A 144,179-nucleotide genomic window follows, 5' to 3' on the forward strand; every position below is an offset into this window, starting at 1 on the left:
AAGTCTTTAGTGTAGTATCTGTAACTGGACTTATTTTAGAGGGCCTAGTGGACTCTGTGTGTGCGTGTGTGTGTGTGTGTGTGTGTGTGTGTGCTCATGTGTGTGCATGTACATGCACACATGTTTATAATTCATTACTCTTTCCACTGAGGAAATGTTCCTCTTCCTTTCATCGTGGTTCTGAGGGGGCCTGTCAATCACATAGTCTCACCCTCTCCTAACCACAAAGTTTGGCCTAGTTCATCAGGATAGCTTATCTAGTCAATGACTTTGATACTCCAAGGGGTAGACTTGTAATCCTAGCAGGACATATCTGAGTCCTTCGTGAGATTAGATAAATATTGGGAAACAGAGAGGCTCTCTTTCTATCAGTTCATAAACTATGGAGATAATGGCCTGAGGCTGACAGCTATTCTTTGCTATCATGTGGAAAAGCTTAAATAAGAATAAATTTGTCTTGTAGAGGGAGGCAGAGCCCAGAGACAGAGAAACTGAGTCAGATAGCTTGGTTAGAGACCCTGGATTGAAGTGTACTCAAAGTCTACCTCATGCTTTCACTTCCCAGGTGTATGAATCAATGTTTATTTACTTATTTGCTTATTTAAGGGATCTTGAATTTTCTTTTGGTTCCTTTTAGAAAGAGGCTTTTACTAATGGATAGACATTTTTACAAGAAGGAGGCAGGAAATGGATGAGGTCACTGGCAGAAGTTTTCACCAGGATCTTGAGGAGCATGGCTTTAGGGATTCAGGAAGAGATATTTGATGTTTAGGTGAGCCACAGACTTGAAGAATTGCTTAGGGCTTCCAGCATAGTTAGCAGTGATGTTTTATGTCCAGCTTCACCATTAGGAAGAACAGCTATCAGTCACTGGTGATGTCACATGGGCCATGCTCAACTAATGAAAGAAAGGGGTTTGGAAATGAAGTTTGACCTCTAGGAACCTGACCTGAAGTAATGCTTCCTTGGAGTCTGAAGGGTAAGTCCAGAAACAAATATTTGATAATTCATCACAAACAAACGTTAGAAATTCCTAAAAAAATGGAAGTCCTTACAAATACTGGAATTTCTGTAATCAAGATTGGTGGAGGCTTGTAGCAATTATGATTTAAGATACAGTTTTAAGTATAACTTCAGACTACTTATATAGAGAAAGAAATTAGGAGAGGTCATTCTAAAGAGAAGGAAATACTGACAGTGAAATGTTGACATATTCATAAGACTATGAGAACATCAGACTGACAAGACAAGGTGAAAATTTTGGAGGAGTTTGTGAGAAATAAGGCTGGCTAATTATAAGAAGGATGTGTTATGGTGCAGCTTGTCAGAGAAGTTTAATTCACATTTAGTATTAAATAGGGGATAAGAGAAGGGCTCTTATATCACCAAGTGGTATAAATTCAGCAACACCGGTTTAACTTGCTTGCAATATAAATACAATCACACTTTTTCTGTTCTAGTTAGTTGTTTGAGTTTTCAAGCTTCATTCTAGAAGTTCCTTTATTTCCTTTTTTAAGATGTCCTGCTGCACTCCCACCCCAACCCCACACTGAATTGTCGAAGAATTAAAGGGCTTACTCAGTGCAAAGGAGATTAGTTCTGCTTCAAACACCACACAGGGAGAGATGACTGTAAGGTCAGACTGGCCCACATCCACCATTGGTTGGGTCACAGGCATCTCACACAGTTGGATGATGCTCCTGTCCTTCAGAAATGCCCTTGCTGGTCCAGATACCTGCACAGGATGGACTGGTGACCAGTTTTCAGCTTCAAGGGTATAGAACTTAGGTAAATATTTATGTTCCCAGATGTTATTTCCAAAAACAGGACACCATATACTGCAAGGGCTGGGTCTCAACTCATGCTGCCTCACAAGGATGTTAGAGCAGAGGAATGTTCTTTGAGGGTAAACTCAAAATTCCACAAGCTCTGCCTCCCAGCACTGATCATGGAGTACATTTTTGCTGCCCTGCTGCAAATTGGCTACAACTTGAACAATACCAAGCGTTCTTGGGATTGTGAACAAACTGCAAGTTTTATACAATGCTGGTAGGAGTACAAATTGCTACACTCATCTTGAAAAACAATTTCACATTTGGCAAAGTTCAAGCTGTGACTATGCTTGTGCTCCATAATTCTGCTTCCTAAATATAAGCTCAAGGTGAGCATGTTCATGGCAGTATTGATGAAAGAAGGGGACATCAAAATGTTCAACAATGAAGAATGACTACATAAATTATGATATGGTTTTACAATGGATTAGAGTTCAGTGACAATAAACAAGAATTACACGTCAATATGGATAAATCTCACAATGTTGAGCAACAACAAAAGAAGCAATTTGTAACAGAACACATGCAATTTGAGGCCGTATATCATATATCATTTCAAAAAATATGAAAAACTAAGCAATATATAGTTAAAAACTATGTACATGTGTGATAAATCAATAAAGTAACACAAGGATTGATGAAGACAAACTTCAGGATCCAGATTAGTTCCGGAGAGGATGGAGAGAGCTATGCTCAGGGTTAGGCATATGGGGGCTCCAAAGATATTAACTTCATATAATACAACACAGTGTTTTATTCTTTAAACCCTGCAGATACACTATATGTTTTGCACACACCTATCTACATAAAAACACATATAGGATTTCACAATTAAACAATTCTTGATCATTTAAGTGAGCTCTGTAGCTCTCTAAGGACAAGTCCAGTCAAAAAATCTTCTTGGCTCTGTCTTGACTCCCTGGTTTGCAAAACTCTATGGAGGTGAAGAATCATTAGCATGAGAGTCTCAGGGACTTTCTGAGAGTGGAAGGGCCAAAATAGCAACTCCTCGCACTTCTCTGCAAGCAACCACAGATACTTGTGGCCAGACCATGAGATACTGGGAGAGCCTCCTTATACAAAAGCCTTCCTGTGGACAATGACCACTCACATCTTCTTCCAGAAGTTTTACCTCCAGGTCTCTCCCTTCCGGGTGACCATGGCTCAAGAGTGTCCACCTGTGTACCCATCTACTCTACATTTGTTCAACATTTGTTCACTTCTTCTTTTCTCTCTTAAGGCACATGGTAATAGAGAAGAAATGGGGTGAGAAAAAGACAAAGAGAAAAGGAAATACTTCAAAAATACTGTTCTAAATATACTCATTGTGTCCCCGTAGGTGTTCGAGAGGGATAGAGCCTCCCTTACTCAATAAGTATAGCAAATGTAAAAAAAGTTTTGTTTTGCATCAGGACTTAGCAGAATCTTTAAAACTCTAAGAGGAGGATCCAGTACACTATTTATTTTCAAATTCAAAAAAGTCCTTTTCCACATATCTTTCTTGAATAATACTATGTTCTGTGGAGAAATTATGGGAAATCCTGAGTTTGAATTATGACCAATAATGTTTTCATAATAAAAGGAAAATAAGTTATCTATTACACTTTTTCTACATGAAATATTAGTACTAAAATATTTTAATTGAATTCTCCTACTTTCTACAATGGATTCTTTGTTGATATGTGTACAGCCAATTCTCTATGGTAAATTCTGCAGTTTAGTGAATATTTTCTCGACATAATGACCTTAAAAAAAATTACCTCATGCTTTCTCCTCCAATACTGAATGAGTGTCTGCCCTGTATTAGGTACTATGTTAGTGCTGGGACACAGTAGTGAAAAGTATAGACATAATTACTGTTCTAATGGAGCTTATATGTAAGAAAAATAAATTATTAGAAATTAATCCCCTCTCTATCAACTATACCTAATAGTAAAATAAGGTATAAAATTTTAAGGCCAATTTAAGGTAATTTTTAGCCCCAAATATTTTTTCAATTTATTATAACTCTATTCAAGTAATAGCCTGAATTAGTTACTGGGTTTCATTATTTGAAAAAAATTAAAAGTAAAAAATATTGGGGCGCCTTGGTGGCTCAGTTGGTCGAGCATCTGACTTCCACTCAGGTTATGATCTAGCGGTTTGTGAGTTTAAGCCCTGCATACAGCTCTGTGCTGACAGCTCAGAGCCTGGAGCCTGCTTCAGATTCTGTGTCTCCCTTTCTCTCTCTGCCCCTCCCCTGCTCACAATCTGTCAATCTCTCTCAAAAATAAATAAACATTTAAAAAATTAAAAAAAAAAAAAGTAAAAAATACTGCTCAGGGAAGAAAAAGTCATCATATGAAAAAAACATTTATTTAGAGTTTTGGATTTAGTTAGTTCCTGCTCAAACATCCCTCTTCTGTTAATAGCAGTACATTGCATCCCAGGACAGAAACACCTTTATCCCTCTAGGCTTTTAATTATTGTATTTGTCTTTTATTACCTGAAGTTTTATGTAAATATAAGTCAAATCAATTGAGGAGTCAAATTATCAATGCCATTGAGACTATAAGATTTAACATAATTGATGAAAATAATGATGGAAAAATACTGTAATTAAATCTGAGATAGAAATAATGACCTGGCAGAATAAGTCATGATAAAAAAAATAAAAATACTTATAAGAATGATAACAACATGAATTACTCATGGATGAATTATTAAGAGAGATGCTTGAGAAATTTGGTAAGCCCTGTAATGTATCTTCAAAATACCTCTTTAAGATCATTCTGTAAAAAAAAAAAAAATGTGAAGGCAGTCATACTCTATCATATTTATTTATTTATTTATTTATTTATTATTTGGAAAATACTATACCAAAAATATATATTGCTTTACTCTCTGTTCACCAAATTAGAGCACAATTAAAATGTAATCTAAATGCTGTTTAATATAAATTATGTGTATTTTTCAGAATCTTACATTTCATCTGTCAGGAAAATACCCAGACAACTTTATCATTATATATTATACATTTTTCTCTCTGTTTTAAAAGGATTCACTTTAAAAGGCTTTTCCATTGTCAGTTACTCTCATATAAGGAAGATTTCCTACACTGGGTATTCTCCTAGTTTAAACATATACTTGAAAGTCACACTAAAGTATAGAGCCCTATTTTCTCAGTAAATGACTTCCTAATTCCACTTTTGGAAATTGCAGTTAGCTGACTTAGCCATGTGTCTGAGGTGGCTAAAATATTGAACCTTTCATTTTTAATAGGATGGTATTTAGCTCCAAGGACTATGTTCTTGACACCAAAGCAATGAATACAATAAGTCTCTGTGGTAGACAGAATAATGGCTCCCCGAAGATGTCTATGATCTAATCCCTGGAACCAGTGGATACATTATATAGCATAGGGAAATTGAGCACCGGGGAGAATAGCCTGGCTTATCCAGGTGGGCCCAATGTAATCACAAGAGTCCCTGTCAGAGGGAGGCAGGAGGGTCGAAATATTTATGGAAAATATAAGGATGGAAGCTGAGGTCAGAGAAGAGAGGTTAGGCTGTAGGAAGAAAGGGACCTGTGAGGCAAGAAATGCAGGCAACCTTCAGAGGCTTGAAAAAGCAAGGAAATAGATTCCCCCCTAGAGCGTCCAGGTGACGTGGAGTCCCATGGACCCATTTTAGACTTCTGACTCCAAAATTGTAGAATGTTTTTATTGCTTTAAGCCACTAATTTGGTGGTAATTTGCTGCAGCAAGAGGAAACCAATACAGTCTTGTTTCAATTTTTTCTGTTTTCTGCTCTGCTGAAAATGCAAAGAAAACTTAGCTTTCCCCTATTCAGGTCCCTTTTAGGAGGAGCTTGGCAAGGAACAAAGAAATGGTTTTTTCTTTTCTAACTGTTCCTTTTATGGATCAGTTCAAATGTCTTTCCTCCATGAGGTCTTACATCCATCCCCTGGCCTCTTATATCAGTGTGCTTTTATTTGCAGAGGCCATAGGACAGTTATGAAGGTGCAGTAAGTGACATTAATAGCCCTGCTGGGAAAACAGGGATAAACTAGGACTTTCCTGGGACAGATGGTCACCCTACTTATATTTCCACCACAGTGCTCATCAGTTTTCTTTGAATTACAATTAAACACTTACTTGTCTGTCCCTCCCATCTCCTTTCTCCTTCTGCCAAAGATAAGGGAAGACTTCCTCTTCATCTCTATTCTCCATAATATATTTAGCATCATCATTGCCATTAGCATCATCACTACCATCAGTATCATGATCCTTATAATCACTAAAACTCCCATCATACTTACTATGTGTCGGGCAGATTGTCCACATCTCGTGTAATAACTCAATCCTTACAACAACTGTAGAGGATGGCATTAATGTTATCCTCAGTTGATAGAGAGGTTATCGAGGCTAAGTTATATGCTCAAGATCACACAATGGAAGGTGGTAGAACCAGGATTCCATTTCAGAGAGTCTGGCTTCTTAATCACTATTGCCTTCCCAAGTAGAACTTTTCACTGACACGGTGTGTGTAGTCATTTGAAAAGTAAAGGCTGCACATGTACAGCCCTAATTGTACATGTTAATGGAAAAAGGCATTTAGGAAACAAAAAATTTCAATGTAATACTTTGTGTGGTGGGGCACCTGGGCGGTTCAGTTGGTTCAGTGCCTGTCTCTTGGTTTCAGCTCGGGTCATGATCTCACAGTTTATGGGACCAGGCACCACGTCGAGCTCTGTGCTGACAGTGCAGAGCCTGCTTAGGATTCTCTCTCTCCCTCCCCTGCTTGCGCTGTCTCTGTCTCTCTTAAAATCAATAAATAAACATTTAAAAAAATTATTTGAAGCAAAACAGCTATCCACACAAAATGCTGTCCCTGATGTTTTAAGAAGTAAATTAAAATTATTAGAATTAACTTGGGGAAATAAGAGTTACTGGGAGGATCAGATGCATCTTTATTTTATTTTCCAGTTTCGTTAAGATCTACATATGACATACAGCACTGTGTAAGTGTACAGCATAATGATTCGACTTAAATATATTGTGAATTGATTAACACAATAAGTTTAGTTAACATCCATCATTTCATGTTTCTTTAATTAAAAAGTTGTTTTCTTTGTGTGAGAAGTCTTGTGATGAGTAGAATCCACTCCCTTAACAACTGTCAAATATACCAGACAGCAGTGTTAACTATGTTCATTATGTTGCACATCATATCCCTGGTATTTATTTATAACCAGAAGTTTATACCTTTTGACCACTTATATCCAATTCCCCTTCCCCACACCACTCATGTCTAGTAACCACAAGTCTGATCTCTTTTTCAAAAAGTTTGGTTGGTTGTTTTTATTTCTCTCTTCTTTTTTTTTTTTTTTTTTTTTTTTTTAGATTCTCCATCTAAGTGAGATCATGTAGTATTTGCCTTTCTCTAACCTGTTTCACTAATCATAACCTGAAGGTTATATCACAAATGGCAGGATTTCTTTTTTATGGGTGAATAATAGGCCATCGTGTGTGTGTGTGTGTGTGTGTGTGTGTGTGTGTGTCTGCACACGTGCACCACGTTGTCTTTGTCCATTCATCCATCAGTGGTTAAGCTTGCTTCCATGTCTTGATTATTGTAAATAATACTGCTAGTAACATGGGGCACAGACATTTCTTTCACACAGTGTTTTACTTTCCTTTATATAAATTTCCAGAAATGGAATTGTGGGATCATATGGCAGTTCAATATTTAATTGTTGAGGAAACCCCATACTGCTTTCCATAGTGTTTGTAAAAATGTACAGTCCCACCAACAGTGCACAAAGGTTACCTTTCTGCAACATCCTTGCCAGCACTTATCTCTTCTTCTTGATGACAGATTTCTCATCGTGGTTTTAATTTGCCTTTCCCTTGTGATTAGTAATGTTGAACACTTTTCCATGTTCATGTGGGTCATTCATATCTTCTCTGGAAAAATGTCTCTTCAGGTCCTTTGCCCATTAATTGGGTTATTTGGGTTTTTGTTGTTGTTGTTATTGAGTTGTCTGAGTTCTTGATATATTTTGGATATCATGCCTTTATAAGTTACATGGCTTGCAAATATGTTTCCCATTATGTAGTGTGTGCTTTCATTTTGTTGATGCATTTTTTTGCTTTCCATCAACTTTTTAGTTTGTTTGTAGTCCCACTTGTTATTTTTTTTTTATTTTGTTATTTGTGTTTTAGGTGTCCTATTAAAAAAAATCATTGCTAACGCTGATGTCAAGGAGCTTACTGCCTATGATTTTTTCTAAAAGTTTTATGGTTTCAGGTCTTATATTTAAATCTTCAATCCATTTTAGTTAATTTTTGTGAGTAGTGTAAGATGGGCTGTCTAGTTTCACTCTTTTACACATGAATACTAATATTCCTAGCACCATTTATTGACAGGACTGTCTTTTCTTTATGGAGTATTCTTGGCTCCCTTTCAAATATTAGTTGTCTTTATATGAATGTGTTTATTTCTAGGCTCCCCATTCTGTTCCTCAGATCTGTATGTCTGTTTTTATGCCAGTACATATAATTTTGATTACTGTAGCTTTACAATATAGCTTGAAATCAGGAAGTGTGATGCCTCCTCCTTGTTCTTACCAGGATTGCTTTGGCTATTTGGGGTCCTTGGGATTCCAGAAAAATTTTAGGGTTGCTCTTTCTACGTCTGTAACAAATGCCATTGGAATCTTAAGACAGATTGATTTAAATCTATAGATGGCTTTGGGCAATATGGACATTTTAACAATATTAACTCTTTTGATCCATGAACAAAGGATCCTTTCCATTTATTTGTGTCTTCTTTGATTTCTTTCATCAATGCCTTGTAGTTTTCAATATAGTGAACTTTTATCCCTGCAGTTAAATTTATTCCTAGGCATTTTATTGTTTCTTATGCTAACATAAATGGGATGATTATTTAATTTTCAAATAATTTGTTAGTATATAAAAATGCTTGTTTTGCTTGTTAATTTGTATCCTAAAACTTTATAGAACTTGTTGATTAAATCTAACAGCTTTTTGGTGCTGTCTTATAGGATTTCCTATATATAAAATCATGTCATGTGCAAATAAAGACAATTTTACTTCTACCTTTCCATTTCTGATGCCTCTTATTTATTTTTCCTAGGATTTTCAGTACTGTGTTACATGGGTGTGGAGAGTGGGTATTCTTGCCTTATTCCTAATCTTAGAGAAAAGCTTTCAGCCTTTCACCATTATGTTAGCTGTGGGCTTGTCATGTATGGTTTTTATTATATTGAGGCACATTTCTTTTACACCTAATTTGTTAAAAGTTTTTATCATGAATGGATGTTGAATTTTACCATAAGCCTTTTCTGCATCTGAAATGATCACATGATTCTTTTATTCTATTAATGGGATGTACCACATTGACTGATGTGTGTATTTTGAACAATCCTTACATCCCAAGGATAAATTTCACCTGATCATGGTGAATAATTCTTTAAATGTACTACTGAATAAGATTTGCTAGTATTTCACTGATAATTTTTATATCTGTATTCATCAGGGATACTGGACTATAGTGTATGTTTTTCTTCCTAGTGGTGTCATTTTCTGGCGTTAGTATCAGGATAGGGCTAGCATCATAAAATGCATTTGAGAATATTCCCTTCTCTTTGATTTTCTGGAAGACTTTGAGAAGGATTATTGTTGATTCTTCCTTAAATGTTTGGTGAAATTCACTAAGGAAGCCATCTGCTCCTTGGTTCTTCTTAGTTGGCAGATTTTTTTATTGCTGATTCAATATCCTTACTAGTAATTGGTCTGTAGAGATTTTCTATTTCTTTCTGGTTCAGTCTTGGTACATGGTATGCTTCTAGGAATTTTTCCATTTTTTTCTAGGTTGTCCAGTTTGTTGACATATCGTTGTTCATCAAAGCCTCTTATGACTCTTTGTATTCTTATGATATCATTAGAGTGTCCTCATCATCTTTTATATTTTGTTGATTTGAGCCTTTTCTCTTTTCTCTTTGGTTAGTTTAGCTAAAGTTTGCCAATTTTATCTTTTTAAAAGAAATAACTCCAAGTGTTAATATTTTCTTCCTTTCTATTATATTTATTTTTCTTACAATCTTTATTTCCTTCATTCTGCTAACTTTTATGCTCCATTTGTTCTACTTTTACTAGTTCCTTGAGGCATAGATTTAAGGGTGTCAATTTGAAATCTTTCTTATTTCTTAATGTAGCCATTTATTGCTATGAACTTCCCTCTTAGAATTATATTCACTGCATTCCATAAGTTTTGGTATGATGTTTTTCTATTTTCATTGTTATCAATAAGGTTTCTTATTTTCCCTTTAATCTCTTCTTTTATCAATTGGTCATTTAGGAGAGTGTTGTTTAATTCCCGTGTGTTCTTGAGTTTTTCTGTTTTCCTCCTGTTATTGATTTCTAGTTTCATACCATTAGAGCAAGAGAAGATACTTGGTATAATTTTTGTCTTCTTGAATTTACTAAGACTTGTTGTGTGACCTAAAAAATGGTCTGTCATAGAAAACATTTCTTCTGCTCTTCAAAAGAATGCTTTCTCCTATTCCCAGGTAGAATGTTCTGTATATGTCTGGAAGGTCCGTTTGGCCTACAGTGTTGTTAATATTCACTGTTTTCTTGTTGATTCTCTGGATGATCTACCCATTGTTAAGAATCGGGTTTTAATGTTTCCAACTGTCATATTGTTGTTTATTTTTCCTTTATACCTCTGTTAGTTTTTGCTTTATATCCATGGGTACTTCAATGTTGGGCACATAAATATTATAATTGTTATATCTTCTAGAAGTTTTGACTCCTTTATCATTATATAATGACCTTCTTTATTTATTTTTACCATTTTTAGTTTAAAGTCTATTTTGTGTGATATAAATATAGCCACTTCTCTTTTGGTTTACCATTTGCTTGAAATGTCTTTTTCTATCCTTCACTCTAAGTCCCTGTGTCTTTTAAAGCTAAAGTGGTCTCTTGTAGACAGCATATCATTGGATCTTTGTCTTAGATCAGACATTCTGTGTCTTTTGATTAGAGAATTTTATCTATTCAGGTATTAAGTAAATGTTGATGGTTAAGGACTTGCTGTTGCCATTTTATTAATAGTTTTCCAGCTTTTCTAGATCTGTTGTAGAGTTGTTTTTTTTTCTTATTTCTTGTCCTGCCTTTTTTTGTGTGTGTTTTCATGTCTCTTGGGTTTCAATATGCTTTAACTACTTTATCATATTCTTTTGTGTATTTATTATAGGTTTTTGCCTTGTGGTTTTCATGAGCCTTATATAAAATACCTTAAAATTATAATACTCTATTTTAAACGGATAATTTAATTTGGTAGAATTCTTAAAGTTTACACTTTACTTCTCCTCCCCCTTATATTTTAATTTATTGATATTACTGCATTCATATTTGATATTGTGAATCTAATAACAGATTATTGTAGCTGTGATTATTTTTCCATTTGTTTTTAAACTTTTAAAAAACAGTTGTAAGTAAACTATGCACCACCAATTACCATATTGCAGAATCGAACTCTATATACTTATTAATGCCAATGAATTTACACTCCCTTCTTATATTTTTATGATGTGAATTAGTATGGTTTTACTTCCACTCAAAGAACTCCCTTTAGCATTTCTTGTAAGGCAAGAATGGTGATGAATTCCTTTAGCTTTTGTTTATTCTGGCGAGTCTTTATCTCTCCATTTCTGAAGAACAGCTTTGCCAGGGATAGAATTCTTGGCTGACAGTTTCTTTCCCTTCAATATTTTAAATATACAATCTCATTCTCTCCTGACCTAATAGTTTCTGTTGAGAAAGCTATCAGTACATTTATGGGAGTTCCCTTATATGTAACTTTTCTCTTCTTGCTTTTTTCAAAATTCTTTGTCTTTGACTTTTGACAATTGAGTTACACTGTGTCTTGGTGTAGCCATATTAAGGTTCAATCTATTAGGGGTTCTTAGGGCCTCATGAATCTGGATGTCCATTTCTTTCCCAGATTCTTTCCCAGGTTACTTTAAATATACTTTCTGTCTCTTTCTCTTGATCTTTTTTCTGGAATTCCCATAATGCAGATATTGTTTCTTTTGACTGTGTATTGTAAGTCTTGTAGGCTCTCTTTGCTTTGTTTCATTCTGTTTCCTCTTTGCCCTTCTAACTGGAGATTTTCAAATGTTCTGCTTTTGAGGTCACTGATTCTTTCTTCTTCACAATCAAGTCTCCTTTTGAAGTTCTCTATTCTGTTCTTCAGTTAAGTCATTGTATTTTTTTAGCTCTAGGATTTCTGTTTGCCTTCTTTTATCTCTTTTGATAGTTTCTATTTTGTTGAACTTGTCATACACAATTTTCCTAATTTCATTTAGTTGTCTCTGTTCTTATGGTTCACTAAACTTCTTTAAGATTATTTTGTATTCCTTATCCAACAGTTCATAGATCTCTACTACTTTAGGGTTGGAGCAATTAAAGTTTTATTAGTTTCTTTTGCGTTTTCATGTTTAAGTGATTTTTCATGATCCTTGATTCCTTCTGTTGGTATCAGTGCATTTGAGTAAGACATCTCCTCTTCCAGACTGTAAAGATTCACTATGGCAGAAACAGTTCTTTACCAGTCAGCTCAGTTTGGGCTTCTGGATGTGTCCACTTATAATATGCTTAGTGAGATGGAGCTTGCTTTATCAGGGTCTATTTATGAGTGAGGCCACTGCCCAAGCTCTGAGGAGAAGTGGGGATGGTATTGCTGGCTGAGAATAGTTGGATAAAAGTCCTGGCTTTGTTTGCTGCCCAAGCAGAGGCTGTAGGGTGGGGTCTACAATTTCCTGGGTTCTGTAGTTGAGCCTACTAGATGGTCAGGATTAGGAACTATACTGCATAATAAGTAGGAATATGAATTAGCTTTCCTGCCCTGGTGGGGCAGCCGAAAAGACCCCAGGGTCTGAATGGTTCATTGTTTGGGAACCTGAATCAGGTAAGACTATCACTAAATTCCTTGGTATTGGGGCCATCAGTTTTGTTCTGCACATGGGGAAAAAGCCCCAGTCTATGCTTTTTGTTCCAGTACCAGTGTAAGCATGGATGTTGGATGAACTATGCAGCTTCTGTGTGCAATATTGACATTCAGTGGTTAAGTGGGATGAGGCTGTATTTGGTTATGGGTGGGGCTACAAGTTAATTTTCCTGCCTGGGCAAGGTGGGAAAACTGGCTCGAAGGCCAGAAGGGCACTTTGTGGTCTTGACTCAAGTTGACCCACACCCTAAATTCTCTGGTTGAACAGGGCCAATGCATCTGTTCTGTGGATAATTGGGTCCGCCTGTTGGACTCTGCTCAATGATTGCTGGCCTATACAACCTTCCAGATGTTTTTGGCCAGGCATTCTGGTAAAACAGGTTCAGGAGCTACACTTAGCACAGGGCTGGGCTATGACTCAGTGCTAGGGCCAGAAAGGTCTTTATTTGAAGACCCAAATCAGGCAGACCTCTCCCTGATCAGGTTGCACCATTGTCTTGGCTCTGCAGATTAGTACAGCTGATGGTTGGGACTGCAACTTGGGTCTTGCAAGTATAAACTCAGTCATTCAAGATCTAAATGCTGGTTCTTGCAAGCTCCTCCCTCCCTTCTCCATCCCAACCAGATTCCCAGTGGTCAAACCCCAAAGATCCCACCACAGTCTCTGTGGGATGAGACTGGAGCGGGAGTTCTCAATGAATGACCCCCAAGGCTGGGGGAGCTGGATGTCTACCCTGGGTTCTCTTTCGCCACTGGAAGGATGATAGGCTGAGGGGTGACCTCTGTGCATGGTCTCTATTGGTCTCTGTTGGTCTCTATTGGTCTCTGTTGTAGAGTGGGTGCTTTAGTCTCAGCCCTGTGTTCTAGGATTCTCTCAACGTTGTCTTGTACATGAATAGATACTAGTCCTTCTTGTGAGGAGGAGCAAAGAGAGGAATGACCTATGTTGTCATTTTGGTGACATCACTTCTGTATTTTTAAGTTGGTTTTTGATTAGAGATTAACCACAGTATCTGTAAGTGGAACTGGCAGCCATATTTTCCTTAACAGGTAAAATGCTTTCCAATTGCCCTTAACAATAACTAAACAAAATGCCTTTTTGCCAAAGCTTCAGGAAAAAGGATAGCATTTATTTAGAAAATATGGAACATTTATATGGCTTATTATATAAACTCTTGCCACATTTGAAAAAATCATGTTGAGAAAGAGTCCTGGGCTGAGACTACCAGCCAAGCGTGTGAAGTCTTCTGCTTAGTAAACAGAATAACCATGATATTGATTATCCACATACTTATTCAAAAAAAAAGGACCAGTAATAACAACAACAACAACAGAGGCCTAAAAGATGAAGTTCGATTCTGAGAAATTACATTGCAGAACTGATAGCTCTTCTCTATGGAAAAGTATTGCTTCCAAAGTGAACTCTGGTGTGTTTAAGTAAAGGTGAGCTCATCTTATTGATTTAGTGATATAAAGGGTAGAAACACTTGGAATTACCAGAATGCAGATGAGCATGGTGATTTGATTTTTTAAAGATGTAGTCTTTTTTTTTTAATTTTGTAAATGTTTATTTATTCTTTGAGAGAGAGAGAGAGAGTATGAGCAAGGGAGGGGCAGAGAGAGAGGGAGACACAGAATCTGAAGCAGGCTCCAGGCTCTAAGCTGTCAGCACAGAGCCCAACATGGCACTCAAACTCACAGACCATGAGATCATGACCTGAGCCGAAGTCGGAAGCTCAACCAACTGAGCCACCCAGGCGCCCCTTAAAAATGTATTCTTGGGGATCCTGGGAAGATGGTGGCATAGGAGGACACTGGGCTCACCTCTCGTCCTGCTGATCACTTAGATTCCATCTACACCTGCCTAAATAACCCAGAAAACCGCCAGAAGACTAGCAGAATGGAGTCTCCGGAGCCAAGTGCAGATGAGAGGTCCATGGAAGAGGGTAGGGAGGGTAGGAAGGGCAGAGAGGCGGTGCGCGCTCCACAGACTGGTGGGAGGGAGCCGGGCAGAGGGGCGGCTGGCCGGGCAAGCAAAGCCCCTGAGTCTGGCTGGCAAAAGCGGGAGGGGCCTTACGGAGTGTGTTCTGACAGCAAGCGGGACTTGACATCTGGAAGGTTATAAGCTAACAGCTCTGCTCGGAGAGCAGAAGGCTGGAGGACAACGGGAGGGAGGGGAGGGAGAGTTGTTGAGCCCCGGACAACAGAGCTCAGCTTGGTGGGAAACAAAGGCACTGGCCAGCGCCATCTCCTTCGCCCATCCCCCAGCCAAAATCCCAAAGGGAACCAGTTCCTGCCAGGGAACTTGCTTGCACCACACAAACACCCAAAGCTGTGCTTCTGTGGATCCATCCCTCCAGCGGGTCTGACTCCCTCCTGGTGCTGCAGGGCCCCTCCTGAAGCAGATCACCAAAGGAGAAGTGAGCTGAGCCTGCCCCTCCCACCCCCAAGCACCTTGCGGATCCACCCCAGCTAATACGCCAGATCCCCAGCACCACAAGCCTGGCAGTGTGCAAGTAGCCCAGATGGGCCACGCCACCCCACAGTGAATCCCTAGGAGATGGGGAAGAGAAGGAAGGAATCCCTAGGAGATGGGGAAGAGGGGAAGAGAAGGCACACACCAGTCTGACTGTGGCCCCAGCAGTGGGCTGGGGGCAGACATCAGGTCTGACTGCGGCCCTGCCCACCAAAGCAAGTTATTCAAGACAGCACAGGGGAAGGGCCCCACAGTCCCGCACCACTCCAGGGACTATCCAAAATGAGGAAACGGAAGAATTCCCCTCAGAAAAAACGTCCAGGAAATAACAACAGCTAACAAACTGATCAAAAATGATTTAAACAATATAACAGAAAGTGAATTTAGAATAATAGTCATAAAATTAATCGCTGGGCTTGAAAACAGTATAAAGGACACCAGAGAATGTCTTGCTACAGAGATCAAGGGACTAAGGAACAGACAGGAGGAGCTAAAAAATGCTATCAACAAGTTGCAAAATAAAATGGAGACAACTATGGCTCAGATTGAAGAGGCAGAGGGGAGACTAGGTGAACTAGAAGGTAAAGTTATGGAAAAAGAAGAAGCTGAGAAAAATAAAAAAAATTCAGGAGTATGAGGGGAAAATTAGAGAACTAAGTGATACACTAAAAAGAAATAATATACGCATAATTGGTATTCCAGAGGAGGAAGAGAGAGGGAAAGGTGCTGAAGGTGTACTTGAAGAAATTATAGCTGAGAACTTCCCGGATCTGGGGAAGGAAAAAGGCATTGAAATCCAAGAGGCACAGAGAACTCCCTTCAGACGTCACTTGATTCGATCTTCTGCACAACATATCATAGTGAAACTGGCAAAATACAAGGATAAAGAGAAAATTCTGAAAGCAGCTAGAGATAAATGTGCTCTAACATATAAAGGGAGACCGATAAGACTCGTGACTGATCTCTCTTTTGAAACTTGGCAGGCCAGAAAGGAATGGCAGGACATCTTCAATGTGATGAACAGAAAAAATATGCAGCCGAGAATCCTTTATCCAGCAAGTCTGTCATTTAGAATAGAAGGAAAGATAAAGGTCTTCCCAAACAAACAAAAACTGAAGGAATTCGTCACCACTAAACCAGCCCTACAAGAGATCCAAGGGGGATCCTGTGAGACAAAGTACCAGAGACATCACTACAAGCATGAAACCTACAGACATCACAATGACTCTAAACCCATATCTTTCTATAATAACACTGAATGTAAATGGACTAAATGCGCCAACCAAAAGACACAGGGTATCAGAATGGATAAAAAAACAAGACCCATCTATTTGCTGTCTACAAGAGACTCATTTTAGACCTGAGGACACCTTCAGATTGAGAGTGAGGGGATGGAGAACTATTTATCATGCTACTGGGAGTCAAAAGAAAGCTGGAGTAGCCATACTTATACCAGAGAAACTAGACTTTAAATTAAAGGCTGTAACAAGAGATGAAGAAGGGCATTTATATAATAATCACAGGGTCTATCCATCAGGAAGAGCTAACAATTATAAATGTCTATGCGCCGAATATGGGAGCCCCCAAATATATAAAAAAATTACTCACAAACATAAGCAACCTTATTGATAAGAATGTGGTGATTGCAGGGGACTTTAACACCCCACTTACAGAAATGGATAGGTCATCTAGACACACGGTCAATAAAGAAACAAGGGCCCTGAATGATGCAATGGATCAGATGGACTTGACAGATATATTTAGAACTCTGCATCCCAAAGCAACAGAATATACTTTCTTCTCGAGTGCACATGGAACATTCTCCAAGATAGATCACATACTGGGTCACAAAACAGCCCTTCATAAGTATACAAGAATTGAAATCATACCATGCATACAGACCACAATGCTATGAAGCTTGAAATCAACCACAGGAAAAAGCCTGGAAAACCTCCAAAAGCATGGAGGTTAAAGAACACCCTACTAAAGAATGAATGGGTCAACCAGGAAATTAGAGAAGAAATTAAAAAATAAATGGAAACAAATGAAAATGAAATTACAACAATCCCAACGCTTTGGGATGCAGCGAAGGCAGTCCTGAGAGGAAAATACATTGCAATCCAGGCCTATCTCAAGAAACAAGAAAAATCCCAAATAAAAAATCTAACAGCACACCAAAAGGAAATAGAAGCAGAACAGCAAAGACAGCCTAAATCCAACAGAAGAAGAGACATAATAAAGATCAGAGCAGAAATAAACAATATAGAATCTAAAAAAACTGTAGAGAAGATCAATGAAACCAGGAGTTGGTTTTTTGAAAAAATAAACAAAATTGATAAACGTCCAGCCAGGCTTCTCAAAAAGAAAAGGGAGATGACCCAAATAGTTAAAATCATGAATGAAAATGGAATTATTACAACCAATCCCTCAGAGATACAAGCAATTATCAGGGAATACTATGAAAAATTATATGCCAACAAATTGGACAACCTGGAAGAAATGGACAAATTCCTAAACACCCAACACGCTTCCCAAACTCAATCAGGAGGAAATAGAGAGCTTGAACAGACCCATAACCAGCGAAGAAATTGAATCCGTTATCAAAAATCTCCCAACAAATAAGACTTGTCCAGGACCAGGTGGCTTCCCAGGGGAGTTCTACCAGACGTTTAAAGCAGAGATAATATGTATCCTTCTCAAGCTATTCCAAGAAATAGAAAGGGAAGGAAAACTTCCAGACTCATTCTATGAAGCCAGCGTTACTTTGATTCCTAAACCAGAGACCCAGTAAAAAAAGAGAACTACAGGCCAATATCCCTGATGAATATGGATGCAAAAATTCTCAATAAGATACTAGCAAATCGAATTCAACAGCATATAAAAAGAATTATTCACCATGATCAAGTGGGATTCATTCCTGGGATGCAGGGCTGGTTCAACATTCGCAAATCAATCAACGTGATACATCACATTGATAAAAGAAAAGATAAGAACCATATGATCCTGTCGATTGATGCAGAAAAGGCCTTTGAAAAAATTCAGCAATCTTAATAAAAGCCCTAGAGAAAGTCGGGATAGAAGGAACATACTTAAAGATCATAAAAGTCATTTATGAAAAGCCCACAGCTAACATCATCCTCAATGGGGAAAAACTGAGAGCTTTTTCCTGAGATCAGGAACACGACAGGGATGCCCACTCTCACCACTGTTGTTTAACAGAGTGTTGGAAGTGCTAGCATCGGCAATCAGACAACAAAAGGAAATCAAAGGCATCAAAATTGGCAAAGATGAAGTTAAGCTTTCACTTTTTGCAGATGACATGATATTATACATGGAAAATCCAGTAGACTCCACCAGAAGTCTGCTAGAACTGATACATGAATTTAGCAAAGTTGCAGGATACAAAATCAATGTACAGAAATCAGTTGCATTCTTATACACTAACAATGAAGCAACAGAAAGACAAAGAAACGGATCACGTTCACAATTGAACCAAGAAGCATAAAATACCTAGGAATAAATCTGACCAAAGATGTAAAAGATCTGTATGCTGAAAACTATAGAAAGCTTATGAAGGAAATTGAAGAAGATATAAAGAAATGGAAAAACATTCCCTGCTCATGGATTGGAAGAATAAATATTGTCAAAATGTCAATACTACCCAAAGCTATCTACACATTCAATGCAATCCCAGTCAAAATGGCACCAGCATTCTTCTCGAAACTAGAATAAGCAATCCTAAAATTCATATGGAACCACAAAAGGCCCCGAATAGCCAAACTAATTTTGAAGAAGAAGACCAAAGCAGGAGGCATCACAATCCCAGACTTTAGCCTCTACTACAAAGCTCTAATCATCAAGACAGCATGGTATCGGCACAAAAACAGACACATAGACCAATGGAATAGAATAGAAACCCCAGAACTAGACCCACAAACGTATGGACAACTCATCTTTGACAAAGCAGGAAAAAAGATCCAATGGAAAAAAAGACAGTCTCTTTAACAAATGGTGCTGGGAGAACTGGACAGCAACATGCAGAAGATTGAAACTAGACCACTTTCTTACACCATTCACAAAAATAAACTCAAAATGGATAAAGGATCTGAATGTGAGACAGGAAACCATCAAAACCTTAGAGGAGAAAGCAGGAAAAGACCTCTCTGACCTCAGCCGTAGCAATCTCTTACTTGACACATCCCCAAAGGCAAGGGAATTAAAAAGGCAAGGGAAGATAAAAAGCTACTGCACAGCAAAGGAAACAACCAACAAAACTAAAAGGCAACCAACGGAATGGGAAAAGATATTTGCAAATGACATATCGGACAAAGGGCTAGTATCCAAAATCTATAAAGAGCTCACCAAACTCCATACCCGACAAACAAATAACCCAGTGAAGAAATGGGCAGTAAACATGAATAGACACTTCTCTGAAGAAGACATCCAGATGGCCAACAGGCATATGAAAAGATGCTCAACGTCACTCCTCATCAGGGAAATACAAATCAAAACTACACTCAGATGTCACCTCACGCCAGTCAGAGTGGCCAAAATGAACAAATCAGGAGACTATAGATGCTGGAGACGATGTGGAGAAATGGGAACCCTGTTGCACTCTTGGTGGGAATGCAAACTGGTGCAACCGCTCTGGAAAACAGTGTTGAGGTTCCTCAAAAAATTAAAAATAGACCTACCCTATGACCCAGCAATAGCACTGCTAGGAATTTACCCAAGGGATACAGGAGTACTGATGCATAGGAGCACTTGTACCCCAATGTTTATAGCAGCACTTTCAACAATAGCCAAATTATGCAAAGAGCCTAAATGTCCATCAACTGATGAATGGATAAAGAAATTGTGGTTTATATGCACAATGGATTACTACGTGGCAATGAGAAAGAATGAAATATGGCCTTTTGTAGCAACATGGATAGAACTGGAGAGTGTTGTGCTAAGTGAAATAAGCCATACAGAGAAAGACAGATACCATATGTTTTCACTCTTATGTGGATCCTGAGAAACTTAACAGAAACCCATGGGGGAGGGGAAGGAAAAAAAAAGAGGTTAGAGTGGAAGAGAGCCAAAGCATAAGAGACTTAAAAACTGAGAACAAACTGAGGGTTGATGGGGGGGTGGGAGGGAAGGGTGGGTGGGTGATGGGTATTGAGGAGGACACCTTTTGGGATGAGCACTGGGTGTTGTATGGAAACTAATTTGACAATAAACTTCATATATTAAAAAAATATTCTTAAGTAAATAAATAAATTTATTCTTTCAAACATTATATTGCTTGATATAAAAATGCGGATATAAATTTACTTTAATATTAATGTCTTTATTAGATTACATAATCATTTAATCAAATTATAATTAAGTTGATATAAAACTTTTTTTTCTTCATAACTACCAGAGCAACTTAAATAAGCTTTAATCATGTAAGCTCTTACAAACTTAAAAAAAAATACACACACACACACATTCCTAAAATGTCTAGTGTCTTGATAATTTCAACTAATTGCAAATGAAATTCTTCACATATTCCACTATAATTAACTTTTTTTGTGCATATTGTGCCAAATAGAACATTGTGATACTTCTCATGGAGTGATATATATATGTGTATTTTTAAAAGGAGTATAACTAAACAATGAACATATATATAAGAATCTTTCTCAGATTAATACTATTAAACGAATGAGCTCAAATCCCGAGGGAAGTTTGAGAGTCTAGAAAACTTCAATTATATAGATAAACAGATGTGATCTTATTGAAACTTTAAGAACAGATGTGATTTTATTGCTGTCTTCTGTCTTTATCAGAGAGCAAAATCTACATCTAAGGCCTTGGAATATTTGATATGCCATCATGATTTAAGTCCTGCAGAATATGAAATTCCTGTCCTCCTCCACAGCTCCAGGGAGCTACTCTTTCCGAAAAAAGTTCACAAGCTTTTTTAATGCATGACTATGCTAAGCCCAGTCCTGTGGGAGGTGTGGAGGAAGAAAGGAATTTGGCTAAGGGAATTGAAACATATTAAAAAACAAAACACAATACAATAACAACATTAAAAAAAAAGCAACAACAGCTAATCTTGTGATTTGGCTAAAGAACACTGAAGAGATGGGTTTGTAAACCAGGGCTTAGTAATTTTCTGGTACCCTGATGGGTCTATATCCACTCCATGTATTGGAACTAAAAATAAAGACAGAGCTAATTTAAAAATTCAGTTTGAGAGTATGGATTTTAAAATGTGTATTACTCTTTTTTATTACAGCTGACATATTTGAAGTGAGAATGAGATAGTCCCCCTTACGCCCACAGTAAAAGGCTATATTACATCAAACTGTAGCATTTCAGAACTGGAATAGTCTTCACATCTTAGCTTTTCATCTATGGTATCTGCTTCTCTAGAAATTTGGGAACTGTTCCATGGAATGCAAGTTGAGTTGTGGAAGAAAAAAAGTGTTTTACTTTTCAAGTAGAAATATAATCCTAGATGCTTGAATATTTTATATATTCCAGTAGCCACATTAACGATGTAAGAAGAAAGAAGGTGGCATTTTAATGATACATTTAATTTAACCCACTATATCCACAATATCAGTGTAACATGTACATTCTTTTTTCTTCACATCTTTGAATTCCTGTGTGCATGTTGCCCTGGCTGCCCATCTCAGTTTGGACTAGCTGTATTTCAAATGCTCTATAGTCACATATGGGTTGTAGTTGCTGTGTTAGCACCGCTCTGTTTGTGAAACAGTGGATAACACACCAGGCTTCTTTCCTGCAGGACTTCTCATAGCCATCAGCATGCTGGTGTGCAGCACCATGCACCCTTATTAACATTTGCTTAGGCAACAGCTTTTGGGATATGCTACTCTATACCTTGTGGCAGTCTTAGGAAAAACATCCTTATGCTCCTGGATATTGAAAACATGTCTAACAAATGACCTATAGCCCTGGATTTTAGCCTGCTTCTGCCACTTTACTAGGTAGTCAGCATTATACCACATACTTAACCTTTCTTAGCTTGTCTCCTTATCTGAAAAGTGGAACTTTCATCAGTAACTTTGCGGGACTATTCTAATGACTAAATGAGAACATTGGTGGTGCACCTGAAGGGTCTGGTACTACAGGCACTGAGGAGATACCTCATGTATGCATTTTTTAACATATTTATGATGTTAGGGGAGGCAGATTATCTGTAATATATTTGAAACTATGTACAGGTTTATGATTTTCAGTGAATCTTATCACACTAGTAAAATTTTTCAAGGGACTCCATTTGGAACTATGTTGTTTTGAGTCTGCACCGAGAAGCCTTAGGAGATTACAGGTGGTCATTTTAGAGAGTAGAAAGGGTACTTTATACTGGCTCCAAGTTTTCCCTCCCACCTTCAGTCATTAATTACTAGACTTAGATGAGCTTCCTTTTGAAGAAAAGATAAACAGCTAACATTAATCGGTACTCTACTGTAATAGAGAGTTTAAGAATGGAGTAAAATGTATGTCCAAGCCTGCAAAAATGTTCTGTTCAATTAGAGGTTAACTGGTTTGTAAAATAATTGCTTGAGAAACGATCACTTATATTGACAAGCACTTAATTTTGTTAAAACAACAACAGAAGGAAACATATGTGATTCTCTAGTAGAGTGCTGCAAAAAGATTCCAGCACAAATCAGATGAATGAGTTTGCGGCCAGGATGGTTCACATTCCACAGGCTTAAGAACTGACCATTCTGATTTCTTTTATCCATTCATCCATGGTAGAAGCTTAGGTTGCTTCTGCCAACACTTGTTATTTATCTTTTTGAAAATAGCCATTGTGGTTTTGATTTGCATTTCCCTGATGATTAATGACTTTGAACACCTTTTCATGGACCTGTTGTCCATTTGTATGTCTTCTTTGGAAAAGTGTCTATTCAGATCCTCTGCCCATTGTTTAATTGAATTGTGTGGCTTTTTTTTTTTTTTTTTTTTGCTCTTGAGTTCTAGGAGTTCTTTATATATTTTGGATACTAACTCATCAAATATATGGCTTGCAATTTTTTTTCCATTCTATAGATTGCCTTTTCATTTTATTGATGGTTTCCTTTGCTGTGCAGAGCTTTTTAGTTTAATGTAGTCCTTGTCCACATTTGCTTTTATTGCCTTTACTTTTGATGCCAAATCTAAAAAGTCATCAAGGCCAAAGTCAAGTTACTTACTGGCTATGTTTTCTTCTAGGAGTTGTATAATTTCAATCTTACATTCAAGTCTTTAATTCATCTTGAGGGTTTTTTTGTTTGTTTTGTGTGTGTGTGTATGTATGTGTGTGTGTGTGTATATAGGGTAAGATGGTTGTTCAGTTTTATTCTTTTTGCATGTAGCTATCCAGTTTTCCCAACATCATCTATTAAAAAGACTGTTGTTTCTCCATTGTATATTATTGCCTCTCTTGTTGTTGATTAATTGGCCATATATGCCTGGGTTTATTTCTGGGCTCCCTATTCTGTTCCTCAGATCTTTGTGTCTATTTTCATGTCAACACCATACTGTTTTGTATATAGCTTTATAATGTAGTTAGAAATTAGGGTGCATGATGCCTCCATCTTTGTTCTTTCTTAAGATTGCTTTGGCTATTTGGAGTCTTTTTTGGTTCCACACAAATTTTAGGATTGTTCATTATATTTCTCTGAAGAATGCTTTTGGCATTTTGTTAGAGATTGCATTGGGTAGTCTTTCCATTTATTTGTGTCTTCTTCAGTTTCTACTTTGGGTAGTATTGTCTTTTGTTTGTGTCTTCTTCAATATCTCTCATCAGTATCCTGGTGTTCAGAGTACAGTCTTTTCCCTCTTTGGTTATTCCTTTGGTATTCCTTTGGTATTATTTGGTTTATTCCTTAGGTATTTTATCCTTTTTGATGCAATTGTAAATGGGGTTGTTTGCTTAATTTCTTTCTCATAGTTTATTGTTAATGTATAGAAATAGATTTCTGTAAACATGGGGTTTATATCCTGCTACCTAACAGAATTTGTTAGTTCTAACAGGGAGCAGATTTTAAAATATGAAGATATATACTTCAAGCCTAAATCTCATTGGCCACCACATCCAGGTATCCCGGAGGTGTCCTCTGGGTGGCAGTGGCAGAAATTAGGGTGCCAGATGAGTGTAGTAGCTCCTTTCCAGGAGATACTGATGACCTGCAGTGAGGCAGTAGAAGGCAAAGATGGTCCACTGGCCTCTCTCCCTTCAGAACGGTCAGTGGACCCTTAGATGCGTGCCACATGGGAAGCCTGTCCCTTAGGTTGAAGCTCCACAACAAGCAAAGAGGACACTTTCAAAGAAAGACTTGGGGTAGGTCTCAGTCTGTTGTAGGTGCTGTGCCCTGAGGGTGGAAACAAGCCAAGAACTGTTTCCTCATTTGTTCCAGTCCCATGGAACCCATGAAAGCAACCTCTGCTGAGCTACCAGAGACAAGTAATCAAGGGGCATCCCTGGGTGACAGTCACAGAAACTGGGCCACCAGACACATGTGCAAGCTCCCATCTGGAAGACCGCCACTCAAGAGCACAGCAGGATAGCACAAAGACCGAGCCAACCTACTTAGGTCTCTGGAGAAGATTACATTTCGCCCTTAGATGGGTGTTTAATTAGCCTGATGCTCAAGCTGCAGGTACGAAGATCTTTAGGGATGAAAAACTTCTTTCCCTGAAGTACTGGGAGCCTCAGTCTGTTGCCTCGTGCTGTGCCCTGGGGGCAGTAGCAGTTAAGAACACTGTCTCTGGTACAGTCCTGTGACTGTGTGAGCATAAGCCCTGCTGGCCACCACAGCCAAGAATTCTGGAGGTGTTTCCTGGGCACAGCCATAAAAGTCAGGGCGCCAGATGAGGGCACGGACTCCTTGGGAGGAGATAACAGCAAGCTGGAGTGAGCCAGAGGGAGAGTGCTAAGATGGTGCCCGCTGACCTCCATCCCACAGAGTATTTCAGTAGGCCAGGTGTGTGTTGAATTAAATACCTGCCCTTAGGCTGAACCTTGAAGATAAGCAAATAAGCTTCTTTTATAAAAGTTTGGGCACTTTTTCAGTCAGCTGCCTCTGCACTGGGCACTGGGGTGAAGGAGTTTGTCCACTTGAGCCCTTTAAGAAGTGTTTTCTCAGTTCACTGTAGTCTTGTGGGTTTCATGGATGCAAGTCCCTTTGGCTTTCAGAGCTGGATGTTTAGGGGGCTCATCTCTCAGGTGCAGGGGTTAAAAGTTGTGGTGCCCAATGCCAGGTTCAAACAGAGGTTTGAGGGGTTTGATATTTTTCCCAATTGTGGGGAACCATGCTGGGAGTGGGTTGTATGGTGAGATTGTGACTTCATCTCTCCTAGGTACTGCAGTTTGGGTTTTTAACCCTCAGTCACCCAATGTTTAGGAGTTGCTCAGCTGGTTTGGGGCTTTTTGTTTAGTTTGTTTTGTTTTTGTATTTTTTTTCAGAAGAAATTATTTCTTTTGTAGCTCTGTAAAAGGAGAGGAGTTCGGTATCTTCCTAATTTGCCATCTTGAACCAGAACCCACTACTATTTAATAAAAATGAAGGACAGAGTTGTCTGGGAATAGCTTTGACTTCATTCCTTTTTGATTTCCAAGGGAAGGATTGAAGCTGTACTGTGAAGTTGCACAGAAAATAATTAAAATTAAAGAGCACCTAATATAAAAGGACTTATTTCACAATGACTTATTTTCAAGACTGGCTTTACACTGAATTTGTATAAACGTCTCTCAATTTAGTATAAATGGTCTCCAAAATTTCAGATCTAAATTAATAATAATAATAATAAAAGAAAATCCTGGTAAGATAGGAAATACATGCGTAGTTTGGGCAGGAATAAAATTAATTTTAAGAATCTTTTCATAGATACTGCACTTGGAGAAGTAACTTCTTTGGATTTGATTCTTAGCTTATCATCATTCCTACTCTCTATCCTACTCTCTTTCAGGTGAGGCCCTGTGCAATTCAGGAGAAAACAACACCTCCTTTGTGATTATTATTACTATTGTTATTATTAAGTTTCATTTAAATCCAAGTTAGTTAACATATGTTGTAATACTGGTTTCAGGAGTAGAATTTAGTGATTCATCACTTAGATATAACACTCAGTGCTCATCCTTTTATTAAAAGCGACACTCTATCACCTGCTAAAGTAGTAGTTAAAATCTACCTTGATCTTCTTTTTTTTTTAATTTTTTTAACATTTTTTATTTATTTTTGAGACAGGGAGAGACAGAGCATGAACAGGGGAGGGTCAGGGAGAGGGAGACACAGAATCTGAAACAGGCTCCAGGCTCTGAGCTATCAGCATAGAGCCCGACGCGGGGCTCGAACTCACGGACCGCGAGATCTTGACCTGAGCGGAAGTCGGCTGCTTAACTGAGCCACCCAGGCGCCCCTACCTTGATCTTCTATACATGCTTTCCTCAACACTGTTGCCAGAGCCAACACTGTCTCTTGGCAATGGCAATGTTTCCACCCACTTTGTTGGTATGGGAGCTCAGGAGGATGGCCGGTAAGTCAAGGAAGCTGGAAATATTTGCCTTTCTATATGGTGCTTGAGAAGCTTATTCACACAGTAGGACTGTCCCAGGGCCCTGTTCTGCATGACTGCAGCAGATTCCTGCCAATGCACATTTGGGTGTTCCTGGACTTGATGAAATGTGTCTCACAACTTTTAAAGTAGCTAAAAAATCCAAGTAAATAATAGAAATCACAACAGACGCCAAAGCAATAGTTATTGGTTAGAGGAAAAATGCCTGGGAAACAGGTCAATGGAGTTTGTGACATAGAAAACTCACAATAGTTGGGGCGCCTGGGTGGCTCACTTGGTCAAGTGACTGACTCTTGATCTCAGCTCAGGTCATGATCTCAAGGCTCATGAGTTCAAGCCCTGCATCAGGCTCTGTGCTGACAGGATGGACCCTGCTTGGGATTCTGACCTCTTTGCCCCTCCCCTGCTGTACTCTGTCTCGCTCTCAAAAAAAGTAAACTAAAAAAAAAAAAAGAAAAAGAAAACTTTGATAGAAAGGCATTTTAACTATCATGGTACAGTTTCAAAAAGCAAGTACAAAAAAAAAACAACTTTCCAAGTTAACTTTAAAATAACAGAAATATCCCATATCTTTGGTTACATGAAAACAAGAGAAGTATCCTGAAGTTGAATAACATAAAGAATATAAAATAAAAAGATTAATTTTTCTCCTCCTTCACATTTTCCATTATATCAATAGCGACGTGAGATACTCAGAAGTTTTAACTATAAAGATGAAGCATGATGTTTATTTTGTTTTTGAGGCATTTCATCAAAGGCTCATAGGAACAACCATTGGTCAAGCACTGATTAGGATTTTAAAGTTGCCCCCAAATTAATTTTTTTTAACGTGTATTTATTTTTGAGACAGAGACAGAGCATGAACAGGGGAGGGTCAGAGAGAGGGAGACACAGAATCTGAAACAGGATCCAGGCTCTGAGCTGTCAGCACAGAGCCCAACGCGGGGCTCGAACTCACAGACCGTGAGATCATGACCTGAGCCAAAGTCGGCTGCTTAACCGACTGAGCCACCCAGGCACCCCAAAGTTGCCCCCAAATTAAATAGTCTTTGTAATCAACAGTAAATTTATTTACCACGTGCTAGGCTCACTTCTAAGTGCTTAACATGCATGATGAACTTATTAAATGATGACAACCAAATTAGTGGTTTGGTTAGTTAATCCTTATGTTTTCAGGTTGATAAAAAAGAAGCAAAGAAAGGTTAAATAAATGTCCCAGGGTTACCCAATGAATAAGAAATAGAGCCCAGATTTGAATCCATACTGGATGCGAGGGTCCAGGCCACCACCACCACTCTCTACTTATCTCTACAATAGAAGACTAGGCAGTGAAAATAGTAACATCTGTAACATTCATTACATTATTAATGAAATTCATTTACACAAGGTACCAAGGTTGGTTCTATGGACACGGTTAGGGGTTAGGGGGTAGAGTTAGGGTTAGGGTTAAAATATCTAAAACTGTTCATACTCTTAAGTAGCTTTGGGGTGCCTGGGTGGCTTAGTTGGCTAAGCATCTCAACTTTGGCTCAGGCCATGATCTCATGGTTTGTGCGTTCAAGCCCCTGGTCAGTCTCTGTGATGACAGCTAAGAGCCTGGAGCCTGCTTCGGTTTCTGTGTATGTGTGTGTGTCTCTCTCTGCCCCTCCTCCACTCATGATCTGTCTCTCTCTCTCAAAAGTAAATAATCATTAAAAAAATTGTTTTAAGTAGCTTCAAATCAAATGGATGTTAAGATAGCATAAATAGCTTTGGTATAAGATATAATAGGTATCATACTTTTTAAGTTTTTAGTTCATTTTTATTGAGATATGTAACATAAAACATTATATTAGTTTTGGGTGTACAACATAATTAGATATTTGTATATATTGCAAAATGATCTCCACACTAAGTTTAGTTGACATCTACCACCTTACATAATTACAATTTTTTTTTCTTGCGATGAGAACTTTTAGGATTTACTCAGACTTTCAAGTATGCAATACAGTATTAACTATTATCACCATGCTGTACATTATATTCCCATGACTTATTTTTTCATTTTTTTTTATTATTTTGAGAGAGAGAGAATGAGGAGGGAGGGGCAGAGAGAGACACAGAATCCAAAGGAGGCTCTGGGCTCTAAGCTCTCAGCACAGAGTCCAATGCGGGGCTCGAACTCACGAACTGTGAGATCATGACCTGAGTCGAAGTTGCACACTTAACAGACTGAGCCACCCACCTGTCCCTCCCATGACTTATTTTATAACTGGAAGTTTGTACCTGTTAACTTCTTTCACCCATTTAGCCTATCACCTTTCTACTGGCAATCACCAATCTGTTCTCTGTATATATGAGCTGCTTTCTTCCTTTTTAAAAAAAAAATCCACATATAAGTGAGAGCATGAAGTATTTATCTTTCTGTCTTATTTTACTTAGCACAGTGGCTTCAAGGTCCATCCATGCTGCTGCAAATGGCAAGATTTCTTTTTTTATGGCTGAAAAATATTCAATTGCATGTATATACAGCATATTTTCTTTATCCATTCATCTGTTCAGACACAGATTGTTTCCACATCTTAGCTACCGTAAATAATGCTGCATTGAACATGGGATGCATATTATCTTTTTGAATTACTGTTGTTTTCTTCAGATAAATACCCAGAGGTGAAATTGCTGGATCATATTATAGCTCTGTAATTTTTTGAGGAACTTTGATACTGTTTTCAATAGTGGCTTGTACCAATTTACATTCTTACCATCTGCACACAATCATTTTTTCCTCCACATTCTCACCAACTCATTATTTCTTGCCTTTATGATAGCTATTCTAACAGGTGTGAGGCAATAGCTCATTGTGGTTTCGATTTGCATTTTTTTCTGGTTAGCGATTTTGAACACATTCATGGACTTGGCCATCTGTAGGTCTTCTTTGGAAAAATGTCTGTTTAGATACTCTGCCCTTTTTAAAAATCAGATTGTGTGATTTATGCTATGGAGTTTTAGGACTTATTGATATATTTTCAATATAAACCCCTCATCAGATGATTTGTGAATGTATTCTCTCATCCCATAGGCTGCCTTTTCATTTTGTTGATGGTTTCCTTTGTAGTAAGTAGCTTTTTAAAAGTTTGTAATTCTAGTTGTATGTTTTTATTGCCTTTAATTTTGGTATCACATCCAAAATCTATTGACAAGCCCCATGTTAAGGAGCTATGGTTTCTTCTAGGACTTTTAGGGTTTCATGTCTTGTATTCAAGTCTTCAATCCACCTAGTTATTTTTTGTGGATGTTTTATAATAGTGGTCATTTCATTCTAGACCACATATGGCAGTCTAGTTCTCCCAACACCATTTATCATGGAATGTCCTTTCCTCATTGTATATTCTTGGTTCCTTTGTTGTAAACCAGTGGACCATAAATGAGTATGTTTCTGAGCTCTCTAGTCTGTTCCTCAGATGCATGTATCTATTTTTATGTCCATACCATACCGTTTTAATTACTCTTTGTCATATAGTTTGGAATCAGGCAGCATGATGCCTCCAGCTTTGCTCTGTCTTATGTATTTATAATCTAAAAGAGTGTTTAGATAAACTCAGATGTTTAAGAGTGGGGATAAACAACTTACACATTTTCTAGAAATAAGGTAGCATTCTCAAGAGTTCTACAACAGACATGAAGTTGAAGTGATAGGTTTGACACCTTGATTTGGTCTTGGTCAAGTTAATTAACCTCTCTGAGCCTTTTCTGATCTTACAGATCCTTTGACATTCAGTAAGAACATATGCATTTTGAGACTTTTTCAATAAGTGATTGAATCTGAATGAATTTAATGAAGCATATAGAGTCCTTTAAACGGATACTGAAATGAAGGGAATTTTAGAAACCAGAACAGCTTTCATAAATTTAGGGATGATAACTGGGACTATGACTGGTTCATTTTGGGTCACATGCCTAGTGATGAGAGACCAGGACTGGTCAGGTTTGATCCTATGCCAGGGAGGATTGACAGCCCTACTGGAACCATGTAGTTCCCCAAAAAGCAGACTAAAGAGATGTGACAGGTGAATCTAAAAAAGGTAACACAAACAAAAGTCCTAATAAAAGTAACATTACTAGATATGAATGAACACTTCCCATGTCCCATGGATTGTTTCAAGCATATCTCACACAGTATGTAGACAAATACTTGGAGGAAGGCCCAGGCTATGCACAAAGTACTTTTAGGATGTAATGTAGAAGAGGAGTGGAGACATAATGAAGTGGGATCAGATAGTGGATGAGCTCTGAATAGGAGGCAAAGTTAAACTTGGTTTTATTGAGAAGTCAGAGCCAATGCCCTGAGAACACAATCACAGTTAGGATAACTAGCCTGTATGAGAGAAAGGAAAAATGGCAAGTGGAGAATTTAATTAACAAGCCATTTCATGCAGAAGTGAGGCAAAAACCTACATTTGGTAGGTGGTAGTAGGAATGGAAAGGAAAAATAAAAACTGGCAAGGCATTGGAAGACTAGAGTTGTGAGCAAAATGGTGGCTATTCAGAGATGGAGATGAGGGCTAAAGAGAGTTATAAGTGGCTAAAAAGTTGCCTGTTGAGGCACTGAAGAATGATGGTACTGAGTGGTTACACTGGCAAAATTAGGGGGTAAGAACAGGTTTGATGAACTGGTAAGAACTGGGAGAATGATGATGAACGTGGTTTGGGACATATGGATTTAAGGGCAGGCAGTAAATTCTCAGAAGGGGATATCAACCAGGCAGTTCTAAATGTGGCACCATATCTCCTGAAGAAACTTGAGGCAGGAAAAACTCAAGTTTGTGGAGATGAAATTGCAAAAAGATAAAGAATAAATGGGCATTCCATAGACTGATACTTAGTAAATCCCAATGTCAAACATGTGTTGAGTCAACAGGTTTGTAAAATTTTAAAAATTTAAATTTATTAGGATTTATTAGTAACACAATTACACAGAATAAAGTTCAGGAATTCACCAATTATGGTCACCAAGATGTGCTTCTTTGTGGCTTTTTAAACAGTATTTCTCAGGATTCATATTTATTCATAGTATAGGTGAATTTCATACATAGCTTCACAATAAGGATGTTACAGGTCTTCCATCAGTAAAATTAATGAAAACATCTTTCATGAAAGGCACGTAAAGAATCTAAACTAACACATTTAAGAAACTGTGATAACTTTGAATTTCTTTACATCACAAAGAAGAAAAACAAATCCCCAAAATATAACAGATGAAAATGTAGTCTGTGGTTACCCACACCCACACACACTTCAAGAAATATACTTCAACAAAATGACAGCACGTAACTAAGAAACTACTTATCCACAAAGCTTATTGAAGGACCTTTTTCAAGATGAGTAAAACAACAGAAGTAGGGTAGGGAATGCTGTTCATTTTGTTGAAATGAAGTCACAGAGACACATCATGAATCATGAAAAGAAATGACTATCAAAGTCCAATATCTAGCTGATATGTAACACTTATTTGAGCATACATAAAATCACTGACTTTATTAAATACTATTACTCATTTTCTAAGTGTAATTGCCCATTTAATTGTCAGAAATAATAGCACAATTTAAAAAGAAATATCAACTCAAGCAAGTGGTGGAAATTTGAGTAAGAGAAAAAGTAATTTTAATATATAGTGTGATAGTTAAATTTGAAAGTAGTTACATATAGGAATCTAAAGCTTGCATTAGATCAGCAGCTGAATATTCAAAGATCTTTCTTGTTATCTTCCAAATAAGGAACTATCATGTATGCTAGGTACAAGGGATTTCCCAAAGGAAATACACAAATGAATGTCTCAAAATTCATTATGCTGACATATTTTTACCCACAAAATGCTCTCAATAATCCACCTAAACTTAGTTATAAATAAGAATGTAGTTATTTAAAGTGTATAAAAATTAATCTGGCATCACCTTTAAGGAAATGCATGAATACCATCCAAATATTAAAATTCAAAGTGAAAACAAACCAACTGAATAAAAATTAAGTGTTTATAGTAAGTCTGAGAGTATAGCCTCAAAAATCTGAAATTTCAGTTTTTCAAACCAAATCTAATGTAGAATTAGATCAGCATGCACTTTTAGAAGAAAAATTAAAATGCATACAATGTTTATATAACTGATCCAAAGGCAGGTATATTCATCCTCTTAAGAACATTTCAATAAAACACATTAAATTTAAAGAACAAATTATGTTATTAAAATAGTCTGTGCAATGTTTGTACAAATAACTTTGTTAAGATTACAAGTATACATATAATCAAGATAAGGGCTGCAATGTTTCCTAATATTAATCACTGTACTTAAAAATTTACAAGACATGAACATAAATAAAGCTGTTTAAAACTGGCAAACACGGTAATAGTCTGTCATTCAGTACAAAGTACTTAGTATTTCTGTTTATTACCAAAGCCATCACGCTAGAATAAGTTGCCACTCTTAAAGCCTAAAAGTAATGTGGAAAACAAAAGTTATAAATACATGTATACATACATTTGCATATTTACACATAGGCAGAAATCATCAATACACTAGAGTCGAGCATTAACACTGCCCTTAGTTTCCCACTGCAGGACCACCTCTCACATTTAAGAAAGGTCCTTCTATTACTTTCAGTTAAAAAAACACAACAGAACAACTTTGGTCAGGTCCCAGATACATCTGCTGTATACTACATTGTGTTGCTGCAAGACTCTAATTTAGAGAGATCCACACAGAAGTACTCATTTGGTTTGAAAATGCATTTTACCATTAACTGCAAAATTTAGAAGAGACCACAATCTTTTAGATTATTTTTTATGATGACATCTGTTACAGCATCAAAAACAAACTGCACATTCTTCGTATCTGTGGCACATGTGAAGTGGGTGTATATTTCCTTTGTGTCCTTTCTTTTATTGAGGTCTTCAAACTGACACTGAATATACGCAGCTGCCTCTTCATATGTGTTTGAGCCTGAGATGGGAGAAGGCAAGAAACATAAGGCGAAAAGTTAAAATGAGTACACATCTAAGCAAAATGGACCTGAAAATATTGAAATCAGTTCCATACATATAAAATATGTGGATTATGTCACTGTATTTTTCCTTCGAGAACAAGAGAAAGGCGTTCCTCTAAATGAAAAATTCCCAATGTTAATTACCTTTCAATGACTGTTAAGTTACCCTTAAAAAAAAAAAAAACAACACAACACAACACACCAAAAGCATGGTATTCTTGGCTTCCCGGGGTCTTCATTCCTGCCCAATCCAGATGCCAGATCTTCCTTTTTCTTCCCCTTTATACTCGACATCCCAACACCAACACCAACCCTTCCCTGACGGTGGTATGCTATTTCATTTCCAGCCTAGTGCATAATCGAGAAATTACCTGGTTGAATGGTAATCGGTATTTTTTATTCCCTTTCCTCTATACACATTAATTAGCATTTGTCACTTTTCTTTATTCAAAAATTGTAGACGGGTCTACAATGTGGTTTATGGCCATGAGGTTAAAAACTTCTGAGTAAACACTCCAGAAATGGTCCGTAGCTAATGATAATCACATACAGCAATAGTTTCTAGGCAAGCCCTTGACAGACCTACCTACCTATGTTCATTGTTAGACATATAAAGACTGTTAATAACAGAACTAACTTGTTAGGAAACAACCCAAAATTTGGTATATCTATACAATGAGCTGCCATACAGGAATAAGAAAGGAGAATAAAAGGACTATTGCCACATACAACATGAATGTGTTCCATAAATATACTGTTGAACAAATGAAGCCAGACACAAGAAGAGTATATACTGTAGGACTCAACTGATGTTGGGAAAAAGAAGTTGGAAAACAATACAAATTAATCAATGAAGACAAAGTCATAATAACTCGGTGTGTCGAGGGTGGGGGCATTTGTTTAGCCTGGGAGGCATGATGGAGTTTCTGGGAACCTGGAAATAATGCTGTCTCTTGATCTGAGTGCACATATCTGTGTCTTCCCTTTTTAAAATTTCAGTGAGCTTCACATTTATCCTAAATGTGCACGTATGTATATATTTTATATGTGTACATACATGATACTTCAAAAACTGTTCCATTTAAAAAAAAATTATTAGATCTCTCTCTTGCAGTAGTAACACAAAATTATTTGCTGGGCTTTCAAGGTCCTCTGTTACCCAGCCTGCTTAGTAAAGCTATTCTGAGATCCTGTGGTCCACACCTGTAGCTTACTCTGTGTCAGCAGAACTCTATGTTATATAACCAACTCCCACCTGGGACCCTGCTCACAGAACTCTACCAGCTGCTTCACCAGCTACTGCAAATGATGCTGCAATAAACACGCAGGTAGCACCTATCTTTTTTAAGTCAGTGTTTTCATTTTCTTTGGAGAAATTTCCTGAAGTAGAATTGCTGGATATTTCTAATTTTTTTGGAATCTCCTTACAGTTCCCACAGGGGCTGCACACCAAATTACATTTTCACCAACAGGGCAAGAGGGTTCCCTTTTCTCTATAACCTCACCACACTTGTTTTTTTGCCAGTACCTATTCTAATCGGTGAGGTGGTAGTTCACTGTGGTTTTGGTGTGCATTTCCCTGATGATTATAGAGATTCTGAGCACCTCTTCATGGACCTGCTGGCCATTGTAGGTCTTCTTTTGGAAAAATGGTTCTTCAGATCCTCAGCCCATTTTTTAGTGGATTGTGTTTTTTGCTATTGAGTAGTAGGACTTCTTTATATATTTTCAATACTAACCCCTTATCAGATACATAATTTGCAAGTATCACCTTCCATTCCATAGGTTGCATTTTCATGTTGTTGGTTTTCTTGGCTGTGCAAAAAACTTTATAGTTGGATGTGGTACTACTTGTTTATTTTTGCTTTTGTTGTCTTCACTTTTGATGTCCGATCCAAAAAATCATCACCAAGACTAACATGAAGGAGCTACTGCTTATATTCTTTCAGCAGTTTTATGGTTTGAGGTCTCTGATCCATTTTAAGTTAATTGTTTGTATGGTTTAATATAGTGGTCCAGTTTTCCCAGAACAATTTATTGAAGATACTATCTTTTCTTCATTGCATGTTCTTTGCTCATATGTTGTAATTTTTTGGTCACATATGTGTAGGTTTATTTTCTGGGCTATTTCTCACATCTGTGTGTCTATTTTTGTGTCAATGCCATAATGTTTTGATTACTATGGCTTTGCAACACAGCTGAAAATCAGGGACCCTGCTGCCCCCAGCTCTGTTTTCTCAAGACTGCTTTGGCTATTCAGGTTCTTTTGTGGTTCCAAACAAATTTTAGGATTGTTTATGCTATTTCTGTGAAAAAGAATGCCACTAATATTTTGAGAGGGATTGCACTGTATCTGTAGGTTGCTCTGGGGTAGTATGGTCATTTTAACAATATTTTTCTAATCCGTGAACATGAAATATCTTACCCTTACTTTTTCTTCTTCTATTTCACCAATGTCTTGGAATTTTCAGTGTAGAGATATTTTTTCTCCCCTTCTTACATTTATTCCGAGTTAGTTTTTTTTCTTTTTGATGCAGTTGTAAATGGTATCGTTTTCTTAATTTCTTTCTGATCGTTCATCACTAGTGTATGGAAATGCAAAATATTTTTGCATATATACCGTATCCTGCAAATCTACTAAATGCATTGATTAGTTTAACAGTAGTTTAGTGGAGTCTTTATATATGTATACATATATAGATGTTGAATAATATGTATATATAATACTATAATCAAATAATACTATGTTGAATAAAAGTGGCAAGAAAGGGATTCCTTGTTTTATTTCTGATGGGTTTCCTTGTTTTTGTTGAAGTATGATGTTAACTGTGACCTAATAAATGGCCTTTCTGTTTTGAGGTACATTATTTTGAGTTTTTAGCATAAATGAATGTTGAGTTTTGTCAAGTGGTTTTTCTGTATCATTTCAGAGGATCAAGATTTTTATCTTTAACATTTGCAAATCAATATGATATATACCACTTTAACAAAATTGAACTACCCTTGTATCCCTGGAATAAATCCCACTATATCACTGTGTAGAATTCTTTTAAAATATTGTTGAATTTGGTTTGGTAACATTTTGTTGAGGATTTCTGCATTTAAGTTCACCAGGGGTACTGGCTTGTAATTTTCTTATGGCATCCTTGTCTAGTTTTGGTATTAGGGTAAAATGCTGTCCTCATAAAATGATTTTGGAAGTGTTCCTTTCTCTATTTTTCTTTTCCAAGAGCTTTAGAAGGACTGGTATTAATTATTCTGTAAATGCGGGTAGAATTCATCAGTAAAGCCATCTGGACATAAATAAATATGGTCATGGACATATTTATTGAGAGGCTTTGATCATGAAGTAATTGGTCTGTTTAGATTTTCTGTTTCTTCATGATTCAGTCTTAGTAGGTTCTAAGTTTCTAGGAATTTTTCTACTTTTTCTAGGCTGTCAAAATAAGTTTGTATTTTAACTCTTTCAGGTGGCTAGCAGACAACCATATACTTTACAAATCAAAATTGAGTTTATTGGTACTCTGAAATTCTAAAGCAATAAACTGTGTCTTATTGACAGATGTTAATGCAACCTGTCAGTTAAAAATATGTTTTGAGAAAAAAGCTTCTTGAACAGAGTGCAGAGCTTAACTTGCTATATATATTATGGGTAGCTAGACTGCAAAATGCCGAGAACTAAGATACATGAATAAACTCATGAGTGTATTTCTCAATCTGATTTTAATTCTTAAGAATGGCAAGGATGTGGTGAGAAGGTAATAGGTATTTTCTAGATGTGATAGAACCATCATGTATAAAGGCAAGTATGATCTGGTTCAAGACTGAAGAACTGGGAAGGATTGGTAATATAATTGAAAGGGAGATGGAGGAGATTTGAGAAAACAGTAACAGGAGTTTCGGGTGTTAAAAAACACGTATATGTTCAATAAGCAGCTGGAAACGCAAGCCTGAGGCTCTAGGGAGAAATTAGAGTTGACAATGGAATTCAACATGGTGAGGAAAAACATGACCATGAAAGCAGGGAGCGCTAAAAGATTACAGGTTGCAGATGGAATGTGGTGAAATGCCAACATATTGATATTTTAACAGAAGAGGTGCAATAGAAGCAGGCAGAGGTGGAGATAAACCCACCTCTGCCTGCTCCTAGTTTAGAGGCTACACAGGCAGGAATTAAAAGTGGAGGTTGCAGCAAGAAGCAATGGAATCATGACTTAGAGCATGTAGTGAGGACTTTACATTCTAATCCTGATATTGGCATTGTGAAAAAATTATGCAATACTCTCTGTGTTCAAAGATTGTGAGATCACGGATTCTTAGTATCTTGACAACATAAGAAATATCCTTTCTTGGCTGATCTGAAATCCCTGTAGGTATGTGGTATTTATGGATTCATTTGGGCAACTCTGGTAATATTAGAAAAAATGGCTACTTCATAATAGAAAATGATAAAAATAAACTGAAAGACAGATGAAAGTAAAGGCAAAACTGAGCCACCTTGACTCTGGATAACTTCAAACTCAGACAGGACTACACATAGTTTTATTCCTAACGAGCACTAAAATGTTTCTGAACAAGGTGACAGGATACAAGGACTTTCAAAAAGAACACGGAAGTTTAAAAATAAGCAACTGTGTGAAATTTTTTTCAATCAACATATGGGAGTACACAAAATGACCTGTAATAATGAGTAGTGTGATTATATTTATCCAAGAATCTTCCCCTTTGGTTCTAATGAGAATTTAACTCTGGCAGTCTGGTTGTTAATGGGCGGGGTGCAGGCGCGCCCATAGACTTGGGTTTGGATTTAGACTGTCCTTGGGCCCCAGTGTTCTCACCTGCATGAGTGGGATGTAAGAGCACTGAAATCATAGGGCTGTTTTATCTTAGGCCTGTGAAAAGGCAGTAAATACTCAGTGTACTATTAATATACTCAATACAAGACTACCTTTGTGTTTATTATGAAACAAATTCTTGAGACTTTAAAAAAAAATAAAGGATGTGGTCAGGGCAACTTGTTTTCAATTAGCTAAATTAACCAGACTCTTCAGAATATTTGGGTTTAGAGACCATATAAACCAGTGGTAGTCAAACTCTCTTTGAGGCACAGAATCTTTCTTCCTCATTAAAGTAAAATCTTATTCAGAAACCTAATATGTAAAACAGAAACAAAGTCACCCTGCTTTAGTAAGAGAGATGCTGTGTGCATGGATAGGGGAGGGAGGGAAGTATCTTTAGTCTCTGTACCTACTTTTCAATAGCAGCCCAGGAGGCGCTCTAAGGAGCTAAACTAAAACCAAGTTTTAGCTCAACTTCTGATTTTACAAATGGGGTACTGAGACCCAGATAAATTAACTGCCTTGTTCAAGATCAAAGAGCTAGGTATGGGAATGCCAGGACCACATCTCAGGTCTCCTTTTCTAAGTTCAGGCCATTTTCCACAGCAGGAGAATTACAAGACCATTAACAGTCTCCTTACCAGTGTTGGGATTACTTGTCAAACTGTGTGACTCCCCTGAAAAACAAGTGGTTCGCGGATTCCTTCTTCATTTATAACCCTTATAACTACGGTTCATGTTCTTTTATAGTAACATGCAGCTTTTTGTGTAAGAGTACATCCGTCTTGGAGATTAGACCGTGAACACAGACTGGTCTTTTTTACTGTGCATCACACATACCTGACAGAAGATCATCATAAAGAATTACCTAACAGCTTTTCCATTTGAATGTTATTTCCAATAATCTTAGCTACGCCTCAAGGAACTACCTGTACGTGAATGCAGTTTAATAATTTTAATTAAAGGTGATCTACAACTGAAATCTTGCCTTACGGGAACTTTAGAAATATATGACTTGACAAGTTATCCACAGGAAGTAAAATACCTGCGTATTCTGGATAGCATATAGTGAGAGGGCTCTTTTTGATTTTTTCTTCAAAGAGATCCTTCTTGTTTAGAAAAAGTATAATAGACGTATCTGTAAACCATTTGTTGTTACATATGCTGTCAAACAACTTCATGCTTTCATGCATTCGATTCTGTAACAGGAAAGAATACAGTTTGTCACAACACGAAGGGTTTTGAAAGTATTACTTTTAAAAAATAGTGTTATCAGAAGAGAGAGCTCGGTCAGCTGAAAAATAATGTAGCACAGAAATACATTCCCGCCATTTAAGAACAAGTATTGATTGCAGGGGAGATGAATGTGTACACTACTCCTCACTTTTTGCATTCAACCCGTACTCGCACAGTGCCCACTATGTGTCACTGTACCTGGTAACACCCTGCTGCAGGACCCTGCAATCTAGAGACACCAAGTGTGAACATTCAAAAAGAGATCTCACTGTTACAAAGTTAATGGAAGCTTCTCCATTAAAAGATAAGTAAAGGTTTTTAAAAATTAATAAATTGAGCAATTAGCCCAACCCTCTAAATATAATGGTGTGTTAGGGACGGAATCGTCCACTCCAGTTTCCTGTTCTTCCAGTATATGTGGTATCAAAAGGACACTGACAGAAAGGAATATGTGATGGTGAACTGCACTATAATTGCACGTGCCTGATTTTAAAAATACAAAAGTGACATTTTGATCTCTTTTTCCCCAGTCTGTACTAAAGTTAACTTAGAATAGACAGTGCTCTGAGGCGCCTGGGTGACTCAGCTGGTCAAGTGTCTGACTTCAGCTCAGGTCATGATCTCGCAGTTTGTGGGTTCAAGCCCCGCGTCGGGCTCTGGGGTAACAGTTCAGGGCCTGGAGCCTGCTTCGGATTGTGTCTCCCTCTCTCTCTCTCTCAAAAATAAAGACTTAAAAAAATTTTTTTTAAATGACAGCACTTTAGGAGCGCCTGAGTGGCTCAGTCAGGTGAGCATGTGAATCTTGATTTTGGCTCAGGTCTTGATCTTGCGGGTCATGAGTTTGAGTTCAGGCCCCGCCTAGCTTGCTTGGGATTCTCTCTTGCCCCCTCTCCCTCAAAAATAATAAACAAACATGTTAAGGATAAAAAATAAAATGACAGAACTTTAAATTTCTATATAAAAATATGTTCCCTAGATTAATGGTACATTGCAACACCTCTGAAAATTACACGGCAATAGCAAAGTATAACATGGATTAAAGATTACAGAGCTGGCAGAAGTGACAAGTGAAGAAAAATGAGCCTTGGACTATTACAGGAGTTAACTTTACTTTTAGTCACTTCCTAGATAGCAGATACAGGAAATGCATAATTAAACATATCAGATTGAAGGGAGATTAACTCTCAGTCTTTTCTTATTCTTGGGGTCCCTCTGTGCTTCTTTAGCGTACTTCCCTTTCAGTATACACAAAGAAGAGCCAGAGGAAAGAGCCTGAACTTTCAAATAACTCACGCCATTAGCGAGAATTACTCAAGAATTATTCTCAGAAAAATCCTTGGCAGTATCTCCAGCCCTTCATCTTTCACAGTGGTTCTACTTGCCATTTCCTCATCTTCGGCTAGAACCAGGTCATAGTCACTCAGAGCCACACAGAAGATGATGGCGGTCACTCCTTCGAAGCAATGAATCCACTTCTTCCGTTCAGATCTCTGTCCTCCCACATCAAACATTCTATAAGAGAAAAAAGGAGTTGGACATCACCTTAAATGTTAGAAAGGGATTCTAGAATATCATCAAAAAAGCTCCAAATTGCAGGGGGAATGTGGGATGGGAGGAAAGAAAAGGACATTACACAGGAGGAAAATGATGTCACAAATTGGTTTTCGCAAAGGGAAAAAAAAGTCTGGTTTTTAAAATTTTTGATTGACAACAAAGCTCAAAATACCCTCAAAAAACAACATATTCATTAGCATACGAGAACACTTAGATCAGAACATGAAAGCAGATACAAATGAGTGGAGTGCACTATGAGTAAACACTGAGAAGTCACAGGAAGCAACTAGGGAACGCAGAGATTAAATTCAATTTGCCAGAGTCACAGAACATTAGAGGCAGAGGACATGGTCCCTTCTTCCCACCACAAAATGTTTTGTTTCTTTCAGAGGCTAAAAGTAGGACTCTGACATAAAGGGGAAACCTCATTTCCAGGTAAGAAAATGCTGAGTGAGCAAGTGACACTTAGCTGGGGCCAACAGGTGGCCTAAATTAAAAAGCAAAGCCAAGGTATAGGAACAAAAATAAGAAATAGGAGACAAATGGGTTTCCTTACTGAATAGTCTTAAAAGTTAGAGGAAAAAACCCAATTTTTATACAATGTTTAACTGTAGACTATTGTAGCCTGGTGTACAAGGTAGTAACACAAGCAGCATACAGAAAATGATCTGTTCATTTTTTTCTTATAAGAATTTATGAAGTTAAGCAAAAGTTGAAATGCACATAGATTGTTATGCAACCTAGAAATAACCACTTATATAATGGAAACACTATGCAAACTGGTGCATTTAAAAGGCTCCATTCATCTAGATGGTGCACTAATTAAAATAGTCCCTATTTAATTCTCAGGCAAAAAGAATTTCCCTGCAGAATAGTATTGGCCTATAAAGCAAATCAGAGTACATCAACTAATATTGTTACTTTTATCATTATTTCAATGCTGTTCATTCTATTGGGTTAGCTAGTGATTTGTTCCTTAAGTATGATATATAACAAAATGATTCTACCACACAGTAAATTAAAATGGGTTTAACACACAAAAAGGAGAGCTGATAATAAAGATTAAATAAGAACAAAATAAAAGAAATTAAAATGATTACCCATTTGTTAACAAAGAATTTGAAAATAACCTTACCAAAAAGGCTTTATTTACTTTAGGTAACTTCTCTGATCCAATGTTACATGTATCTTGACCACTCAATATAAAATAACAAGCAAACCCTTTCCATCCCATCAGACATTTTCCTTCTGTGATGGTTGGTTTTGTGTGTCAATTTGGCTAGGCCATCATACGCAGTTATTTAGTCAAACACTAACCTAGGTGCTTCTGTGAAGGTATTTTACTGCTGTGCTTAACATCTAAAATCAGTCGTCTCTCAGCAAAGAGTATCCCTGGCAAGGGGAGAGACCTTATCCTATCAGTTGGAGGGCCTTAAGAACAAAAACTGAGGTTTCCCCCAAGGAAAAGAAATTCTACCTCAAGACTGAAACATCAGTTCCTGTCCAAGCCTGCTGTCCTGCCCTACAAACTTGACACTTGCCAGGCCCCGTGGTCACGTAAGTCAATTCCTTGAAATAGACAACCCTGACGTTAGTGCTCAGAGTGGGGTGCTGCTGTAACCAACACCTAAAATGGGGGAAGTGGTTATGGAATTGGATACTATGTAGAGACTGGAACAACCTTGAGTTACTACACAATAAAAGCCCAGATTGTTTTGAAAAGATGGCTGGTTCGAAACAGACATCTAAGGTAATAATTCTGGAGATGCTCGGGAGTGAAAGGATGGCAGAAAAGCTTCGATCTTAGAGAATATACATATATCATTCATGAACATCATGTTAGATTTTTTGATGAGGTTCCAGAAGGAAATGAGAAATGTGTTACTGGACACTGGAGCAAAGGCAATTCTTGTTGTAAAGTCACAAAAACTAGGGCTGGCTGTTAAGAAATTAACTTGCATGTTGGCTGAGGAAATTTCCAAGCAAAACGTGCAGGGTATGGCTTGGTTCACCTTGTGGCTATAGTAAAATATAAAAGGAAAGAGGAACTGAGGCAGGAACCAGGGAAGAAGCCCATGCGTCAAAGGCCAAGGAACACCAAGGATTTCCAACCACTACAAGAAGCAGGAGGACGCAAGAGAGGATTCTTCCCAAGAGCCTTCAGAAGCACAGTTGTGCAGACATGTTGATTTTAAACTTCTAGCCCCCAGAATTATGAAAGAATATATTTCTGTTGTTTTATGCCACCGAGCTTGTGGTAATTTGTTATAGCAGCCCTAGGAAAGTAATATATCCCCCCTACCTTGTTTTATTCTTCGTTATAGTGATTATCACCTCCTGAACATCTGAACATTTATCTCCCTTCCCCCAACAATGTAAAGACAAAGACTTTGTCATACTTCACAAATATTTGTTGAATGAATGCATGAACTAGGTCTACAGAATATTTTAAAACACCTTCAAGCAATAATAGACTAGCTTTACTACATTAAAGATCCACGTCTTGCGAGGCACCTGGGTGGTTCAGTTAGCTACGCTTCTGACTTCGGCTCAAGTCATGATTGCATGGTTCATGGATTCAAACTCCATGTCGGGCTCTGTGCTGACAGCTCAGAGCCTGGAGCCTGCTTTGGATTCTGTGTCTCCCTCTCTCTCTCTCTGCCCCTCCCCAACTCATGATCTGTCTCTATCTCTGTTTCTCTCAAAAATAAACAAACATTAAAAAAAAAAAAAAAAGAGGGGCGCCTGGGTGGCACAGTCGGTTAAGCGTCCAACTTCAGCCAGGTCACGATCTCGCGGTTCATGAGTTCGAGCCCTGCGTCGGGCTCTGGGCTGATGGCTCAGAGCCTGGAGCCTGTTTCCGATTCTGTGTCTCCCTCTCTCTGTCCCAAAAATAAATAAACGTTGAAAAAAAAATTAAAAAAAAAAAAAAAAAGATCTAGGTCTTCCAGTTATGCTGTGGGAATGTTACATATAAAAAGGCTTTTTAACTTATAATCAAGTAATTTACAGAAGAAATCTCCTAAATTTATTCAGTTTAGAAATGAATAAACTGATACTTCTCAAACTTCAGTATAAATCAGACTCACCAGGTGCATAAAGTTGATTCTGCTGGTCCGGGGACCATACTTCGAGAATCACTAGTCTAATTCATTAGCCAAGGAACAAAAATGACTAAAATCTAATGTAACAAATGACTGTGCATAAGGCATTATTCCTTTTTCACACATACTTTAGAATTATCTTCAAATTCTGAAGTTTTTAAAAAGTCATCAAAAACAAAAATATGTTCTCCTTCATATGAACAGATGAAACTTTTTTCTAGCATCAAATAGGAAGTGGATTTGATTTTTCTCAGGTTTCTTTTAGGGAGAGAGGGGAAAGTACAAGGGGATACTGAAGATCATGATATGTTTTTTTTTTAATTTTTTTTAACGTTTGTTTATTTTTGAAGGAGAGACAGACAGAATGTGAGCGGGGAAGGGCAGAAAGAGAGGGAGACACAGAATCCTAAGCAGCATTCAGGCTCTGAGCGGTCAGCACAGAGCCCGATCTGGGGCTCAAACTCACAAACCATGAGATCATGATCTGAGCTGAAGTCAGATGCTTAACCGACTGAGCCACCCACACATCCCCCCCACTTTTTTTTTTTTTTAAGAAAGAGTGCAAACCGGGAGAGGGGCAGAGGGAAAGGGAAAATCTTAAGCAAGTTCCACTCCCAGCACAGAGCCCAAAGCAGGGCTCAATCCCATAATCCTGAGACCATGACCTGAGCTGAAATGAAGAGTTGGACACTTCATCAACTGAGCTACCCAGGTACCCCCAAGAAGATCCTGAGATGTTCTGGCATTCTCAGACTGTCATCTGATAGCACAGTGATCAACAAAGCGCTGACCGTATGTGCACGTCAACCCTGTAAATACACTCCAAAACCCACTTTACATCTATAGTACTATATGAAAGTAACATAAATTTGTCTTATAATTTTATAATAGAAGGGATGCTTTAATTCTGTATTTGGCAAAAATATTATAGTAAAATTGCTGATTCCTTAAAAGCAATATAGTAGTCCACAGAGACACTTTCCACAAACGCTCACAGAGGTGATAAATATATTCTAAAATTATTGTGCTTTATTGCCTCATTTTGAATTTAATTCCAATCATACCAAAATTAAATGAAACTGAAATTTTACATCAGCCATTCATTAAAATGAGACAATGAATTATAATACAAAGCACACAAAATTCAAGAGTTCCCTGTAGAATTATTCTATTTCTGCCCTCATTCTTCTGAGACTCAACATATAAAAAGCAAAGTTGGAACCATATGTTTTACAATGATAGTAATTTAACAGAACCCAAATCCAAAATAAGACAAAGTTTATCTGAAGTTCCTGACAAACCTATGTTTAAGGCAGCAAGTGACAACAGTAATGAAACACATCCTGTGAAATTCTACCTCACCCAAGGAGACTAAAGATAAAGGGACTTCCTGGGGGTATCATGGTGAGAGAGAATTTACAGAATCTCAGCACTTGCTTGAGGATGAAATGACAACTTCGAGAAATTGAGGGTAGAATGAAGAGCATGGTCAGGAAAGCGAATGTTTACGATTAACCAACACTGAAAGTGAATTTTGTACAGATTCCATCAAGTGCCACATGACAGACTGCACATTTAGCACTGTGCCTTCCCACTGACAGAGCTCTTCCCTCTACAACGTTCCCCTGAGAGGCAATCACCCCATTTATGTTTATACCTCCAACAGTGGGCCAGAGTGTAATACCTTCTGGTAAGACTCTTAACCAATCGTCCTCTTTACCTAATAGGGAAACTTAATTCAAGTATTCTTACTTGCTAACCCCCAACTCCATGCATTTTCTCCTCAAACTACATTTGTTAGAACAAAGCCATTATCTGAACATAATGATTTAAGTTTGCTTTTAAAATATGGTCTTTAAAACAAAGTAAACAAAAAAAAAATCTGAATCTAAGGTAAAAAAAAACAAAACAAAACAACAAACCTTTGGAGCCTCATTCTGACACTGAGCTTCCTTATTTTATAACTTTAAGATAAATATGACAATAGTTCTCAGATCAGACATATCAGACTATTTAAATATTCATGTTTTACTATTCCTGACTTTGGTCATTTAATATCCTAAAAGTAGTAAACAGATGAAAAGAAAGTAAATGATTTTGATAAGAGCTATTGCCAGCAAGGAAAAAAGTCCAGTGACCGCTTCAACAAAACTTTACCAAGTATTCAAGTACAAAGTTACATGGTCAGATAGACTAATTATGATCTGTAATTCTCTTTAAAAAAGGCAGGGCGATGTTTGGATTTGGGTTTTTTCTTTTTGGAGGGAAGCTGCCATGGAAAATTAAAATTCAATTTTAGTTTGCTGGAAAACTCAATTACATGAACCACTGAATGTAGAATAAATTAGTGACAAGCGGTAATAAAAAAAATGTATTTAAGATATTCAGGGAAGGAGTCAGAAGTACAGTTGCATATAGGTAACTACTTTCCACAACTTATTTATAAGGAAGCTCACCAATATATTTGTTTTTTTATCTTTGACTACAAATCTTTTTTAGATGCTCTCAGAAATCCTGCTTTATTATTACTATTTCAGAGCACTAGAGTTAACTGAAGCAAAGTCCAAGTGGTTTTTTCATGCTTTAAAAAAGAGGAACACAGGTCTGTAAATCTGAATGTAATGTTTCACTGAGAGTCCCTGGGTCTGGTCTGTCACGACCCGAGTGGACTGGACAAAGTGAGCATTTCCAATGGCTCCAAGTCTGTGCTTCTCTACTCAAACCTCAGTAAATCAATATTCATTACATTCTACATTAAACGAACATTTTTCAACCTAAAAAAGTACACACGTTTGCATGAATAAGAATTTTCATGAAAACTTTTAAAAAGGTACCCTTCACTTTTAGTATTTCCATAAATAAGCATTTATTCAATCAGTAATTTTTTGTGAAGAATGTAGGACAACACTTTATAATATCAGAGTAATATTTTCTATTCAGAAATAAAAGTCAAAAACTATTTAAATCACTTTGAAAAATCTAGGCAAAAGAGATTGCATGGCCATTTTTTCTCAAATAAAAATACAAATATTCCTTCTAAGAATGTTTGTTACCCTCTTTTACCCAAAAATGCTTTGTCCAATAACCTAAGAAAAGTTTTCTTTTGTAATTTTTAGCTCAGTTTTTAAATACTTTTACCACTTTTTTACTAAACAACGTGTTTTATATCTAAATTTGTAAATTATATGCTTTGCAGCTACTCACTTAAAATGAAGATCTTTGAAAGTAAAATGGGTTTCAACAATTCCTGTAGTTTTCACTCTAGTTCTGAGAACATCTTGTTGAGTTGGAATGTAGTTTGGTTGTGCTATTCTGTCCAAGTCATTCAAATAGCTGAAAAAATAAACAAGACAATAAGCTAATCATTAATACAGCCATTAAAGATCTCCTCAATCAAGGAGTAAAACATTTTGATGCATGCAATATTCAAATTACTGGAAATCGTTACATTTCTCGGTAATAAAACAATTGAAGTTTATATGTTCTATTAACTCCCACTGAAATGAAAACGTTTATATAAGTCTCCAGCCACAAAGCTCTTTTAACACTTTTCAAGTGTTGTGTTCTTTGTTTCCTAAGGACACTAGTCATTCTCCTTGTTGGAAACAAAACAGAGTAACAACTTCTTAAAAACCACACAAAACCAACTGTACACTACAAGTTTGTTTCTTAAAATTCTTTACTACACATTTTTTATATAGCACTGTGTTTATTTTCCAGACATTACTCTTGAGGATTCTGAGAATCTTACACTTTTAAGAAACTAATGAGTAACCTCTAGTCGAAGGCTGAATTCAATATTGTTCCTTTTCAACCAGCCTTAAGTTACACATAGGAAAACAGCACATGCTCTTTTACTCTGCATTTTACTGGCTCTCTAAATCAATATTCGTATTTTACTTCTCACTGATTTTAGTCACCCACCCATTCAAAACTGTCTGCCAATGATGCCAATTATGTTGTGCTATTCAAATGTAGCGATGTCATACCACGAAATTATTCTGTGTAAATTATCTCATGCCATTTTACATAGTAAATAATGTTGTAGAATGTCCAAATAGAGAGAGATTAATGTGAACCTCGGTGGTTAAAGAAGCATTCATGGGTGGTGAGGGGTTTAAACATAAATCTGAATGATGGGACAGAAAAAAAAGAGAATGCCATCCACATGAGGAGAATTAGTAAAACAGTATGGAGACAGGAACAGTCACATCTCGTTTCTCAGAAAGCAAGGCCCCTAGGAAGGGTGATGCAGAAATTCAAAAGAAGTCTGGACTTAATCCTAAGGTCAGCTGATCGTGGGGACCATCCCTACAGAGTCTTCTAATAGCTGAGAGTAATCAGTCAATGACGATTTAGAAGATACATCTATGTTTATTACAGAGAGGCACTAACTACTGCAATGTTAATTGAGGTTATCCTCTGAAACTGTTCCTTAGCCATTTATAACAGGTCTTGCGAACAAAAGGAGCTTAATAAATATTTGATTTGTAGACATGGAGGTCAAAAGCTATCCAAACACTGAGTAATCAAAAATGTTTTAAAGACAGTTAAGTATATGTATGTGATACTAGAATACAACGAGAGAGGACACCTTGAGTTATCTGTATTATTTGCTTAACTTAAAAGAATCTTATTATCTTACTGCACTGGTAATAATCCCCCAGTACTTATCTGTGTTTTTAATTCCACATATATAACGTTATGTATTATTGTAAGAAAATGTAACTTAATAAACAGGCCATGGCAAGATTTTACTCATTGTCCCTTTTAAGTAGTGTTACTCTCACTTAAAATGGGCTTTGATTACTCAGATCCATTTCTTTGCTTAAAACTGCTTCAGAATTGCCTCTAAAGATAACACACATTTATATTTCAACGTGACAAATAAGAAAAACCGGCACAATTAAAAACTCCCAATTGTTTTAAATGATCACAAATTTAAAGTAAACTGGTGCTTGGACAGTCGTAATGGGCAACTTGGCAGCCCCCCCCCCCCCGCCGCCCCCCCCCCCCGTCAAAAACTCGGAAATCAAGATGCACTGTAACCACTGTGGAGGAGAAAATTTCTGTGACTTCCTTCATTCTTGGAAAATGGCTCCATTATTGCCATCTTAAGGTCAGAACCACTAGTAATGAACTACTGGGGAGACAAAATGGCTTATTCTTCTCAGTGCACTGTACACAGGAGACAAGCCGTGGCCATTAGACTGCAGGGGTCCAGGAAGTACCACCATATGGGGAAACACACTTCAGTCGATTGTCCCCGAGAAGCACCCCTTTACTACTGAAAAATCTCCCCTTGGTGGGCTCGGCTCAGAGCACTCTTCTCAACATGGCAGGGATTCCCATTTAGATCTTTCTGCAGGTGCTCGTGGTGCTAAAGCAAATAATATGGTATAAGAGTTATGTTTTGTAAATAATTTTTTTTCTAATTTCTCTTCTACCTTCTGTAAAGTATGGTTTGTTAGTTAATTCATTACTAAACAAAGGCACAGTGAATGACAATTATGTGTCAGGCAATGAAGAAAGAACATACGGTAAAAGCAGACCTTACTGAATTTACAGTGTAGTGGCAGAGGCAGGAAGTAAATAATTTCAACAAAAATACAAATCAAATTACTTCAAAGTAAATGTAAATCTGTGAGCGTTCTGAAAAAAAAAAAATTTGGTACTGTAAGTATATAAAACAGGGAGGCAAAGACCTAATCAGTGAGTCAAACTCACTGAGGACAAAGATGACACCAGTGGAACTACATATTCAGTAACATGTGACTTATACGTGTATAAAATACGTACATATTAACATGTATGGTGTATAGAGTGGCAAAGCATTAAAAACACAGACCAGAAAATAGAGCATGACAAAAATGGGCATGGGTTCCACAAAAATGTCTATTATTTACTCATCTGCATTAAACTACTCATGTGACACATACTGAGTACTCTGATGTGTAACCAATGACATGGGACGTGGTAATCAGGAAGAGCCATACCCAGTTTGTTTTTCACTTTGAAGTATGTGTATTTACCTAGATCTTACTAATACCCATCATATTCTTATTCTCACTTGTGTCCCTAAAAGCCAATAGCTCTTTCAAGAAAATGGAACAACTTTGGGAAGCAAAATGAGTACAGAGCACATGTCTGAAGACCAATCAAGGCCATTCATACCTTACATTTCTGCTGAGTATGTGTGTCAAATAATGGAAACAAATACTTGATTTTTTTGTTATCTAGATCACCAAGCAGAAAGCTCCCCGACCAGGTTTTATCACAACTTGCTTTATGAACTGTCTGTGGCCACCATCCAAAAAAATCAGGGAAGATTTTTCTTACAAAATACTGATGTCTACTGCAACAGGGAACATACAGTTGATAATTTTCAAGGGTAGAGCTACAGAAGATATCTTGGGATCACCATATACTCCTTCACCATACACACAAAGTGCCTGTCACTGGATGAGTAACTCTTCTCAGGCACTATTAGTATAATGAAAAGAAGACAATCAGGGTTGCCTGGGTGACTCAGTCATTTAACTTTCTGACTCTTGGTTTCAGCTCAGGTCATCATCTCACAATTTCGTTCAGTTTGAGCCCCGTGTCTGGCTCCACACTGACAATGAGGAGCCTACGTGGGATTCTCTGACTCCCTCTCTCTCTGCCCCTCCCCCACTCATGCCGTCTTTGTCTCTCTAAAAATAAATAAATAAAATTTAAAAATAATAAAAAGAACACAATAAGTTACCCTCCCCTTGGGCTAGTCCCAGGAAAACTAGAGATACACCCAAATTCAGAGTGAACTTTGTGAAGTTCCAATTACTTTCTTGGAAATTCACTGGAAAAAGTCCATTCTGCATGTTTCAATTAGAGTTACATAAGCATGAGTCTCTTGAGACACTTCTGAAGGCAGAGAAAATAACTGCAATGCTATCTACACACAAAAAATAAAGTTTTCAAATACTGTCATCCTGAATATCCTGAGTTTTACAAGAATGTGTCAGCCAATTCTGCAATAGCATTGACTTGGAGGTATATCTGACTTCCAAGTAATTATTCATGATAGTTTAGTTCTGAAGTTACGATTACTTACTATGCTGCGGAATCATTAAGCTGGTACTCTCGGGATCTGTTGAAACAGGCCTGTACACCACTATCTTTCCACAATCTCTTTATAACTCCGGCAAGTTCTGCAGTCATAAAGCCTTCTTCAGCGGCTCCAGCAAGCACAAACAGTTGGCGGGCATCATCCTGAACATTCAAAGGCCATTTTTTTTTTTTTAGGAAAGAGAGACACATTACAGGTTAAAAGTACAAAGGGAGGCATTGCAGATTATAAGAAAAGTGCAACAGTGAACTTCCTTTGTTTTTCATTGGGGTCAGAACTTAATTCTCTATAGCACCACTTAAAAAACTGGCTTAAGTAAAAGTGTAATCTTCAATCATGAGTCTATGTTTTATAATATCAGTAACAGCTATCAAGGCACTAGGAAAACTGGAAGAATGACAGACTACACTTACAACTCAAGGGGGGATCCATTAAGTGACTATTCACGATCTCTCACAGTTTTTTGTGCACTGATAATAATCAGTTTTGAAAACAGAGAAATAATATATGTCACCCCTCCCTCCCAAAATGTTTCTAAGAAACACACTAACACCATTAAAGATTATTTTAAGATAGAATCTAATTAAATATTAGCTTTCTGATCTTCTTTATACAAGGAACAGATTTAATTCAGAGAAGGGAGAAATCAATGTGGAATAGGCAGTTTCACATAGAACTATTTTCTCAGATTTTCAGGAGACCTTATATATATATATATTAAATCAACGGGCCAGGGGTGGGGGGCAGGTGTTTGCTCACGCAGGCATAGAAAAACACAAAATAAACACAGCTATGAAGTAGAAATACAATGCATACTGAAGACAGCATGCAAAATATTTTAAGTGAAGGAATGCTGTGTATAAAGTTAATTAAATTTTCCTTATGTTTTGAGGCTACAAATATTTAGTATTATGATCCACAGGTAATCAACCACACTAGTTTAGTGCTGTCCAAAGGAAATACAACATGAGACACTGATGTACTTCTAAATTTTCTAATAGCCATATTTGTAAAAGCAAAAGAAAGGTGAAATTAATATAATAAGATGTTTTGTTTAACCTCTACCTAAGATAACATTTCTACATGAAATCAAAATTATTGGGATATTTCACATTTTTATACATATTTAGTGTTCAGAATCTGACATTTATTTTTACAGACAGCATATCTCAATTCAGATGAGACATTTCTAATACTCAGTAACCGTATGTGGGTGGGGGCTACACTGCTGGATAACAGCAACAAAAGAGTATAAAACTGGATTAACTATAGTTTTCAGGTAAGAACATAGTTAATCTAAAAATAGGGGAGATAAGAAATTGCTATCTTCATAGAGATTCTCTGTAGCCTAAGACTTACAGCTTTACATTAAGTCAGTGGACAATCCCTAGTTTTTCTAAACAAGGGGCATTTTCCCAAAGTACTGCAGTAAATGTTTATGAAGTGATGACACACATTATAAGGTATACAGTAGAGAAGCCATTTAGTGACACAGGACAGCAAACGTATTAGCTGACAGTAAAATTCATTCTGCTGCCGATTTGTGAACCTTTTTCTTTTTTTTTTCCAGATAGAACCCATACTGAAAAATAATTAAGTATCTCAGCATGGGAACATATTATTCAAGCATATGTTTCCCTTTTTAGTAAATCACAAGAGAAATGCATGCAAGCAAGTAACACATGTACAATAACCTTAATAAAACCCAATATAACATGGTTTCAAGTTCATTCTTGGCACCATTTACCTAATTACAGTCAACATTCAGTTTTCCAAATAACTGTCTATATATGATAAATTTCTAAATTTGGTCATTGTTATTAAACAACATCACACAGAATTTTCTCCATCCATTTCAGAAAAGCACTTTTCACTTAAGTAGTTTTTAATGAGCTTTCATTATGATATGTTTATTCAATTTCATTAAAGTTTCTTGACAGAAAACACTAATGCCTTCTGGTATGGGTCTTAAGATCACATTCTCTTCAAACTGTCTAGGAAGAAGCCTGAAGAAAAAGACATGAGAAACTTTGGAAGTGTACTTATAAACTGTACTGTTACATTCAAAAATGTCTCTTCTTCACAAAATGTAAAATAGCCTCTTTTCCTTGAAAAACTAATTAGAATATTCACTACCATGTCATTAGGAGGACATTCAGAGGTCTATCAATTAGACCTTCTGGTAATAAATTTAAACTTATTTAAATTTATTCTTATTCTTAAATTTATCTTATTCTTAAACTTATTCTAAAAGTACTTTAGAAATCATTCTACCTAAACTTTTGTTTTGTATAAAAAGACTCTGAACACAGAGTGGTTAAGCAACTCATTTGATGTTTCACAGCTAACCGGTCACCCAATCACACACATCAGTCAACAGCCATTGTCCAAGACAAGATAAATGTTAAAACTACAGAATGATAACAACAATCCTACCTGGCCATGGAATGAAGTCTTTTCAAAATGTATGTAACATAATGTTACCTAAGAACATTTAGAACGCTAAACATGGGTGTACCAAAACCGTGTGACATAGGGTCGAAAAAAGATTGGGATTGCTAAAGAGTGAAGTTTAGTCAGAAAGGATACAGGTGAGTAAAGCAGCACAGGCACTCTTCTGTGTGTGCTGAAAGAAATGTTATTTGCCAGGCAATTATTTGTGAGTAGCAAGGAAAAATCCTTGGACGTAGCCACGTTTAATATGTTTTCAAGCTACTAAGACTTAAATGAAAATAAGATGGCGGAGAGAATGTAAGTGCCTCTTTATACAACTGTGTGCTCTGGGAACTCAGGAAGAAGTTACGCAAGGCTTTCGTGTGAAGGGACATGGAATAGGGTCGCTTTTCCCGCTGAGGGTCAGGGAACTTGGCATGCTGTATTTATTTAGCGACAGCACATTTCATCTGAGGCTGTCACCTACTTTATGGGAATTCAGAAGAGTCCTTTTGGGATGGGGAAGAGAAGACTCTGAGGGACCAGGACAGCTGTCTTCTGACATTTGAAGTAAGGATTATTAAAGGTAAGAGTAGACTTCATATTTAGATATAAAGCATAAAAAAGAGAATTCTTAGGGCAAAAGATATCAGATTTCAATTCCATACAAAGAACACTTTTTAACAATCAAAGCCATGCCAAAAAAAAAAAAAAGGAGGGGAAATGAGAGACTAAGTTTTTAAGCAAAGGCTAGATGATTATTTTAATATAGCAGACAGAATCATAAATGAGATTAAGAGTTTAAACAGAAAAAATCAGAAAGCCCTTCTATAATAGAGATTAAATAATATGATAAAGTAGTCTTAAATATAGTGACAACTCTAAATTTTTGGCCACAATGATAATATGTTGATGTCATGATTGATACAAGTATGGAAATCTTTTGTTCCAATGGCTTAACTCAGTTATTTCATTAATAACATTAGTGAATACCACATATGAGAACTACTCATATATTTAATCTGCCAAATTTCTACAGGATATAATCACTCCTATAAATTTAAGTCCACTATACTGCTTTTATCAAAGTTAGTATACCTTTAAAGAAATCCTGAGAATAGGGAAGTCACCACTCCATGGCCCATGGTGCCAATCCCAGACATTTCAAGAATTGCTTTAAGAATACATAGACATTAAATTTTTTTTCTCTCAAAACACACATATAATCAAAGTAAAAATGACTGAGGCAAGGAAATAGGAAGTCATTTTTCTTTTTTCCGATAGTACTGCTTAACACGATGGGGGAATGCTAAAAATAAAATCATCTAAGTTAATTTTAAATAAATTGCAGAGAGCAAAATTTCTCACTAAATTTCAGCGAACATGAGCTTCTCTACATCAAGATAAGAGATTACAATAAATATGCTACATAAAATTAGCCTTTATATGTATACTTATGAAGCTTATAAATACGTGTATTTTTTATTTTCAAGTTCATAAAATAAAAAAAATACTTAAATGTTTTCTGGATGGACAATAAAACTTGTTGTCAAGAGCTATAAAAATATGTGCTAACTGATATGTGAATTGAGGAAAAAAGAAAAACAGTGCTCGAGGCACATATTACATTTCAAAGGAAGATTAATACCACTTAGCCACATACAAAAATCAATTTTCCTCAGAATCAAAAATAATATAATCCTATAACAACCTCTTAGTTCTCAAACATAAGCCAGAATATAAAACCAATTCAAACATTCACCTGGAGAAATAACAAGTAGAAATGACTAGGAACATTTTGACCAAGAATACTGGGGAAGGAGGGCTAAAATTATCAGATATTAAAAGCTTACAATATGTAGAACACTCTTGTATTAACGCAGATCAATAAAAAAAGATCAAATCTGAACTTATTACATGATAAAGGTGGCTAGGTAAATTAGTAGGATAGGATATGATTAAGGAAAAAAACACAACTCTACTTGATAATTAGATAGCCGCCTGAAGAGGAGAAAAATAATGCAGATCTCAACTTCACACATACCACAGAGTAAATTTTAGAGTAATTAAAGAACACATGAAATAATGTTAAAATTCACTTCTCTAAAAAAAACATTTAAAATAGTATGAATACTTAGTAAATCTTGGAGAGATTTTCTAAATTTAAACATAATGGAAGAAATAACAGAGGAAGATGTAAGAAAACAAAACCCTAAGATTTAAAGGCAATAAGCGACATGTGAAAGAACATTAGTGGACAAAGGTTTCATACATAATCAACACACCAAGAATCCAAGTGGTAAATGACTAAGGCATAAAACAGGTCACTGACAAAGAGAAAGAAAAATATAGTTAGTAGAGATATGGAAAACTGCAATTACACTAAAAATTAAAAATGCACATTAAAATGAGATAACAGGTACTAATAAATTAGCCAGTATTTTAAAAATGTTAAGATTTCTAAATTTTGGCTACCCAGAGTGCTAAGAAAAGGCACTCTAGGAAACAGGACAGGAAGGTAAATTGTTACAACCTTTCTCAGACACAACTGGCAATTTAGGCAGACAGACAGAAACTAACTAATGAAATACACTACAAAATTAGAAAAACTGAAAAGTAGCCATTATGCAGGTGCATGCTGAGGCTGGAGGGAGAAAGGGAGGTCTTTTCAGTCAATTCAAATCAGTTTCCTAAATTATTCCAAGTAAGTGCTTCTTAAACTATCCATGACAAAGGACCAGTCCTATGTTTTGTTCTGTTTTATTTCCAATCTGTTTCAAAATAAAATTTAAATCACACAAAATATAAACCTATTTTCTTAAACTATCAAAGTTACCATATAAATTACTCTGCCAATTGCATTAAATGTAAATTCTTTTCCGTAATTCCTGTACTCACGTGCATGCTTGTGGACAGACACAGATTCATGAACCACACTTTGAAGAGAGCACTATTTTAAATGATGCAATGCCTGAGACATGTTAATAGGCTCCTACATAATGCTTCCCTAACTCCCCATTATTAAAAACAATAATTTATCATCCACAGATTGAGTAACTCATTCTGAGAGAGTTTTGAAAGGATAGTCAGCACAAAATCTGATTGCTCTATGCAATCCTTGAAAACAATTTTGTTTCCTCTGATTTTAAATAACTAATGTGTAATCTGCTTTGCAAATCTGGTAACTGCCAAATATGAAGCATACCACAGCAAATTAGTACCATTTCTTTAAGTTTTACATCTTTTTAGTCAATTCTCATCAAATTAACCTACATATTACAATGTAATTGCAATCAAGATACCAACAGACTGTTTTTGTTTTGTTTCAACAGGGATGTGGGGCATTAAGTTGATTCTCAAGTTCACCTGGAGAGAAACGCAAAACCAACTTATTTTGGTAACAACAACAACAAAAAAAAACAATGGAATGAGTGCTCTTACCCTACCAAATACCAATTAACCCTATGAGGCAAGAGGAACTAGAATACATTGATTCTGAGAAGAATGACAGTAATATAATAATTATAAATGGCAACAATAGGAGCAATAAACATTTAGTGAGCATTTATTATGAACAAGACATGGTAAAAGCTTGATGTTCATTATGTCATTATCTCTCACAACCCTCCCAGGTAGATGTTATTATTTCCATCTTATTGTAATAAAAGACACTTATAAAGGCTAAGTAATTTAACAAGTGACTGATCTGGGAAAAAAAGAAAGAATACATCAATGGAAAAAAATGGGGTTCAGAAAAACATCCATTTTGCTGCTACAGGAGGAATTTTCAAGTCACTAAGGGATGGCTGTAGGGGCAAAGGATGATCAGATTATAAAATATATTTAGATCCCACCCACCAAGAGACACAAATAACTTTTCCAGGTGGGTGAAGTGATAAGTCTAAAAAATAAAACTATAAACATTCTAGAAAAATAAGAGTATTTAAGTAATTGTAAGTTTGAGAAAGATCTAATAAGATACAGCGAAGTCAGAATTAATGCAAAAAAATTTAAGAGTTCTAAAACAAAGTTACTCCTATTTCAAAAAATTGAAAGAAACATATTGAGCAAAATTATCTGGAAAACTTAAAGAAAGGTTGATATACCTTATATTTAAAGAGAATCAATGTGAAAAGAACAAGTAACTTAACAGAACTGAATGACGAATACTCAGAGGAATTCACGGAAGAAATACTAAAAGACAAAGATTTCCCACCTAACAGGAAAATAAAAACTAAAAAAGAAAAAAAAAGGAAGACAATATTTTTCAGGCATGAGACATTAAAAATCAAAATGTTGATAATATCTAAGTTTGCAAGACTCTGGTAAACACTGATACACAGTTGTTAGAAAACATTATTCACATCACTTTCTTTCTGAGAGCTCATCTGTTGTTCCTATCAAAACTAAATATCTGGTTATCCTTCGACTCAGGGATAATATGTCCAAGAACTGGTATTTGAGAAATAGAAATATATTCAGCCTTTGAATATATTCTTATTCACAGAATGCTTTTTCCTGGCTTTTGTCTAGAAAACTCTTACACGTTTCAATTTCAAGTTCCAATGTCCCTTATGTACATGTTTAGTTCACCTTTGTATTTCTTAGCACAATTCCAAAAGCCTCCAAATATTTTAAAGCTTAAGTAGAACACAAAACCAATCAAAACCAGCCTGAGAACATGAAGACATATGTGTGAAGGAGTTAGTAATAATGGCTAAAGCAAACAGAAGGAATAGTCTGAAGGTAGGAGGGAAACAGTTACTAGGCTACAGCTAGACAATCTAAGAAGAGTGACTCAAACTAGCACTAAGTGAAACGAAGAGGAGAAAAAAAGTCCCACACGTAGATTTTCAAAGCATCAGAACTCAGGAAGGAAGGAAGGAAGGAGGGAGGGAGGAAGGGAGGAAGGAAGGGAGGAAGGAAGGGAGGGTCGGAGTGAGGGGAAGAGGCAGGCAGGGCAACTTAAAAAAAAAAAAAAGTTTGGGGCGCCTGGGTGGCGCAGTCGGTTAAGCATCTGACTTCAGCCAGGTCACGATCTCACGGTCCATGAGTTCGAGCCCCGCGTCGGGCTCTGGGCTGATGGCTCAGAGCCTGGAGCCTGTTTCCGATTCTGTGTCTCCCTCTGTCTCTGCCCCTCACCCGTTCATGCTCTGTCTCTCTCTCTGTCCCAAAAATAAATAAACGTTGAAAAAAAAATTAAAAAAAAAAAAGTTTGTAGTGACAGAGCAGTTACTTCAAGTCAGACCTGTCACTAAGTCCTTGAGAGAAAAATATGAAATAAAAAGACTTCATAAAAAACTGCTTGCACTGACTCTTCAATCACCTAAAATGGAGGCTACAAAATCTTTCTAAATTATCACATATAACATCTAAATGCAGAATACCCTATATGTGATACGATAAACGATTTAAATCACTGTCAGTGGAAGTGGTGTAAACTACAATCTACATCAATTCTTTCTCCTTTAAGGAAGGTTCCCCACTGTTAAAGACAAACAAAAGCATTTGTTGAATGAATCAATGACAAATGAATAAAGATAAAAATGATTAAATGAATAGTAGATAAGGCATAAATGTCTGGAGATGATCAAATTGTTCCATAAAAAAAGGATTCAGGAAAATGTAATGAATTACTATTAAAAATAATCTTGAAATCCACTTGGACATTTTAGTTCATTAAGTTTTTAAATTCTTGTTTAAAAGGAAATAATTAGTAAATTAATATGGACCAAAAACTTACAAAGATATGTTAGTATAATTTATAAATAATAAACCAGGTTTATTTTAGATTTCCCCAATATATATTTTCTAATGTTGTTTTCTTTCATTTTTTTCTATAAGCATGAACAAAGCCTCAATGTTAAAAAAAAATTGCCCAGACACTAAGACGAAAAGAAAAAGTCTCAATATAAAAAATCCTCATGGTATTAGTATAGGTAGATGGCATGCGCACACGCGCGCTCACACACACACACACACACACACACACACACACACACACAAATACAAAGCACTATAAAAAGCAGCTGTAGTAGTAATAGTACACCTACTCTGCACAAAAAAAAAAAAATGTTAAAATTTAAGCTAGAGTTTCAGTTAAAGTTTTATGGGAAGGTCAAGTTTTATTATCAGTTATTAAAAACAAATCAGTTTTAAAAAAACACACAAATAATAAAACTCTAAATAAACAGATTAAGCAAGCAAACGGGTGCAGTGAAATGAAAAATAAAGTGTCATATGGATTAGGCCAGGGTTGCTGCCATCAAATGCCAAATGTGTTATCAGGCCAAAGAAGTCAGTGTGGGCCCAGTGCCTTGGTTACCATCTTCACCTTGGTTACCAGTCTTCCTATCTTGTCAAGTCTTGGCTTCCAGTTTCTTTACTGATAAAATAAAGGGATGGAACTTGCAGGTCTCCTAAGGTCCTCAATCCCTTTAGCTCTGAAATTCTGATGCATGTTTTCTAACAGCCAATATTTTCCTATTCAAAGACAGGCAAGATTTTATACCATTTCCACTATATGAGGTTAGATTGCTTTTTAGGCTGGGCATAAATAAAATAATTAGATTATATCAGCATTCCAAATTATGAAAAAAAAATTCTGAAGAGAATCAGCACAGGAAGTTTACTAAACTCCATAGTAACTACTAAAAATCATCATGGAAATACATGAGTACCCAGTATCACATGTTATACAGAAAATATTGCATGGTTATGGAGTTGTCAAAATCACCTGATGGATAAGGAAAAAATTCTAGTTATAAAAAGAAGATTACACAATCTTGTGTATTCTTAGGTCCTCACTTCTAAAGCTTCTGACTCACTTCATTTACTACTGTCCTTTTATAAAAGGGTCCTGAGACCGTGGATAAATCCACGTTATGTAGTATGGTATTATCATGTAAGTTATTCTTTGTACTCCAACAGGCCTGTTCTTTTTTTTTTTTTAATTTTTTTTTCAACGTTTTTTATTTATTTTTGGGACAGAGAGAGACAGAGCATGAACGGGGGAGGGGCAGAGAGAGAGGGAGACACAGAATCGGAAACAGGCTCCAGGCTCTGAGCCATCAGCCCAGAGCCTGACGCGGGGCTCGAACTCACGGACCTCGAGATCGTGACCTGGCTGAAGTCGGACGCTTAACCGACTGCGCCACCCAGGCGCCCCATGGCCTGTTCTAATGAATTTAACAACTCACCGCCCGAGCTGAGTCACCGAAGTCTATCTTCAACCTCCCCATGGCCCTAATGATAGCAATAATTGATTGGATGGTGTTGCTGTAGACCACCGCTTTGTACTGTTTACATTCCTCCTCCGAATAACCAGCTTCATGGATAATTCTAATGAGACAAAAAGAAAAACACAAAACAACTTACTTCCTTTGATGGAAGGGTACACTTAAACATAAAAAAACAAATTTAATATTTTAAGTCTACTTACTTCATTTGCTTCACAATTGTGCTTTTCCCAGATTCACCAGCACCTAAAAAAAGTAAAATAAAGGATTTCTAACTTCATCCTTGTGCTATATCCAATCCAACACAGGCACACATACACACCTTCTCTCTCTGTCTCTTAACAGCTGAATTTTATTTGATATCAAAACAATCTTTAATGGTTTCCAAACATATAGAAAAATTATCAAGAATAAGTCCCTTTTGTTTATTACTTCATGATACTTAAATTCAATAAACTAAAAAATATTTCTATTGCTGTCTGTGTGTATTCACTAAAGCAATAAAAAAATTCAATCTTCTATAACTTAAACTTAAGCACTATAAATTAGTTTTATTTAAAATTTTGCTCCTTCTTGGAAGATGTTCTGTTTGGTCAGTTATTCTAATTTTAACCTTTGCTTCATCACAGATATGAAGTAGATGGCAGTGGTGCCCAAACGATACAACAAATAATTTAAAAATATTATTAAAAGTTATGCCTATGCAATGCGTGTTCAACCACCATTATTAAACATCTAACACAAGGCCAACATAATGTGCTAGCATGGTGATCCAATGGTACGGAGGACAGAAATGTCTCTCCCCCATGTTCTTCCAGCTTTCCTGTCACCCAAGTCATAAATCCATTTTCAAAATGCTCCTTCACTTTCTACATATACGCAAGGTCTCTTCACAATCGGGGTCCCTAGCATTATGCCATCATAACATAAAAATATTACTAAGGAAACAGCCCTTCATAAAAGTAGAGCCCTTTTATCCTTCACACTTAACAGTAGCTGATACCTTTACATCACATCATATCAACTATTTGTCAGGATCCTTCTGATTGCTAGATACAGAGAACATCTGAGCAAAGGACACCAAAGAAGATAAGACAAGTCTATCATTTCCCTTCATGTTGTCTTTGGCCAGGGCTACATATCATAGAGCTATTTATCACGGTTTGAGAGACACAGCTAGGATTTTTATTATCTGGGTCCCATTTTCCTACAGCCATTCCTACAGTATTTTCTGATCCAGCATTACTGAACAACTTACAGTTCTGAGAACACCTACTGTGACCACACCACAAGTCTTCAAACATACTGTTTCCCCTGCCGAAATTTAATTTACTCTGCTTATTACCACCCTGGTTATCCTCCACCAACCATAAATTCACCTCCTTTATCAACCTTTCCTGACCCACTACCCCTGTGATCCCTGCTGCCCCTCACTCTGAATGTTTCCGTGAATATTTCTTGAAGTCTCAGCCCCTACCTTGTGCTAGACACACAATCAACCCCAAAATGTACTTGCATTTATTTAAGCTATTTGTGCCTATTATAATTAGATGTCAAACTTCTGGGCGCTGTTCCTTTTGTTCCCATCCTTCTCCAGCTACACACACACACACACACACACACACACACACACACACACACAATCAGAGATATCTGAGAACAGATCATAGTTAAACGGCGTATTTGAAAATCTGGGGGGAAAAAGCTGCTTAAACTTTACTTGTGATTTAATATTTAAGAAATTTTCTCAAGATACCAGCACATTAAATAGAAAAGCGGGAGCTGAATAAACAATGAGGGCATTCTTCATTTATAGACAGCCTTTGATTCTTTCAGGGCATCTGCCAATAAAAACAATTCCAAGATAAACAATCCATTATTTATTAATCAACAACAGTGTACTTGGCTCTGTGAAAAGCACCATTGTAGCCATTATGGCTCACACATTTCTCTCATTCAAGAGAGATCCACCCACCTAGCATACCCTAGGCAGTTCCCGGCAGGGCTATCTTCAAGACGGCCCTCTGGGTTTCTAGAGCACTGCCAAGCTAGTCAGTAGCAGCCATGCTGTGAAGATGAGACCTTCCAGATCCCCATAACCACCTACAGAAGTGGTGATTCCACTGGCATAGTGAGCTTTGATGAACCACAAACCATTCTTAGTCAAACTCAACAGCTGAAAGGCCCAGAGAAAGGCTCACATTATACAAGCTAGTGAGGTCTGAGAGCCAAGTGGGGTAAAATCAGAAATAGAAAAAAAAAATTATGAGTTAACATGAGAATTTTATAATCTTAACAAGAAAAAAATTTTTCCTAATATTAAGTTCTGATTCATTTCATATCTTTTAAAAATAATAACATGGGACACTTAGATTACTTTGTAAGGAGCATCTTGGTCAATGGCTTGTGGTTCAAAATATCCTGAAATCTGTTTAACATTAAAGATTGAGGATGGGAGTGTTATTAATTGGATATCTACCTAATTTCTTCGTTAGTCACAAGGTGCTCTTTGAGGAATAGATATCCTAGAGGCAAAAATGCTGAAAAGAGTCCTTCAAAGCTTAGCAATTTATGTAATTAGTTTCAGTTCTCATTTTCATGCAGACATTCTCCTAATAGGAAAATTACAAATGCTGCCTGCTTAGGGTTCCAACATTCTAAATACTGGTATTCTTCCCACACAGCACACAGGAAAGAGTTAAAGGTTGTTCTTTACAAATCTTAGCACAATAGTGTTTGAGAGACTGACAAGAAGTGATACTGAAAAAAAAAAATCTCCAAAGTAGTGGAAGGGCAGGGGAAAGGAGGAAAGGATCAATTTTCCTAGCAATACTTAACTAGGCAGCTATTGCTTTTCCCTTTAAATCCAGAGGCAGATTAAAAAGAGTTGGGAACACCCTTCTTTCAAGGAGAAACAAGGAATATACACTATGTATGTATGGAAAGATCAAAGTGTGTGACCACTGTGGTCACAAGGTCAGGCCGGTCAAGGTGACTAAGAGACTGTATGAAGTAACTGTGAACAAGCTGGTCACTGTGAAGTGAGAGACTTCAGAGTTCTAGGAAGGGAGATTTTAACTCGCAAAGGGCCACGGAGATGTGCAATATGATCATGGAAGGCCAGTAAGCCAATAGTTATAAAGTCAAAGTTGGGATCACTGAGAGGGTCCCTTGGGCCTCTCTTTAAGGAGGAAGTGGCTAATAGAAAATTGCATCTCTGGGGCACCTGGGTGGCTCCGTTGGTTAAGCATCCAACTCTTGGTTTCGGCTCAGGTCATGATCTCACAGTTAATGAGTTCAAGCCCCATATCAGGTTCTGCACTGATGGTATGGAGCCTGCTTGGGGTTTTCTCTCTGCCTCTTTCTCTACCCCTCCCTTGCTTTTGCTCTATCTCAAAATAAATAAACTTAAAAAAAAAGAAAGAAAATTGCATCTCTGAGAGCAAACAGTAATAAGCTCAGCAGGTGTATGAAATGGAGCTCAGCATCTGATGATAACACACCATTCAGATGGTAGCAAAGAGCACCACCACAGTAACACTGAGAGGAAGGAAATTCATCGCAGTCTGGGGTCATATGTGCATAGCCACCTATTAACAATGAGATTTGAGAAAGGGAAACACATTCACTTAGGACAAGCAGGAGGATGGAACCAAAAACCAAATCAAGATCTAAGTAAAGTAACTCTTGGCTAGATTCTAATTCTTTCACTAGGATTATATAATTTACCATTATAAAATAACAATCAAATAGTATCTGCCCCTGATTTTGTTAAAGGGCAGTATAGTAAATCTGAAGTTTTAACTGCAAGTAATTTAAAGACCAAGAACCTCTAACCTCTTCCAAACACTCTTTATCCCCCCCTCCCCCCGCCCCCAAGAATATTCTTTGTCCAATTCTCTGCTTAGGGTCACATTTATAACATTTATTTCTTGGTTCAGGATTCAAGCTGCCCAGTATCACATGCTATTCAGCTATTAAAATGGTGATTTAGTTAATTTATTCTGAATTCCTGACATTCCACTTTTAAAAAATGCAAATTTTATGTAGAATTTAACAATTTCAAAATTTTACACTGAATAAAACTACATTACAGTAGTAATGGTCACAAGGGTGACCCAGTCGGTTGAGCATCTCTCTCTCCCTCTGCCCCTCTCTCCCACTCACATGTTCTAAAATAAAAAATAATAATAAATAAAAACAAAAATAAAAATAAAGATATGAGGCTTTATTAAACCCTCTGAAAGTACGGAGAGAGATAATGGTCCCCTCCTTATCCTTAGAACATTTACTTCAGAAAAATTAGAATTGTAAGTACTTTTTTCCTCTTTCAAATTTGTGTGTGTGATACACACACACACACACACACACACACACACACACACACACTTCAGAAAAACAACAGGCCAGGGAGCCTGGGTGGCTCAGTGGGTTAAGTGTCCGACTTTGGCTCAGGGTTCGAGCCTCGCATCAGGCTCTGTGCTGACAGCTTGGAGCCTGGAGCCTGCTTCAGATTCTGTGTCTCCATCTTTCTTTGACTCTCTCCCATTCATGCTGTGTGTGTGTGTGTCTCTCTCTCTCAAAAACAAATAAACATTAAAAAATTAAAAAAAAAACGAAAAGAAAAACAAATAGGCCTTGTTCTGGTCAGCTTTATGACCCAGAATGTCTTTCTCAAGAGACGGGCAGCCATTTCTTTGAAATGTAAACATCAGGAGAGATGGCAACCCTATCTTCCATTTTCTGTGGAAGGGTAGGAGCCTAACTTGGGTGGGTACCTTGCTCCAAGATGCAAAGCTACCTCCTGTCATAAAGATATGAGATGTGTTTCTCCTTTGGGTAAGGCCAATTAGCTAACACAAATGGTCTACCCAACTAACAAAGATGAAGTATGTGTATAAGGCTGTCAAGCCTCTTACTTAAGAACTAGTTAAAACATACTTGAAAACATGTATGAGCAGGCTAGAGCAGGCTAGAGCAGGCTCCAGGCTCCAGGCTCTGAGCTGTCAGCAGAGAACCTGACACAGGGCTCAAACTTGTGAACCAGGAAATCATGATCTGAGCTGAAGTCAGATGTTTAACCAACTGAGCCAGGTGTCCCTGGACTTTCTCAATGTTAACTCTCCATAAAACTAATCCCTAAGCCATTCATGCCAGAAATAGGTCTCATACTACTACACTGAGCAAGAATGACTGCACACTCAAGACTACTCTAGAAAGGTAGGACAAAAGGAGACAACTGTGGGCAGCACAGGAAGCTTTTTCCTGGCAGACCATGTCAGTTCAGGTTTCCTCTACCCCAACATATCCCAATGCTTGTGCAGTCATCAGGTGGCTCTCTTCGTGTTGCTCTTAAGGTACTGGGGTTTGGTAAATGGCCATAAATACAGATCTTCTGGTAACTACAATTGTTGTAATAAAGTCCTTTTTATCTCTGAACCAGGAAACTCCTGTCTTCTGAAGACAGAAGTTAGCATAAAACTGCAGTAAGCTAATGTGTTAGCTTGTAAGTAAGGTAAAGCCTCAAATACTGAATAGTTCTTGACATGCTATTGTTTAATTTTTAATTAACTCCCAAAGTCTGGCAACTATAAACACTTCCAGTCATCGTTTCTATATCTGTACTACTTACCTTTTAAAAGCTCTGATCTTTTGGGTTACCTAGGTGGCTCAGTTGGTTGAGTATCTGACTCTTGATTTCGGCTTAGGTCATGATCTCAAGGTCATGAGACTGAGCCCTGCATCAGGCTCCATGCTGAGTGTGGAGCCTGCTTGGGATTCTCTCTCTCCCTCTATCTCTGCTCCTCCCCCACTTGCACACACACTCTTAAAATAAACTTAATTTTTTTTCTTCCCACAAATGGTAGCTCATGCACATTTGTTCAGTCAATCCAAAGGAACAGAACAATGGTTCTCAAAGTATGATTTCAAGACTAACACTATCACCAACACTTAAGAAATATACATTCCTAGAACCCACCCAGAACTTACTGAATCAGATACTCTGGGAGGGGGCCCAACAATCTGTATTTTAACAAACCCTCCAAGTGATTCTGATGGAAGCTAAAGACAAAGAACCAGGTAGACGAAAGAGGTAGAAGAAAGGTCACCTCCTTTTTTTTCTGCATTAGTGATCAGAGTAACTATAATCATTTAGTTGTTGACTAGGTCTCCCCTGTTCCAAAAAGTGAGATAAGTAATATTGCTTTACATTTCTGCAAATAGATTAAAAGGCAGCTGGGTTCTCAATTCTCTGCATTTAATATAGTGCAATTACTTTTTACTTTGGTTGAGGTATATAAAAAAAACTATTTTCACATAATTATGTAATTATCAGAAAAGGGAACAGCAATTTAACAGCACTTACAGATAACTGTAGATAGCCTTCTTTGATTCTATACCAAAATTTTAAAAAGGGTAGCTTTGGGGTACCTCGGTGGCTCAGTCGGTTAACGGTCTTTGACTCAGGTCATGATCTCACACACAGTTCATGGGTTCAAGCCCCGCATCAGGCTCTGAGCTGAAAGCTTGGAGCCTGAAGCCTGCTTCAGATTCTGTGTCTCCCTCTCTCTCTTCCCCTCCCCTGCTTGTGCTCTTTGTCTCTCAAAAATAAATAAATAAAACATTTAAAAAAAAGATTTAAAAAATAAATAAAAAAGGGTAGTTTAAAGACTGGTCATAATTCATTTCTATAAACTTTTCGTACTTTGATACGTTACAGCTCATTGGTCTATCTTGTACTTGGATGGATATTTTACCCATGTTTGATTTGAAAATTAGTTCACTGAGCTGTGCAGAACTGAATGTTGAAGTATTTTTAATACCAAATAATAACAATATATATTATCTATATTATATGTATATAATCATCTTCTTAATATTACCCATAATCATCAGAAAAGACTTTAAGTCTTGGGAAGATATCAAGCATTCAGTACTATGGATAAGTTTTTTAAATTTTCAAAAAAAATTTTTTTTGCTTAAAACCTTTAATTTTATTATTGGCAACAAACACTGTTAGCTATTTTCCTTGCAATGACAGACTAACTCTGCCAAATCCCCAAGTAGGACTATACCACAATTTCTTTCAAGTATAAATGGTATTCCAGGAAAAAAGCGACTAGTTCAATTCACAACTTAATCATACAACTATCTTTCCTCAATATAACAAACATGGTTTGGAATATGGCAGCATACTTTGGTATATTTCATATTTGGTTACACAGCATATTGAAGAGGTATGTACCTAATGGTCAAGATTTAACAATGATTTTTACAACTTGAGCATTTTTTATCACAAGTGCACAGTAGTGAAGAATACAATGACTATTAGTACAATTTAGTGCTATTGATGACATGATTCAGTATTTTGACCTATTATTATTTTGGTTCTATCACAACAAATAACAACACAATTAAAAAGGCAAATACCATCTTAGTACAATTATGAAAATGGTCCAGAGACCCCCTAGGCCCATGGGTCACTCCTAGAATTGCTGGTTTAATATCTTTCTCACGCCCTGGACTATAAGCTATGAAGGAAGGGAGCCCTGATGTTTTTCACCATGATATCCTCCAAGTTTTCTCCTACACTTAGCACACGGCAGGAGTGAAGTAAACATATTCGCTGGCTGGCAGGCAGGCAGGAAATACACCATGAAGAAAGTATTAGAAAATGTAACAATATTTCCATGAACTGTGGAAAGGGAGAATTCTGTTAAAAAACGGAAAAAATAAAGGAAAAGTGTGGTGGAAGCTTGTGATTGCCCATTGAAACGGGTTCTCACCTATTGTAACAGGAGTAGTGGCTGGGAACATGGCAACTAAAGACTATATTTTCCGTCCTCACTTGCTGCTAGGTGTAAACCACATCAACACATTTCTCATCAAAGCAAATGATTTGTGTAAAAGAAAAATGTAAACTTGGATTCTCTCTCCTCATCCTTTGTATGAGCCAGAAATTAGGTGTGCCTATGGTCTTCTTCTAAGCATGTATATTAAGACAATGCTCAGGGGATGCTGGGGCAATGAGAAGGCAGAAACTTGGGTCCCCCCCTTTAGGCTGATGAGTTTACTTATTTATTTAGTTAGTTAATTTTAGAGAGAGAGCACATGAGCTGGGGAGAGGGCAGAGGGGGAGAGAGAATCTCAACCAGGCTCCACGCTCAGCACAGTGCATGGCACAGGGTTCAATCCCATGACCCTGGGATCATTATCTGAGCTAAAATCAAGAGTTGGATACTCAACCAACTGAGCTACCTAGGTACCACTATGCTGACAAATTTTTTAAGAGCTGTCTAGTTTAAATATATAAGCAAATATGTAACCATATAGATAAAGAAGTCCCCAAACCTAAGAACATTTTTTTAAAAACATCACCATAAATAAAGTGAAAGGCAAAGAAATCAATAATTAATGAGTATAGACTTAGTGCATAATGAATTAACATTAACTGACCAAGAAAAAGAATAATTTGTAGATAAAAAGAAACAGATACAGTATTAAGCTGTAAATATATATTCATGCAAAAAATTACATTAAAAGAAATACATCAAAAAATGCTTATATCTGAGTAAGACAATTTTATTCTGCAAATATTTCTGTAATTTCTAAATTTTTACATTGTACATAATAATACTGACTCAAAATTATGCACTTTATTTAGAAAAACTTGGGTCATATCTCTCGATTGAATATGAATAAAATTATCTTTTAAAATCTCATTTGCTTCAACCCATATCCCCATATCATCACTCATGTATATAAATCTCACATTCTAATCACAGCAAATTACTTTTACTACCCAAACTTTCATGATCATCCCTACCGCCCCCTACTTTATCCTAAACGGAGCCCTTTATCAACATGGACACTAAAAAGGACCACACTATGTTTAGGTGGGGGAGCATCTGGGGTTGTTGCCTTACCAACCAAGGCACATCCTATTTTCAGGAAATGTGGAAACTAAGTTGACAGACACTAGGTTTACTACATGGCCCGTTATAGCAGGTGGGATGACCACAGCCCTACAGAGACTTAGGTGAGACATTATGAGGCCTGCAGTTAGAGGCAGCTCAAGCAGGAAGGCTCTATGCAACCATCATTGATTGCATCAGACACTTTGATTGTGATACCAGAGCCACCTAGGTAAGAGCTATCATGTTCATGACTAGAAGAGACAGAGCACAATACATCTAAGGGACTACTTTGTCCCCGTTACAATGAGTTGTAGTAAGTCACTCTGACCTTTCTTTCCACTCACACGCTGACCCTCACACCAATTATGAATAACAGCCAGGAAGGGAGGATGGCAAGTGATAAAACATTTTCATCTGAAAACCATACAGACTGTTTACTCAGCCATTAAAAAGAATGAAATCTTGCCATATGCAACATGGATGGACCTAGAGAGTATTACGCTAATCAAATACCATATGATTTCACTTATATGTGAAACCTAAAAAACAAAAAACAAAACAAACAACAACAAAAACAAATAGACTCATAAATACAGAGGACAAAGTGATGGTTTCCAGAGGAGAGGTGTGTGTATTTGTATGGAGGGCGGGGAATGATGCACAAAACAGGTGAAGGAGATTAAGCAGTATAATCCTCCAGTTACTAAATTAGTAAGTCACGGAAATAAAAAGTACAGCATAAGGGATATAGTCAATAATATTGTAATCGCACTGTATGATGACAGATGGTGACCACACTTTTGTGATGAGCATTGAGTAATGTATAGAATTGTGAAATCAATGTTGTACATCTCAAGCTAATACAACACTGCATGTTAATAATACTTCAATAAAAAAATAAATGGGCTGTTTAATTATATTGGACTAAGGCTTAAGCAGCATTGAACATTTTGTAACTTTCTCTACTAATTATAATTAGCAGGTAGGGGTTTAGCAGGAGGTAGGTTGATTTTAGGCTCAACTAAAATAAAAATGGTATCCCAAACATCACCACAGGCTGCTCTGAGAAATTATCAAAAGGGACACAGAGGAGCATGTGTTGCTATACATGTGATGTGAGCTAACATCATTCTCTCACCACTTTAAAAGTTTTCCTCTAGAAAGTAATCCGATGCATATACTACCATTCTACTTTTGTATTTTCACCAACTCAAATGAAATCATTTCTGTGACACCATGCTTTTGGTAGTATGGAATAGAACAGAAAAACCCAGAAATACACCCACAATTATATGGTCATTTAATCTCCGACAAAGGAGAAATGAATGAATACACAGTGGGAAAAAGACGATCTCTTCATCAAATGGTACTGGGGAAATTGGACAACCATACGCCAAAGAATGAAACTAGACCACTTTCTTTCACCACACACAAAAATGAACCCAAAATGGACTGAAGAGCTAAGTGTGAGACCTGGAAACATAAAAATCCTCGAAGACAACACAGGCATTAATCTCTGACATAGGCCATAGCAACATCTTTCTACATAGGTCTCATAATGCAAAGGAAATAAAAGCGAAAATAAACTACTGGGACTACACCAAGATAAAATTTCTACACAGCAAAGAAAAACAGCAACTAAACTAAAAGGCAATCTACTGAATAAGAGAAGATATTTGCAAATGACATATTTGAAAAAAGGTTAGTATGCAAAATATATAAAGAACTTATACAGCTCAATACCCCAAAAACAAATAATCCAATTTAAAAAGGGGGCAGAAGACATGAATAGATATTTCTCCAAAGCTGACATCCAGATGGCCAAACACGTGAAAAGATGCTCAACATCAATCACCATCATGGAAATGCAAATTGAAACTACAATGAGATATCACCTCACATCTGTCAGAATGGCCAAAATAAAAAACACAAAAAACAACAAGTGTTGGCATGGATATGGATAACAAGGAACCTGAGTACACTGTTGGTAGGAATGTAAACTGGTACAGCCATTGTAGAAAACAGTATGGAGGTTCCCTCAAAAAATAAGAACAGAACTACCCTATTATCCATGAAACACACTACTAAGTATTTACACAAAAAACACAAAAACACTAATTCAAAGGGATACATGCACCCCTATGTTTATGCAGCATTGTGTAAAATAGCCAAACTATGGCAGCAGCCCAAGTGTCCAAGAATAGATGAATGGATAAAGAAGTGGTATACTGGAATGGAATAGCATAGAATGGAGTATTATTCAGCCATAGAAAAGAATGAAATCTTGCTATTTGCAACATCACTGATGGAGCTAGAGAGTATAATACTAAGTGAAATAAATAAATCTGTGAGAGAAAGACAAATACCATAGGATTATTTCATTCATATGCAGAATTTAAAAAACAAAAGAAATGAGCAAAGAAAAAGACACACACACACACACTCTCTCTCTCTCTCTCTCTCTCAATTATAGAGAACAAAATGATAGTTACCAGAGGAAGGTGGGTGGGGAGATGGGGTTATAGGAGATGGGAACTGAAGACTACACTTACCATTATGAAAAAATAAAGTAAATAAGTAAATCATTTCTATGTGACACCATACTTTGGCATATAAACATTTAGCTTAAAGTTTTCAAAAATTTTTGGTTTAGGCAAAAGAAATGATTTAAACAAGAAAGAATGCCACCTCTCTTTCACACAGCAGTCCATGTGTAAGCAGTTCAGAGCTCAGGATCAGCGTGATAATGTTAGGGATCCAAGTGCCTTTTACTTTATTGTTCTACCATAACAGTGTGAGACACAAATAGAGAGAGGAAAACATTTTTTAAATCTAGTAGAATTTTTCATTTAGATTCCTTTGTAGTTATCTTTAAATTCTCACATGAAAGAAAAAGAAATTGAAAATAAGGGGTCCATTTTGGATATGCAAAAGAGACAACTCTGAACTGTAATCACACTCAAAAAAGGCCATAATCCCTCAATTTTTCACCACTATGATGTTAGCTGTGGGTTTTTCATACAATCCCACATCAAAAGATTGTGGTATAAAAGTATACTTACATATTTTTAACTAAAAGTAAATGCTCAAGGTATGTTTGCAGTTTGCAGTTTTTTTAAGGATCTCCTCTTAAGACAGGTAGTTTTTGACAGATAAATTCTAATCCCATCAGTGCAGAGGAAATTTCCCCCTGCATATCAACATATTCAAAACTTAATTACCTCAATCTCCCAATGCAAATTTCTCAGTGCGGCATTCTTGGCAAAGGATTTGAACCCAAATGCCTTTTAGTCTTACCTCTATACATGCCTGCAACCATTTTCTAGCCTTGTAAATCTTCAAAATAATCTATCTAATCCACACCACCAGAATTCTTGCATCTTGATGTCAACAACACTGTTAGGCAATCAAGTCAGTTAAGTAAGACAAAGATTCTGATTCTAGGAAGTTGTATCCAGAATGTAAGTAGACCAAGGAAATGAACAATCACAGTATTTTTTTTTCTTTCATATATGAAGTACCCTCTATACAGAAGGCTTGATGCTAGACACTCAGGACAGAGTGAGTGGAAATAAGAGTTGTGGTCCCTGGTTTCATGAGGGGGAGAAACAGGTGGCAGAAACACTGCAGATTGTGTGATAAGTAAAGGCTACTTAGTAGGAAATGATTAATACACACAGTCCACTTAAAACCTTATAAGGTGTTCACTTATCAACACCTGCTACAAAGGTATCTTAACAAATGAATATATCTAGTAATTCACTAGAAGAACTAAATTAATAAAAAGTAGAAAGTTACAGAAAAGTTAATACAAACAAGATATATACAAGTACATATAATTCCAAAATATAAGAACTATATAACCTATACTACGTTCCCATTGCTCCATTAACATCTGAAATACTCTTTTTAACCACTCTTCTAGAAAGGACATTGATAAATGCGACGATGTCCAGAGAGGTGGCATACAGGTCTATGAACTGCTTCATTCCAAGAAAGGCAAAAGTTAAAAGAAGAAAAACATCAGGGAAAAGAAGATGTCTGATAAACAGCTGAGGAGCCCTCACGCAGAAAGAGAAGGCTGAATTAAGATCAGTAACAGAAATCACACAGAAGCAAATCTGGCTCAGTAAAAGCAATAATCTATTAATAATGTGATGTCAGAATCTATAAAACAATATCATCTGTCAATAGGATTGTTATTCTCCCAGTTCTCTATCACAGAAGGCATATACACGGCTTTGCTAGATGTCATTTTACAGCAGATATAAATTAAGAAGAAATGGGCCAACCCCACATTTCCCACATACTTAACAATACTGTATTGTACATTAAATATTTTGTTAAGAGGGTCAATCTCATGTTAGGTGTTCTTATCACAATTAAAGGAGGGGGTGGAGGGAGGAAGGAAGGAAATGGGGCACAACAGAACCCTGTATTAACATTGCTGGAAATCATTAAAATTATTTGTACCATCCTGACTCATGCAGTTGTGTTAAAATGTAGGCTTCATATAAACAACATTAATAAAAGACTTGGTTGAGTTCATACATTCTGGCCATTCCCAGTTTCTGTAGAGGGTCAAAGTTCCATGGAGATCAATACAAGACAAGGCTCTACTGTTTTTTCTTTTCTTTTTTTTTTTTTAACGTTTATTTATTTTTGAGACAGAGAGAGACAGAGCATGAACGGGGGCGGGGCAGAGAGAGAGGGAGACACAGAATCCGAAACAGGCTCCAGGCTCTGAGCAGTCAGCACAGAGCCCGACGCGGGGCTCGAACTCACATACCGTGAGATCGTGACCTGAGCCGAAGTCGGACGCTTAACCTACTGAGCCACCAAGGCGCCCCACTACTGTTTTTTCTCATCAGCTGTCTATAGCAAACAAGAGCAAGTCTAACCATGATAAATGATGGGGCAGCTCTAACTAAATCCCTGCACTTCTTCATGCACGTTGACACACAGAGACCTCAATCTTATAAAGAAGAAAAAGGCAAAAATTCTCGCATAAATATCCCCTTCCCAAGATTAATTTTTACCAGGAAACAGGGAACTATTTTTTATTCAAAAATGAGGATAAATAATGCACCCAATCACTGCCTTTGACATGACAAAATAGGTTCACAAGCAGTGGCACACTAATCAGAAAGGTTTATAAAAACAAAAAGGCTTCACATCATGAGTTATTTAAGTGTTGTCTGATGAAGTGTAGGAGAAAAATTTATATGATCCCAACTTGAGACTACTTTAGTGTCCAGTTGAACTAGTTGCTCTAGGGCTACAGAATCATGATTAGTAAACTTCTTAAATGAAAACTGGACTTTTTTTTCAAGCTGTTTTCACTAAAACCATATTAACACTTGGCATAAGATGCACTGATACCATGGTGTTAGATGTGAAAAATGTGTATCTTCGAATGAAGGAGAGATATGATTGTCCCCTGTTTCATCCTCACTAGTGGATCTAAATACCAGGTTAGGGCTTCCGCTAGGGACTTAGTATACTTAAGCATGAAGAGTTAATAAACATGAAAAACTACTCAATATCAACAGTCATCTGGGAAATGCAAATCAAAATCACACTAAGATGCCATCTCACTTGCTAGAATGGCTAGAATCAAAGAGTAAGATCATAACAAGTATTGGGGAGGATGTGGAGAAATTGGAACCCTCGTCATACACTAGTGGGAATGTAAAAATGGGACAGCCACTTTGGAAAATATTCTGACAGTTCTTCAAAATGTTAAAGAAAGAGTTGTCATTGGATCCAATATTTCTATTACTAAATATATACCCAAGAGAAATGAAACATAAAACCAGGAAAAATCATACTTGAATGTTCATAGCAGTTTTTTGTTTTGTTTTGTTTTTTTTTTTTTTTGAGAGAGAGAGGCCAGGATAGAGCTAGAGAGAGAGAATTTTAAGCAGGCTCTACACCCAGAGCAGAGGCCAACATGGGGCCCAATCTCCTAACAGTGAGTAAGCCTGAAGCCTGAATCTAACCTGAGCCTAAATCAAGAGTTAGACCCTTAAATGACTAAGCCACCCAGGTGCCCCCTAGCACCATTATTCTTAGCATTACCATCAACTGATGAATAAACAAAATGTGGCAAATCCATATATGCAAACAATGGATATCACTCCACCATAAAAAGAAATAAAGTACCGATAGATGTTATAACATGGATGAACTTTATAAACATTATTCTGAGTGAAAGAGGTGAAAGAGGTCAAACACAGAGACCACATATTACAGGATTCCATTTACATGAAATTTTCAAAGATGTCAAATCTGGAGACAAAAAGATTAGTGGTTGCTTAAAACCTGGGGGTAAGGCAGGGTTCAGGGGAAATGGAAGGTTATTGACAAAGGATATGAGGTTTCTTTTGAGGTAATAAAAAATGTTTATTTTTTACTTTTTTTAAACGTTTGTTTATTTTTGAGAGAGACTGAGCACAAGCAGGAGAGGACAGAGAGGGAGACACAGAATCTGAAATAGGCTCCAGGCTCTTGAGCTGTCCACACAGAGCCTGACACTGGGCTCAGACCCATGAACGACAAGAACATGATCTGGAGCCACAGCTGGATGCTCAACCGACTGAGCCACCCAGACACCCCAACAAAAATGTTCTAAAACTGACTACGGTAATGGCTGCACTACCACTGTGAATATACTAAAAATCGCTGACTCCTATACTTTAAATTGGCAAATTTTGTGTTTGGTGAATTATACCTCAATGAAGATGTTTTAAAAGTTAATAAGGGGTGTCTCGGTGTTCAGCTGGTTAAGTGCCCTACTGTTGACTTCAAGCTCAGGTTATAATTTCATGAACTGTGACATCAAGCACAGAGCCTCCCTGGGATTCTTTCTCTCCCTCTCTCTCTGTACCTCCCCTACTTGGGCTGGCTCCTACTCTCTCTCTCTCTCAAAATAAATAACTAAACTTAAAAAAAAATTAATAAAAAACTATGTAAAACAATCAACAAATAATTTAAGAATAATATTTTAAAAACCTGATTATACATATTCCCTTTACCTCCTTTCCACAAAATCTTCCCCAAACCTTCAAGAACACTTGGTTCCTTGCTCAGTATGATTAAAACTTTTCTAAAGGGAACCTTCATTCTACACCCCTTCCTCTGCTATGGTGTAGCATTTCTGACAGCACAGTTTGCTGGAAGACTAGTGATTTTATCTAAAGCGTTAAGTACAAAGATTTTATACCGAAGCAGATAGGTGGTGTTTGATATGAGAGAATGATGTAGTTCTATACTTTAGTATTATTCTAGTACTAGCAAAACATTCATGTAGGAGGAAATTTGAGCCTGTGGACTTGAAAAAGTTAAAAGCTTTTAAGACAATCATTTTACACATAGTAATTTTAAAGCTTAATAAAGCTTTTAATAAAAAGAACCAGAAGGGCTCACAAAGAAGGAAGTGACTAGAAAAAGTCACCCAACTGCCAAACGTAGGACACAGAATCTTCCTAAAATTGTCATTTCTCAACTCACAATTCTTGCTCCCTAGTTTAAATCCAAGAAAAAAGAATATACTTTTTAAAATTCTGACAAATAAGTAATGAAAATAAAAATAATCAGGGAAAGCAGCACAGAAAAAGGATAATGAGACAATTATTATTTAAAACAGATAAGATGAAACCAATAAGCATAGAATAAGGATAGAACAAGTAACAGTGAAGAAACAAACAACAAAGAAGAACTGGCAAAAGGAAATATACAAACTCTGTAAACATAAAAAAAATAATCTCAATATTCATCCAAAACAGTGATAAAATATTTTTAGCCAAACCAGTATAGTAAATTTTAGGAAATGGTGTGGGAGTTTGAGTAAGTTCACATACTATTACTGAGACTAGAACTGTTACAAGCTTTCAGAAGGCAATAAACAATGTATTTTTTAAAACTTTTAAACATAGCCTAAATCTAAACATTATGCTCCTTTCTAGATATTTGTCCTAAACACAACAATGCATTTTAACAATACAAAGAAGAATACTATCAACCTAAATGTCCAGGAATAGGGATTTTATTAAATAAGATGATAGATCCATATGAATATATTTTTATATAAGCATTAGAAATGTGATGTTTTGGGGGCACCTGGGTGGCTCAGTTGTTAAGCATCTGACTTCGGCTCAAGTCATGATCTCACAGTTGGTGAGTTTTAGTCCCACATCAGGTGAGGATAAGCCCCACTTTGGGTAAAAACACAAGCCCGGGTGAACCCCGCTTCTCTCTCTTTCCCTCCCTCCCTCTCTCTTTCCCTCTGTGCCCCTCATGGGATTATCTCTCACTCTGCCCCTCACTCACCTGACCACTCTTTCAAAAAAAAAAAATTAATTAAAAAATTAAATTTTAATGTGATGTTTTTAACATGGATCAACACAGAAAAATGTACAGAATACATTATGCGGGGGGAAAAGCAGGCTACAAAAGTATATGAATAGACCAAATATATATGGATATGTACATATACAATCCATATCTGAAAAGATATACACTAACTTGTTACCTTCTGAGGCTAAGATTATAAGTGCTTTTAATTTTCTGATTAATATTTCTTATTGTAAATTATTTTGATAATAATCAAATATCATCTTGTAATAAAAATAATAATCTTCGGAGCGCCTGGATGGCTCAGTTGGTTAAGTGTCTGACTTTGGCTCAGGTCATGATCTCGCAGTTCGTGAGTTCAAGCCCTGCATCGGGCTCTGTGCTGACAGCTCAGAGCCCGGAGACTACTTCAGATTCTGTGTCTCCTCCTCTCTCTGCCCCTCCCTCCCCTGCTCATGCTCATGCTCTGTCTCTGAATAATAAATAAACGTTAAAATAATATTAATAATAGTAATAATCTTACAATGGAACATAGTGAAATGAAGTAAATAAGAATCTAGTGGCAAGACAAAAAGATAAGAGAGAAGAAATATGATGGTTAAGAGTGCCTGGGTGGCTCTACTGTTTAAGTGTTGGACTCCTGGCTTTGGCTCATCCATGATCTCACAGTTAGACTTCGAGCCCATGTCAGGCTCCACGCTGACAATGCAAAGCATGCTTGGGATTCTCTCTCTCTCTCAAAATAAATTAAAAAATAAATAAATATGATGGCTAAAGAGAAAGGTAGAAAAAGAGACAAAGCTAAAATAATTTCATAAACACACAAAAATGTGCACATCTTTATGAATAAAAATAACCTCATAATAAATAAGAAAAATTAGTAGAATATTTTAAAAAGTAGAAAAATGTTACATGTGAAAAGATATTCAGAGATTAAAATGGTAAGAGTATAAACAAAAATTTTGAAAACTAAAAGTTAAAAACCTAGTAAGTTGGATAACCACATGCAAAACAATGAAGCTGGACCATTACCTTACACCACATACTAAAATTAACTCAAAATGAATCAAAGGTCTAAATGTAGGGGATAAAAAACTCTTAGAAGAAAACAGAGGGGGAAGCTTCTTGACTTTTGTATTTGGCAATGATTTCTTGGATATGTCACCAAAAGGATAACAAAAGATAAAATGAATTAAATAGGATTTCATAAAATTAAAAACTTGTGCATCAAAAAATACGAAAAGGAAAATGAGAAGGCTGCCCACCAAATGGAGAAAATGTTTTCAAATTATACACCTGGTAAGGGATTAATATTCAGACTATATATACATAAAATAGGCACACACACATATATTAACCTACATCTCAACACAAAAAGACAAATAACCCAACTAAAAAATGGACAAAGAACTTGATTAAGGATCTTCTGCAAAGAAGATATACAAATGGCCCATCAGCACATGAAAAGATGCTCTACATCACTAATTACTAGAAAATACAAGTCAAAACTATCCTGAGATCCACTTCACACTCATTAGGATAGCTGCTATCATAAAAATGGAAAAAATAACAAATGTTGGGAAGGATGTGGGGAAAGGAGGACCCCTGTGTTCTGTTGGTGGGAATGTGAAATAGTACAGCCACTACAGAAAACAATCTGGCAGTTTAAAATTTAAAAAAATAGAATTTTTTATTCTAAACAATAAAAATAAAAAATAAAACTACTGTGTGATCTAGCAACTCCATTTCTGGATACATACCCACAAGAACAGAAAACAGAGTCTTAAAGAGATATCTGTATACCTACGTTTACCGCAGCATTAATCACAAAAGCCAAAAGGTGGAAAGAATTAAAATGTGTATCAATGGCCAAATGGATAATATGTTAGTGGATAATATTCCATTGTATGTGTTTATACTGATATATATGTATCATGTATAAATATTAAATATTTATATACTTACATATCATATAAATATCATATAAAAATATGATAAACACATACAATGGAATATTAGCCTTAAAAAGGAAGGAAATTCTGGGATGCCTGGGTAGCTCAGTCAGTTAAGCATCTGACTGTTAATTTCGGCTCAGGTCACGATCTCATGCTTCCTTAGACTGAGCTCCTCACTGAGCTCAGTGCTGGCAGTGTGGAGCCTGCTTGGGATTCTCTCTCTTCCTCTCTCTCTGCTCCTCCCTCGCTCATGCCTGTGCATGCATGCGCTCTCTCTCTCTCTCTCAAAATAAATAAAATGTTTTAAAAAAGGAAGGAAATTCTGACACATCCATGCCACATGGACAAACTCTGAAGACATTATGCTAAGCAAAATAAGTCAGACACAAAAGGTCAATTACCGTTTGATTCCACTTCTATGAGAGATATAGAACAAATTCATACAAATAGAAAGTAGAATGGTAGTTGCCAAGGACTGGGAGGAGGAGGAAATGGGGAGAGTTAATTTTAATAGGTACAGAGTTTCAGTCTGGGATGATGTAAAAGTTCTAAAGATGGACAGTGGTTATAGTTGAACAACAGTGTGACTATTCTTAATGCCACCGAACTGTACATTTAAAAATGGTTAAAATGGTGAATTTTATGTTATGTACATTTTATCGTAATAGAAAAAAATTTTTGAGTGTATCTAGTGCTATAGGTATGCATGGCCTTTGTATGCATGAGGGCTTATTTCTAATAAATTTCACAGTAATCTTAAAATCTAGTAAATTGGTGGAAAGGAGTTAAATAGATAATTAGAAATTTCTAGAGCACTTTCACATGTATAGATTCATGTTACGTTTTCTGACTGAATGTAGCTCCTAGGGCTTCAAGTTGCTATGTGATGTCCTACTGGAGTCAGTGTAGGGCAGTGATTCTCAAAAAGGACAGTACCTCCGTGGGCAGTGTAATGCAATTTATGAGAACATTTTTGTTGTTAGAGTGGCTATATGCAACATACAAACAAAACCTATCAATGAAACATTGTCCTCTCCTCTGCACAATTTCCAAATGACCCTAGGGACCTCCCTGTTAGTTTTTAAAAAAAAAAAGGTTCATAATCTGAGTCTAAATACCCACTTTCCATACAAACACAAAGACTTTTTTTTTTTTGGCATGGCTTAAATATATACTGAAGACTATATCCTTATCACTCAGAAATTTCACAGAAGTGGAGCCCCATTTCTGACAATGACATTCTCAGAAGCACAGCTATTGCAGTTTCCATGTGTAGCAAACTACAAATGACTCTACATATTAAAAAAATGTATTTGAGTTTTATAATGTGGTACTGAGCAACCACATATGGCATACCCTATAACAAATTATTTCTCTATACATTATAGTAGGTATTATATTGATTGTTTTTAATAAGTATATAAAGATAGGTTACTAGTATCTATACATTTTATTTCAGGATATTATGGGTGACATTAAAACTATTTGCTACAAAATGGATGTATGTTACAGATATTGTAAATGTTTGTTGTCCACAGAATGTGAAGCAATGCAAGGAAGAACTTTCGTCTCTTCCTTTCATCTAACCTGTAGGCAGTGCCCAGAGTCAAGATAAGATGTAGAATGACAAAGGTCATTTGAAAAAATTTTTTCATGTTTATTTTTGAGAAAGACAGAGAATGTGAGCAGAGGGAGGGAGCGAGGGAGAGGGAGAGAGAGAGAGAGAGAGAGAGAGAGAGAGAGAGAATCCAAAGCAGGCTTCAGGCTCTGAGTTGTCAGCACAGAGCCTGATGTGGGGCTGAAACCCACGAACAAGGAGACCACGACCTGAGCCGAATCAAGTACTTAGCTGACTGAGCCACTCAGGCGGTTCGTGGGTTCGAGCCCTGCATCAGTCTCTGTGCTGACAGCTCAAAGCCTGGAGCCTGCTTCGGATTCTGTGTCTCCCTCTCTCTCTCTGCCCCTCCCTCACTCACATTTTCTCTCTCTCTCTCTGTCTCTCTCTGTCTCTCAAAAAAACATTATTTTTGTTTGTTTTTTTAGAAGTCATTCTTACATTCAATGTAAGGCTGGACAAGGATCAACTCCAAAAGGTCTATGAAACTATCAGTGGTTCTCAGGTGATTTTAGATTAAGGAACACTACCAGAAAAAAAGCAATCCATTAACCCACTCACATCCATTAACCCACTCATTCCCACTGATTACTGTTTACAATGATGCCATCTACCTCATCAGTTCTCACATGCAACACGATGCCCCAGGTGATAAACACCAATGACGACAGACTTGTCATGAAACCTCTATAGAGCATGTCAACTAAAAGGAACATTTGAAGCCTGTTTGGGCAACTGTAGCAAATCACTTAAGAATCACAGGCATACATTTTCATAGAGCATTACATGTAAAAGAGGATCCATACCCATCACCAAACAATGACATTAGTAACAATGGGGGAAAATGAAACTGAAATAACTTTATAAATATATATTATTGCCAAACTCCCATGTAGTTTGAAAGCACTAAAGTTAAATTATAATATGTAGAGTCAGATAAACAAAATTAGAATGAAAACTGAATAGAAGTAATCATAAAGTCAACCTAGAATACTAAAATTATCAATATGCAAATATTCACAATGTTATTACCTGTGAGACGCCTCATTTCCAATAGTGTTCTGCACATAATCATGTACAGTTAAGTAAATGCAAAATGTATCTTTCTTACTAACCTTATGATTATTTACATTTACAAGAACAATTTATCAATCTACTTAGCACAAAGGAAAACAATTTAAATAGCAGCCCCCCCCCTTTTTTTTTTACAATTTGGAACCTCTGCTATTCCCAATAAGCCAGTTAAGACATTTATCCAACTACACTTTCTGAAAGACTCCATTTCTGTGATCACTCTCCTATCACAATTACAAGTTTCTTCCTATGTTTCCCATCTAAGAATGAGAGCTCCCCCAGAGGAAGAATGGATTTTTCTCATTCTTACATACTCAGTGTCCAGTATAATGCCTAGTGGTAAGCAAACCATGTCGGTGTATGCCAATGCATAAAAATGGCTATCTTTATAGTTCTTACTGTGTGACAGGCACTATGCTAAGCATTTTGCATTCATTTTTATCACCAATCTTAAAAAGTACTGTGACATTACCATGTCTATCATAAATGGTAAAAATGAGGCTTAATAAAAATCGAATTGCCCAAGGTTATATCACTTGTAAGCAGAAATCAGAAGCCAGAGATTTCTTACTAATTTACCTTCTTTGTCTTTAATTCTCAATGAGATAAAATATAATAAAGGTTAAGTCAGGTGACACTGTCTTAATGGTACAGTAACTGTTATGAGAATATTTTCCACATGTACTTTAATATTTTGATTATATCCATGCCTTGTATTATTTCTAAATCAAAAACAAACAAACAAACAAAAAACCTGGGAGGCTATTCCCAAATAGCATCTGTTCTTTTGGGATACATAATATGACATGCCTAAGACTAATCCAGTTTCCAAAAAGTACTATAGTAAGAAATACCTCCAGTTATAGAACAATTTAGCTAAAAAAGCAAACTAGTAATGAAATATTTGAAGGAGGAAATAAATGCACGGCATATTCAATTTCATAACAAACACACACACACACACACAAAATACTGTGCCAAGTCTCTAAAGATAAACTGAAAATAAAAACTGTCACTAAAAATAAGTATCTTGTACCATTTAAACTAGTGAATTACATGAGGTATTTCTTTTATATAAACATAGCAAAAATATGCTTTTTATACTGAGAATAGCATGCTGAACTGCACAGTCACTTCTCCATTAGCAGATGCATGATGGAATGTTAACAGCACTTTAAATGACAGAAAGAAAAGAATAAAAGTGCCTCTAACACAACAGATCTCTAGATGTGAAGTGAGATTATGAAAAGACAAAAATCACTGAGCAAGAAGAGACTGGGAAAGGTCATCCAGCATCTCTGTGAGCCTTTGGGAGCACAATAAGACTACACCATTACTGAGAAATGAAAAAGCTGCCATTTTTGGAGACTACAGAGACAGAAATCCAACTTCCCCCTAAAAAGTCACCCCAGAGATCAACAATATTTAGAATCATAAAATTCCTACTTATACTCAATATAAATCCCTGAAGAGTCCAGCTTAAACCCATCACCTTTTGTACAGTCTTTGTGGAAAGTGCACAGCAGTTGGCTGTTAGAATACATCTTCACGTATAAAGTCTTCGGCTTTCTCTTTTTGGGGGACAAATATGCCATCTTTAGCTTTTTCTCATAGGCTTTGTTTTCTAACCTCTTACAAATCCTTTTCTCTGATGCTTTTCCATTACTCTTAAGAGGCCAAATGAACAAGCAGGTGGTACTCTCATGCTCTGAAACGTCAATCAGCTATTACTACTCCATCATTCTTGCTTCTCTAATTGCTAGTATCTTTGTAAGATCATAAGATAAAAGCTGAGACACTATGGAGAATGTTAAGAGAAGAGATGGGCAAGGAGGGGTGGGAAAACAAGTCTGGAATCAATTTCCAACAACTCTGAAGGCAACTCATTAAAAGGTAAACACTGAGGGCACCTGGGTGGCTCAGTTAAGCGTCTGACTTTGGGTCAGGTCATGACCTCAAGGTTCATGGTTCGAGCCCTGTGTCCAGCTCTCTGCTGTCAGCACACAGCCTGCTTCAGATCCTCTGTCCCCCTCTCTCTGCCCTTCCCCCGCTCAACCTCTCTCCCTCTCTCAAAATAAATAAAAAATAAAAATAAATTATTAAAAGGTAAATTGTGAGCACTCAGAAAAGTCACTGGCATGAGGAAGTGGCATAGGTTCACTAAAAAAAAGCCAGTCCTGTTTTGTTAAGATTACTAGAGAAAAAGGCATGACCAAACCTGAGAGCTGAAATAACTTAATTTCAGCAAAGCTTTAACAATATATCTCATAATATACTTGTGCTCAATACAAGCAAGAATACAGAGTTAGACTCTAGTTCATTTAGGTAGGTTTGAATCTAGAATCTGTTTAAAAAATGTTAATTAATTACTATCAGTGTGTTAATCATGTGCTACAAAACCCATACTTTAATCATGAGGTGGGCAAAAAAACAGAAGGAAAACTTCTATCTCTAAATATCTTAAAATTCAGAAATATTTTCACATGTTAAAATGGATGTAAGATATAGAAGTTAGATGCAAAATGTCTCGTTTCTCAAATGTGTTACTGGTTTGAGAAAAAGTTACATCATGAATTTCAGTGGTATTAAAGTGCCAGTGGTGAAGAGTTTACTAAACACAAAGCAGAATGATGAAGAATCTACTAGAGGACATCTGGAGATCAAGCAAGGTCTAAGTACCTACTATCATTCAAGTATACCTGGGTTTACAAACGGTATGGGCCCACCCACAGAAGGGCTACTAGGACATTAAGGTATCTGGGGGTAATGTATAAAGATAATTACTGAGCTAAAATTTCTTATGTTAAATAAAAAATTGATGGGTTCTAGGGTAGAGACCATTTTGTACTTCATCTAAAACCCTTTCAGATGCCAGAGGGAAATGAATACAAGGACCACAGAGACAAGGACACTTAGATGTGTAAGCCTCCCCTGGGTAGTCTCAAGTCAGCCCTGAGCCTGCCTTGAAGCTGCAGCCAGTACTTGGCCACATTCTCAAAAAGAAGTACAGCTTGGGGCGCCTGGGTGGCTCAGTCGGTTAAACATCCGACTTTGGCTAAGGTCATGATCTCACAGTTTGTGAGTTCAAGCCCCACGTAGGGCTCTGTGCTGACAGCTCACAGTCTGGAGCCTCCATCGGATTCTGTGTCTCCCTCTCTCACTGCCCCTCTCCTGTTCTCTCTCTCTCTCTCTCTCTCTCAAAAATAAATAGAATATTTTTAAAAAATTAAAAGAAGCCCAGCTTCACAATTTTTTAAGCTTAACAAAGATTTTTGTGGAAAGATAAGGAATAAGATTTGTATCACACCATGCATACCAGAAACCTAACAATATTACCCACAGATATCCGTTCTTCCTTCCCCTGCTTTTATTCACCGAAAGTCACTCCAGCTCTCTTCCATTTCTTCTCACACAGTGTCTCAAAAACCATCCACAACGCTCAGCCACACCAAATCCTAGTCAGTGGCTGAATAATGACCACTTACTATTTCTTTTTAAAACCCCTCTCCACCTACCTTAGGGAGCTTTTCAAAGTATTCATTCAATCCAAGAAGTTTCCTCCTAGGTGAACAGACTTCCCATTGCTACTGAAATGGTAGTTCCAAGAGCAAAATCTCTTTGAAAACATGAAACTGAAGAGAATTCTGATTTTGCTTGTGCATCAACAAAGCCAATTCTGGAAGATGTAGCATAGTTCTCTTCCTGCTGTTTAGATTAATCTTAGCATGCAGGTGTGTACCCTCAGTTTGAGAAGAATGTATTTCCTGACCTATCTCACCATGAGAATAGTATCAGTTTCCTGATCTATAAAATGAGTATACTACTACACGCTTCCTCAGCAAGTTGCTGTAGAATTTAATAAAATATCTTAAAGATCCAGGCAAACTATCTGGCACATCAGCAGACATTCAATGACTGTTAATGAAATACACTGATATTTTTACAGATCCCATAGGAGACGGTAAAATGGGAAGCACTGTGTAAGTACCCGTTAATAAATAAAACAACTGAGCACCTTTCCAGTGCTCATGCTATACAATCCCACAATCCACAAGGAATGTTGCAGGGACAATTTCAGTTCTCTGGAAAAGAGGACAGACTAAGAGACAACAAAAATCTCTCTGGACTAAAATTCCTATCAGGCTATGATTCAGTGTATTTGGGATGGTGCAGCTCACATTTTATAAACAAACACAGCCTGCCTTAACAAACATTACAGACTAACTTACATTTTTAAATCTAATTTACTAAGAACCCAGAGAGGTTATATTGTAGTCATTTAATGAATATCTAAAAACATGTGACATTTAAAGAAATTTTCTTATTTTTGTTTTTTTTTTACATTTACTTATTTTTCAGAGACAGAGAGAGAGAGAGAGAGAGAGAGAGAGAGAGAGTGAGTGTGTGTGTGTGTGAGCAGGGGAGGGGCAGAGAGAGAGAGAGAGGGAGACACAGAATCAAAAGCAGGCTCCAGGCTCCTAGGGTTGAACTAATGAACCGTGAGATCATGACCTGAGTCGAAATCAAGACGCTTAACCGACTGAGCCACCCAGGCGCCCCTAAAAATTCTTTCTTCTTGACACAAACATGATTAAGGAGTGGAAAATTTCACTAGCATGCCAATGATAAATAGTTGCCATTCTCAAGCTCTCATTCTCTAAATCAACGTCTTCTAACAGATTTCTCTTTAATCACCAAAGCTATACTCAATTAACTTCTCAAATACTTCTTAAATCAGCAATAGCATGTTATTTTGAGATCTAGTTTCCTTCTCAGCATAAAACAATCTCCAAATACATAAATATGTGCCTTCACGATGTAGCCAGTTTCTCCAACGCTCATTTACCTGCACCAGTAAAAACAATACCTAACAGGTTTGAGAGAATCAAATGAGGTAATAATGTAACAGTACTTTACAAACTGCCAAATACTATATATGAATGAGCTTCTCACAAACTGCATCCTTGGAGTACTAATACTATGAAGAATAGCCAGAGGTGTTCTGTGAATACCAGGCTACATATTACAATAAAGTGTGCACTATACTTTCTTTTTGAGAATTCACAATGCACATTAGCATAGTGAACATTCAAAAATGTCCTACATTTAAAAATCTGTTAACCTTTTTAAAAAAATATTCTTATTTTTTAAGTTTATTTTATTTTGAGAGAGACACACAGACACACACACACACACACACACACACACACACACACAGAGAGGCAGAGAGAGAAGAACAGAGAGAATCCCTAGCAGGTTCTGCACTGTCAGCGTAGAGACCAATGCAGGGCTCGAACTCACAAACTGAGATTATGACCTGAGCTGAAACCAAGAGCTGGACACTTAACACACTGAGCCACCCAGGTGCTCCAAAAGTCTGTTAACTTTAACTCAGTACTGTGTAAACATGATAAGCCAGTTTACTTGATTTATGGAAATTCAGTGTTCTGGAGAAAACTGGAAGATACCACACAATACAACATCGACTATTATCTATCAAAATATTTTTTCTGAAAAAAATATTACTAAATGTAAAGAATATTAAAAATGTACTCCTTGCCTTTCTTAGGAAACATGAAGTTGTTTTACCAATATCCTCTTTAATAGATTTTCACAATGCTCTCAAGAATATAATGTGTTATAACAATTCAAGGTAATATTCTTCATCTTAAAAGTATTAACTGGTAAAATCACTCCATATAACACATTGACAAATAACTTGAAATGAAACCTTTGATTTGCAAATGAATATCACAAGTATACATTTTAAAATAAAAAACTTTGAAGGCAACAACCAAAAGAGGTTTGAAGCTGTCTGATCAATTTCCAAACTCTGACTTCTACTGAGTTGCTCCTGGACACTTAATTATCCCATGATGAGAATACCAGAATACATCCTCCTTAAATGCAAACCACCTTCCTAAAATACGAAGTTGAGCACAGTAGATCTTATAAAACAACATATTTTTTCAACAAATAAAAGTTCTTAAAAAAATCACCTGGTTCATTCCTCCCATTTTTCGTATAACTAAATTGAGGTCCAGAGAGCTACAGAGAAACTGGGCTCTCTGAATTCGTGTTTTAATCTACACTCCGCTGTGACAAGCTCTCACATCACGTGCAAACAGTTCTAATATCATTCCCCACATTTTCAAGGAAAATTGTCTCCAGTGAGCTAACCTAAAAGAGAGGCTACCTATAATATACAAAAGTCACTTGTGGAATAATGGTAGGATCATTTGAGAAACTGCCATCTTCCAGAGAGGCTTGCAGGGAACAGAGATGCAACAGGGATGTCTCTAAGCACAGATCTATGAGGCAAAGTAACAGGAGGGATTTACTTCTTTACTGATGGTTAATGAGTGAGCCAACCAACTCAGGGAGGTCAACATTAACTAGCAGGTAATGAGCATCTAGCGTGTGCCCAGCACTTGACACATATCTAATCCTCATAACAATTCCTATGAGACAGATGTTTTCTGCCAATTTCACAGATGAGGAGATTGAGTTCCTCAGAAATTTAGAAAGGTGCCATGGTCATCACCCCCCCCCCCCAAGTTAAAGTGTTTAAGTCAAGATTCAAACTGAATTCTGCCTGTTTGAAGACTGGGATATTTTAGTATAGAAAACTAAAATGGAGAAAACCTATCTGGATACAACCACAACTAAAGATTCTTGGCCATCCAAGAAGGAAACAAACACATTTCAAAATACCAAGTTTTCCGGAAATGAAAACAACAAATAGAAATGTCTCAGGTGTCTGTAACAAACTACCCACTGAATGTATTAATTGAACTTAAGCTGCTGTCCTCTAAGATTTCGACTTTTCTAGACACTACAAGACACTATTTCAAAACCACAGAGAAGTGAGGAGAAATCAAGTCACACAGTCTGGCTTAAACACAAAAGAGACCAGACTCAGAGCTATGGTGTCACTAACCCAAGCCATCTGGATCTGGGCCAGAAAAGAGCACAAGGGCACTGCAATAAATGAGCAAGTAAAACCTAAAAGGGTTTTCATAAATGTGTCTATGGGACTGTGACAGCACAAGGCACCAGCAGCTGTGGCCCAGGACAGTACTCTCAACTTGACGCACAAGAGACATGGTGAGGTCACGAGATAGACAGGGCAAACTCAAGCCTGGGCACCAACAGTCCCAGCGTGTCTGAGGTGGGTAGTATAGAGTGGAAGAAGCCAGGCCATCTCCGATCTCAATGGCTTGCTAAGACCTCCCTAAGGGGAGTCACAGCAAGAGGGGAAGAAAATGACAGAGTCAGTGAGGAAGCCAAGAGCAAAGGCAAGGCTAAAAGAGTCTCCAGGATGGATTGGGAAGAATCTGAAAGGGATGGATTTCTGAGGCTGGCAAGATTAGCTTGGTGCATATTGACAAAATAGATTTCACCACTGGCAATGTGACATGTTATTTAAAGGTCATTCTCTGGCAAAGAAAAATTTAGTATTTAGAAACACTGTTAAATATTAGCAGAATGATAAGCATGTAAACCCATCATTAAGAGTTTCATTTTAGACAGAAATTATTTAATATCAGTACTCAATGCTCTCTTCAGAGTTAAGCAGTTTTTGGGTTTTTTTAGTGATTTTAGTTGGTGCATAAAAGTTACTCAAAAAGTTTAACAGTCTAGGTTTACCCTACAACTTGAGTTTCTCTTCAGGGAACTCTATAGGTTTTCAACTGAAATAAATACCTCTTTCGGTTCTGAGTAAGGAGAAAGTTCCCCAGTGGGTGGTGGTTATTCAAATGTTTGATACCTTAAAAGAAATTTCAACTTGATTCTCAAGAAGTTCTCCAGAGTTATCTTTATTTTCTCTGTCCTTTATCTACTAGCCTTTATAATCTGTGATAATTTCATAAAGGAATTTGAGGTGGACATACAGCCCATACATACATACAGGGCTATGGAAATATGAAAACAATGTATATTTGATTTTCTAAAACAAACCACCATGGATTTAATGGACTTCCAGAAAGCCAAATTAATTCAATACTATACTTAGATTATCCAATCTATTTCCACGTAAAATAAGTAAGAGAGTTGAGTTTCTAAACATCTAATCCCTGAGTATTAATTAGCCAAGAAATTTTTTTAAAAATAAAAATATTTGGGTGGGGGAGAAATCAATAGCACTGAGCGAAGGTTTAGTGATTATGTAATATAAGGAAACTTAGAATTTTAATGCTTTTCAGGGCTTCACAGGTAATTCAGGTGAAGAGTTTTAATCTTTATTTAAAAAGAAACCTTTTTCTTCTAATGTAGGCTTTCACTTACATCCAATGCCCTATTTCCCCCTGGTTGGATCCATTCAAACCATAACAGTCTCCTCACTATTTCTAAACACACCTGGCATATTCCACATTAGGGCCTTGACACTCGTGGTTTCTAATCCTTGGAACTTTTATCCCAGTGACTTGTGTAATTTACTCCATCATCTCTTTTAAGGTATTTGTTCCAATGTTACCTTCTCACTCAACAATATATTTAATACTTCAACCCCTGGCCCCAATAACTTATCTGCCATTCCTGCTTCATTTGTCTCCACATAATCTAACAGCATATAACACAATGTTTAATTTATGTAACTTGATTATTGTCTTTTTACCCTTTCTCAGCTTTTTTAAAAAAATTTACCCATTCTCTTGTGTTTTTAATTCAATTTATTTAAATTAAAAAAAAACAAAAACGGTTTACCCATCTCTCCCCTCCCCACATTGACAACCACCAATCTGTCATCTGTATCTAAGAGTTTAGTTGGTTGGTAAGTTGATTGGTTGGCTGATTGATTTTTAGATTCTACAAATAAGAGAAATCATATGGCATTTGTCTTTCTCTGATTTACCTCTTAGCATAATACCCTCAAAGTCCATCCATGTTGCCCAAATGGCAAAATTTCATTCTTTTTTTATGCATTAATAATATTCAGTGTGTGTTTGTGTGTATATCATAGTTTCTTTCTTCATCCACTGATGGACATTTAAATTGTTTCCATATTTTGGCTATTGTAAATAATTTTGCAATGAATATGGGGGTGTGCATATATCTGAGTATTTTCATTTTACTGGGAAAAATACTCAAAAGTAGAATTGCTGGATCATATGGTAGTTCTATTTTTATTTTTTGAGGAACCCCCATACTATTTTCTGTAGAGGCTGCATCAATTTACATTCCTACCAAAAATACACAAAGGGCCCTTTTCCTCCACATACTTGCCAACAGTTGTTATTTCTAATCTTTTTGATACTAGCCATTCTGACTCGTGTGAAGTGACATGTTGTGGTTGTAATTTGTATTCTCCTAATGACTAGGGATGCACAGTGTCTTTTCAACTACCTGTTAAAGATCTGTGTGTCTTCTTTGGAAAAACATTCAGATCCTTTGCCCATTTTTTTTTTAATTTTTTTTTAACGTTTATTTATTTTTGAGACAGAGAGAGACACAGTATGAACGGGGGAGGGGCAGAGAGAGAGGGAGACACAGAACCGGAAGCAGGCTCCAGGCTCTGAGCCATCAGCCCAGAGCCCGACGCGGGGCTCGAACTCGCGGACCGTGAGATCATGACCTGAGCTGAAGTCGGACACTTAACCGACTGAGCCACCCAGGCGCCCCACCTTTGCCCATTTTTTAATCAGCTTGTTTGTTTTCTGCTACTGAGTTGTAGGAGTTCTTTATGGATTTTGCATATCAGCACCTTATTACATATTTGGTTTGCATATATTTTCTCCCATTCATTAAGCTGTCTTTTCATTTCATTGATGGTTTCCTTTGCTGTGCAGAGGCTTTTTAGTTTGATGTAGTCTTATTTGTTTACTTTTGCTTTTGGTGTCAGATTCAAAAAAATTATCACCAAGGCTCATGGGTGGCTCAGTCAGTTGAATGTCCGACTCTTGGTTTTGGCTCGGCTCAGGTTATGATCTCAAAATTTCATGAATTCAAGCCTGATGCGCAGAGCCTGCCTGGGATTCTCTCTCCCTCTCTGCCACTCCCCTGCTCATGCTGTCTGTGTCTCTCTCAAAAATAAACTTATAATTATCACCAAGACCTTTCACCTAAATTTTCTTCTGGGGGTTTTATGGTTTTATGTGTTAGGTTCAAGTCGTTAATCCATTTTGAATTAATTTTTATATATAAGACAGTGCTCCAGTTTGTTTTGTATGTGACTGCCCAATATTCCCAGCACCATTTATTGAAGAGACTGGCCTTTTTTCATTGTAGGTTTTCAGTTCCTTTTATCATAAATCATTATGTGTGGGTTTATTTCTGGGCTCTCTATCCTGTTCCAACTGATTTACGTGTCTGTTTTTATGCCGATACCATATTGTTTTGATGACTATGGCTTTGCAAATAGTTGGAAATCAGGCAACATGGTATCTCTAGCTTTGTCCTCCTTTCTCAGCATCACTGGCTATTTGGGGTCTTTTGCGCTTCCATACAAATTTTAAGATTATTTGTTCTAGTTCTGTGAAAAATGCCATTGGAAATTTGATAGGAATTGAACTGAATTTGTAGATTGCCTTGGGTCATATGGATACTTTATCAATATCAAGTCTTACAATTCCATGAGGACAGAATACCTATTTATTTGTATCCTTTCAATTTCTTTCATTAACGTCCAATACTTTTCAATATATAGGTCTTTCATTTCCTTGGTTAAAGTTATTCCTAGGTATTTTATCCTTTTTGATGCAATTGTAAAAGGGATTGTTCTATTAAATTATCTCTCTTGATAGTTCATCATTAGTATAGAGAAATGTAAAAGATTATTTTTTTAAGTTGATTTTTTATCCTGCAACTTTACTGAATTTTCTTATTAGTTGTAATACTTATTTAATGGAGTTTTCTATATACAATATCAAGTCATCTACAATAGTGAGTTTTATTTCTTCCTTTCTAATCTGATGCCTTTTATTTCTTTTTCCTGCCTCATTGCTCTAGCTAGGACTTCAATACAATGTTGAATAAAAGTGGGAAGAGTGGGCACCCTTGTCTTATTTATGATCTTAGGAAAAAAAGCTTTCATTTCAGCTTTTCACCACTAAGTACGGTGTTAGCTGTGTAAACGGCCTTTATTATGTTGATATGGAATAAGTGTACTTATAATATATGCTTGGGTATTTATTTCACCTTACAGAGGATATCTTAAATCCCTCACTCACCACTAGATCCAGGGTACAAGAACTTTCTCTTTCCTTGCTTTCACTTCTTCCAACAGGATACATGGCATGTGATAAGCAGGCAATATGTGCTTACAGAATATAACATATGTATTTAAGACAGGGGAAAAGTGTTTGGGAGAATTATGCAAATCAACATGGCATTCTCAACAACTAAGGCCTGCTCCAACAGTATTTGTTAAAAGATGGCTAAGGATAAGCTCCAACAGAATTGCCTGCTCATACATACATTAGCTTTCTAATAGTCTACTCAGTGACACGGTGAAATTTTTTTTCTTAAACATCTAACTACATAGCTCTGTTATCATTCCTTCTGGAATGCCATTGCTACTTAAAATTTCAAAACCTCAATTATAATCACTGATCTTTAGTAATAAAGACACCAGCCTACTCACTGACTTTGACACCTTAATGACTAAGAGTGCAAAGTCTTGAAAACTAGACTACATAAAATATATTCAAAGAAGATAAGCATGTAGTTTTTGTCTGACCTTGATGAAATCATGTGATTTCAAAACAAAAACAGTACTTCCAACAACCAAATTCTGAAATCAATGAAAACCTTTATCATAGACTTGGCACACACACACCCCGCCCAAAATTAATTTTTACACTTTATACATGTAATGTCTGGTAGAAATACAGAATTCGAAACTTAAATTGGCAACACTATCAAAGGAAATTTTGTTTCCGTTTCTATGTAAGAAAAAACAATTCAGTTATGACTTAAATATCCAAAAAATCAAAACAATTTATTTGTTTGATTAATAGCAACCCTGAATGGTTTGTTCTTATTCATGCAAGGAGACTCAAAGCATTAAATTTTCTTTTTACCAAAGAAATCTTAATAACTGAAAAGTTTCATAATCCTACTTATTGAGTCAATAATTTTGAAAAATCTCTGCACTTTGGGTAGAAATACATTTATAGATAATCCATATAAAAATAAATTTTCAAAAGCATGTTACAATGTTATAAAGAATAACTGGAAAAAAATTTAAAAAAAAAAAAGAATAACTGATCTAGGACTTCATTTTTTATATGTGACACATATTTTTGCTGCAGTAATATTTCTCACTAAAGATAAAACTATATTTTATAAAGATAACTTATTTTTAAAAATACTGTATCTGTGGCCTAATAAACTATAAATCCAAGTCTTTCATAATTAGACCCTACATATAATTCTGGAGCGCAGCCCAGAAAGCTAATGCTGAGGTCAAAGCTCTAGTTTCAATAACTAAAATCTTTCTAAGTTCTTCCAACTCAGAGAAAATACCATTTTCAAGAGGTTTTAATAGTCTTCTCTCAACTGTAAAACATCATTTGCTTTACCGTAAAGAAAACAATCCTAAACAATTATGTAGCAATTGAACTATAAACCTAAATAAAGCTACTCTAGTAAAGAATATAAACTATGGTAGAAGCGTATTTATCCAAATAAAAAATTAATGCCCTAGGGGCACCTGGGTGGCTCATTTGGTTAAGCATCAGACTTCAGCTCAGGTCATGATCTCATGGCTCATGAGTTCGAGCTCTGTATGCTAACAGCTCAGAGCCTAGAGCCCGCTTTGATTCTGTGTCTCCCACTCTGCCTCTCCCCTGCTCGCTCGCGCTCTCGCGCGCGCGCTCTCTCTCTCTCTCTCTCTCTCACACACACACACAAACGTTAAAAAAAAAAACCTAAATAAATGAAAATGAATGCCCCAGATAATCAGTCTGGAAAATAACATACATTAGAGTTAACAGAATCAAGCTCTATTACCCCAAGGTATAATTCTTTCCAGGACAAACTCCCAAGAGTTTGGGAAAGATTAAAGCTTTATTTCTGAAGTCCCTATGCACTGAGTTCAATCCTAGTTTACCATAACTGTACCAAATATAAAATTTGCCATATTTTTACAGGTGCTTAAAAACACACCCTTAACAAAACATTTACAATCCTGAACTCAAATAAACACAAGACATTATAATAATAAAAATATCAAATAAAGATATACGTCTTTATTGCTTTCCTAAAAAAAAATCAGTTTAATGAGTATATAAACCAGATTTCCATAAAAAATTATGTAGTTTGGCTGCATGAAATCTTCCTAGGAATTATAGTACAGGAAACAGAACAGATATCACAAAAGATTAATAAAACTAAATAATTTTCTAAATGCAAGGAAAGTAAGTATTATTTTCATTTCACTAATTTTTCTTTCTTCTCCTTTTTGCCCATGGCACAAAAACTCTTTTTCTTTTGTTTTTTGTTTTTGTTTTTGTTTTTGTAGTTTCTAAGTAAAGTACCCAGGGTTCTGTTTCAGGATAAGACCATTAACTAATATGAACCCTCAAAATAAGCTGACCAGAAGCACTCCTTTGTACGTTTATTATATTTTAGCAGTTTGGGTGGAACAATCTATCCCGGGCATCTCTGAGTTGTTAACCATCTCACTCTTTTTCTTCAATTATATCAGAGCAAAACTACTCCCAACATATTCCTGGTTAACCTGTAGAAAGGGAAATCGTCTTAACTTCAATTTGATAATTAGACATATCAGTATTCAAATATATTTCCAAAGTTATTAGAAAAATACTATACAAGCATTAACTACAGCTTCCCAATTTTTAAGATACAGATATTATAATCAAAACCTTAAACCAGCGGGAAACCTGGGTGGCTCAGTTGGTTAGACGGCCAACTCTTGATTTCGGCTCAGGCCATCATCTCAAGGTTTGTGGGTTTAAGCCCCTCATCAGGCTCCACATTGACAGTGTGGAGCCCGCCTGGGATTTTCTTTCTGCTCCTCCCCTGCTCGTGTGTGCACATGCGCTCTCTATCAAAATAAATAAACTGTAAAAATAAAATTAAAAAATAAAAAACTTAAACCAGGGATGTAAAACTGTATATTATGCCTATATCAAAGAAAAAAGGATGCAAAATTAAAATGAACAGATAAATTAATCAAGCTTGTCATGTCTAATGTAATCTTCCCACGTAGAGTCTCTGTCATCATCATGCTGGGTGGGGCCAGCTTGTCAATGACAGGGTTATTTTCACATTGTAGCATATAATATTTTAGCTACTTTGGTTAATGGGCAAGTAATTGACACAAAAAAGGTCTTTCTAAAATATAATGATCCACATTTATTCTTTGGTGAATATAGCTGGTAAGTACAATTAACTCTTTCTTCAAAGATTCAGGATATTTCATTGTACATGTATTTTTAAAATATACATATTTCATTTTTCACTTGAAATACTTCCGCCCTACATAAAGAAGATGTAAGAGAGAAGATCGAATCTATACTAAGCCCAGATTATACCCTGAAATTGGTTTCTCTCATTTTTAAAAAATGAAACACTGACACTATTTTAATGTATAGGTAGGAGTTATTCTTCCCTTAAAAAAATCCATTTACTTTCACAGATGCAAAAGCCCACTTAATAACATAAGGATGGGAGCTTACTTTAGATGTAAGCCTAAGAAAGTACTTGACAAATACCAAGAGAGTTAAGAACCTAGAATTTGATGAGGAGATGAGACAGACAAGACCTAGCCTGGCCACTTACCAGTCACATAACCTTGGGCAAATTACTATCTATCTAAGCCACAATTTCCTACCTTGCAATATGACATTAATATTCCCTACCTCCTTCTAAAAAACCGAAGAAACAGGGTCCATGAAAAAAGAAATGAGGAGAGCAATGAAAGGAGAATGAAGAACATAAATATAAAAGTAATCAACTCAATACAAACATTTCAACTTAATATTCTTATTTGTGCCCTTGAATAGCTGAAGGGCTGAATAGTTAACAGCTCTGACCTTGAAACTGTGCCTCCCCTCATAAGTTCAAAGCCCACCCCCAGAATTTATTCCTCCCACGAATAATGCTTCCTTTTGTTTTATTTTGCCACTAAACTCCTTGAGGACAGGACCCACGTTTGAGTCATGTTTGGATCCACACACCTGACATAGCCCATAGTAATATTTACTGAATGATATCTGCATTAAGGTCCAGAGATATTTTCCTCATGTATAAAATCAGGCTACATGGTAGGAACACTACTGAGCCTTATGATTCATGATACTCACAGATGATTTTTCAATGAGGCATTTATTCCAAGGAAGGTGGGAGCACCACAGGAATGAGGGTTTTGCAACAGCTCAATTACAGAAAGTGGAGGAGAGAATTGAGACATCGTGTGGGATTTGGTAGTATAGGCATGCCAAATGCAAAAGCAGTCAATACTTCATTCATATCACAATCAGCACAGAAAAAGTAAAGTTCATAAGAACTGTATAGTTTGTACTTTTGTTTGTAATATTTTTGGCTTTGTGAATGCTTAGAAGTTAGATATGTATGATTTTTATACATATTGCATAATTTCACTGCATAATTGTATCTATTTAAGTGATACTGCAATAAACGTAAATCAATATTAGGAATCTGTAAGAAGTGCTTCCTCTTTATTAAAGACCCAGATATTATTCAACTTTGATAAACACTGTCCCAAACTCTGCTCATAAGTGGGCAGGACTGGAAACTGGTAAGGATGGAAAGGTATTCCTAGAAAGAACAGCAGGAGCAAGGGTATCAAGATGGGAAAGCATGAGACATACTCAGAAATTGCCAAGGGACAGTCACAGGAAATATGGAAAGGCAGGGTGGAAGCCAAAACAAAGAAGCTCTTGAATACCATACTAATAAACAAGGTGATACTCTGTAAATAATCACAACTACTAAAGACTTCTGAGAAATTACTGATAAGATCAAAGCCTTCATTCAGGAGGACTAATTTAGAATGAAGGGCGGAAAGTGTGGAGGTAGGATGACCAGGTAGGAGGGTATTATAGCAGATTAATTTATGTGAAAATGGAAGGCAGGGGATGATGAACAAGGCAATGGAAATGAGAGTAAACAGGGTTGGGAAATAACCAGATGTGGGAGCACAGAAAAAGAAGATGCCAAAATTGACATGATTTAGCCTACAATAACAAAACTTCTGTTTACTTATGAAATACTTCAGTCATACAAAAGTATCCAGAAAATAAGAGAACAAACGTGTGCATTCAGCACCCTGCTTAAGAATTAAAACATTACAGGGGGCTCCTGGGTGGCTTAGTTGGTTAAGTGTCCAACTTCGGCTCAGGCCATGATATCACAGTTCGTGGGTTCAAGCCCCACATGGGCTCTGTGCTATCAGTCCAGAGCCTGGAGCCTACTCTTAATTCTGTCTCTCCCTCTCTTTCTGCCCCTCCCCACTGGCACTCTTTTTCTGTCGGTCTCAAAAATAAATAAACATTAGAAAAAATTAAGAATTAAAACATTACAACACCCTGGATACCTCTCCCTCTTCTACCTCCCTTTTTCCCTTCTTCAAAATAACCAACACTCTCACTCAATTTGATGTGTAGCCTCGCCAGGCATTTCCTTATACTTTTGCTATATTTGCTCTACCTACAAACATAACCATGAAACAGTTTTGAAGATTTTTTAACTTTATGTGAATGTGTCACAGAACATACTATTCTTGCAAACTGCATATTTAACAATGTCAATGAGATTTATCACACATTCATTTTCTCTAATGTTTAATTTGCGTAATTGTATATAGTATTTAATGTTCAACAGGTATTTATTCATTCTCATTTAATCACACCTGATGGTAAATAATTTAGGTATTTCAAAATTTTGCTACTACTAGCAATATTGCAGGAAACATTTTTCTTGGTAAAATACAACACATTCTCTGGAGTCTATACCTGTGAGTGGGATTATTACATCCAAGGGATATGTATCTTTACCCAAAATGGTTCTAGCAACCGCTGTTCCCACCCAATAGTAAAGTTATCCCAGTCGGCATTTGGTGTTGTCTGATTCTGACAGGTGTAAAATGCATGTCATTTTAATTTGCATTTCCATCATAATAGGTGGTACATAGTATGCTATTGCTCCATTTTGTTTATGGTACCTATTTCATCAAAGTTACCATGGATGAATCAATTTTGTCTACTACAGTTTGCATTTTTCCCTTCTTGTTTAAGAAGGTCTTCTCTACTACTGATGAGAAAAGTTCGCAGGTTTTATATTCAAAAGGCATATATAACGAACACAAAAATGTCGTTTGTCAAAATCACTCGAGGCACAGATACAGAGCCAACAATTCAAGCAATTCTAAATCTTCCTACTGAACTTGAAGTAAAACAAGGAATGTATGTCCAAAAGTTACAAAATCAAGAAGCACACAACTGGGGAAAGAATATGCAACAAATATGCAAAGTATCACAGGACAGGTTCTGATGAATCTTAAAATGGACCAGACTCACTTCTTTAGAACAGACAGTCCTTCCACCACCCCTCAGCAAATTCCAGATTGCAGATTAAAGTAACAATGTGAAGCATTTTTACTCACCAGTTTAGTACAGATAATTACAAGAACCCTCAATGCTAATGAGGGTAAGACGAAACAGCAGCCTCACATGCCACCTGCAGGGGTGGAAAATGGAACATGTGGGGAAAGCAATCTAGCTGTACATATTGTAAGTCTAAAAACAGTTCAAACATTCTAAGCCACTAATCTTAGGAAATAATCAGGAATATAGGCAAAGATATATGCACAAAATATGGTCTTCACGGCATATCTGATTATAAAGCTGGAAGACCTCAATTTTCGACATTAGTGTGACTCAATAAATTATGGCACATCTATAAGACGGATTACTATGTAGACACTAAACATGACAATACACAGGCGCTATTTAATGATAGGTAACTATACGAGCCAAAAAAATATACAGTTATATACATATACACTATCATGTCAAAATGCATACAGAAAAGAAGCTTACTCAAATGTTTATTTTCCCAAATGTTCAAAAAACACATGCAATACTTAGCCTTCAAAAATAATTAGAAACGAGAACACAAGAGAACAATGCCTGTATTTTCTTCCTATAATAAAATAATGCTGTATATAACTGCAGATTTTCAACTTAGAGATATTAGCAACATCTCATGTAAGTCTCAAGACTAAACAACACAAAACATGTGAGACAGTGAACGTATGTGCCATTGGTGATGAACAGTCTGGTGAAAAAGCCACTTCTTTGTTGTTTAGAAGGCAATAAATTATTTTTTGATACTAGATGTACAAAGGAAGGAACACCAAACTTGTTTGTTTGTTTGTTTGTTTGTTTAAACAGAACCTAACAGTCCTTTCCTTGGCTTTCTGAGGAGCAGGCTCCATGATTCTGAACTGTTCCCCTACCACAGGTCCCTGGACCAGAGAGGATTGAGTATTTGACCAAAAGGTAGTCCAAGGGCTCCATAGCTGGGGATAAAAGGTGAGATGGGCAGATCAAAGCTGTCTGATTTTGGAAAACTAAATGAGAGTTTGAGGCAGTGAGCGGTATAAACTGAGCATAAAGCTTACAGAGTGTGGAAACCAGAAGGCTGGAAGGACACCACTGCAATGCCACGCAGCTCCAAAGCCAAAGGCACAGTCTTTGTTCCCAACCCACCAGCTTTAAAGTTTCAGCCTTGGGTATCCTCTGAGCTGTCTGTGTCATAATATGTTCTTTGCTGGAGCTAGCCTGAGGAGTACCTCTTCCTAGCACATAAAAAGCCTTGCCTATAAACAGAAGTACTCTTCACACACTCACCATGCCAATGTTTACTTTATCTACCAGCACAGATGCCATTTTTATAAGAGAATAATATGTGAATATTAAATATAAAATAAGAGAAACAAAGATAATTAGGAAGAAAAACACTTTATGAATATTTTATGCCCAAGAAAGTTGCAGAATGCATCTTTCATGAAGGCTCTATACTGAGGTTATCACACTACTATTGCATTAAAATATGAAACAATCTTGGATCTATATCACATAATCCATTATTAGTAGAAGAAACACATTCAGAATATTACTATAACAACAGAAATGCTCTGGTTGAATGTTTCAATTTAAGGCACTCACATATCAAGCTTTAGAATCTTAATAACAGTAAATTAAACCTGGAAAATGCCCCAAATGGAAATGATACATTATTAAAAACCAACCTTTCTTAAATCACAGACTACATACATAGGAAATACATGACAAGTAAGTGACATCTCTATATTCTTACTCAAAATGTTCTATCAAATGCACTGAATACCCTGTTGCAAACTTATCCACATAATATTTAATGGTTAAAACTATCATAAATCTAAATAACTAATCTTAACTTTCAAAAATCCACACAAACCATTATGCCAAATGATTTCTAGAATATCATGCAATTCTGAAAATATTAAAGTTGAGATCTCAACTGAGTCCCCCATGTATATGGATTCATTCTACAAAAACTATAAAGCATTTTCTACTTTTATTCAGAAAAATACAAAAATGAGTCTTTGAAAGACTCAGTCTGATGCTTATAGTTTCTACCTTTTTTTAAAAAATAACATTTTCTTACTGATGAACAAAAACATCCACATGCACCCAAATATAATTCAAAAATCTACACAGTCTATGAATTATAAAGCAAAGGTTCTGTTGACTGGTTCTCCAAGATAGCCACTGTTAAGAGTCTGTTAAGAGTGTTCTATTTTTCAGAACTTTTTATACTGCTTACATTTGATACTAGAGTTTAAGTTATCTCAGATGTGTACCATGGGCCACACTGTTGGTTGATAACTTTTTAAGAAGTTAGTTCTAAAATTCTAAGCATCATCACCAGGTTTACAATGTAAATTACTTTGGAGTTTCTTACTTATTCTTTGCTCTGTAAGTTTTTGAATAGCTTTTGGCAAAAAGCAGTAAAATTCAACCTGTGTATAAATGCAATCATCCAAAACAAAGTTAAAACGATCTACTACAAAGGCACAGTATGACAAATGAGAGAGAAAAGAAACCCAGAACCCATGTTTTAAATACTTAAAATTGTAAGTAAACAAGTCAAAGTAAGCGTATTGCTTTCATCTTATGGTTAAAACACTTAAAGAATGTTTTCTCTACTTGAGTTAATATCGGCTTCCCAAACATTGTTCCATTTCCAGATACTTAGACACTGCAGGCCACAGAGTTGGCATTCTATAAACATCTGTTGAATGAATTTACATGTTTCATAAGAACCAGGTGTCATAACTTACCTAACAGCGGAGCCTAACCAGCAAATGAGAAAAGTGTAAATCATTTATGCTATATTTAATCACAAAATGTTACATACTTTGTAATACTTGCCAGCAAATATTAATGTAAAGAATAGTGTCTAAGATCAGAATTGCCTTTTAAAGGGAATGGACATCATGTTGTATATGCGGCTAGATTAGGTTTAGATTAGATTAGTTGAGGTTATGTAAAAATAGTATGATTATTTCAAGACCAATGACTATAAACTTTCCCAGAGTTTGCAATCACCCTTTATTTACTTCTGAGAAAGGAATTTCATCATGGACATTACCAGATGAGAGTGTTCATAAAAACATATTTGTAAGGTCACATTCAACCTGACCTGAAAAATCCTATCATTAAAAGAAGAAATTCACTTTAAAAAATATGGCTAAATACACAGAAGATTCATTATGACTAATTATACTTTATGATCACTCTCCAGGAAGTACATGTTTCCATGCAAGATAATATCAAATAGTTTTTCTCAAAATGCTCTATTAAAAAACCATTCCAGAGTAACATAAAAGCTTAACTACTAAGTGTGATAGGCTTCACATATGCACATGTACAGACATGCAAGTGTATAAATTACAGTGAGCACTTACTTTGTGCAAAACACTGTTTTAGAAACTTTACAGATGAGGTTAAGGGAGATTTCATGAAGGTGGCAAAGATGGGATAAATCGTGAAAAATGCTTATGCAATGGATAAACGGAATCATCCAGGAGAATCACCCACTCTAGGACTCTGCTTCCCGAGGCATGGACTGGACTGGGGATTGGCAAAGGCAGCCCCCAAGGGCCTGTGAGAAATGTAGAATCTCAGGCCCCATCCCACACCTAGAATGAAAATCCACATTTTAAAAGATTCCAACTTATTTTTTTTATGCATATTAAAGTTTAAATCTAAGAAGAGTTGCTTTATGAAAATAAGGTGAACATATGTGGTCCAGCAAGAGCATACAATAAAGACAAGTGTGATAAAAACCTAACTTCAGAGCATTAATGTAAAGAACAATGGAGAAAGTAATGAGAGAAATATTTTGAAAATTACTGATATGTTTCCTTTTTTCTCCTCTGCATTTACGTGAATAATGGGAGAGGAGGCAGACAGGTTGTATTAAAGCCATCAGATGAAAACGGAGGAGTACAAGTGGCTTACTTTGCAGGCATCACATGGCAGAGACTGTAAGCCTGGCAGCCACAGGGCAATCAGTGGCACAGTGGCAATTGAAGGCAACTACAGATAAGAAAGGCAGAGAGTCACTTGTATCTTGATATCCCTCTTTGAGCCATAGTTTCAGAGGTGAACAGTATGTCAGAGAAGATGAAGAGACTGCTAACGGCAGAGGGGCCTATTTGGGATCCTAAGAGAAGAAAGTCACCTAGGCAGGAACACATCCAAACAGCCTAGTGGAGAAGGGCGGCTGAGTAGAGGGAACACCTGAGCTCATCTCTCTGCAGCATATCGGCAACACTGATAGGACATGATTTTCCATGTGCTGGGTGTGACCAGACAAGGCAGAGCACTCAAGGTAACCAAGAGTCTGGCTATCAGTATTGGCTCTGCAGCAAAGGGTTGCCCAGGAAAAACCATAAGGAGGGCCAAGACAGAAGGGGAGATGACCCTGGCTGTGAACAAAATGAGACATAATAAACCAATAAGCAGTGGATGCTAGCAGGCAAGAAAAAAATCTGACTGCCAGGGACAGGGACACAATGGGAGTTAATGAGGATCTCTACAACAGTACTGGGAGACGCAACCCACCATACATGCACACGCACACATGCACACACAATCACATAATCACATACCTCTCATCCTAAGCAGAGACCACACAAGTAAAGGGTAGAGGGAGGCAAAAACAAACACACAAACAAAACTGCACAGGAATGAAGCGAAACCATAACTTCACTGTTGCTGGATGATAAAAACCAAGACAGGAAAATAAGTGGAATATTTAGAAAACAAACTCAATGGAGCTTTGGACTACCTGGGTGTGAAAGCAAATAAGGAATCAAGGATCTCTTGATTTCTTGCCACCAACTAAAATAAAGGAAACAGGGAGAAGAAGACAGTGATTAAGTGGGTGAAAGATGACACCTTCAGCTTTGGAATATTGTGTTAATAAGGTATATTTGAAGTAAACCTGCCCTCTACTCTCAAGCCACGATACCAGGGTGCACAGGATTCATGCAGACAATGTGCTCATTAATATACACTCACAATAAAAAATTACTAGAGGATACAATCTACCTACTGTAAAATAGTCAAGACACTACAAGTATCTGAACCTTAAGAATTTTAAATAATAAATTTTTCACAAAGAGACTATAAAAGTACAGAATGATGAAAGTGGCTTCTTAAAAAAGGTGGAAAATATAAGAACAGAATAAACTATTTCCAAAAGATTAAAAATGGTTTCTAGAAATACAAATATTACTAATAAAATTAAAAATTCAATATGTTAGGGGCGCCTGGGTGGTGCAGTCGGTTAAGCGTCGGACTTCAGCCAGGTCACGATTTCGCGGTCCGTGAGTTCGAGCCCCGCGTCAGGCTCTGGGCTGATGGCTCAGAGCCTGGAGCCTGCTTCCGATTCTGTGTCTCCCTCTCTCTCTGCCCCTCCCCCTTTCATGCTCTGTCTCTCTCTGTCCCAAAAATAAAATAAACGTTGAAAAAAAAAATTCAGTATGTTAAAAGTCAGATGAGGTTATGGCTAAATGGATAAAAGTGAAGTAAAATGATATATAAGTAACATAAAAAGATAAGGAGATAAAGAAAAGAAAAAAAATGGAGACAAAGTAAGAGATAGGAAGTTACAATGAGAAGCCTGACCTAATTATAGAAGAAAATCCAGAAGACAGAGATCAACCATAAGCTCTCTGTAAAAAATATACATTTGTGTGAGTTATGTGAGTGCCCATTTTATTTCTCAATACTTCTATATAATTGAAAGAGTCCACAATTTTAAAATAAAAAGCAATTTAAATAGCAAAAGGAAAGTGAAAAAGTAAAAATGGGAATGCAGCCTAACATTTTAAAATGTTTAGGTGAAAAATGAGGAATTAAAAATGATTTAAGGAGAGTGTAGATACTTCTGCTTAGATTTCATTACTTTTAATGCTGGGCATGATCTGACAGTGTTTATGGATGAGGACGCAGGAGTCTTTGGAGAAATGTGAAGATAGCAGAGAGAACCAGGGTGGACGGAAGAAGGTTCTGGGAAGCAAGAGAGGACAAACGAGTGGAAGCAGGTGCACAGCACTGGTTCCAAGGAGAATCATCTCATCGGTTCCAGCAACTTAACTGACCAGACTGATGACTTATTACTATCACAGAACACCTCTTGCATATAATTCTTCATCTTGTTGCTGATAACACTGCTCAGTTTGTGAAAATTCAGTAGATAAATTTTTAATTGCACTAGAAATAAATGTAACTCATGAAATTAGGTTAACTTCAGAACTACCAATAAGAAGACAGTTATCTTCTAATTCCTATTACACTGATCTTAAATGCAGTTTACTCACAGGTCCCATGCTTCTTAAGTATCATGAAAGGCTGTCAAATAAAAGACATGTGCCCAAGCAAACAAAAATACAATAAAGATTAGGTAAATAAATTACTAGAAAAGATTTTAGACTGTGCCTTCGAAAGGCAAAGTAAACAGAAAGGCAAATGTCACCAAGTTAATTCAATGCTAAGTCTTAAGAAGACTCCTTTGAAATATTATTAAAAGAGATAAATACTACCACAGATTCAATGCTTCATTGTTTATCAGGGTTACTACCACTTTTCAAGAGATGCTTTTCTTAAAAGTAAATTCATGATAATTTTGGAGTTTTATTAGGAATTTGAGTCATCAGTGCAGAAAGTTTCAAAAGGTTTTTAAATTTGTGGGAAGTAATCGTAAATTCCCCTGAGAAATGGCACATTCATTTGAGTCAACTCAAATAATGTTTCATAACTTATACTAACAGCCTTGTTTTATTTTCAAGAAAGATAAAAGGAAAGTTTGCAGGAAATTACTCCATTTGTTCTAAAAATGGGTAATAAAAAGGAGAACAAAATTACTTTTAAATCATTTATAAAGTTTTCCCATTACTTAAAATCCACTCTCTAGAATTCCTAACATAACACATGTATTTACCTGGTCTATTCCCAATGGGGAACTATTAACATAAAGTCAAGCCCCACAAGGGAGCCATAGTAGGATCAAAAACTAGATACCAAAATTGATTTTAGGGGCAGCTGGGTGGCTTAGCGGATTGGGTGTCCAACTCTTCATTCTGGCTCAGGTCATGATCATGTTTGTGGGGTGGAGCCCCTGAGCTCTGGGCTGACAGCGTGAAGTCTGCTTGGGATTCTCTCTCTCTGCTCCCCCTGTGTGTGCTCTCTCAAAATAAATAAACTTTTTAAAAAAGATTCATTTTATACTTCCTTATGTCTTCCCTATATACATACCCCTTGCTAAGAGGAGCCAACAAAAGGATTTAATGTCTATGACCATAAGTGGATCAAACTGCAAGGAGGCAGAGAGGGAGGGCTGACCCCAAAGAGGCTCTAAAGTATTTATCATAACAGCTTATATTTATTGAGAACTTCTGCACCATGTACAAGTCTGAGAACTCTGGATGCTTTAGTTTATTGTGCCCTCAACCCCTATGAGGTAGGTACATTTATCATCTGGAATTTATGGAAAAGAAAACTAAACCTTAAAGAATTAGGATAACATGTCCAAGATCTCAAGGAGAACATTTTACTGCCAGAGTCCTAGGTCAACTGCCTTTCCCCGTGTAGAAAGTCTCTGCACAGAGCTAAATAAACCTCAGAAGACCAGAAGTCCTTCTATGTGGGGGAATGTAAGAAAACTTATAGATAGCAAAGGCTCTTCCAGAATGCAGGTTTCTATACAATAAACCGCTTACAGCCAATCACGATTTAAAAAAATAACCTCAGAAATGCATAGAAATGAACAGATTTATAACCACAGTAATTTCTGACAGATATGTGACCTCCACCCCACATCCCACAACATCAACAATGAAGACCCCATTAAAGCTCACCTCCCCCAGTATCTATTATTATACCATTTCTTTCTTCCCTATTTGCCATTCTCAAGAATTAGACTGTAAATTTTCTTAAGGATTTGGTAAACCCAAGGCATAACTCAACACCAAAAATATAGAATGCACTTTGCAAAATGTCACCAATGATGATTCTTGCCACATGAGTACAGGCAAGACATGAAGAACAGACTGTGGTCCATTTCTGAGCACCCTGCTGGCTCCAGAAAGCCAAAGTTACAATCACATTGTCCTGCAGTGGTAGACAGGACTCAGAGAACACATTTAATGCCTTGTTGAATGACTGCATGCATTTTAAGAAAGTATTCAAATAACATGTGAAACAGCAATGCAACAATCCTGCTGAAAATACTGTCCAGAATACACAAATATAAAAATCACATTTCACTCTACACCTAATTTACCAAGAGTTATAATATTTTCATGATCCTGAAAAAAGAATTAGGTACCTCAAATTAATTTCAGGTTTTAGAAGTGAGTAATAATGCAGTAAGTTTTAGTTACTCTAACCAGCAAGATATTAAAAAAATAAAAGAGCATACATTGGGCCCAAACTCACGAAAATTGCCCAATGCAGGGGCACCTGGGTGGTTCAGTTGGTTAAGTGTCTGACTTCAGCTCAGGTCATAATCTCGCAGTCTGTGTGTTCCAGCCCCGCATCAAGCTCTGTGCTGACAGCTAGGAGCCTAGAGCCTGCTTCAGATTCTTTCTCTCCCTCACTCTCTGCCCTTCCCCCACTTGCACTCTCTCTCTCAAAAATAAAATATAAAAAAAATTTTTTTTTAAATTGCCCAATGCACAAGAAAATATATCAACTTTTTCACTTTAAAAGATTACTAGTCAAAATTAATGTTCAATAATGTAACCAGTCATTCATTTAATCAACATTTATGGAAGGACTACTCTGCACTATTAGGTGATAAACAAGTCAGACGGGATTCATGCTCAGAGGAAACCAATCCCACAGAGAGGCGCAACAGACAATAAAAAAAAGTAAATGCACAAGATGATTTCAAAATGGTGTAATTAGGCAGGGAGGAGAAGGAAGATAAATTTAGACTAGATGGTCAAGAAAAACTTCACTGATGAGGAGGCATACCAAAAAAAAAAAAAAGTCTTATTCTTTAACTCACTGCAGTGAAATACTAACCATGGGTTCATATGGAGCACTAGAAACTGGTGATTTTGCTGTTATGATAATAGTCACATAAATTGCAAAGGACTGAGAAAATAAAATTACAATCATTCTGTATGCCCCAAAGTTATACATGAGATGTTAAGGATATCTAGAAGTGGGATGCTGCTGCAAAAAAATACTAAAACTGTAGAAATGGCTTTGGAATCAGGCAATGGGCAGAGGCTAAAGTTCTGAGGAATAAGACAGAAAAAGCCTAAATTGCCTGACACAGTAGAAATACAAATTTTAACACCTACATAAGTATATGTTGGAGGAAACATACGTGATCGCAGAAAATATTTTCACTGTCATGAACAGTCTGCTAATAGACATATGGACATTAAATGTGCTGCTGGCGAGGACTTGGATGGAAAGGAGGAACATGTTATTATAAACGAGCAGAAAGGGGATCCCTGTCACCTCACAGCAGAAAGCTTAAGCAAATTATGTCCTGTGGTTATGTGGAAAACAGAACTTACAAGCTATAAACTTGAATATTTAGATAAGGAGATTTCTAAGTAAACTGGTTTTGTTCAAGGTGCAAGCTGTTTTCTTTCTTGTGGTTACAGTAAAATGGGAAAGAAGAAAGATAAATTAAGGGAGTCCAAAATGGAAGAATGCTGTCAGGTCACAATAATTCCACAGGCCAGAAATGGGCTGATAAAATGACTCAGTGGCAGACCTGTGTTACCTTTCATTAAAAAGGAAGGGCGGAGTCCAGCTCCCAGAAGGTGGAACAGGATCACAGAGGATTATTCCCAGGCTCTGAAACCTACTGTAGTTTGAGAAGCTCAAGGGACCGATGACTCCTTTTTTCATTCCACTTTCTTTTCGAACAGGTTTGTCTATAACTGATACCCTGTGCTTGCTCCACTGCTGTATTATAGGAGCACATGACACGTTTCCAAGCTGTACAGGATCACAGGTAGAGAGGAATTTTGTCCCAGGATGAATTACACCGAGAATCTCACCCATACCTGAGTTAGATTATGAGATTTGGATGAGATTTTGGACATTGTGTTGATAGGGCAATGGGTTGAGACTTTGGCAGATGGTGGAATTTGGTAAATGCATTTTGCAGGCAAGATGCACGTGCATCTTCAGCAGCCAAAGGGAAGACTATGGGAGGCGGAGTAATAACTCCCAAAGATGCCCACATCCCAATCCCTGGCACCTGTGAACACGCCATCCTACATGGCAAAAGAAACTGTGTAGATGTGGTTAAGACAAGGATCTTGAGATGAGGCTGTTCCCTGAATTATCCAGGTGGGGCCAATGTAATCACAGGGTCCTTTAAGTGAAAGGAGGCTTCCGAGAGCAATGCTACATGGAAAGACTACCAGCCACTGGGGTTGTGAAGATGAAAAAAGGTCCCATGAGCCAATGAAAGCAGGTAGCCTCTAGATGGAAGCTGGAAAAGACAAATAAATGGATTCTCCACTGGGACCTCTAAAGGAAAATTAGCCCTGCTGACCTCCTGATTCTAGCCTGGTGAAACCCATTCTGAATTTCTGACCCCCAGGAATGTAAAGTTAATAATTTTACATTGTTTTAAACCACTAAGTTTATGGCAATGAACGTTCACTTTAAAATTATTTTGCGCTATCTCTGCTAACGCTTTTAATTAGTATTTAACAAGTCATGACAGAGGCAGCCTCAGCACTACAAGATTAGGTGCTGTTGACCTTAGTTCATACAGCTCAAATGCCATCTGGGATCTGAGCTTCACCAATGTCACACTACGGGAAGTCACACATTGGGTAACTGCATGCCAAAACATGTGACCAAGAAATATGTGACCTAGAAGTGCAACAAATACATTCAGGTCCTCCCATGGGAATTTGTGGTAGCTTGAACTTTCCAAGGCCAACACATGCATAACAAAAACATTAAGATTATGGTTGGATGTTCACTTTTTGTTTAAAAAATTATAGGAATCTTTCTCAGGTTTCAATAACATCTCCCACTAACTCTATAAGATAGGCATTATATTTCCTAATATCTTCTATTAAATTCTCTAACACAGGCATTGTATTTCTTATCACTGACAAATTTAACAAGACTCATGGTCTTTATTTATGGTTAAAATAGGCCAGTAATAAAGATTAGAAAATGAGATCTTGAAAAAAGAAAAAAAATTAAGAAAGAACACTACAACTGCAACACAGCAGACCTTCCTCCAATGAATATTTGCTGTCATTTTCTCTATTTTACCAAATAATATAAGGACTGTGAAAAGTTCTCACAAAAGTGGAAAAGTATTCTTAAACCAAACAATCTGCTTTTAGATACCATGTGCTTATTTTGGTCATCATATACTGTTATTATTCCTTTTTTGTCTACTCTGTTTGGCTAGGTAGTCATTTATTCCCATTAACACTGAGAATGGCAAAGTATGTGGCTTGTATTCTAGGGAAGTCCTAATTCTACACAAGATATTAACATAATTAGGAACTAATTAAGCACATGAAAAAGTTAAAGATTGTTAGGGATGGATACAAGTACAACTTACAATGATTCTGCCCCTGAAGTGCTCACACTAGTAGCAAAACAGGGCACAAGCCTAAACAACACTAGAAACCAGAGTGCAATATGCTTCACCATATGCCCACTGTTCCTGTCTGGAGGAGGAGGGTGCCCTGAGGAAAAGAGCACAAGGATAGAGGGAAGCAAGGTCCAGAAGAAAGTTTTTATTGCGCAGGCAATGGAGAAATCAACAAAGTTTCAGAGCCAGGAATCTGCATGATAGAAGAGCAGCCTAGAAGCAAAAGACCAGAAGCCTTCTGGAATTAAGCTGCCAGAGACATCAGAGAACTTGAACTATAAATTTTAAGAATGAAAAACGTAAGATACAGAAAAATCAGCCTTTTCAAAACACTTGTTAATGTCACCTGCAGTGTCTATCAAAGTAACTGTTCTTAAGGCAGGTGAGGAGAGAGAAGCACATAACCCATGTTGAAATATCAGGTCCATTTATTCAAGGAAATGGGTTTTCTGACACTTAGGATCCTGAGCCAATGCTAAAGAAATAGCGAAAGCAATGCAAAATCCAAAATCCTGCAACGCCAGAATTTCTCAACTAAGGAAGTCACATAGCAAGTTCACAGGGAACAAAAAAGATTAATGATGTAGCTTCTCAAATAGCTGCTTGCTGGTAGCAATGGAAAAAATTCACTAAGTAGTAGAGATCTTATTCCCTCGCCTCATTTTCACTCAACCTATAATATTTAAAACAAGCAAAAGAAAGAGGGTGTAGATTTTTGTCTGTGAGGATGAGTGGAGAGAATAATGAGGCAGAGTAAAGAATTAAAACTCACCTTTAGACTAAAATAACTTATGTAAATGAAAATTTTACTTTCATATAATATAACCCTTTACATCTTTGAAAATTATAATAAAATAATATTCAGTAAGTGCTCATATGTACAATATAGTCTCACTGAAAAAACAGCAAAGCCTAATCATGCTGCCATTTAAAAAATGATAAATTGCAACCTCCTCAAAGGTATGACAACAAAAAAATGTTTCCCCTGAGACAATGAGCCATCTATGATGGAAAGAAAACTTTGATTATAAAAACAAGTTCCACTATTTAGTATTATTATTCTAATACCAATGCCTGAAAACTAACCTAAAGACCTGAATCACCCAAACCCTGTCCTAATTTTCTTTAGGTCAATGATTAGATTAGGTCCTCTCTTTTTTAAAGCCTGATTCACTGCTCCTAATAAGGACAGTGAAATATGTCTGATTTAAAAAAAAATTGTTTTAATTGTAACAGTACCAATTTTTTTTACTAATGATGTTCATCTCATACCTGAATCTCTCAACCCAGATGTCTAAAACACAATGCATAAATGCCTTAAGAAAAAATGCAATATAATGAACTATTTATCTTTGGAGGCTTTTTGTCTTAAATGGAAAAAATTCATTTGATGAAGAAAAAGAAAACAAAATAATTGAAGAAGATGACCTTTTTATAAATGGAGTGACAGTGGTTATAGATTACCTAGAAATCATTTTATATTTCTAGTTGATTCAGTTGTTTTATATGGAATTATTTCATGGAGCTGCTTACACATATGACTTTAAATATTCAAAACGAACCAAAGGTCAGAACTTCACTGCTAAAGACAAACTGGGAAAGAAAAATGTTTTGAAACATTCCAAGAATAACATTTATGAAATAAGCCAGCATTTTGTTTATAGAAACTAGAGTGCCGTGACCCTGCGGCAAAAGGGTAGAGTAGGAATAAGACCTAAAGGAGGAAGGGGAGGGACAGCTGGGCCAGTAAGGCAGGGGTGCTAGAGGATTTCTACAGAGAAGATGTAGGGAAAAGCAAAACACCAAAGCTAGAAAAGACAGCTGAAGGAACTCAGTTACCTAAAGATTTTTAAAAAATCATTTTGAAATCTTTCTAATGTTACTGGTATAGAAAAACAAAAATCTCAGTTTCTTCCGAAAATCATGACTGCTACACTTTTCTCATAACTCTCACTATAGCTGGTTGTAGAGATACAACTTTGACTTCTATATTATACATTCAACTCTGTTAATCTAGGCTCTCATTGGAGGTTGGGGACTTTGGGGACTATCTGGAGACATTTTTCAAGGATCAAAGGCTGAGGGGGCTGTTACTGGCATCTAATGGGTAAAAGCCAAAGAACACCCTACAATGATAAACATCCTACGATGAACAAGACAGCCTGCACAACAAAGAATTATCCTGCCTCAAATGCCAATGGTGCTAAAGTTAAGAAACACTGATCTCTTCTCAAAATAAGCAAAAACCAACTCCTCTGACCTTTTATCCTAGTCCATCACTCTCTAATAGACATCTAATTAAAGCCTAAAACACCACCAGAGGACTCATTTTTTTCAGTTGCTTTAAACATGGTGGATGGCTGGCTCAAACTAGAGTCACACCGAAATACACTAAAAGAATACATCAGAGCAAGAGTGCAGAAACTCCAAGAACTTTGTAATCTTCCTTTTGTTTCATGTTTGTCTCAAACACATCCACTTCCTAAGAGGAATATCTACATGTTTCCACATCAAGGTGCGTCTCTTCTATGCTCAATACGCTAAAAATACACTGACCTAGGCAAAATACATTATTTCTTATTAACGTAAAAACTTACGGAGAGTATTAACTGAGAAAGATTTGTGTTGGTGGCAAGGGTGAAGAAAGCCACCCAGGTCTTTAAAATGCAAAGTTATTTCACAGTTGGTTAGCAAAATGACTCAGATCATTATTACTTTTAGTCATGCCAAGTTTGCTGCTTCTAAGCCTACTAGTAATGGAGAAAAAAAAAACCCACCATTTTTCCTGCAGTCATTAAACCAATGAAACAGAAGCTTACTGAAAACAGGTCTGTGCAATATTTCTCTTTTATTATAACTGTTATAAAACAAAAGCAATCGTTGGAATTGCAGATGAAGATTCTAAGAAATCTTTCACCTACCTAATAAATAGCTATAGTGTGTGTATGTGTGGTGGACGCGGGGGGGGGGGGGGCGCAGCAAACAAAAGAAAATCTTAACTCATAGATGTACAAGTCTTATGCTGTTAATATTTTCCTAAGGTATCCTTCAGTCAAAACCCTGGCTTACTCCTTTTTTGGTCTCTCCTTTCAAAAACCTGGAGAAGACCTCCACATAGCGTTTCACCATGAGAACAATACTAAGAACAAATAAAAGCCTGGCGTGTACCTGGCAAAGCTCATTCATCAGAAACCGTGGCAGCTGGGAGAGAACTGTTTTCCGCGTGACCCTCTCGCACCTTTCACATAGGTTTTCTCCGCTCGAGTATCTGCCTTACCTACTACCAGACCAAACGTTACCCAACTTTGATGGTTTCCATGTCTCCACAGTAATAAAAAAATCAAGCATCCAGCATAGCCTACTTCCTTAGGCAAGGTAAATATAATCTGTGCTCCTTTAACCCTTACTGTGTCGCCACAGGAAGTTAACAGGAAAGACACATTTCAATCCCACGGAACCCCACAAAAGATGCACTAATATCACAAAACGTGGCACGCTTGACACGGGAAAACCACAACCGCGATACGACATCCCATAGGAAGGGTTTTCGGGGGGGGGGGGGGAGGGGGGAGGTGACTGTGTGTGTGTGTGTGTGTGTGTGTGTGTGTACCGCGAATGCCCCTTCATCTTCAGAAGGCTGAGCTAACTTAAAAGAAACAGCATTTACTCGCGACCCGTTCCTCGGCTCCTTGCGGGGTCCATACCAACGCCTGTGAGTGAGGTAAAGCGCCAGCCCAGGGCCGGCGGGTTCTCACTGGACAGGGAGGAAGGAGGAGGGCAGCAGGAGACCAGGGAAAGGAGCACCCGCCTCGGCTCTGCACCGCACCAGCCCCGCTCTCGCCCGGAAACCATCCCCACCGCTCCAAGTCGCGCTCTTGGCCGCTCAGACACGTCCCCTCTGGGTTTCCGAACGCAAGGGGCCCGCAGCGGCCACCGCGGGGCGCCGCGCCCAGCAACCCGCCCGACCCTACGGCCCCCCGGGACGCGCCCGGCCGCCCTCACCGAGCAGCAGCAGCTTGACCTCGCGCGCCGCCTTCTCGCCATCCTCGCGGAGGTTCCGGTCGATCATCTTACTCCGCTCCACCGCCGCCTTGTCCTCGGCGCTCAGCGTACAGCCCATTATGCCAGAAGCTAGAGCTCGCCGCCGCACCCTCCACGTCCGGCGCGCTGCCTTCAAACACAGGTGAATTCTTTCTTTCCGGACGCGGGCGTTCGAATACCTCCCGACGCTGGCCACGAACCACCCCCACCCGCTTCCTAAATGGAGCGAGGAAAGCGCCGTCTGCTAAGCAGCGAGCTGCACCGCGCGGATCTTCCTCGCGGCCAGGTTCCACTCCTGCGTCCCTCAGCGCCCCCCAAGTCCCAGGTTTTCGGGCTCTGGATACAACGTCCACCGCCCTCCAGCTGGTGGCCGCGCCGCAGCCTCAAGAAGCCCGGCAGAGCTCGGCGTCCGCGCGCCGCCGCGGCCCCGCCCCTACCCGCCCGCCAGCCAGCCAGCCAGCCAGCCAGCCAGCCACTCCGCGACCACTCCCCGGGCGCGCTCCCGCGCACGTGCCCTCGGACAGCGCCCCCTCGGACGGGCGCGCGCGCCCGCGCATCCGCGGACCCCGGCTCTGCGCAGCCCCCAGGGCCCGGCGCCCTCGCGCGCGGCCCTTGGAAGCGCCCTCGGAACGTTGAACTGCCCAGCTGGCTCCCCTACCTTGCTTCCTCCGCGAGAGTGGGATAATTTCTTCCCGCTTACTCACACCAAGGGATCTGTGCGTACCTGCCCCTTCGGGGTGCGGGTGGGAGAGCTGCCAAAGTTGGAAGCTGAAAAAAGCCAGTCCTGGGCGTTTGAGCATGCCCAGCTCCGGCAGCCACGCACGGGTGTTCAAAATGTAAACCCCTGTCGGCTGGCCTTCAGGGTTGTGGGAAATAGAGGGAGCTGGGAAGGGAACGGAGCCACAGCGAAAGCAGAGATGGAGACAGTGGGGGAACAAGACTGGGAGGGGGTGAAGAGATTAACTTTCTTCCTTCCGGTTTTTCTTTCCTTCCTTCTCTTCCCTCCCATCCATTCTTTCGTTTCTTTTCACAGAACATTTTAATGGATTGAGGAAATGTGAGACAATATTCAGAGTATATTTTAAAATGACAAGAGCAATAAAACACACCTACACAGATACATCTGCTCTGCACCATAACTTACCTCCTCTGGGGCAGCATGTAAGCTTCCACGCCAAATTTTGACCAATTTAGTAAGTATTAAGCCACTAAGCATATCATTCCTTTTTTAAAGGCCTTACTTGCCCCCAAAATGAGTTTAAATTGATCCATATTATGACTCCATCCTTCTAGTACTAACTACTCTCGGGTTCTCCGGGGGATTTATTTCATCCACGAGTGAGTGAGCACAGGTTTAAGGTCTGGGCTTATGTCAGTTACACTACACTTTTCCCTTACAGACATCGCCGGAAATGTTGATTGATTAGAAGATGGGCTGGTAGCAAAAAGTAAAATATCTTCTTTGATGTAGTAAAAATTAGAAAATTGCTCTTTGTTTTCCACCTGGAAGTCTTCCTTTCTAAAAAGTATTTGTAAAAAATAAACAAACAAACAAACTGGCTTTAGTTTTCCATGAAGGTAAGGCTGAGCGGATGCTGTAGGCAGAACAGCTGTAGAGTGGGTCACTGAAGCCAGGCTTGTTGGCTGGCAGAGATCATCAGTCTCCTTCTTATTGGACATATCCTCTCCTGTTCTACAACTGTCAAACTTGCTCTGCTCAAGAGATGCAATTTCAAGAACTGCCTCAACTTTTCCTATGATGTTTCGCAACATAACAAAAGGGAGCAAGCTTTAAATTGTACTTAATCACCTTGTATGCCCTTTGTTTTTCTCGGTAATTTATTTTTTTAAGTCTGATTTATTTTGAGAGAAAGGGAGGGAGACAGAATCCCAAGCAGTCTTTGCACTGTCCGTGCAGAGCCGGAAGCGGGTCTTGAACCCACAAACTGTGAGATCATGCCTGAGCATGAAACCAACAGTTGGACCCTTAACTAACTCAGCCACCCAGGTGCCCCTTTCTTGGCACTTTAAATGGTGATGTTCATCAGAAACTCTGGAACTAAACTTGACAGAATGAACTTTCAACATAGTATTTGTGTATTAGCCATCTTGGATTATTGGTTATTAGGTCTTTTCTATAAGCTTCAGGCCATATCAAGTGAAGGGCCAACAACTGCAGGAAAAGAGGAAGAAACCATGGTGGGGATAATGACTATAAATCTCATATTTTAGAGAATAGAGGGTGCAACAGAATTATATACATTCCTTCTCTCATTTGACAATCTTGTCAAGTAGATGATGAGTTAAAATACATAGGCGAATAAGAATTGAAAATTAGCTTTATATGAAGCTATACTTCCTAGAGGATTCAGAGTAATGGAGTGATCAGTAAGGAGGGAAAGTCCAAGAAAACAAAGCTGCAAAAAAAAAAAAAAAAAAAATGGAGGCCATTTCTGGAATTAGTGAAGGGTTCAAGGGGTAAGTATTGGTCAGCTCAGGCTGCCATAACAGAATAGGACAAATGAGTGGCTTAAATAACAGGACTTTATTTCTCACCATTATGGAGGCTGAGAAGTCTAAGATCAAAGCACCAGCCAATTTAGGTCTCCCAAGAGGACTCTCTTCCTGGCTTGCAGGTGGTCACCTTCTTCCACATGGGTGCCCTCCATGTAGAGCTGTAGTCTCTCCTTTCTGTTCTTATAAGGACACTAATCCCATAAGGTCTTACCCTTATTACCTCTTCCAAATCTAATCACCTCCCAAAGGCCCACCTCCAAATACCATCATATTGGAGTCAGGGCTTCAACAAATGAATTTGGAGGAAAGGGGGAAGGGAAGACAATCTATAAAACAATGTATTTTGTTTGCCATGAATAACCAGCTAAAAGGGTTAATAGGTAAAATACGTGTTGGAGAAGGCCAATTGTTTTATAATTGAAATGTAGTTTGGCTGTGAAGAATGAGAGGAAGTGTGGGACAAAGTTGGAAGAAACCTTTAAATATTAAGGTGAAGTGTTAGACTTTATGCAATGGGTACTAAATGTTCCTTACATTCTCCTGAGTTGGGTAACACGTGTTTAAAAGAAAAATAATCTCTTACCCTACAAAACACACGAGTTTCCAGTAAGTGGATAGTGTTAGTAATCCAGATATGAAGTGGTGAGAGTCACTCAGACTAATAACTTACATAATTATGAGGTTGCAAAGTGTGATTCAATAACCTTGTCAAGGAGGTGGAGCAGATATTATTAACTCATCTATTTTATAGAATGAAATTGAAATACAAAGGTTAAAGCAATCTACTTCAGAATACTGTTTTCCCTTCTGGACATGATATTTTTAAACAACTATATTGAGATATAATTCATGTACATATAATTTATCCATTTAAAGTATACAATCGAAGGGCTTTTAGCATATAAACAGAGTTGCACAACCATTATGGCAATCAATTATATTTTAATTGCCCCCCAAATAAATCCCATAAACCATAGCCATTATCCCCAATTTTTCTATCCTTGACCCCAAGTCCTAGGCAGCCACTAATATACTTTCTTTCTCTATAGATTTGCCCATTCTGGACATTTTATATAAAAGAAACTATATAGTATATGGTCTCTTGCAACTGGCTTCTTTTCATTTAGCATAAGGTTTTCAAGGTTCGTCCATGTTGTAGCATGTATCAGGACTACATTTCTGTTTACTGCTGAGTACTAATAAGCATCATATGTTAAGAGAGTTAATTATACACCTGAAACTAATATAACATTGTATGTTACCTATATTAGAATTAAATTTAGGGGCGCCTGGGTGGCTCAGTCGGTTGAGCCTCCGACTTCGGCTCAGGTAACGATCTCACGGTCCGTGAGTTCGAGCCCCGCGTCAGGCTCTGGGCTGATGGCTCAGAGCCTGGAGCCTGCTTCCGATTCTGTGTCTCCCTCTCTCTCTGCCCCTCCCCCATTTATGCTCTGTCTCTCTCTGTCTCAAAAATAAATAAACGTTAAAAAAAATTAAATTTAAAAAGAGACATATTAAGACCAACTGGGACACATTCAGCTGAGAGTATTTAGGTCTTAAAGTGTCTGAAAACTGTGTTATAACTCAAAACTCTCTGGCTATAAGGTGGTACATTTAGAAGTATTGGAAGAAAGTATTGGAAGAATTTGATGTGAGGAAAAATGGTGCACAATCCCCCACAAAGAGAATAGGCAACCTTAGAAACGTATTCATTCATTCACTTTTTTTGAGAGGGAGAGAGAGAGAGAGAGAGAGAGAATCCCAAGCAGGTTTGATACTCAGCACAGAGCCCATCTCAGGGCTCAATGCTACCATCCTGGGGTCCTGACCTGAGCCAAATCAAGAGTTGGACTGAGAATGGACTGAGCCATCCATCTTCTTGATGAAGATAGAAACATCTAGACTGGATGACTGCATATTGGGAAAGATCTAGAAATAGATAAACTTTTAGGATCCCTTCCAACTTTGAGATTTTATATTATTCAGAAGTCAGATGGGATTAGTGTCAGAAATGAGATTAAAATTCAGAAATTCCTTCTGGCCTCCAACCTTTTCCCTACTTATCCTGCTATATGAGAAACGTGTAAAGTAGGGAAAGGGAGTGTATCTGAGATGTGTTTCCTTGGTACATTGATGGATTAGTGTAGGGGTAAGGAGGAACCAAAGAAGAGTCAGGACAACCTGAAATGTGTACACACACACACACACACACACACAAAGGGAGAGAGAAGGAGATCAGAAAGGCAGTGTGTATCTTTGGCTCACTGAGAACAGACATGACACATAGACACTTTTCCATTGCCTACATTGATATTTTTGCCTTCTATGTGAGAAGGAAAGAGTTTGGTTTGGGGAGAGGCTAAAAAAACTTAGAAAAACAGAAGGGCTAGCATGGCATGTGTAGCCCTCTTTAGCCAGAGATATAAAGGCCCAAACCAAAACCATTTCTAAATTTTTTTTATGTTTATTTATTTTTGAGAGAGAGACAGAGCACGAGTGGGGGAGGACCAGGGCTAGAGGGAGACACAGAATCCAAAGCAGGCTCCAGACTCTGAGCTGTCAGCACAGAGCCCAATGCAGGGCTCAAACCCATGAACTGTGAGATCATGACCTGAACCCAAGTCAGACACCCAACCAACTGAGCCACCCAGGCGACCCCAATTTTTTTTTAATGTTTATTTATTTTTGAGAGAGAGAGAGAGACAGTGTGAGTGGGGGAGGAGCAGAGCGAAATATTTGGGGAACATTTTTAGGAGGCTTAATTTCCTGCTAAAGCAGGTAAGTCTTGAAGTCGTTTTTGATGAGGCCAAGGGACATTGAGGAATATAATAGGACATAAGTGAAGGAGGGAGAGGTTCAGGAAAAAAGGGTAAAATGTGATTTCAAATACATCAGAAAAAATCCCCAGGGACAAGTGTAAAGAAAAGAATTGGTAATAGTGGTATGGTAGAAGAAGCTCTAGGCAGGTGATCAGATAACTTTAGAGCAGTTCAGAGCTCTGTTTTCGCACATTTGACAGTCCCTTAAGCTTTGTAAACTGCAGTATCCCTATCTATAAAAGTGAGTTTGTTGAATTAGATCATCTGCAAGGTCCCAACAATCCTGAGGACCTATGAGTCTATCATTTCAACAGGAGCTGGTTGCCAAAGATACAAAACACTCTGACGTACTGTTGTGAGTGGAATCCATAGTGTGTAAAATTAAGGGTTAAATAAATGCTGACAATGCAGACCTTAGTGAGGAAACTTTTAAGAATCTTAATCATGAAGAATGGTAGACACATGAGATGGTGGATGGAGAAGTAGGTTTGAGATGTATTGTTTCATTTTGGCCATGACTCCTCTTCTCAAGCGTTATGCGGGTGTGGGAAAGGAAATGGTTATGGTGCAAAGGAAAGAACATAGTTGGTCCACTTGTTGACCTCAGCCTCTGATTTTTCCATCTCATTACCTGTGATACCTTAGTGCCACCAATTCTTTAATGCCATAGAGGCCTCCCATCCACAGACCATTTACCTTTCCCCTGTCCCTCATGACTCGTCATGTGCTAAGTTCTCTCATTACGCGACTTATATTCCATCCTCCACCAGGATCATCACTCTTTTGCCACATACCTTCAAAACGCCTTCAACATTGTATTCTATGAAGAAAACCTCAAATTTGGTTAAATCAGGTCTTTGCCTACATGTGTACAACTGGACTTGACTGGAGGAAAAGACTGTAGTCAGCAACTCTAACCATCCATTTGTTCATGCCAAAAATCAGAAGTCAACATTGATTCCTCCCTTTCCCCCAACCACAACATACCCAGCCTATCAGGAAATCCTATATCACTCTGCTTCCAAGTGAATCCAGGACATGGCCAAATATCAACATCAACTGATACTCCCTAGTTCAAATTATCTATGGAGTATTGCAATAGCCCTCTCCTACTTCCTCTGTGTCCACCACTATCTCCTGCTATTGTTCAGCTGGCAACCAGAACCATCCTTTAAAAATGTCAATCAGATATTGCCACTCCTGTACTGAGAACCATCCATTCACTTTCCATCTTACTTAGAGGAAAATCCCATCTAAAACTCTTATGATGACATAGGACTCACCTGATTTATCAAGTTCAGCTCTTTCACCCCTGATATTATTTCCTGCCACATTCCTTCTTGCTTTCTGTGGTTCAGCCTCATTACCTCCAGGCTATTCCTTGAACTTGCCAAACACACTCCATCCATTAGGCCTTTGCACTTATGTTCTCCCTGAATGGAACACACTTCTGCCAGATTTCTGCTTGGCTCACTCCCTTCTTTCTTCAAATCTCTGTTCAAATGTCACCTTATCAGGGAAATAGACTCCATTACTGCCCACCTGTCACTCTCCTTTTCCCTTACTATGCACTACCACTTTGCACACGACACATCTATTTTCATGAGTGTTTGTTTCTTGCCTGTCTTCCCTCACTTGAATATAAATTCAAAAAAGCAGAGACTTTGTCCTCTTTTGTTTACTGTTTCATCTCCAATAGCTAGAACAGTAAATACCCATAGTAAGTGAATAAAGAGGAGAAGCTGGATTTAGAGCATAAATCTAGTCTTCTAAACTATTCAGTAATTCATTCAACAAAATTCATTGCAGGCCCATCATGAGCCAGACAGTGTTCTTAGCACTGGGAATAAGGTGGTACATAAAATATATTATACTGGGTTGTGAATGGGGACAGTGGTCACAGAGAGATGTTAAATACATAGGTAAGCTAATCAATTAAACTGGATGCATTCAAAAGTAGTTGTAAGTGCTACAAAGATAATGGAACCAAGTGTTTTACAAGAGAGACACTAGTTTGGGTCTTTTGAGAAGAAGGCACCAAGACTGAATTAGATATGCAAGAGATTTATGGGGTGGGGGGGAAGTGTAGGAGGAGAATAAAGGAGAGAGGGGAACAGGAAATCCTCCTTCAAGTGGGATGCAGCTCTGACACCTGGAGATGGAGCAAAGAAAAGAAGAAGGACTGGGTAGGAATAGCCTCAGACTATGGTGCAACTCTGAGAAAATCTTGAGCAGGCCAGTGGGGATAACTTCTCCCACCCCCTAGGAAATATTGCTTGCGGGAGGAGGCCTGCCTTGGGCAGAAATGGCCTGGGTCTCGTACCCTGACCTTGCTCAGTCATGGAGTGACTTTACCCTCAAAAGAGTAAAGCCTCAGACATACCTGTGAACACTCCGGTGGGTCTCAAGGTGGGGCACTTGGAGGCACTCCCCTAAAGGGTTATCTGAGTGATACAATTCCATGGCCACAACAGGAAGTTACTCTGAGAGAAGACGTAGGTACTTTCAATCAACTGTTTAGAGAGATCATTCTTAGGAGGTGACACCTTTGAGCTAAGAAGTGGATGATAAGAAGAAACCAGATTGAAGAAAGGGGATTCTAAGCTCTCTCACTGGCAAAGTGCAAGTGCAAAGTCCCTGGGGTAGACTGAGGTTGGCCCACGCAAGGAACTCAAAAGGCAGTTTAACTGAAATGTAAAAGTGAAGATGAGGGGGTAGGAGATGAGACAGATAGGGCTACAAGGTAGGCAGGGGCCGGATCCTATAGAGCTGAGGCAGGCAGGGGCCAGATCCTATAAAGCTGAGTAGACCATTCAAACGAGGACAGAATTTATTTTAACTTTATTCTAAATTAGAATTTGTAAGCTTCAAAATTTTTCTTCAAAACTGAATATATAAGCAGAAGTGCTGTGATGATTAAATAACATAACGTATAACATAATTCCTGGCACATCATGCGCTCAGAGTTACAGTACTTTTCTTTCTGCTTTGTCAGATCCAAGAGTTTAACTATTTCACTCTTTAGCAGAGTAGGAAAGAGAAGAGATTAAGGTAGAGAAGACAATCCAGGTCTTTGAGGGCCAAAACGCCGGGATTTGCATAAAATCCAAAGAGGAGAGATTAGGTCATAGTCAAATTCATGACACAGTATCCATTTGTATCTTGATGGAAAATGCTACATTTTGGAATCTAGTTTTGTGATTCCTATCTGCCTTGTATTTTCATGGTTATCAAACTTCCTACTCTTCCTTTTGAGAATAGGCCTAAGAGTGAGGACCTATCTTTTTCTTTCTCCCATGTTTATTTGACTTTACAAAATTCCTAAAATGCTGTTCTAATAAAGAATCAACCAGGCCTTGGGCCAAGCTTGAAGCGAAGGCTAGCGTCTCAAGGAGAGACCTACCTGGCTTTATTAAAGTCTAAGTGTTTATTTACTACATTGGATTAAAAAAGAGCTATATTGACACTTCCCCCTCAGTTTATGCTTCCTGCTGGCTCAGCTGTTTTCCTTTCACTCTAGCTCTGTTTAAGCTGTGAAACTGACATGTGTGTCTCTTGTTCAGCTCAGCAGGAAATGCAACAGAAGGGTTGATAGGGACTAGGAGTAGGAGCCAGGCCAATGGGATTCAGGGAAGCACTGAGTGCCTTTTTTGTCCTAATTACCGTTATCTGGCAATATTATTCCAAATAATGGTAGTAAAGAGTTGTGCACAAATTTGTTCAATATCAGCACCTTATGAGGTTATGTATGGATTAGGGACTAAATGGGACAAAACAAGTTTTATGTTATTGAAAAATGAGCTCTTTGTCAGAGTTCAGGGTCACTGAATGGGGGGGACAAATCACACAGGAGGTACTTTAAGACATGCAACTCTCCAGATTTTTCCATGTATCCAATTATAGCAGCATGCAAAATGGAGAGTTAAATAGACACTGAAGATCAAATTCTAAGTGTCCTGTGAAAAGACGGGGGGAAAATACACGTATTGGCTCAAGGCCTGCCCAGAGTACACTGTTTTTTCACAAGGAAGCCTGAGCATATCAGCCCAAGAATTTTTAATATGTGTTGCCTGAGAGGTACTGCTCAGCCCTCAAACTTCAGTCCCCTATCCTCTTACAAAGCTCTACTTGGGATATCCAGGGTTGCACAGCTACTGACAGTGTGGGATTTTGATTCACAAAGTACTCTAATTCCTTTTGAAAACAGCTCTTTGGGAACTTCTAGATGAGGAAGAGAGTTTATACCAGCAAGGCACTTTCAAGAATTTCTTGCGCCTAGAAAGTAAAATTTAAAATAATTTCAAAGCCTTACCCTAGTCTCCAGCAATTTCTCAAGGCAGAAATGGACAACTGACCTATACTATGTTGAGCCACTAAAAATTGCTTTTTCAACAACAAAAAGTTTATTCTGAGACAGAGCTGGAATATGGAGAAAGGTAAAGAAAGGCAATCAGCTCCTTTTAGAAGTCCACCTTCCATAAAATTGAGACTTTTCTTTAGCAGGAAGCAACTCACTGAAGGGCATTTTGGATAGCACAGGAAAACAGTGGAAAGAAAAATGTAGCAGAAGTACTTGTGATTGCAGTGTGGTTTAGTGTTCATTTTGATAGTAATTTTATTGTCTTGAGTTTGTACACATAAAGAAATGTGATGTGATTAGCTTTTTCTTAATTGAGATATAATCCATGTATGGAATTCAGCATGTTAAAGTAGAAAATTCAGTGGTTTTTAATATATTCACAGGATTATGCAATCATTACCCCTAATTCCAGGACATTTTCATCAATCCAGAAAAGAAACCCTGTACCCTTTAGCAGTTATTCCCAATCCCCTACTCACTCCAGCTCTTGGCAAACACTAATTTGCATTCTGTCTTTATGGATTTGCCTATTGTCGACATTTCATATAAATGGAATCATACAATGTGTATTTTGTATCTGGCCTCTTTCACTTAGCATAACAGTTCGAGTCTTATCCATGATGTTGCATGTATCAGTACTCCATTTTTCTTTAAAATTTTTAAAGTGTATTTATTTTTGAGAGATTGTGTGTGTGTGTGTGTGTGTGTGTGAGAGAGAGAGAGAGAGAGAGAGAGAGAGAGAGCAGGGGAGGGGCCGAGAGAGAGAGAGAGGGAGACACAGAATCCGAAGCAGTCTCCAGGCTCTGAGCGGTCAGCACAGAGCCTGATGCGGGGCTCGAACCCGTGAACCACCAGATCATGACCTGAGCCGAAGTCAGATGCTTAACCGACTCAGCCACCCAGGTGCCCCACTCCATTTCTTTTTAATTGCTCAATAGTATTATTCTGTTGTCTAGATATGCCACCTTTTGTTTTACCATTCATCAGTTGGTGGATATTTGGGTTATTTCCACTTTGGGACTATTGCAAAATGGGATGATAAGTACCTTCATGTGCAAGTATTTGTTTGAATACCTGAAACATGAATTGCGTGATCCTTTATTACTGTTTGGTCATTTTCTTTCACAATGGTCAAACGATTTTTTACTCATAAGAATTATCACGTATCATGGTGCTGGTCACAGAGCAGGAATTCAGCAAAGATCTATTAGATGAATGGATGACTGGGTAAGAGGTAATCTTAGTGGTTTCATTAAAAGCATTAAAGGCATCTTATTAAAAGAAATATCTTCTTTTCTTGCCAATAAAGTATGCTCCCACTGTTTTGTTGTCCTAACATTTGAAGGAAGCAAAATAAGTCCAGTGCAGTAACATGAGCCCAGGAGTGAGGAGACATGTAGGCTCTAGTTCTGCTCTGAAACTAATTTGCTCTAAGCAATTAGGTAAAATGTTTATCTTCAGTTTCCTCATCTGTCAAGAGGTAATGATATCTGTTGTAATTACTTGACAAGTTGTTGGGTGGATCATAGGAAATAATACATTTATAACCCTGAGTCAGCTGCTGCTTCTCTGCCCTTGAAATCCTGGGCGGTGTATGCTCTGTCTCTGCTTCTGCTTTTGTACATGTTTCCTCTGTTTCCTACTGTTTGGGTCCAGACATGCTTCACTTACACACACACGCACACACACACACACCTCATTCCTATAATGTCCACAGAGCAGACATATAGCCCAGATTACTCAGGAACCACTAAAAATCACATATTGGTTATTTCTCTTCTTAAAAGTATTTTTTGGGGGGCGGGATGGGAGTGCTGGAGTATTCCACCATAAGGGAGATTTTTACAAGTTCTTTATTCCATGCAACTTTGTTTCCCAGCATATCTTGGTTCCTCTGCCTCCTCCTCTCTTTGTCCTCTCCAATCCTCCTAGGAGAAAAATCTAACACCTTTCATTTTGTGAAGCAGAGGACCCTCAAGCACTCTTTTGTTCTTAGAACTCAGCTGGCACCCACACCGTCAGGATCTCATGTCTCTTTCAAATAGCTTGCCAAGCTATTTTCCCCCAACAAAAATAGTTCTATCCCATAGAGAAATTGTTTCTATCCATTAATACTTTTTTTTTTTCATTTCATTCACATGAAAAAGTGCTTTGGAAGTTTAGGATAGTAATGGATACTTTAGGGATTTTATGTTTGACAATCCATTTTCTTGGGAGGAAATAAGGGTCTATATTTCCAATCTATTGGAGAATAGCAGTTCTCATCAGGCATTCTAACTTGCTCTCATCGTTCATCACAATTTAGGATTATGGGTTGGCACATAATCCAAACATAAGGAGATTCCCTGTCAGTTTATGGTTGGAAATGGGAGATTAACATCTTTAGGTGGCTATATCTATAAAATATATGTTCTGGCTGTGTGGGTAGCCACATTTTCATTCAAGGGGAAGAAGAAATCTTTAGGTTTTTTTTTTTTTTTTTTTTTTTTTTTTTTTTTTTAATGCTTCAAAGCAACAGTACAAGTAGAAGAGAGAAGGAGAGGTCACTGTTTCCAGCTCTTTCCTGAGACCTTGATATGCTCCTGGTTTCAGATACCAGGAGATGCTTTTGTATCCTTATAATACAACCCTTTCTTTATCTTTTGCTCCCCTTAAGCAACTTTGAGTTGATTTCTGTTGCGTACAATAGTACGATTCCTAATAAAAGAAATATTTACAAAATGAGAACTTGTAATTACTATTAAATTTTTTCTAAGCTTCCAGGAATAGTATCTTCTTGATTTCTAAATGTATTTATATGTTTTACCTCATTTGATTCTCATGACAACCCTGTGATGTAGGCAGCGTAAGATTTAATGTCCCAGATTATAAATGAGGAAATTGACTTTCAGAGAGATCAAGTGGCATACCCTTAAGAAAATAGTAATTAGCCAAGCCAGAAAGAGATGATAGAGCTTCTGAGTACTGCTATGACATCCCAGAGATGATGCAGGGAGGAGTGGCTTTTAACTGAATTTCTAATACATTGATATAAAAGTTGTAACTGTTAGAAATCTAACAATTCTTAAATCCCACTTACTACACATTAAATTGAAGGAAACTGTAGTAAAATTCCAGTGTAGGACATAGGGGCAAAATCCTTATTGATGAGACAAATGAAAAAGACTACTGTACTGCTCCTATCCAAAAATATCACATGATTTCATTTATAGGCATGTAGCATAACTCGTTCAAGTTTTAAAAGGCTTTTTGCTAGCAATGTTAACTGCAGTATTTATGTAATACCATATGTAATTTATGTAATACCATAAAATATTTCCTCTCCTGCATCTATAATTTTCTCTGTATTAAACTTGAATCTTTTGCTGTCTAGGAACCAAAGAGTGGCCTTGGAACACTGGGGATATATAATTTGCACAATACAGAAACACTAAGCACAGAGTGTACTAAAAATACTTGGAAAATCCGGATAGTCCTACTCTGCTTATTTCGCCTAATGTGGAGTGCACTGTAAGTTCTCTGGAGGCACCACTATTATTCTGGCTATCTGGAGATGATATAATAGAATGGAACACAGAGAGTAAAGGCCTCCCTGAAATGGTCTGAGAACAATTCCATTCCCCATCCCTCCACAAACCCCTAGGACTATCCTAGATAGAAGGCTAAACATCAGAATAGAGATAATACATACTTTCTCAGGAGGGCAGGACCAGGGTACCAGGATCTTTATCTTCTGAGATTGTACCCAGGGCATCTTCTCAGAGACAGGCAACAATGATAGGTATAAGGCCAGAGCCTTTAGCCCCTTAAATCCATGAACTCATATTCTGTTTTTCAAAATAGCAGTATTTATCTGAAATTATACTAAATGTGCTCTCAGAGAGGTGAATTCATCATATAACATATTTTCTCAACTGGAACTGTCTGAAATAGAATCTTTTGAAATTTATTAATTTATTTCGAGAGAGAAAGAGTGCAATTGAGGGTCGGAGAGAGAGAGAGAGAGAGAGAGAGAGAGAGAGAGATTGATTGAATGAATGAATCCCAAGCAGGCTCTACACTCAGTGTAGAGCCCAATGCTGGGCCTCAATCTCACAACTGTAAGATCATGGCCTGAGCCAAATCAAGAGTCAAATGCTTCGCTGACAGAGCCACCCAGGTGCCCCATTTGTTTTATTTTTATTTATCTCAGCTCTGCTGTTGTTCCATGCCTTCTTGGATTATTTTTCTTTTCTGAATTTTCTAGACAAGTGAGGGTATTGGGCCACTTAGTTTGAGTTAGACTGGGATGCCATTCAGTTTCACATTCCTTGGCCTTTTATCATATAGCAAACATGCTTTATAAATTATCTATTCATTCAGTCACACATTTATTCAATAATTATCTATCAAGTGCTGTACAGGGCAGACACTGGCCTGGGCCTAAAAAAGTAGAACACTGATCCAGAGAAATAATGAAATCGTGTTCCTGTTCTCTGTTAGCTCCCATTTACATGGACATTCAAATAGATAGATAGTGACCAAGATGAGGCGCCTGGGTGGCGCAGTCAGTTAAGCGTCCGACTTCAGCCAGGTCACGATCTCACAGTCTGTGAGTTCGAGCCCCGCGTCAGGCTCTGGGCTGATGGCTCAGAGCCTGGAGCCTGTTTCCGATTCTGTGTCTCCCTCTCTCTCTGCCCCTCCCCCGTGAATGCTCTGTCTCTCTCTGTCCCAAAAATAAATAAACGTTGAAAAAAAATTAAAAAAAAAAAGATAGATAGTGACCAAGAAACCAAATAGAATGTTTTTAGGTAGTGATAAGTGTAGGACAAAAGAAACAGAGAAGATAAAGAGTGGTAGGCAGAGGCCACTTTAAATGGTAGGGGGGAGGGCAGGATTCTTCAAAAATGAGAACTTTAAGCTGAAATATGATGGATGAGGGGGATCCAGGTGAAGGGTAAGGGTGGGAGGAAGACCATGTCAAGCAGAGAACAGGAACATGGGCAGTGCAAGAGCAGTAGGGAGGCTAAGTGGCTGACAGGTTCTGTTTGCAGAAGGAAATAGGAGCTGGATCATGGAAAGACAAACGAGGGAACAATTAGAAGAAAACAGAGAGGTGATGTGACCTTATTTCTTTTCAAAGATCATGCTTGCTACATTTTGGAAAATGGGAGAATTGTCAAAAACAGCAAGGAGAAGAATTAGAAAGCTTTTGCACCATCTTAGGAAACACAGGAAGATAACTTAGAACAGGGCAGGTGCAGTTCAGAATTACAACTGACAACTTTTAGATAAATTCAAGACATATTTTAGAGTTAGATTAACAGGACCTGGTAAACAACAGTTGATGGTGTGGAACAGACAGAAATCAAGCATAATTTTTAGATTTTTTTTCCTTCATTATGTGGCAGAGTCCTTGCATAAGGTGGGAAAATAGGGAGTGACGTGGGTCAGTGACAAGAATTATTCATCTACCTTTTGAACCTGATTGAAGATGTCAGATAGGCAGTTGAACACATGCATCTAGAATGAGTGATCTAGAATTCAGACCTGGGGGATAGGTCGGACCTGACAAATAAATTTGGGATGTGGAAGCCCAGAAATGCTATCTAGAGCTATGAGAAAGAAAAAAAAAAATAACCTAGGAAGATGTGGATAATAAAGAGGAGGAGGCAAACTAACCTTGGGTCAGAAGGAAAAGAAAGGACATAAATGAGAGACTGACTTTGAGGTAATAGTGAAGTAAGAGGAAAAGCCCAGAACTGTTAGGTCAGGGAATTCAGGAGGGAGGGTTTCCAGGACAACATTGCTAACGAATGTGTTGAATGCTGTCAAGAGGTCAAGTGGGTTAAACACAGAGAAATTACTATTGGAATCGGCAACTCTGGAGGTAGTTGGTGACCTTGAAAAGAACAGAGTCAGTGGAAAGGGGAAACAAGTCAAATATGTGTAGTCTGATGGATGAATTGGAGAAATAAAAAGTTGGAGAGGATAAGGCTAAACTAAAGAGAGAATGTTTGCTAGGAAGAGAAGCAGGGAAATAGACTGTAACTAAGGGAAATGAGGGGTTAGGGTAGAGATTTGAAAATAGAAATAGTATAGAATATCTATGGGCTGATGAAATTACTCCAGTAGAGAGGAAGAGATGGGTGATGAAAAGATGAAGAGATTGAGGAGGTAGAAAAGAGGAGGCATGACTGAGGCAGTGAAGTCCTTGAAAAGGCAAGAGTTGGAATCCAGCACATATAAGAATAGATTAGAAAGGACATTTCCTCTGTATCAATAGAAAAGTGCAGAGAGAATGAATAGATTTGCTGCTGGGAATGTGAGGGAGTTACCCTGTAGCAACTTTTCTCAGTGAACCATGAGGTGAGAAGTGCATCCGCTGAGAATTAACGCCTGTGGGAGAGGGGAGGCAAGTATGAAATAAGTAATGACCTCGGGTGGAGGAGGGGATATTCTTACCAGGCCCTGGAAAGGAAAGTTCTGTTATATTTTAATGTCATTATGAATAAGTTACTTTTCCAGACACGAAACAGGAGTGCATCAAGTCATACGAATGACATATTTTTAAGGGTTCAGAAAAATAAATCCCTGTGTTAATTTTAGAATTGGCTTTCTAATAATTGTTAGAATCTGATTCTGTTTCCGCTTAGCTCACTTATTTTCTGTTCCATCTTTAGTACTCTGGGAAGCCCTTGATTATGTATACATACTGACACCTGGTTAGACTCAATGTCTAAATATGTTCAATGAAGAATGATATTTAAATAGGATTCCTCAGAAATAATGAGAAGTCTGAGAACTATCACTTACTGTCCTGTAAATTCAGGCATTATGTTACTGAAGGGTCTGCATCATATTTTCCACAAGGCTTTTCCAAAATGTACACATAGGCATACGCATGAAAATGTCTTTTCAAAAAATCCAAATAAATGAATAAAATAAACTGTAATTTAAGACCTTAAAGGATATAAATCACAAAAATATGGCTTTTAGAAAATCAAAATGAGATTACATAAAAAGCCTAATGTGTGCTAAAGCAATTTCTACCGTCTTACTAAATATACCAAATAAATAACGTTAACCAAGGTAAAATGTAAAAGCCTTTTAAAAATACATCTAAAATGCCAGATCAGACTCAGCTTTACAGGTTGTATCTGTGAATTTTCAACTGGGATATTATGCGGGCTGTGATTTCAGTATATGTATGTGCATGAATGTTTGTACATGACAAAGTTTTTTTTCATGAGTAAAAAAATAAATCAATAGGGAGTGCAAATATATTAATTTTTAATTTCCTTAGTGCACTGAATTCCAATGGATTTATTACTTAGTTGAATTATGCATTATGTTTACTGGGTAAATGGAATTATAAAATTATCTTTATATTATCTCACTGGATTCTTAATTGATTGGCCTAGGTCTCACAGAAGATTAGTATGTAGGAGAGTATGTGTTTTCTTTTTTATTACCTTGTAACTAATCTGTCATACCAACATAAACACAGAAAATGTTCTCTCTTTCCTAGTCTCATTTCAAAACATCTAAAATAAGTACATTCAGAGGTTTCAAATGAGCAAACCTCTGTGCATTTGACAGGAGAGATGCCTTTGAGATGGTCATTTAAGGAAGAAGTTGTTCCATCAGTCTGTATCAAAACCTCATCTCAATGTGGACCCTGCTTGGGATTCTCTCTCTCCCTGCCTTTCTACCCCTTCCCTTCTCATGCACATGCACTCTCTCTCAAAAATAAACATTTAAAAAAAATTAAAAAAATAAAAAGCTTCATCTCTGAGGCTTCAGACCATTCTCAAGAACCTCAATGTCTTTGATGCTCTCACTTGAAAACTGATCTCCTGCCAAATGGTATGCCTTTTTTGCCTTTTCTGTTTTGTAAATCCCATGAAAGCCGACACCATCTATTAACTGAGGAGTTCCACGAATCAACTAGTTCCATTAATCAAAATATGAAAACTAGAAATATCTACTTCACCTCCTATTGACTGTTCTTAAATGTAATTAAGTTCCGTATTTCTCTCTGACAATTACCATCTATCTACCTAGTTCAGGTGACTATCGTGTCATGTCCCTATCTCTGAAATAGAGGTTTGACCATTTCTTTTAGATCTCAGTCTGGGATACTTTTGAGAATGAAAGAGGGTACCAAAATAATTACAGAGTTTCTTGAACTGCTTATCTCTCTGCCCCCAAATTATTTGATTGTAATGCTGAAACCATACAATCGTTTCTAAAAATAAAAGTAGCCTGTATCTACATTCATTAAAGCAAAAATTTTAACATTTATTTATATTGATTATGCAAATATTACAAATATCAGAATCATTATTCTTGGAACATACTCATGTTCTTTAATCAGCTTGTTATATAATGCCATTGATGTTTTTCTTAAGAATGTATTTTTCAGCATTTTTTCTTAAGAATATCTTAATTATTTTCAGTTTTCCTATAATTATCTGCAATGTTCTTCAATGTTGTGTTTTGTAGTTACTAAATTTGAAATTGTCAATAATTTAGATTACTATTTCTCTGTAGAACATATTTTTAATTAAACAAATGATCTCTTTATAGGTGTTAAGCTCCTTGGTAAGACTTGAGCATCTTTGGCTACATGGAGGATACTGTTAATTCTTTTTGTATTTTTACAATTGACATGTGCAAATATTTAACCTAAATATTTGGACAGGTTTGATTTTTTGTCTCCAATTAGAAAAAACTTTCTTTGATGTGTATTTTATATGAAAAAAATTGTCAGATAAGTTATCTCTTTCTTCTTTTTTTTTTTTTTTTTTTGGTTATTTCACCATCTTTGAAATTGTAGGACTTTCATTCAATTTTGATAGAAATTATAAATTTATCCATTAAAATGAAAGCTTTTATAAAAAGATTCATCCCACAAATTGAGGTAGTCCGAAGTGCAACTATAGAATTAAAAAAATAAATCATGACCCTGTCTGAGCTCTCATCTTTAACTTATTCAATCTCTCTCTTGCTTTTGTACAAATACATTTCATGCCTTCCCGATTTTAACAGTTTTCAATTTTATTTTTATGTAACCTTGAAAAGCTGAAGCTCTTTATTGTTACGTTGGCATTAAATACCTTCAACTTCAATTTTGAACAAAAATACAAGCACATTTAAAAATGTACTTGTTTTTATGGAACTTTAATTCCACTATAGGCCTTTCAGGCTGTTTTACAAATTCTGTCTTTCAAGTATCAAAAATTTCTTAAAATCGTACTGCTGATGAGCACCACGCGCGCACACACACACACACACACACGCGCGCGCGCGCGCGCGCGCACACACACACACATCCTTCAAGGCTGAAATATGTTTACATGTGTTTAACATCAGCTTTATCCCCCAAATTTTGTAGTTTACTCTGTGAACATACTTTAAAAGGCATGAAATTTGACATCTGCACCCTCTTTTTTGCCTATAGAGCATTGTACTTTCAGGGATTCACTTAATTACCCGTGACCACAACCAATTTCAAATATATCTCTTTTTGAGCTCATTGCTTCCAAACGGGTTTGCAGATTGATTTTTTCTATGCATAGCCTTGTCATTATGATTAGAATCTACATCCCCACCCCTTGGCTTAACTAGGCCAGTGGCCTGTGGATAGATTTAACAGTGTGCTAGTTCTGAGCTTCACGTTTAAGAGGCCTGCAGTTTAGGAGTGCCTGCGTGGCTCAAATGGTTAAGCGTCCAGCTATTGCTTCCTGAGCTAGAGCTCTGCCTTGGGCTCTGCACTGACAGCTCAGGGTCTGCTTGGGATTCTCTCTCCCTCTCTCTATGCCCCTCCCCTGTTCATGCTCTCTCTCTCTCTCTCAAAATAAATGAACTGAAAAAAAAAGAAAGAGGACTGTGTTTTTCTGCTTGTGCTCCAGAGCCTTTCCTATCACCATAAGACATACAGGTCCTTGTGTGGCCTGCTGGACCCAGGAAAAAGATGAGAGACATGTGGAGTGTCAGCTGAGTGTCACCCAGATTAGCTGACCCTGAACTACTATAGTCTGAAGGGAAGCTGACCTATGTATTTAAATCCAGTTACCACCCAGTCCTCACTCCTCTCATCCTGAGCCACCATCACTTCACTCTTGATTATTGCATTCATCTATTAGCTGGTTTTCCTGCTGTCAGCAAGTCACACATCCATATGAATGAATGTTTGTTTCAAGCTGTTGAATTTTGGTATAATTCATTATGCAGCATTGATGTGGCAATGGCCAATGGACACAACAGGTTTCTTAAATTAGCTAGAACATTGTTTTTCTCACAATGCTTACTCTACCCAAAAATCATATTTATATAATCATTATAAAAAATTGCATCTTAAATGTTGAACATTTTAACTGAATTTGCAACTTTCATGTCATTTGCAAATGTCAGATGTTTCACTTTGACTCCATAAATAGGGTGGAAAAAAATCTGAAGTATTATTGGAATTAAGCTACATGAATTCTATTTTTTTCTTTTTGAAAGAGAGAGAACACACATGCCCACGTGCATGCACCAGTGGGGGAGGAGCAGAGGGAGACGGAAAGAGAGAGAGAGAGAGAGAGAGAGAGAGAGAGAGAATCTTAAGCAGGCTCCAAGCCCAGCATGGAGCCAGCTCCAGGTGGGGCTGGATCTCACAATTGTGAGATCATGACCTAAGCTGAAATCATGAGTCAGATGGTTAACTGACTGAGCCTCCCAGGTGCCCCAGAAGTAACCTACATGAATTCTTATTTGAAGCATCACTATTGCTTCACTTTTCATATGTTGTCAAGAAAAATTGGGATTGAAGTAAACTAAATGAAACAAACAAACAAACAAAAAACAATTGATCTAAAGGAAAACTCATGCTTCTCAGCATAAAATGTTTGAGTTAGATGTATTAAATCATTGTCTTTGGAAACATTCTTCTTAAAATAAGTATTAATTTTTGACATACATGTTGTTTCTTCAGAGAGGTGTTTTCTGGCTCTGAAGTGACTACTAGCTTTACTAAGGCCCCTATAGTGAATGGTTTGCACTGATAATTTTTTTTTCGGGTAAGTTCACATTAAGTATTCACTTATTTGAGAAGTAGATACGTAGTACTAGTTTTCATTAAATATATTTTTCATATTTTGATCTCATTGCTGCCAAACGAGTCTATTGCAAGATTAAAAAAAGAGCTTTACCAAACAATAAAATAAACATTCGTAATTTACAGTATTCAATAAATTACCAAGCCTCTATAGCAAGATATTTTAAAGTACTATCTCTAAAAACATAGGCAGTAATCTCTCAGACATTGTCCTTAGCAACATATTATGGATATGTCTCCTGAAGTGAGAGAAACAAAAGCAAAAATAAATTACTGTTACTACACCAAAATAAAAGACTTTTGCACAGCAAAAGAAACCATCAACAAAATGAAAGGGCAACCTAGTGAATGGGAGAAGATATTTGTAAGTGGTATCTCTGATAAGGGATTAATATCCAAAATATATAAAGAATGTATACAACTCAACAACAACAATGAAAAAACAAATAACTAATTTTAAAATGGAAAGAGTATGTGAAGAGACATTTTCCAAAGACCTAGAGATGCCAACAGACACATGTTAAGATGCTCAACATCACTAATCATCAGGGAAATGTAAGTCAAAATCACAATGAGAAATCCGCTTACACCCGTCAGAATAGCTAGAGCAAAAAGAAAAAAAAAAGACAAGATATAACAAGTGTTGGTAAGGATGTGGAGAAAAATGGAACCCTCACGCACTGTTGGTGGAAATGTAAATTGGTGCAGCCAGTGTGGAAAATAGTATGGAGGTTCCTCAAAACATTAAAAGTAGAAATACCATATGATCCAATGATTCCACAACTGTTTTTCTACACATAGAAAACAAAAACACTAACTTGAAATGATATATATACCCTTATGTTTATTATAGCATTATTTACAATAAGCAAGATATGGAAACAATCCAAGTGTCCATCAATAAAAGAAGGGATAAAGAAGATATGGTATAGATATACAACGGAATATTATTCAGCCATTAAAAAGAATGAGATCTTGCCATTTGCAACAGCATGGTTGGACCTAGAGGGCATTATGCTGAGTGAAATAAGTCAGACAGAGAAAGACAAACATTATATAATATCACTTATATATGGAATCTAAAAAACAAAACAAACAAACACAAACAGCAAAAAATCAGATTCTTAAATACAGAGAACAAACTGGTGGTTGCCAGAGGGGATGTGGGTAGGGGGATGGGCAAAATAGATAAAGGGAATTAAGAGATACAAACTTCCAGTTATAAAATACATAAGTAATGGAGATGAGATGTATAGAGAATATAGCTGTTAATATTGTAATCATGTTGCAGGGTGACAAAGGGTGACCACACGTATCATGGTGAGCACTGAAAAACGTGTAGAATTGTTGAATTCATATGTTGTACACTTGAAACTAATGTAATATTGTATGTTAATTATACTTCAATTAAAAATGAAAAAAATTAAGCACTCTTTTTATATTACAGAAGGATTCTGTATACTGAACCTTTAATTTTCTGTTTCCTGTTGACCATATAGACTGTTAACTAGTAGCTTCATGTCTTTCAACTGTCTGGCAGAGACTGAAAAATACAAACGCTTTTCCCATCACCGCCTTAAATTGCAAAGAGGGAACTGTCCCTAGCCACCCAGGTCCAAGTGCACTTGGTTTTATCAGTGAGCATCCCCATACTGTCCTTGAAAGGGAAGTGTTATTTACATTGACTCTGAAAAGATGCAGGAAAAGGTAGGTGGTTATTAAAGGTCATTTTAAAAGTATCACCATGTTTCTGATAGACCATGACAGAAGCTGCAAATACAAAGAGTAGATCCAGCAAACTCATTCCTGATTATTTTATATAAATGTTAATACTAATACTTTGATAGAAATGAAAAATCTGGATAAATGCTGAGTAGGTGTCAATGAGGCCTGAGTCAGCAAAACTGGGACACCCACCCCGCCTCCCCCACAACACACACAGGAACAATGGGCTGTTAATTGAATTGGCCTCCTTCAACCCATTCTTCCACTCTAAGCCTTTCTCCAAAAGAAGGAAAAAAATAACAAAAAGAATCAAAAGGGCAAATTGTAATAAAATCTCTTGTACTGATGAGTTGAAGATTTGCCTTGAACCCATAAAAAGCACATATCTATTCTGTGGGTTTAGTATATTCTTATGATAAAAAGCTATGTATCAGTTTTTCAGGCTTGCTGGCACCAGCCATTATAATCATCTGTCTAATGTCTTTGGCTCACAATAACTATCTGATTATAATATTGCTTCCCACACATATTTGCCCCAGGAAAAGAATGTGCTGATCAGCAAACACGAGTATCCTTTCTTCTCAATAACATAATCTTATTCTGAAATAACAAGTTGCCTTTCTGGTTTTATAAACAGTCTAACAAAAACACTTTGAATGTATCTTCCTTTTGGATATCAGCCTATATCTTTTTCTGTTACAGTCTATTCTTGGAAGAATAGTCTTTGTCTCTGATTCAACATCCACTCATTCATTCAACCAATGTTTGTAGAGGACTTCATACATGAAGAGAAGAAGCGTTCTAACTCTACATTTAGTGAACTGTCAAAATAGGACCATGTTCTGTGGGCTTCTCACTCTCTTATGACTTCTTTAGATTTGGAAATCTTTTCAACTCATGCAGAGAGTGAATAGATTGTTCAATTACTTGAATATTTAAGAGTTTTTACATTTAGCTCAATGACATACTGAATCTTACTGAAATTATAATTTTAAATGATAAAGAAAGTAACCAGAAAAGTCTATCACTGATAATCACTTCATATGTTTTTCTGTTTTCTTTTACATTTTCCAACCTAGAGTACTATGTAAATAAAATCTCATTTCCACCCAATTCTGCACTCTGCCTATTTGTTTAAACGGACTTCACTCAATTGCCCAGTTGTAATACATTGATTCTCAAGAAAATCCAAGATACGAAAGAGTAAAGTTGAATATGATTTGAACTACTTTTGTCTGGAATTTATTTTCTTTCCACACCACCTGGGACCTTTCAACCTCCCAGCATTCGAGGTTTTTAATCCCTTCAGCATTTCTTCTCAAACTCAGTGTGTGTGTAAGTCATGTGAGGATCTTGTGAAATTAAAATTATGATTCAGCAAATCTGGCATGGAGTCCAAGATTCTACATTTCTGACAAGCTTCCAGGAACTTTGGATACTGCTGATCCAGGGACCACATTTGAGTAACAAGACCCTAGAAGACCAAGATGTTAATAAGTTGGCATGTTTTATAAAGACAATTCTTACAAAGAACAACATGCATACATTGTGATTAAATATTCTTGGTAACATGAAATGATTTGCCCTTAGGGCCTAAGCCTTGTGCCCAGCATTGCTCCGGAGATGCAGAATCATAGAAATAAGCCTTCTGTTTTAAAAACTAAGCATTAACCAAAATTACTACAAACCAGTAAGCTGGTCATTCTAGGCAACATCAGATCTTTAGGTATGGACAATTGTGTGTTAATTAGTATAACTGATAAATGTTTAGCTCATTGAAGTTTCTTAGCTGCAAACACAGAACTCAGTATGCATACCTTGTGGAAATTATTTTAAACACAAGTACAAAATATAAAATATGAATGTAGTATGATCATCAATTAAATGTTGATTGAAGTGTTCAGGATATTTCAGACCACATACTTCTTCTACCTCTCAATAAACCTTAAAATGCTCTGATATCACCCTGCTGTATTCTATTAAGAAAGGGGGCATTCTAAAAACTCAGTTATCTTATTTTTATGGTAATTAGATCAATTTCTGTTGTTCTTTTTTTTAGTCAAAGCAGTCTCATTTACATGAGTACAATAAACATTTTGAAGTGTGGTGAGGATCGTTTCCATAATTCTATATATCTTATCTTTCCTTAGTCTTCTTGAACCTGACATCTTGCTATAATTTGCAAAACTGAAATTCATTCAGAAATAAAAATTCTTGGTAGAAAAAGTGAAAATCAAGAAGACAGACACCACATTTAACATATCTTTTCTCTTTCATCATTAACCTAGTGAGCAGAAAGAAAAGCTTACAGAAGTAGTTCACTATAAAGGCAGGATTGATTAATTTGCTAGAAATAGACATCATTTTCATCCAGGTTTAGATTGGCTCCTACCAAGCGCTGTATGATTTCACTTGGAAATGGAACCAGTGACAATTCGCTACATGCCTGAGCTAAATACAAAAATTGTACCTGTGCCATTACTCTTTCTGCCTAGAACACTCTTATAAGCATAATAATAAAGGGAAAGTTACAAATATTAACAGCAATACTAAAATACTCTTAAAATATGTCTTTGAATGTGTGTGCTTCACAACCATCTGTATACTTTTTTTCCAAACAGGAGTCTTAATCTGTTTGTGTCTTGGCATTCCAACAAGCATGTGTATCATGTTCAATCATGAGTGTGTTCATTTAATTGAGAGGATTGAATAAATTATATGCTCCGTTGATAAACGTACTTTCTTTTTTAAACAAATAAGTTTTCTCAATAAATGCACTTTCTTTTTTAAATAAATAAGGGTATTTTAAATAAGCAAACTGACAGAATACTTGAGTAAGTCACTTATCTATATTTTACTGATTTTGAAATTTGTGTCAGGAACTTCAGTTTATCTACAGAAGCTACATACTTATTTATCAGGGTTCCCCCCCTCCGAGATAAGGCGGTGTTATCAGATGAAGTCAAATAACATTTCCATGAAGCTTTTTCTTATACCTTGAAAAGCTAGCACTTAGGCAAATAAAGTAGAAGTGTGCCTCGTAAAGCCACATCCTCAATGGATGTCTTTTAGAGGCTGCACTTTCTACCTTTTAAATCGAAGCAGGATACTTAGAGCCCTCAGAGATAAAACAGCAGCACCTACCTGTCTCTCAGCGTCTGAAACCACAGTCTGTACCTGTCATTTATCGTTTTGTAAATGAACTAAAAATAAAAGATTGATGTGTTGTGTGAGAGCCACAGTTTCTGTTAATGGTCTACTGAGAAGCCATGTGTTTAGGACACTGGATGTTACTCAATGGCTCTCTCTCCCCCCACTGTTTTAAAGAGAGTTCTTGGAGCATTTGTTATTTTTTCCCCGCTTTGACTTTGAAGTAAACTAATCATGTTGCTTATAAATTTCGTGCTTTTCTAGAAAGACAGCACATGATTTTGCTTTCCAACTTCACAGAAAATCAAGAGTTCCCAAATTCCTGTCCCTCCTCACTTAACTCCTTGAAAACAGCCTTGCATTCATATCAGTTTTCTTTCTAGTTTCAGGGGCTGTGCTTATGTACAAATGAACATTAACATGTATTGTCCAGATGTTGTCTGCATATTAGTGCCCCCTCCTGCTAAGGAAAATATCCTCACTAATTATTTCTCTCTGTCTCAGTGTGTGTCTCTCTCTCCCTCCCTCCCTCCCTATCACCAACTCTCCATCCCTACCTCTATGTCATCTGTCTTCCCCTCTCTCCTGTATTTTCCCAACTTCTTCAGTTCCACCTGCTCCTTCTTTTCAGACTCTCTCCTTTCAGAATATAAATACTCCTAATCTCTTGTTCTAAAAATAATATCCTATAGCTGCCCTCTCTTTCCTTCCTTTCAAAACCAAATTTCTTGATAAAGTAGAGCATTCCCCTCTCCATTTCCTCACCTCTAATCCAGTCAAGAACTTACCGCAATTTGGCCTCTGCTCACAGAACTCCTCAAGGCACCAAAGACATCAGTAACTTCCTCTCACTGAACAGTTTCTAGACAGTATTTTACTTGGAGTTTGTGGCATTTAATAGAGTTGACTCTTCCCTTCTTCAATGCATTCCTTCCTTAGCTTATCTTGTTTTGCTTCTATATTTCCTTCCTTTTCTCATTATTTTTGAACAAAAAATATTTAAATAAAATTATGTGCAGAGTTGAGCAAATTCTTACATGTAAAAGGAAAACAAGTGCCAATCTGATTGTACAGAAAAAAGGCATCCAATTACCCAAACCCTAAAATTATATATGAAATATATAATAAATAATATTATATATATATATATATATATATATGCATACACACACACACACACAACATTGTCAATGCTTCAAATTAGGTAAACACATAAAACTATAATTTTATATTCATTTATCAGCATAGGAAAAACTACTTTGTTCTGTGCACTTATCACTGGATGCTTGAATTGACCTAACCAACAGAAACGAATAAGTGGGAAGGCACAAAAGTAACTCTTTCCACATTGTATGATTATGGAGAATAGGTGTCAAATTCTCAACTAAGTTTTCTGTTTCTCAAAAAGGAAGGTTTAAAAGGTACTAATCTGAAACCAGTTTTTTTTTTAAGTATATTTATTTATTTTAAGGAGACAGAGACAGTGCCAGTCGGGGGAGTGGCAGAGAGAGGGTGAGAGACAATCCCAAGCAGGCTCCAAGCTGTCAGTGCAGAGCATGGGGCTCAAACTCATGAACCATGAGATCATGATCTGAGCTGACCAAGAGTAGGACACTTAATCAATTGAGTCATCCGGGCGCCCCTGAAACTAGTTTTTAAAAAGCAACTTAATCTTTCTGTTTCTGCTAAATTTTATATTCATATACATGAGCCAAGATGTATTCCTTTCTTAGGGCTGCTGTAACAAGGTACCAAAACCTGGGTGACTTAAAACAACAGAAATTTATTGTCTCACAATACTATAGGCTAGAAGTTAAAAATCAAGGAGTTAGTAGGGCCATATTCCCTCTGGAGACTAGGGAAGAATCCTTCCTTATCTTGTCTAGTTCCTGGTGGGTGCCAGCCATCCTTGGTTGTCTCTGACTTCTACACACGTCACTCTAATCTCTGCCTCTGTTTTCACATCCCTTCTGCCTTTGTGTCTCTGTGTCCAAAAT

The 144,179-nt window shown here is 37.3% G+C and overlaps 1 protein-coding gene across 2 annotated transcripts; it reads right to left on the reverse strand.

The window, feature by feature from the left end:
• Nucleotides 1–31,795: 31,795 nt before the first annotated feature.
• Nucleotides 31,796–117,327, reverse strand: GNAI1 (G protein subunit alpha i1). 2 transcript variants are annotated; one of them, XM_027071751.2, is made up of 9 exons: nt 117,187–117,327; nt 116,490–116,658; nt 61,626–61,668; nt 61,384–61,525; nt 51,737–51,894; nt 47,848–47,976; nt 41,368–41,497; nt 39,795–39,948; nt 31,796–33,868 (listed from the first exon to the last, which is right to left on the reverse strand). In XM_027071751.2, exons 2-9 carry the CDS (start codon nt 116,605–116,607, stop codon nt 33,678–33,680), a joined length of 1,065 nt encoding a protein of 354 aa, XP_026927552.1. In that variant the 5' UTR covers nt 116,608–116,658; nt 117,187–117,327; the 3' UTR covers nt 31,796–33,677. The 2 variants fall into 2 exon arrangements, with proteins under 2 accessions (XP_026927552.1, XP_053074522.1); XM_053218547.1 differs by lacking the exon at nt 117,187–117,327 and having other exon boundaries at nt 116,490–116,779.
• Nucleotides 117,328–144,179: the final 26,852 nt, after the last annotated feature.

The sequence above is a fragment of the Acinonyx jubatus genome, chromosome A2 (genome assembly GCF_027475565.1).
Source record: "Acinonyx jubatus isolate Ajub_Pintada_27869175 chromosome A2, VMU_Ajub_asm_v1.0, whole genome shotgun sequence".
NCBI lineage: Eukaryota > Metazoa > Chordata > Mammalia > Carnivora > Felidae > Acinonyx > Acinonyx jubatus.

What these genes read in the sequence shown, in the direction of transcription:
- GNAI1 (XM_027071751.2), bottom strand. Translation starts at nt 116,607, where the DNA reads ATGGGCTGTACGCTGAGCGCCGAGGACAAGGCGGCGGTGGAGCGGAGT. An exon ending in TCGGTGACTCAGCTCGGGCG is followed by an intron (nt 51,895 to 61,383) that starts GTGAGTTGTTAA and finishes TTGAATGTTCAG; the next exon opens with GATGATGCCCGCCAACTGTT. An exon ending in TAGCCGAAGATGAGGAAATG is followed by an intron (nt 39,949 to 41,367) that starts GCAAGTAGAACC and finishes TTCCTGTTACAG; the next exon opens with AATCGAATGCATGAAAGCAT.